Genomic DNA, 117,092 nt, shown 5'->3' with positions numbered 1-117,092 from the left:
ATGGTATTGAGTTATGGGGCTCAACATCATATGCCTCAACTATTTTTAAGATACAAAAGAAGTTTTTAAGAATCTTATCATTTACAAGCAAAAAAAAGCCATGTAAACCGCTTTTTGAAACATATGGAATGTTAACAATGCCATCACTTTACATTTATAAAATTCTGGTATACTTCAAGAGTAATGCACAATTATTTATAGACAATCAATTTATTCATCAATACCAAACACGTTCAAAAAATAATTTGTAGTATCCAAGACATCGGCTATGCCTGTATGAAAGATCGCCGTACTACATGAGTCTGAGGCTTTACAACAGTCTACCTGCTCATTTTAAAAATATCAATAGCATTGTAAAGTTTAAGAAAGAATTAAAAACATTCCTTATAAAAAAGAAATATTATACAATAGAAGAGTACCTATTCAAATGACTGTTTTTTAGAAGGTGACTAGTTTAATTTTAATCCTTAGTTTTAGTTTTTATTTTTGTTAGCTAAGAAATGACAATGTCATCTGTTTCACCAGCTTTGCTGGAAATGTGAAATGTTTTATGACAATAAAGTGATATTATTATTATTATTATTGACAAGTGCTAGTTACATCAAAATGTAGTACCTAGATTATTTATACAGATAAGATAATATATACAGTATATCAATAATCCCGCCACAGAAACCTACAGACTAAGCGAATATCCAATAACCCAATAGGATTTTCAATTAAATTTATTTAATAGCTTTAGGTTTAACAAGTAACTAAAACTACCTACGTGTAGGTATGCTACTACAGGGAGGGCAATAAAGTGTGTTTTTTACCAAAATATTAACAGCTTTATATAAAATAAATAAATTTGCCAAGTTTCATCAAAATATATCCATAAACTCCAAAACTACAACAGTTAACTTATTCTCCATGAGAATCGCATGGGAGTTTCCTGAATTCCCTGTCCATCTAGCCGTGCTGCAACTTAGTCAAGACTATACTTGATCTACGACCATTTCAACTTAGGCGCGAGCTCCCAAGCCTGGTTTTATGTCCGGGGACTAAAGTTAGGCGCGTCCAACACTAGGCACGTACTAGCTGGGCTCGAGCTCCCAAACTGCCTATTAATAGTATAAATATGTATAATGAGGGTGCCACTTCCATTAGGCCTGATGATGGCCCTAGTTGAGGTTATTTGCAAAACAGCTGAAAATACATGTGTTATCAGTGCTTTTGAGGGTGGTAGGGTAAAATTTCAAATTTGGGTCTATCCATATCAAGTGATACAACAGGGGTTGTTTGACCATTTTTAAAATAAATAATATTTTTATCCTAGATACATATATCAATTCTAGGTTCAAAAGTGATTTTAAAATTTTTTAATCTCTTTTGTTACTTCCACGGCGGCCATTTTTGTTTTGCGGAACACAATTTTTTTCGCAAATTTTTTCATGTAAGGGTTTGCGTTAACTTGCACAACTCGGTAACCATGAACACTAGAGTGATGAAACGAAAAGCATTTTAATCTGGAAGAATCAGCCTAAATATTATGTTCAGTACCCTACATATTTATTGAAATGTGTATCAATTACCGTTTTCAACCCATCTCAGCATTTCGTAAGAAAACGGAAAGATTTCAACTTTTGAAGGCGTATAACCATTGGAACGAATAAAATCTCAGACTTAAAGATAGCTTAAAGATTAATTTATAGATGTAGGTAATTATTTTATTTAATGTAAACTTATATTAATGTACATTTAAAAAAGCCAAAACAGATTCTAACTTAAACTTTGTACCCAAAGTATATACAGTACAAAAATAAATAAAATCCTGTTGAATTTTAAGTTTTATTCATCATTCAATTGAAATAAAACTTAGTAAATTCTATTTATTTTTAGGTCTTAAAATTGATTTTCCATTACACATAATTGATTTTCCAAATACACATAATCATAAAATGTTAAATATGCAATCAAAACTGAAATTGATCGACTCCTCCTGACCGTGACATAAAATAAATACAGTATGTGAATGTGACTGATAATCTTTAAACCCAATACAACATATTTTTTTATAAACAACCAACAAAAAAAAACTAAACTTATAACACCAACATAAACATGAATATTAGAACATTTAGTGGTCAATATCTCTTTGTGTTTAGTAAATACTGATGTGAAACTGAACTGTACCAGTTATAGTAGCGTTTTTTGTTGTTTTTTTTTTTTTCCTTTTTTTCCAAGATGTTGGTTTACTATGCGGAGACTCTTGTTTGGGCACTACAGTTTTGAACGTTTTTTTTAACTTCTCGATTTGCACTATCTCATTTCTACTTCGCTGTGAGTGAACTCCACTGTGTGTTTTCCAAAATCTACACTTTTTCAATAAACTATCCCTGTTTAATATCTGGCCATATCCCTTGTGACGTCACATTTCTAACATTTCTGTCTGATCTGGAAAGTCGTTTCATCAGTCATCTCACGCCAACATTTTTCTCTGGCCACAGCCCTCTGAATATCAGGTTTGCTTAGCAACATAAATACCGTACTATATAAAAAGCACACTTCCAGTGGTGAACTGAGTAGCTACTGATTTATGAGCTGTTTGCCTTCTCGTTGTTGCATTTCACAAAGCATATTTTTGAGATATAAAATACAGTACATTCTATATTATGTCTACTTCCTGTCCTGTTTGTGTAAAGCAAGTCTTAGATACAGAAGATGGCTTGTGCTGTGATGCCGAATGTGAGAGATGGTTTCACAGAGAATGTGTGAAAATGTCTAATTCTGAATACAAACGATCTAGTAACGACGACAATATAAAATGGAATTGTCATAGAACTGACTGTAAAAAGACGCTGAAAAGCCCAATAGATGCCAAGCTGGATGCCATTCTCTCTAAATTGTCCTCCCTTGCCACTAAAACAGAACTCTCAGAAGGACTACAACCTATAAAACAAGACCTGGAATTAGTGAACTCCAAATTACAGGAACTTGAGCCTCGTTTGGCCTATGTTGAATCTGAAATAAGCACTATCAAGGATAAACAGGTAGCGGGTAGTGATCAACTTTTTGAAGATGTCTTATCCGAATGCAACGATCATAATCGACGTGCCAAAAATGTTATTGTACATAACATCCCCGATTCAAACACAGTCTCAAAAACTGTGGATGCTGTTTTTGTCCAGGATTTTCTAGCTCATTTGAAATCTAATGTTCAGTATTCAGATGTTCGTCATTTTAGATTGGGAAAAAAAAGGACGAATCGTCCTCTTATGCTCGTATACCGTCTGAAGGCGCTGCTATTTATATTTTCAAAGACTTCAATGAAAATGATGTTCCTAATAGCATGCGGGGAATATCAATCTCTCATGACCGCACTCCTCGAGAGAATAGACATCTGGAGACTCTTCGTGCCACCTTAAAGTCCAAACAAGATGCTGGTGATACTTCCCTAACGATTAGATATAAGAATGGAACGCCTTCTATTGTGCCAATAAACGAATAAATTCCAACGGTAAGCAGCAGCATGTTTCTCTGAATGTTTACTGCCAAAATATAAATGGTCTTTGTTCGAAGCTCATTGAGTTAAAAAATAATTTATCTGCATGCCTTGATGATGTTATTCTACTATGTGAAACAAATCTCTCTCCTGATATCCCCGACTCCGAAGTTGTTGGCGATACTGACTTCATTGTTCATAGATGTGATAGGTCTGCTGCTACAAGTCACAAAAGTTCTGGTGGAGGAACCCTACTTGCAGTTCGTAAGGAGCTTATGTCTAAGCGACTATACTCTGGATTCAACATTGAAAGTGTCTTTACCCTTGTGAAATTAGGACCTGGTTTTGATCTTCTTCTGGCTTGTGTTTACATTCCTACTTCAAGTCCTCTTTCTGTTTACCGTGAATTCTGTGATGCGGTTACTGAGACAGTCAAATTGGCAAATTTCCCAAAGAAGACACTCATTTTTGGAGACTTCAACTTGCCTCACTTCGATGTCAACTTACCTGTATCTGGCCTCCCTCAAAATTGCAGCGAATACCTCCGTGACATGTCTTCTCTGCACTCTCTCTTCCAGATAAATCATGTTCAAAACCATAGAGGAGTAACATTGGACTTGGTCTTCCACTCTGATAGTGAAGTGCAAGTTAGCAGGGCTAACGATTGGTTGATTAAACCTGAAATTCATAACCCTCCTCTGTCCCTTACTCTTGAGTGCTATATGCCTTCTACTTGTGACAACAGCTACAGCGGCTACAACTTGGGGAAATGTGACCTCCCAGCTGCTTTTATAGCCCTACAGGAAGCAGATATGGGATTTATTCACCAGCTGATCTCAACTGATGAAAAGTTTGATCTTTTGGAAAGTTCCTTAGAGAAAATCGTCAAAAATGCAAGTCCGTTGAAGAAATTTGGTATCTCACTCTTCCCTGGTGGTTTAATGATGACCTAAAAAAATGCATTATTGAAAAGAAAGCTGCGCATGCACGTTTCAAGAGAAGTTTCAATCTTGTCCATTATTATGAATTCTCAAGGCTGAGAGATACTTGTAGGTCGCTGTCTCGTGAATGCCACATTCGATATTTGTCCAATGTTCAATCAAACATATCTTCTAATCCACGAGCTTTCTGGGGACTAGTTAAAGCTCAAAGAAATACTCCTGAAATGCCGTCTAGTCTGCATTTGGATGACGAAGTAGCCAGTGACACAACAAGCATATGTCAGCTGTTCTCCAGTTATTTCAACTCGGTCTACTCTCCATTGTCACGAGTTTCACCTAGCTTTAGCTATCCCGTCTTCGATTCTCTTTGTGTCATAACAACCTCAACTGAAGAAGTTCTCAGCAAGCTTAAGAATCTGGACACTACAAAGGGAGCTGGAATTGACAATATACCGCCATCTATGCTTCATCACTGTCGATCTCTCTTAGCTGAACCCCTCACAGTGTTGTTCAACGAATCACTTAACAAATGAATCTTCCCTAGCTCTTTAAAGTTGGGCTTCATCATTCCTTTATATAAAGCAAATGATCCCAGCAACATACGGAACTACCGTCCAATCACTATTCTGCCGGCAATTGGCAAAGTTTTTGAAAGTATCGTGGTAGATAGACTGAATCCTTTTCTATCCAAAATAATCCATCCTTCCCAACATGGTTTTATGAAAGGCAAGTCTACTGTCTCCAACCTCCTGCTCTTTCAAGAATATGTCTTGTCTGCCTTTCGTAAGAACTACCAAGTTGATACAGCCTACATCGATATGGCAAAAGCCTTCGACAAGGTCAACCACACAATTCTTGTGTCTAAGTTGCTGGGCTACGGAGTTGCTGAACCTCTTTTGTCATGGATTTCTAGTTATCTTCAAAAACGTTCTCTTGTCGTGAGGATTGGTTCTACCACTTCCACTCAGTTCTCACCTTCTTCAGGAGTTCCACAATGTTCTTTGCTGGGACCTAGCCTCTTCAATGTTTTTGTCAATGACCTACTGGACAAATTAACTGTAAAGGCCTTACAATTTGCTGACAACCTGAAGATTTTCACTACTGTGTCCACACCAGAAGACTCTCAAGAAATTCAAAATAGCCTTTCTGAAATTGAGGATTGGTGTGTCAGGAATAACATGTCTGTAAATCCCAGTAAGTGCTCTTGTATAACCTATCACCGCATCAAATCCCCCGTCATGTACGTATACTCCATTTCTGGTACATCAATTCCACGGTCCCAGTGTATAAAAGACTTAGGCGTTATATTTGCCAGCGACATGGGATTTTCTGGACAAATAGATCACATCAGTAGCAAAGCAAACAAGATGCTTGGTTTTATAGCAAGATTCCTCCAGAGGCATCGAAAACCCTTCTGCTCTTCGCTCTCTGTATTGTTCCCTTGTGAGACAGCTCGTGGAATATGCAAGTCCCGTGTGGTCGCCTTACACTGTTGGCAATAGGACGAGACTGGAGGCTCTACAAAGGCGTTTTCTTCGCTTGGTTGGTGTCCGGCTGGGTTTTGCCTATCTTGATGTGCCTGTGGAGGAACTGTCCAGCAATCTGAACTTGTCACCTCTTGCCCTGCGACGTGACGTGGCTGATGTTGTTCTTCTCTGGAAGATAGTGAATGGTCACATGAACTGTCCAGATCTCCTAGCTGAAATTGACCTCAGAGTTCCTACAAACACAAGATCTCGAGATCTGCTGGGTCGAAGATACCACTCAACCAACTTCGACTTCAACAGTCCTTTCGCAAGGTTTATTCACCTGGGAAATCGAGTTGCGTCTGGGTGTGACCTGTTCTTCGATGGACTTCACCAGGTTCGTCGGCAGGCCTCCTCTCTTCTTCTTTCTGGGAAAGACTAGTAATTAATTATTGTTGTTTGTTAATCTTATTTTTTGTTGTTGCTATGCTTTGGATATTTATAACCTGTTATATCTTTGAAAACTTATATTTATTATCACATTTTGTACACCTATTTTGTTGTATTCTACCATCATGATTGTCTTTGTAAATTGGCTGCTGCCGTTGGAAAATAAATAAATAAATAAATAAATAGCCTATTTAAGATACCTTTTGAAGTTCAGAATAAAATTGACTTGTTTCATTACTGTTAATGGTGATGTTTGCTCTGTTGCTACCAGCTTGTTTGGAAACAATGTTAAATAAGAATAAATGGTTAAAGTTTTGACATTTCTGCAAGAGAAAGAGTTTCGATAAAGGCCTAAGCAAGCATGCCAGCTGTTTTATTCAAAAACCATTCAAAATTTCACAACTTAAACCATTATTATCTTTGAAACGGTTAGGTTTATGAAAAAAATTACAAGAATAAATTGTCTTAAAATTACATTTTCTACCAGAATACATCATGAAATACAGGGTGTTCTATAAAAAAATCAAAGTTGGCGGCCATATTGGAAAAATGGCGGCTAAAATAATTTTTTTGACTTGACTATAATTTTTTAAATAAAAAATCCAAGGCACTTACCATTTAACTTTTGTTGATATCTCTTATGGTTTTTGAATAAAAAGGCTGGCACACTTCAATCACCCTGTATAAGACTATATTATATGTTAAAAGCCAGGAGACGCAACTGCAAAGACAGCAAGATGTACTTACAATACTATACACAAACAAAATTTTATAATTAAAAAGCATAAAAAAGAAAAATTTAAAGAAAGACCTGATTATATTGGGGTTAATTTTTTTTTTATTCTCTCCCTTGTAGCATCAGAAATGAGGAAAACAGAAATAAGTAAAAAAAAAGCTTAAGAATTTTCTAATTAGTGGAGAGTTTTATAATCTTGAAGAATTTATTACACTATGTTCAAATATGTAATTAAACATGTAAATATGTAAAAAAAATATAAAATGGATCAGGAAAATGGTTTTAGTATTATTTGTAGTTTAAGATTAAGACACATTCATGTACACATTGTTGTATGTCTGAATAAAGATTTATTTGACTTGACTTGACTTAAGATATTAATAGTTTACTAAAAAACAAATTTTATTAGATTTCTTGTAGCAGCAAACATAGGTACTCGTTAAACCTAATTGTTATTTAAATAGATTTGATTGAAAATCAAGTCAGACAAATGGAAATTTGCTTAGTCGGTAGGTTTGCTGCGGCGGGGGTATTTTTTATTTTCAGTCATTTATATAAATTCATTTTACCTATGTAGGATAGCTAACTAAGGAACCCAAACAGGCAATTCCCAGGTGTTAAATTATCTATGAATTCAAGTACTTGTATGATATCCTGGATAGATCTTTAACTTGGGATAAACCAAACCAATAGAAAGTAATCCATACTGAGCCTAAGCACTGAGGGAGGCCTCGTAATTATGATTCTGCATAAAGATAGGCCCTGACCCTGACTAACGACTCCATTGTCTTAGTAGTTGTAACCCACAACAAACGTGCGGAGCCGCTTCCATTGACGCAAGTTGGTACTGCTAGTTTCTTGGTCAAAAGACACATGGGTAATGAATAATTTAAAATTTTGCGTCAAGTCAGAGTTCCAAGTGCTAATAAAAATGATTATAGTTAAGATCTGCTAAGTATTAGAAGAAGGTATAGTCTAAATGTTTCAGTTCCTCGTGCAATCCATAGTGAGGAGACTTGTTTGGATACAAACGTTTGTGTTTGTTTGTTTGAGAGCTCGGGTACATATTATTTTGTTCATACAGATAAATGGTCAAGCTGTAACAATGTAGATTGAAAGATGTGATGGTGGTTTTATATTAGTCACCATTAGAACCTTTACATTTCTCAAAATGTAGATTATTGTATAAGAAATTTAAAGTTACTAATTGTGACTAAAATACGACTCAATATTGTCTTAAAATTGGTTTTATTTAGCCTTTTTATTTTAAGTTGTGGTTAGTTTTAACTGCAACATGTTGTACTCCTGAATAAAGATTATATGACTATGACTAGGTATAAGAGTAATTAACATAATACACTTGACTTTTGGCACTAGGGGATTTTAGAAAGAAACAATTTTTAGAAAAACAACACTATGTTTATTTCAAGAAAATATAGTTGAAATTTGACATTGTGGCTAAAAAAAACGTAGAGTAGGAACTATGAAATAAACTTTATGAATGAACAAAATCTAGTGACTAGATTGGATTACAAAACAATCAATTTTATAACGTATCTTTGGATAAATTGATTTAGATTAAAGAGTTTTAAGCGAGTAAAGATAATTTTGCTTTCTAAACTTGCACCACTCTTTTTGAGATTAATTGTTCATATTCAAATTTAAAAAAAATATGGAGGGTGTTCCGTAAGTAAACATCCAAACTCCGGGAAATGATTCTATGACTCTGATTCTATGAGTAAACCAGGAATGAATTTTTTTTCCAAAATCACTTCTCATCAGATATCCACCATTTTTATTATCACTATTAACATTGTTATCTTTTATTGTTCCAACAGCTCTTAATAAAACTTGGTTTGTATATTAAGGTATAAAAACTATAAAAGGAAAAAATCAACGTGCTCCAATACAAATTTCAAATTTGTTGCCATTTTAAATTTATGATTAAATGAAATGATTTATTTGCCGTTTATCATGTACATGAAAAGGGGCATTGTCATATGATTAATACAATTAAAACAGATTGTCATGTTTAAATTACTAAAAATGGTTGAGTTTATGGAAACATTTTTCAAAAAACCCTTTCATTTTGAGTTTAAAATTTCCAACAGTATGTCACCAAATTTAAAATTATCGCATAAAAAACAGCTGGAATATTAAGATTATTAGTTGAAAATTATTTGCAACCTCACGCTTAGCCTCTTTCGACCTCAGTTTACAACAGAAAATTGTGATATTTGATTTCTGCTAATTCTCTTTTGATCTTGATGAACTTGGTGTAGTTTGATAGGAAATTTAAAATACTAAATAAACGTGTTCTTTACATCTTTTCATAGAATCTGCAACTTTTTTGTAATTTTAATTAATAATTAAAATTAAAAATTCCGCCATTTAGAGATTTTGTAATGGAGCAAGTTGATTTTTTTCCTCACATAGGTCCCTTCTATCTTAATATACATATTACTTTATAGTTCCAAAAAGATTGGTTGAAACAATTTAAAAATAAAAATACAAAATTGTGTGTCTCTGGTTAACAAAGCGATTTTGGAAAAAAGTCAATTCCTGATTTTCTTTTAATTTTTACCCATAGAATAATTTCCCGAAAATTGGCTGTTTACTTGAGGGACAGCCAATAAACTAGAATAACAATTAGGCTAGACTTGTTGGAAGTACAGTACGCACACATTTTGTAAGCAACATAGGGCTAAATTGCATCTTATCATATCTACCTAATTAATTAATTAAATGACAAATATTTAAAAAGTTATTTTTTGCAAAGTTGAAAATCTAAAATAATACAAACGTAGAGAATGAATTGAATAAATAAATAGGAGATTATTTTGTCAAACATTTGAAAGAGGATAGTGTTTGTAACTAAAGGAGATTTGTCAAAAATGTAAGTACAGTATGCTCTCTCTTATCCGGACACCTTTTAACCGGACATCGGTTTAACCAGACTACACTTGACGGAAATGTCATCTCTGTAACCGGACAATTTTTATCAGTACATCGGTTGAACCGGACTAGATCAGAAGGAAGTGGGTGGAAATAAAACGACTGTTCTGGTGGGAAAGTTTTGAGACCAGTGATCATACGTGTCTAAATACAATGCTCTCCTAAATTTAAGTCACATACTGTATACAGCATGCATTTAAACAGTCCAATTTAACAAGTTTTTGGGGACGTCGGTTTAACCAGAAAAACTGTTATCCGGACTGGCCTCAGTCCCGAGGAGCCCGGTTAAGAGGGATTCTACTGTACATACAAACACAATGATTAAAACTTTATAACTTTTGTTATAAAATAATAATAATAAGCTGGAAACCAATAACTATGATAAGCAGTGTGAAACCAACATTGCAGTAATTTATCTTGTAAAGATATTTTTTACGTGTTGTTGATTAAATAGTAATTCTTTTGACCATGGTATATTGTTCATTGTTTGTTTGACATGAAAACTTTTAGTTAGGGGTTAGCACATTTTATTACTAGGTGGCCGTATTTTAGGTAATTTTTAATAACTCCAACAAAAAATACAAGATATTTTGAGAACATCTTTACATTACAACATTACAAGTACTGTATTAATAAAGTAAAACCTCACTAACTCGACACTCGGTAACTCGACAGTCGACAGCTGACAGGGCACACACAAAAAATGCAATTTTTTCAGATAATTAGGTTTTAATTGTTGAATATTCAACATTTCTCTAAAGATTGTTTACTCAATATGTAAAAATACTCATGTAAGTAATAAATTTATATGTAAACATTTGTCTGTTAAGTATTCATTTACTAAAACCAATTAAAAATGTCAATGTTCTGGATAACTCGGCAACCTCTAAGTCCATAAATTGTCAAGTTAATGAGGTTTTACTGTATTACATTAAACCATATGTTTGATTAACTTAATTATCCTTTAATTGATAGAGATGAGAGAGTGGCGCAAACTCCCCAAATTTTAAGCCAAAACCAAATAATGAGTCAGAACAACTAATAACTAATACTAATGCCACATTGGCAATAAAATAACAAAAGAAATAACAATTATAAAGGAAATTTACTTCCTTTTTACAAGTGTTAACACAATGAATAGCAATGGCTACAGTAACTTAAACAGAAAATGTTTATAATATAATAATACTACTTATAGCTGCAAGTAATACATGGGGTATTCCATGAAATTATTATCTATTAAATTAAATCTGCAGAGTGGAATCAAGGCTATGGATAGTGTTAATCCAAAAACAAATAAAACAAACATGAATAACAATATAACTTTTCCGACAGCAAGAAGCCGGCATATGAATTAACAATTCATTATTGCACCTTTTAGTGACAAGGAGCTATTCTATATACAATACAAAGTTGTGCCATAGGCGAGATTCAAATCAGTCTGTTCATTAATATGGACCATCGTTTTTTTTTTACTTGTATTGGAAAGTTTGGTCCATTTAAATGTTTAAAGTCTTTGCAAATTGATAAATCCTAGTAGAAAAATATACATTTCACTTTCATACCTTCAGTTGGAAAAAACCATACAAGGCCTTCTTATAAGACTAGTTATACAAAATATACACACAGATGTTATACGAACATTTATCAGTCTTAAGTTAGGAATTGAGTTTAGAGGAATACAAACCTCAACTGGCATTGACCTACATCGGGGCTTTTAACCTTTACAAACACTTACTTTTAGCTCATTCAACTACATTTATATTAAAAATATATTAAATATATTGAGTTATGTTTCCAAAATATTTTATCTGATGTAATAGAACAGCTGGTTATTGGTTAAGCTGTTTCCATCACAAAAATATCTACACTATTCTTGTTTTGATTTGTTATTAAAAGTAACTTTAAAAAATCTTTTAACATGTGTTGAGTTTAGGAAACTGAATTTTTGGCCTCCGAATTCATGTATCAAAATAAAAAATGTTGAACCAAAAGCTATAAAAAAGTTAAGACCAGAAAATGTTCCAATAAATTCATTATTAAAAATAAAGGTTAAAGAAGGAGAATCCCTAAAGCACATTATATTACACTCTAATATAAATAATGTTATTGGTTTTTTATATCACTTTTGAGTATTTGACTCAGAAACCTATAGTAATATCACAAGATTGTCTTTGTTGTCATACAAGGTTGAGCTAAAACTAACACACACTCAGACATAGAAGTTCATGTATCGTTTTGTCACAATTATTATCGGCCCGACCCGACCCGACCCGAACCAAAAAAGTCTGACCCGCAGACCCCTAGTTTTGTGTCAAGTTAAAATAAATGAAATAACAAACAACCAATAATGGTAAATAATCATTGAATTCAGAATATCATATCCAGTAAATATCAAGACATACGCCCAGTGAAACTAACTGTTGCAAAACAAGTAATTAATAAGCAAGCTGGAGCATAAATTAATTCCAGGAGGAAATAGCTCACTTTGCAAAAATTGCACTACACATAATTTTACATTTAACTATATTAAAATAAATTTACATTTACAGCTAAATTTAAAGCCACTAGGATATTTTTTAAAGTTTTTCAAAAGGTGTTGGGAAAGTTTTTCTAAAGGTGTTGGGCACATACACCAAACACTACAAAGTTATGCGTACAACGTATTTAACATAAAACTTATATTTAACAGTTTTATCAAATATTTAAAATTGTATACTGTATTCACAGTTAAAATTGACTTTGTCATCAAAACTCTGTTAAAGGTATCAAACTTATTTATAACGTTTCACGGCCTTCAAAGTATGTGTAAATTTCTCTGATGTATGACATGACTTTCTGCCAGTCTGGCCGTTCCTGTTGCATGTCGGTCATATTCTAAAACAACAACAAATAATGAATTCAAGTTATTGCCATAACTTCTTAGTGCAACATAAATACAGTGAAATGCTTAGTTTGTAAACTCCATTATTGTGAATTATTTTCTAAGTCCTACTTCGGTGTCATAAAAATGTTGGAATTCACATACAACTTTGGATGATTAACATTTTTAAAGATTAATATAGGCCTATGACAACTTGGATTAAGCAAGAACAATATGTTGAAAGTGGTGTTGTGATGAGGATCAATACTTGACACAGTTAAGGTATTTGTCTTCACCTACCCCAATCCTCAACCCCCCCCCCTCCCCCAATCTCTCTGACATTTACCCATCGGCCGGTTTCCACAAGTCCCCTTACCGCTTACTCTCTATCTGCGGACAGTATTGTACAGCAGGTGATTAGTCACCGTAAGCCTTTAGACATCAAATGAGCATTGTTTAAACATAAAGTTTTTATTTTAGAGATTGTAAATGCTCCTAAATATCAAGCGTTATCGAAGCAAAGCCAATCATCTAAACTTCTGGTGTTCTTTCAACTGTCATCTAGGCCTACTTCTGATGAAGCCTCTGAAAGAGACGAAAACATCAAGTATTATTATGTGTGTGTTTTATGTGTTCTTTGACTCGTCTGCAACCTTTCATCAGGTGAGTCAGCTGTGTCTTCTCCATCCTATATATTTATTTAATCCAAGCTAAATGCTTTTTCCTCAAAACATATTTAGAAAATTCGGAATTTTAACTTAACAGTAACAGGTTTATTTATGTATACAAAATTGTCAAATCAGGACAGATTTGATAAGTTTAATTTTTTTTATATAGTTCACATGCCACTTAAACTTATTTCAATATCCACACCATAGACATTCTCCGTATGAAAATAGTCCAAATTACATGGCAATAAAAATGTTTAACAAGCTACCAAAAAGCATAAGCAAAAATTCATCAAAAAATACCTTCAAAACCTTACTTTAATTTGTATTAGAAAAATCTTACTATAGCATTGAAGAATTTTTTCTGGATAATTTTAAAGGGTAGGTTGTACCACAGTTTAAAAAGAGTCCTTAATTATTATTATTTTAATTTTTTTTGCTGTGGTAGAATTATATACAGGACAAAAGCCTACATCCTATCCTGATACAGTCCAGACTGGTATTTCATTAAGTAGTTTGAGCAGTTTTAAGAATTGACAAATAATTTTTTTGTACAATATTACGATTACATTTTTACCAGTTTCACCAGTAACAGCGGCTGGTGTTCATAGGGTGTGGAAGGGCTCTGCATATTTGCATGTTTACATAAAAATATCATCATTGCACAATCATTAATATGGTTCTATCATTATATTTTCAGTTACCTTGGTTCAGATATAAAAACTCCTACATTAAAAATAACTTAATCAAACTTAACTCAAAATTAGCAATAAATCACGTAAAGAACAAAACAGCTCTTGTAAGCTCCTGATAAGGCTATAGCGGAGCTTGCTATTTCAGAACAGAAACGTGTTTATAAATATAAATAATGATTAAATATATGAATTGAATTGAATTGAATTATCAACTAGCCTCTGACCGACTGGGTTACTGTGTAACCCTATTTTACCATAATATGTGACCATGTCTATTGGAAGATTTTTTGTTTAAGGACAATAAAGAATTTCTGATTTCTGATTCTGATTTCTGGTTCCGTGATTGAAAACAAATCATAACTCTCTCCTACATAATGGAAAAGACTAATTAACTCAAAGCGCACTGGGTGTATACAAGATCCTTCGTTCATGTGGCAAAGTTTACATCAGAGAAACAAGATGTATGATTTCAACTAGGCCTAGATTAAAAGAACTTGTTAGACAAAACAGGAAAAACAGAAAAATCGGCAGCAGCAGAACATAACTTTACAGCCAAACACTCCATAGAATTCGACAAAGTTTTAATACTTGCTAAAGAGCCCTTTTTTATCAAAGAGCAATCTGAGAAGCAATATAAATCTAAAGCTGACAGCTACAAGCTTCCACAGTCATGGAATCCAGTATTACGTAAGCTTGTTTACTAGAAACAGCCAGAGCAAGGGAAGCATTCATTCCAGCATTCCATACGTGTGCCGATGACCTCCCCCCAGCGATAAATATACCTGGACGAACTTTCCTGATTTAGTCTCAGCCAAGCCACTGAGGATAGCACTTCATAGTAAGGACAAAACGTCTGGCGGTGATATAGAACTGACAATGCATTTAACGCCAATAACCATCACCATGGAAAACAAATCATATTGACAGCAATAAAAACAATACATAACTCATTAAAAAAAAAAAACTTAAAAAATCATATTTAAAAACATAATAACAACACTCATAAAAATACAGAGGTAAAAAGGACATAAAGCTGTATTATTCCTTCTTCTGATCTTTTTTTCTTTAGTATCTTTTATTCCACAAAGTCAACAAGTTGCCATGGTTACTTATCACCCAATCACAGGCTATTAAGCGATATGCATATATTTAAAATACCCAAACCACTCCCTCGCCTAGTTTAGGTTTCTAATAGTAGTGATGTATCTAGTTAGGTGGGCCGGGTAAATACCCAGTGGGTATATAAGAATTATATTTCTTGTTTTTAAAATACCCTTTCTGAATTGTAACTTTAAATGTTGTTTGCAACAAGTATGCCTGATATTTGTTAAACCCTCATAAGATTATTTTCATTAAGATTTGTAAAAAGTTGCACTTACTAGGATAGTTGGAATCCCAACAGACTCAGCGGCAGAGAACGCCAGTCTAAAGTTGTGTGACCTATTGTTCGGGGACAGCTGGTTGTACGGTACTTTGTTGGGGATGTACGTGTGCAGTAATGCACAGAGTGCCATACCGTCAGTCCAGGAGCTACTAAAATTAGTAATTTCTATATTAGAGTAGCCCTGGACTCTGGTTTGCACCCACTTCAACAGAGCATTTCTTTTCGACCCTACATTTTTATCCGGGAGGGGAAAAAGTGGATCCTTGTTTTCATCTGAAACGAAATGTAACTTTAGAATTAGGGATGGACGGGATTGAATTTTTAGTTCGGGACGGGATTTTTTTTGTGCATAAAAAGAAAGTACTGTATTGCCGTTACCAAAAAAAGACATACAAAATCAATTTTTACGATTTGTGGCACTAATCAATAAAAAAAAACAAAAAATGGGTAACAATTTAAAGGTACCTATAGAAAATTGTGACTCGTGGGTCACGGGGTGATCGTCTGAATGACTCACGGTCACGGGGTGATCGTCTGTATGACTCACGGTCACGGGGTGATCGTCTGTATGACTCACGGTCACGGGGTGATCGTCTGTATGACTCACGGTCACGGGGTGATCGTCTGTATGACTCACGGTCACGGGGTGATCGTCTGTATGACTCACGGTCACGGCACGATCGTCGTCATGACTCGCGATCACGGCGCAATCTGACTCGCGGTCACGGCACGATCGTCGGTTTGACTCCGCGGTGACGGGGTTATCGTCGGTATGACTCGCGGTCACGGCGCGATCGTCGGTATGACTCTCCATCACGGCATGATCGTCAGTATGACTCCGCGGTAACGGTGCGATCATCGGTAGGACTCCGTGGTCACGGCACGATCGTCGGTATGACTCGCGGTCACGGCGTGATCGTCGGTATGACTCGCAGTCACGGCGTGATCGTCGGTATGACTCGTGGTCACAGCGCGATCGTCAATCCAATAATCGCGGCCACGGCACGTTCGTCGTTATGATTCCGCGGTCACAGCATATTCGTCGAAATGACTTCGTCTCCTGCGTTTGCTGACCTATCGCTCGCAATAACGGCGTTATTGGCACTCGTGAAGCGGAACAATCGCCGACGATCGGACCGAATCCCGTCCCGAAAAATTCCCGAGTCAAATGTAATCCCGTCCCGATAATCGGGAATATTTTTTCCCGAAAAAATCCCGAAATTTCGGGATCCGTCCATCCCTATTTAGAATATATATCTAGAAAGTTCTTGGAGCTTGAATTGATGAAAAAACTCAATGATAGCCTGTGTTTATAAATACTCTACTCGATTATTTGAGCACTTTATCGTTTCATAAAAAACAAGAGCGGATCCCTGATTCCATTTACTTATCAGACTTGGATACGATAAATAACAGAGAGCGCACAATAAATAGCCTTATATAACCTCCGAAAACATTTTAATGTAAATATACTACCTGCATTTTCCAGTAAAAGTGCTTTAAATATCAAGAACGTACAAATTGTAAATAAACTCAGCAGATTGAAGTGATAAAATACTGTCAGTGACTGGAATCAAGATAAGGTAATCAATGCAACGTGACTAACCAACCGACCTTGGCCAAGGACAAACTGGTACCTTGTTATCTCTTATCAGTTAGTTTTAACTTCTAACTAGATATTGGCTCAAATAGTCTGTGATTGCCAATTTATACCTGACATACAGTTATTTAAACCAGTGTATGTTATATTACATCTGAGAATATTTTTTAAGAATAAATTGAAGAAATTTGTTGGGTTACCTAAATTCTTACCACTGTTTACCCATACTTAACACATTCGATGCGGCGGGTCCACCGGTGGACCCCGCGCGTCTCAGCTGAGGAGCGGGGGGTCCACGGGTGGGGGAGCGCGCATTGCATTGTTTGCCGGATCAGTGTGGTTCAGCCATTGTCCGGGGAACGTTGTAATCTTTACCAGCCTGTAGCTTATAATGCGAGCTTTATTCTGGTGTAGGTTGGTACAAAAATTGCCCGTAAAATCCCGTCTGGCAATGCTTTTGTCCCGTTTTCGGGGATTTTCTCAATTCGAGCCGTATTACAAAGACTGTGGTTATTGACCCAGGCAGTGCTGCTACCTTTGGGTGTTTCAGTGAACTACGTCCACTTTCGGAGTAACGCAGAACAATCACCACTGCTCTTTTGTGATTCGTCTTACTGAGATATTTCAATACCAATAGCGATCGCTGATTCAGTTAGCGCGTCGGGGCTCCGCCCGGGCCTCGCCGCAATTGGCGAGCGCCTGTTTAAAGGTTTTCAGCAGCGAATGTGTTAAAGATGAATAACAAGCACACTGATTTCAAAAAGGGTGAACTTATCTTTGCCAAAGTTCGTGGTTATTGTGCTTGGCCAGCCATCATAGATAAAATAAAAAAATAGAGTTAAAAAATAATGTTAAAAACTATCACGTGACATTTTTTGAGACTAATGAAACTGGAGTATGTAAACAAAATGGGATTTCTCCATATAGAGGAAGCAAAACTCTACTTAGTACTCTTAGTAGCTCACAAGAAAATAACCCTAGGTTTAAACAAGCTTTAGATGAAATTGAAAAAGCCTATAAATTACAGAAAAGTTGCTCAGGTACGCCAAAGCAAAAAAAACACCATCAGTTAAACCTAAGCCTACTCTAAATACACCAGACACTGTTCTTAATCGTAAAGAATTGAAAATGAGTGACTCAGAAACTGCTCAAACAGTAACAAATGATTCAAGTATACTAACAACCTGTCTGTCTGTAATGGAACCACAATTTTTAACCATTCTATTAAATTGTATTATGAGATACTTTCAACAAAGTTATTGAAAGAGAAATACTGCTGATGAATCCTATACTAACACAAGCAGTTAAATGTTTGGAAGAAATTGACATTCTAATTGAACCCCTTCATATGAAAAATAAATCTTATGTACTTTTCCCCATTAATGACTCAGTTGCTGATGACAAAAATGGAGGTTCCCATTGAAGCCTTTTATTGCTTGAAAAAACAAATAACGACTGGTTCTACTTTGATTCAGTTGGGGAGTATAACTTGCATCATGCAGAGCAGGTCGTCCAGAAGATTTCACGACATTTAAGCTTGAGTGAACACACAACCTTGAACAAAGTTATTGTTCCCCAAAAACGTAACAATGAGGATTGTGGAATATTTGTCTTAATATTCACTGACATACTCATCCAGTGAATAGCTCAAGGCAGAATACAAGAGTTAAAAGGTAGCCCTAAAAACTTCTGGCCGGATGTAAAGGAGAGTGATGTCTTAACGAAGCGGGCACAACTGACTTTATTTCTCCACAATTGCAACTCTAATGCACTAAGTCCCAACACCGTAGCCGATATGATGTTCAAAGCACCCACTTCATCTACACCGTTAATCGTTAATCTAACATCTTTCCCTACAACCACTTCTACTGAAGATATTTCATCTAACACAGTTACAAACAATAACCATAAAAATGTAGTTAATCCTGAAAAGAAAAGTGAGAAATGGGAGAAACCAAAAAAGTATATAAAATAAACCAACACTCCAAGACTCAACATTTTGCAAACATCACTATCAACAATAAATATGACACGTTGGAAATCAATGAAAGTTTAGACTCGGACAGAGGTGTTGTTCTTCAAAGCCCACAACAAAAGACACAAACCAGTTTCAGAGGAGGGCAAACAAAAGTGTATTGGACTCATGAGAAGAAAGAAACAGATAGACACTCTTTTAAAATAGAATTGTTTTCTGACAGCCATGGAAAAGAACTCCCTGAAATGATTAAACAGTGTAGCGGAAGTGCAGTTACAATTTGTGCTCAAGTCATGTCCGGTGCTACAACTGAGAGGATTTATAACCAAGCAAAGAGATCTCAACATCAGTCATTGGTAATAATTGCTGGAACCAATGATGTAATTAAAAAAACAACCTCAAACATCTATAGCAATTTGGAAAAGTATCTGACACAACTAAGTAAGGATAAATCATCTGTACATATTACCACAATCCCAAATCGCTATGATATAGGCTTAAATGATCCGCGTCATGATGACATCAACTTGTTAAATAGTTACATTAGGGAATTAGCAATAAGAACAAACAAAGTGCATCTTATTGACCTGGATGAACTACAAAGATTTCATTTTACACAACTGGTAAGTTGCCAGCTGTTCACAGAAGACGACAATGAAAAACTGGAGGCTATGATGAAGTAATGGCAAAGAGCATCTTTTTTATCAGCTTCAAAACTAAGTAGGATACAACTCTTGCGAAGTTTTTTTCTAGAACTAAAATTTGGATTATCACAGAGTAAGATTATTGTCTTTTCATTTACAAAGTTAAAATCGACAATATCAATCATATCAATCATTAGTTTATCTCAGGCTCAATCCAATTTTCTTAGTATATTTTAAAGCTCTCCCAAAGAATCAAAAGACCCAGGCCTAGACCTAATACCTTAAAATACCTACTATGTATGGTCGCCATTTCATCGAACAGTATTAACAGTATTAACTAATTATTTAGGAGGGCCTATATATAAATTGATTAAAAATTAACCAAACAACAACTATGCTTGTGGTTTCGTCAATAGAAAGATAAAATATCTATACCAAATATTTTAACTCATAAAATAAGATTGTGGATAAGTTACAAGTTTAATATGTAGCCATAAACAGTTTTATGGCAGTAGGCAATGGCCAGCGGCGAACTAAATATTCACGAAAATACTGACTGAGTTTAGACATAACATTTAACAGTCATCATAACACTATTATTTTTTTTGACAAAATAGAATTGGGGAAAATCTAAAGAAATAAAAGAGATATAACTCAACAGTTCTTGGAAGTACTTGAATACAACAATTATTGTCGTGATAAAATGTTAATGGATTTGGGACTGCTAATGGGTTTTTTTTATTGCATCATCACCCTAGTAATAAATTATGAAGATCAAACAAACATCTGATAAGACTTTTATGTGCTCGTAATAGGCTGTACCGAACTGAATTTGTACCTGTAAAATGCTGTACCGAACCGATGATGGTAATTAAGCAGACCCCTAATAATAATATAATAAACCTACAAAGTACGACTAAGACTATGCTTTCCAACAATTAACCAGGAATTCAAGAAGAACAACCTTAAAGTTCTTATTTGCTCTGCAATGGGTTGTGTGAGGGATCAGGTGTGGCCAGATCACTTCATCAGGAATCTGGTTCAATCTCAATAGGCAACCAAAGCATCTGTGCAAATAATCTGCTGCCATCAACACTCAAACCGCCCATTACACAATGGTGTTCCCTACCAATACTTCATCAAACGCTTACAGCAAGTTATTGATCATCATCATGAGCAGGAGTCTTCACCAGTTAGTCAAGAACTTCAATTGGCTTCAGCAACTAGGACTAAAATTGTAGAGAAATCTCACACACAGCTGCTATGGGAACTTCCTCAAGTAGCCTGTTAAACTATGACGTGTCAACCCCTTCAACTTGTAGAACCTCTACTTCAGACTTGAGATCACCAGGATCAAGTAGCTGCTTCTTCTGACCCAAGGAAAATGAAAAAATGACCCAGCCTGTGGAGGAGTCACCAGCGCCTGTGTCATGTGATGGGGGGCTGTCTGTCAGGGGTTGTGATAGTGTTGGTGCAGTGAATGAAGTAACTGCCAATTGCCAATTGTTCACTCCTGTCTTGAATTCCCTACCTCTAACCTGTGATTCTACTAATATATCATGTCACAATGTAACCACTTTTTTAAGAAAACTAGGCCAAGATCTAGCAACCAATTAACACATTCTGTAAACAGCACTCAAAACTTTCTAATTCTTCACCAAAATATTCAAAATTTATCAACCCGTATAGGCATTTTGGAAGTAAACTTGGATGAAATTAAGCCAGATATTATTGCTTTAACAGAAATTAACATGAAAGAGACCGATTTGTTCCATTTTAAACTGAAAAATTATAAAATAGCATCCTATTGGACCAGATCTTCAACAACTGGGCGTGGTGTTCTAATACTTAAGAACTATACTAAGAACTAATACTGGTAACTATGTAAATTTTAGGGGTGTTCGATGCATCGAAATTTCGATTCGATTCATCAAATCGCGATTCGATTCAGCATGCATCGATTTGGCCTCGATGCATCGATTAAGTCCCGATGCAACGATTACGTCCCGATGCATATTTAAAACTAATTTAGGACTACAAAATGAGTTTTAGATAGGGAAGTGTCAATTATCGCTACCACCGATACTTGGACATTGCCAATACTAGGAATATCGGTATCAAGAATCGATTGCCTAACGTCGATTTCGCCCGATTCCGCCGATACCGACACCCGACAGGGATGGATAGATATTTTATTTTAACATTTATTTATTTGATAGCTATTAGTTTTGTTATCACGCTAACAACTTCAGTAACCAACTTAGCACACTATTTAGTTTAAATCAGCTAAAGTTTAGCTTCAGCTGTTCTCTCTGCAGGCAGATGACATTGCACAACACAATACAATCTACATTTCAAGATGTCAGACAGTCAGAATTCAGTCAGCAGAAAGAATTTAAGTGCTGTATGACTGAAATAATACTAGATGGTATGTCGTTTATATTGTTAGGGTTATATAGAACTCCTGAATATAAATATATCCAACCTTTCTTAACAAAACTGGATATTGCTCTAAATTTATTAACAAAAAAGTTCAAGAACATCATATTAGCAGGCGATGTAAATATTAATGTTTTAAATCATGATAATGTATACCATCAATTTTTAAATATCATAAATATGTTTATTTATTTATTTATTTTCCAATAATCACATAACATCATATTCAGACAGGTGATTCGTCATTGTTACAATATTTTATAGTCTCTATTATACTAAAATTATTACTAAAATAAATTTCATTGCTGAGCCTTAACATCTACGTAGCTTCCATATATTCCTCCAATGAGAAGAAGGCCTTCTCCAAAAGAAAGTTTTTTAACTTCTTTTTGAATTTAGGGAATGAATCAGTGTCCCTAATTGAAGAAGGTAATTTGTTATATATTTTTTGGCCCATGTACTGAGGAGATAAATGGAATACTTTAAGTCTGTGTTGAACTGGTTTTATATTGTTTTTAAATCTAGTGTTGTGAGGATGGGCATGTTGATCTTCCATGAATGTGTAAAAATCACTTTTAACCATTAAAGCTAGTTTAAAGATATAAGAACTATACAAAGTAAGAATTTTAAACTGAATGAAAAACTCTTTACTGTGAGTAATTCGAGACACTTTCGCTAAGACTCTAACTGCTTTTTTTGGAGGATAAAAATTTGTTCGGCATGACTAGAAGAACCCCATACCGTTAAACCGTAATTCATAATGGAAGAAAAATAAGCGTGGTATACTGCTAATTGTGTGTCTAAATTTGTAGTATGTCGAATTACCCGAAGAACAAGTATAGCTGATCTGAGTCTCTTTGATAGATTCTTAATGTTTGTTTGCCAATTAAGTTGCCAATCTATATCAATTCCAAGGTAATTAACTGAGTTTTGAGAATATATTGATGTTTGGTTTGAATTTACAACAATGTCTCTATTCTCATTAGCAACTGAAAAGTGAATTAGTTGTGTCTTTGACACATTCATAGATAGACCATTTACTGTGAACCAGTCCCCGAGGAGTTGAAACTCATTAGTAATTAAGTCTTGCTTAAAATCCAATGTTTTTTGTTCGGTGCAGATTAAAGCAGTATCATCTGCATATTGAAAAGTATGCATTTTTGTAACATTACATAAATCATTTACATAAATTAAAAATAAACAAGGTCCAAGAATGGAACCTTGAGGAACTCCGTAGGGTGCGTAACCCCACTCTGACTTATATTTGGTTTGGCATTTCTGTAATATAATTCTTTGTTTACGGCTTTTTAAATATGAAATGAACCATTTTAATTCCACATTTTTTATTCCATGTCTACTTAATTTTTCTAGCAATATATCATGATCAACACAGTCAAAAGCCTTGGACAGGTCACACAGCACACCTATTGTGCGCTGCGACCCGTCCAAGGCCTCCGCAATGCAGTTAATCATCCTGGTAATAGCCTTTTCAGTACTGGATTTTGAGCGGAAACCAAACTGAGATGGATTTAGTAAATTATTTTGTTCCAAATAATCTGTAAGTTGAGTTTTCACAATTTTTTCAAAAACTTTGGAAAAACAGGGCAAAAGAGCAACTGGTCGGTAGTCAGAAGGATTGTTAACATCACCCTTTTTAAAAAGAGGTTTTATCTCTGCATATTTAAGTTTTTCAGGGAAAATTCCTTCCTCAAGGGACTGATTCACTAGTGTGCAGAGAGGTTGTTCAATAAGTTTAAAAACTCTACTAATAACAAAGAGGGAAATTTCGTCCCAACCTGAAGATTTAGTTTTGCTAAGACTGGTAAAAACTTTTCTTAGATCCTGAACTGAAATTTTCCTAAATTTAAATTGTAAAGCAGAATTTTGAAGTCTAATTAAATGTTGACTATTGTTTAGTAGCTGAATGGATTTATCTTTATCTGTCATTTGGTTAGCAATTTGTGAAACATTTATAAAAAAATTGTTAAATTTATTTGCTATTGCCAATGCACTACCATATTGGTCGTTTCCATCATTCAATTGGATCTCAACCGGTGTGTCCGAGTTTTTTCTATTTAATCCAATTTCTTGTTTTACGACTGACCAAGATGCTTTACTTTTATTTTTGGACCTTTTAATTTATATCATTTGCCTTTAATTTAGCTAATGCAAAGACTTTTTTGAAAGTTTTCCTGTAATTGTTTTAGTAAGTTAAAAATTGTGGGTTTCTATTCCATTTAGATTCCTGGTGCAATTTTCTTTTATTTTCTGCTGAAATTTTGATTCCTAAAGTATGTATAACATGTCTTATAAGGTTGACTTCCCAACTAGGATTACTAATAATCTGCTACTGCAATTGATAACTTTATTACCAATATTTTTGAAACAAGATTAAATGTCTCAGGTGTTATTACTAGGGATGGACGAGATTGGATTTTTAGTTCGAGACGAGACGAGACGAGATTTTTTATTTCTCATAAAATTTCGAGACGAGATCGAGACGAGATTTCTCTTCTCATACACAACAGGAAATGCACGTTCAAAATTTTTACCTGATTTTGTAACATTGTTAGATGACTGTTTAAATACTAAAATAATGATAATAGGCAAGAATATTTACAATCTTTCATTAAATAACATCAGCATAACATTTTTTTATTAATCACGCCTAACTTATTAAAAACGCCTACGATTAGGAAACATGGTGATATCAGTTAGGATAGAGTTCAACTTATCCTAAAATAAAATAAATCATAAAATAAAAGCAATATTAATTTTTATAAAATAGTTACTTGTTTTGACTTTTTTTATAGTACCGGTAATAAAACATTCCTCACACTGCTTACACTTAACAAAACTTCTCAAATGTTATTAAAGTAATATTATTAAAATAATGAAAGTAATATTTACATTAAAAGAATTAAAGTAATATTTACATTAAAAGAATTAATTAAATAAGAACGCCTTCGAAAAGGAAACGCAACTACAACAAGCTCCTGTATTTTTTTTTTTTTTTTTTTATTCTTGTCTCGATAAAAATCTCGGCCAAAAAGTAATCTCGTCTCGTGTAACGAGATTGAAAATTTCCCGAAAATTTCCCGAAATTTTGAGACTTGACTATCCCTAGTTATTACTCATGTCTCTGATCATGATGCTCAATTGCTTGAAATACAAAATGTTAATAGTACAAACAAAAAAGTAATGAAGAGGTTATGCAGAAAGTATACTGAAAATAATTTTAAAATGTTCCTTAGGGACTTAAGTAATTAAAACTGGTATGATGTTTATCAATCTTCCGTGGATACAAAATTAATGTCTTCATGTCTACTTTTTAGTCTCATTTTTAACATCAATTTCCCCAAAATAATGTGTGTAGAAGAAGTATCAAATAAATGTAAATGGAATTCAAATGAAATAATAAGGAAAAAAGTGAAATCCATGAACTAGTAACATATACTACAGCAAAAAGGAATTCACTGTTATCTAAAACAATAAAAGTAAAGAAAAATGAGTTAAAGGAATTAATTACCAAAATAAATTTAGAAAATCTAGGAACAGAACAAAAACTACATGTAATATAATAAAAAATGAGATCTCACTAAAATCAAAACAAACCATCCCCTCCAAAATAATCTTAGTTCAAAATGATAACCAAATATCAGATCCTGTTGCTGTGAGTAATGTTTTCAACAATATCTTCACAACTGCTGTTGAAAAGCTTAATTTGCCAAACATTGATTCAACATCAAACCATAACATCCTCACTAAAAAAAAGTGACTGCCATGACAAATGTTTTTAAATTTGAAACAATAACAGAAGACCATCTTAAAAAAGTCGTGCTTTCATTTGAAAACAAAATTTCTTCTGGGCATGATGAAATACCAATTGCTCTAATTGAAAAATCACTACTTTTCAAATCAAAACCATTAACACACTTAATAAACTCCTCTCTCATTTCAGGCATGTTTCCATCCAAATTAAAGTTGGCTAAAGTTATTCCCATATTTAAAAAAAGTAACTCTAAAGATCCATCATGCTATCGCCATTTCAATATTACCTGCCTTTTCCAAAATTTATGAGCGTATAGTTTATATTCAGCTGTCTAGATATCTAGAAATCAATCAGTTACTGGACAAAGAGCAACACGGCTTTCGAAAAGGAAAATCCACAGTAACAGCTGGTATAGAATTTATAGAGTCTATAATAAATGCAATCGATAAAGGGAAGAAGGTTGTAGGAATATTCTTAGACCTCAGTAAAGCCTTTGACAGTGTGTCGCACAATAAATTAATTAAGGGTTTAAATGAACTTGGAGTCTGTGATAAAGAACTTAAATGGTTTGAATCCTATATTAAAAATAGACACCAGTTTGTTGAAGTGGATGATATCATAGAACATTATAAAATAAACTATATTGAAAAAATTCAATCACAGCACCGGACACTACGATATGGAGTCCCCTAAGGATCGATCCTGGGCCCTCTACTCTTTCTTTGTTATATTTAAGGTTTGCCTGGGACTATTCCTGGGAGTGATGGATCCATGTGTCTGTATGCTGATGATTCTAATATCCTGCTAAATGGAAATTCTAATTCTGAAATTGAAACATCTTCTTCAAAAAATCTTCAATTTTAAAATAAAAAATCTTCTTATAAATGCAAATAAATCTAACTTCATATCTTGTTCAACCAAAAAATCAACAACAAAATTTGAGACAACAATTTTTATAAAAAATGACAGCATTGAGCAAGTTGAACAGACTAAATTTCTTGGATTAATTATCGACAAAAATCTTACTTGGGACAAACGCGTTAAACATGTTGTTAAAAAATTGACTTCTGGTGTATGTGCTTTGAGACAGAAGTCTCAGATCTGCAGCATAGACACTCTGAGGATAATATACTTTTCATTACTGCATAGTCACATATCCTATGGAATATCTATTTATGGAGCAACATCAAAGGCCAATTTGGATTCTATCCCTATCAAACAAAAGAGGGCTATTCGTCTAATGATGAAACTGCAAAAAAAGGATTCAGCTAAGAGATATTTTAAGGAATTACAAATCCTAACAGTATATAGTCTGTATATTTATGAAAAATCTGTATATGCAAAACAAATTCAATTGTCATCCACTTCTAGCAATACTGGTGACTATAACACTAGGTTTAAAATTAACTTACCACAACATAAATTGGAATTTTTCAAAAAGAAAACTTACTATTCTGGTTTAAATTGTTTGCAACACCTGCAGGATCATATAAAGAAAGAAAACAATTTGGATAAATTTAAAAGAACATTAAAAGACTTTTTAATCAAATTTCCATTTTATTCCATTGAAGAATTTCTAAAAAATAAAAATTAGTAGTTACATAATTTGAATTCCATAGCAAAATTGGGGAAACAATTTAAATTTTCACCATGATTAGAAATAAATTTATTTTTATTTAAGCCCTGAAAATGGATGTACGTTTTTTTATTTTATTAACTACTCATGTTATTGTGATTGAATCAACGTTAACTTATATTTTTGTTTAAATATTCAGTTAGAAATGCTTCACTTTTTAAAGATTAATTAACTTTTTAAAGATCAATCAATTAATTTTTTACCCCTACAGTAAATCTTAGTAATATACTTTAAGTACTTTGTAATATGTAGTTATATGTATTTATAGCCTATTTGACTCTATTCAATACAGGTTATTTTATGTATAGTGAATAAAGAATGATTTGATTTGATTTGATAATTTTGGGCTGGCATGAACTACGCCGGTTGTCTGACTCAGAATGTAAACGAACAACAAAACATGGACCTGACCATTGCAGCTTCCTTAAGAGTTTTTAATGGAAATGGTATCGAGAGTCGTGAGTAATATTTCATTTCATAACTGGTATCGAATCGAGAAATTCTGTTATTGGCCTATCCCTATTTTTAAAATACAATTAATATTCGACTAGGACGTAATTGAAGCCATTGTCATGGTATATAGACCAATGTGTCGATTAAGAGACCGAGTTTGGCTTTGTTCCAGCTATGCGTAGTTCAACACTGCTGCTACACGTTATTATAGAGCTTGCGGCGAGTTGGTGTATTCTGTCAGCGGACCTGAGATTCGATTATCAAATCTCGTTAATCTAATTTTGAATCCGAATCTTTTCTTAGGATTTGGTAGATTCAAGATTCGGATTTGACACATCCCTACTTGGATCTCAAAGTGTTGCATAGAAAAACATATTTGACTTGCACGGATTTAAATTGTTTCATGTATAAATTTGTATACTGACAGGGTGTCGAGTTTATTTCCATTTTAAAAATCAAGACTAATTCCAAATTTTTCAAGAATAGTTTTTATTATAAATTAGTGATGTGTCGACACCAAAATGTAGCCTATCAATTCTCGGTTCTTGATACAGTAGAACCTCGCTAATTCGGATTTCAGAGGAAAGACAATATATTTCGAGCTATAGGAAGTTTGAAATATAAAGAGTTTGAATTATAGAGGTCAGAATAAATAAAATTCAAATTATGGAGGTCCCAGTTTTAAGTGTAGAGAGTTTGAGAGAACGAAGACTAATGAACAAATCGTGGAACATCAATAAAAGCACCAGTTCATGTTTCATGTCAGGCATATTTTTTGTTCTAAATTCGAATTGCAGAGGCTTACAATGACGCAGTTTGAATTGTGGAGGTTGTCTTCAAATTTTTGAGGCAACAATTTGAATTGGGGTAACAAAATTCAAATTGTAGAGGTTCAAGTATGTACAAATTTGAATTGTAGAGGCTGCAATAATCGGAAAAATCACTTTGAATTATCGGTATATTATTTTTAGAATTTTAGAGGTTTTCTGAGTGTAACATACAAACATTACTAATTATAGAGGTTTTTAAATTATCGATGTTCGAATTAGTGAGGTTATACTGTACTGTTTTTTAGGGGTGGGCGAGTACTCGACTGTCGAGTAATTACTCGAGTAGTTGGCAATACTCGACAGTCGAGTCGAGTAGTTAAAGATACTCGTGACTCGAGTCGAGTAGTAGACGTTACGCCGATTTCGTTATTTTCATTGATATTTGACAAATAAATAGTAAGAAAGGAAAATGTTTGAGTTTTATTTAATCCCTTAACCCCTTTAAATATTGACATACTAGGCCTACTAATAATCGGCAACCTAGACATCGCTTGCGTCATCCATTTCACTGACAGCGACAGCGCCGACAGCTGAGCTGACACTGGGTGATAGGCAGTGGTGTAGGTGTGCGAGTGCGATGCATCGAATCCCGATTCGATTTAGCATGCATCAAAATCCCGATGCATCGATTACGTCACGATACAGCTCTACTAGTAAAAAGGGATGAGTCGATTATCGTCATCGATACCACCGATACTTGGACATTGGTATCGGTACCAAGACTCGATTGTCAAAAGTCGATTCCGATGATACCGACAGGGATAAATATTTTATTTTAACATTTATTTACTGTATAGCTACAGTATTAGTTTTGTAATCACGGTTAACAATTTTCATAGCCAACTTAGAAACTATCTAGTTCAAAACAGCGACGGTGCCGGTGACATTGTTTAACTTCAGCATTGCACAACACAATCTACGAATCTAAATTTCAAGATGTCAGACTCAACTCAAGAGACAACCGGCGAGCGAATGTCCCGCCAACACGAAATTAATTATACTAAACAATGTCTGTATCAATAAGTCAGACATTTAGATGTATTATTTTTATTTTTAGTACAAAATAAATAACCTAAACACGTCGATATTTTCAGTTTAATAATCCCTGCATTATACGCATCATTAGAAAAATTATATTCAACCATTAAACTTTAACATCGTCGTATGGTTAGGCTTGCTTTATATTGCGCCAAAAAGTAGATCCATATTTTGATCTGTACTATCTACTGATTAAAGAGTTTAGTGAAGTTTTAAGTGCTACTATAACATAATGTATTTATTGAAAAATATTATAAGCCTTAGTCCGTGTCGATTTTGTAATGTTATAACGAATGGTGAGTGTTGACAATAAAAGTATGTAACAACAGCTCTCATTGGTCAGGAGGCGTCAGTGCACTACCATGTCAGCCAATCGACTTTCGTGTTTCAATGGAGCAAATGACGATTGCTTTGACATCGTTTAATGTTTTATTGTGGGTGGAAAGGGTATCGATAAATATCGTGATTCGAGATCCGATATGTAGGACGTGTTTGTTTATAAATAATGAGTATTTAAGTATAAAAAACTAGGTTACAGACAAGTTCAAAACTTCGATTGTTCCAATCCATTGTTGACACCCCTACACGGAGGTTATAGTGACGTCGTGCATAAGGGCCAGGCAGCAGTGTTTCCATTCGCGGGATTATTATCCCGAAAACTGGATTTTTAGACCTTGAGCGGGATTAAAACGGGATGCGGGATTTTCGGCTGTGACGACTATTTTTATTTTTTCCATTTAATTTTAGAGAAAAACTAACTCAAATTGATTAAATACTGTAGTAAAATATAATAGTGATGTTAAAACAACTTTATAAACATGATACGTCAAGTATTATACTAGGTATTGTACAAAAATAATCATGCGGGATAAAACGGGATTTTTCACAATTTTAAAGCGTGATAAAACAGGATTTCTCGACCCAGTAAGCGGGATTATTGTTTTGGTCGTGTGTCGTGTGGAAACACTGCCAGGCAGGCCGGTTCACAGTGAATCCACTATGCCGAACCTTGTTCTTGGTATAATCGGGAACATAGTCAAACACTTTTGTTACTAAATAAAACTATGAAATGTTTGTTAAAAGCACTCTTTTGGTCTTTTGGAGATTTTAGTCCCAAAACATAATCTTTATTGTAGGCTAAAAGTAAAACCTATCTATTGCCATACTTTTCTCCACAGACGTCGACTTAGGCTATTATGCAATGACTTTAAAAAATACCAGGGTTTCAGGTTTCAGTCAAAATACTTTTGTAAACATTGACAATGTGCTGTTTTAGCACAGTTCATTCCTTGACCACGATCATTTTTACTCACTAGAGAAAAGACTCTCCTTACAAAATGTATTTGTAGGCCAAGATGTTTGTAATTTTTTTAATGTACAACTGCAATTGCTTTTAAAAAGAAATACAAAAACTGACAAATGACTTAGATCAATACTTAAAAAGTTAAGCCTATTTTGAGAGGAAACTTTATTAGATCTCATCATAGTCAAATTCAAACATTTACAGTATTTCAAAATAACACTCTTGTGTAATGGAAATCTGCAAGCGACTGAGGCCGAGGGTGAGGGAGGGCATGTGAACCAGGCTTTAGAACAAGGGCAAATTCTGCCAAACTTTCTCTTTTCCTCCCCCATGTCCCGTTAGACGGTGGGTGGGGCTTCACACAATAAACAGTTCATTCATTCACAGTAGAGAAGAGTTTTTGAGGCAGTGACGTATGTCTCTTGCCTGCTCTTCAAGTTCACACATCTGGACTTCTTTAAAACAATTATAAGTGATAATATTTATTAAAAATAAGTGAAAAACTGTAGACATTTTCAAGGGAAAAAAAATTAAGAAGTAAAAGTGTTAAACATTTTGTTTGATTAGTTATTCTGTATTTCAAAAATATTCTCATTTATGATTATGTTTTCAGCTAGACTTGGTGACTTTTTCATAGTTAAACAAATTTTGAAGATATATAATTAGTGAGAAAATGTCATTATATAGGAAGTTAGTTTTTACTCACTTGGGGGAAAAAACTTACCTTACAAAGAGTATTTGTAGACCAAGATGTAGGCTACGTAATTTAAAAAAAAATATAAACTAATGAGTTAACTAAGACAATTTCATGGAATTTCAAATAAATACAAAAACTGAGAAATGACTTAGATAAATACTTATAAGCCTATTTATACATTAGAGGAAACTTTATTAGATCTCATGCTTTAGTCAAATTCAAACATTTACAGTAGGCCTATTTTTAAATAAACACTTAGTTCCATATTTTTGCATTTTTTTTGCAATTAATAAAAAACCTTTAACACCAAAATATAAGTTTGATACACATACATATTGTGTTTTTTATATGGTATAAAAGCTTTTAACCAGGTCTATTTTTGGTGAATTGAGAAATGCTTTGTTCGTAAAAATGAAGATGTAGGGTTTTTGCCACAGCTATATGTAAAATAAAATTGTTGATTTTCTCGTGAACTACTCGACTCGACTCGACTCGATACTCGAGTATTAGGGCTAATTACTCGACTCGACTCCACTCGACTCAAAAAAACACTACTCGCCCATCCCTACTGTTTTTTATAGTTTTAAAAAAATTTTCTAAATAATTTGGTTATACTACACTGATACTAACTGGAAAATTTGGGTTTGAACCCTTCTCAAAAGAGTAAATAGCTACCATATCAAAGTAAACAAAGATCTAACAACGAAAATTAATAGTGTGCTCTGCGGTAGTGGAGACATCATGGTCGACTTTTGGGATTACTGCGGCAAATTATGATGATGGCGGCAAAATTAAGATATCTCTCACGGTCGTGTAGTCATCATCAACTCCACAGTCACAGCAAAACCATAAAGATCTCCCGCGATCATCGTTAAGCACGATTGGGCAAAATCATGAATATCTCCCGCCGTCACGTAAACGTGATTGTCGTCAAGCACGATCACGGGAAACCATGAACATCTTCCGCTGCTATGTAGACATCATCATCGTCTTCCACGCTCACGGAAAAGTGATTGTTCTCTTGCATGAACGCAGCAAAATCATGAAAATCTTTCGCACGTGACAGTCATCTAGCAAGATCGCGGCAAAATCATGAATATCTCTGGCGGTCACGAAAACGTGATTGTCGTCTAGCGCGATCGAGGCATAATTCTATTTCTCTCCCACGGCCGTAAAGAAATCATCGTCGTCTCCCGTGGTCACGAAAGCACAATCGCGTCAAAATCATGAATATCTCCCACGGTCACGAAAACATGAGATCGTCATCTTGATTAGTAATAGAAAAAAAGACTATATATTGGAACTGTCATGTTGAAAAAGTACATTTAAAAATGTGTTCCGGATTACATGCCTTGATTAAAAACTTGTTGCAAAAGAGAAACTTTGAATGTTGTTTACTTTTCATACATACATGATTGTTTGTTGTTGGTGAGAGGCCTCAAAGGTAGGGCCTCTTGTTGAGGGCTCACAGCTTTTGAATAAGTCCCAGAATCTGCAAAAATAAAGAAAATGTCAATTATATTACTTTACAAGTTTGAAAATCGATAAAATTGATTATATATTGTATCTATGTCAGTTATAGGAAGAATGAAGCAAAATTTAAAGAAAGTCCAAACCCCTCCTTTTTCTTTTATGCCAAGGATAGAAACTGTTTCCTTCACACTTAAGATCAAGACAATAATCACTAGACAAATCACAAAACAAATTTTGGCAGGTTTAATGGGGAAAATCACCTTATATACAAATTTCACGTGACCACCAATTTCTTCCATCCGATTATGGACCTAAAATATAGAGATATGCATTTTAAATCCGATAATTTTACTACAAAACAGCATTTGTATCGATTTGAAAAACCTTGAAGTGAGATTGGCGACGGATTCAGACACACTGGTTTTGAGTAGAGTAGCTAAATGCCACCTCCAATTGCACATACTACTTATATACTTACCGTTAGGGATGGACGGGATTGAATTTTTGGTTCGGGACGGGACGGTATTTTTATTTCTTCCTCAATATTCGGGACGGGACGGGATGGGATGTTTTCCTGTACATAAAAAAAAGTCTTGAGTTTTGCAGTTACCAAACAGGAAAAACAAAATCAATTTGTGGCACTGATCTACAAAAACAAAAAAATGGGTAAAAATTTACAGGTAGGCCTATAGAAACTTGTGACTCGTGGTCTCGGTGTCTTTAAGGCTTCCTGTTGCACAACTGTTAATGACTCTTCTTGTTCAACAAGTTGATCTACGATCTTTCTTATTTTCTTGAGACGAGTTTTAACCAAAGATGTGAGTCGTGTTTCAATTTTAAAATAACTTTTTGGTGATGCCATTGTACAAAGATGAGGAGATAAATGTCAAAAATTCACAAATAGTGTAAATGAGTGGGTTAAGATTTCCAATGTGGAAATAAGAGTTCAAATGGGTAAGAGTTCAGAGGTACAGAAATCAATGGGTAAAATGAGGAAATATTAATATAAGAAGAGTTCTAGTGGATGAGTGTAATTCTGAATCGCTTAAGTTATATCTTGGATCGAAGGACCATTAAATATTGCAGTGTTTGTGTATAATAAATTAAAATTATGAGATAAAATAAATAAAGTCATTGTAACAAGAAGAACCAGAATGGAATGTTTATTTTTACAAAATTATGAATTGATTAACAGTTATTAGCTGTTGTAATTAATTTTAAACAGGCCAAAGAAAAATATTAGGTAGGCCTAAATGAACTGAACACTTATAATACAAACAAAATTATTTAGGCCAATTAATAAATGTATTCTGTCATTAAATAAATTCAATGTCCTGGTACAAAATATACCAAAGAAAGTATTCGGTATAGGTTTATCAGTGGCATACTGAAACAGTTAGTTATTGATGATTACTAGATGAAAAGTAAGAAAAATGGAATCAAATAATTATTTATCTTCAGACTTATCATTATCAGTCTTATGGTCACGAAAAACAGTATTACGTGTCACTTACAGCTGTTTGAGATCAATATAATAACCCGACGTATTCTGTCAAATACTAATTGAACTTATCTCAAACATTAATTCATTGTTGTAATGAGCTTTTATAAAAGGTAGACAATTTGAAACAAATTTGTATTTAAATCCTGACACAAAGTTAGTTATTTGACAAATGCAAAATTAACTATTAGGAACAAAATAATGTTTCACTCTCATACACCAAGTCTTCAAGTTACGAAATATAAAGTTAAAGTAATAAATACATTATATTACACTTTAACAGTTGGCTGGTCGTTATTATAACAATTTAAGTGTATTCTGGACATAACTAAAAATTAAAACATCTTAAACATAAATTCGTTATTACAATAAAGTGGCATATGAAAGGGACAAAACTATATTCTGTAGTTATACAATGACATCCTGAAATCAAATTATTTAGTTATTTGCAATAATTACTAAGTTAGGAGCAAACTGTAAACTCCTATTATAGGGATTCACATATATTGCAGTTACAACGAGTGATATTCTGTTACAATTTTAAATACAAAAACCTAGTTGATGTTTGTACCACTCTATCAGCTGACGATAGTGATAACAACTTAACCATATAACACTAAAATAATCATTATACAGCCTACTATGGATAATATTGCATGATAAATATGCTCTTTCAAATAGCCTTAAGTGAAAAATAATCATCATGGTTGACAATTTGAATTTTGTAAATGAGTAAATAAGAATATAACTAATTAACTTGGTACCGAAGATATCGATACCGACCTTCTGTGAACTACCTTTTGTTAAATGTTTTGTGACAATAAAGTAGTATTTAATTTCATTTTAACTGCTCAAAGCTGATTCCGATACTGATACACTTCTGCGAGGATGCATAAATCCTTAACCCCGCCTGGACTGTTGCAGTCACTTGATTGACGAAAAACTTGCTACCCAACAAAATTGTGTTGTTTACAGTGGCACATTCCCAATCAAACAACATTTTTTATTATTAATTGTTACCAAATAAACTATCCCTATTAAGGTGAGATCATATCAATGAAGGATATATTAAGCACGGTGCGGATTAACAAAGAATGTTTAAGATACTGTGTTAAGTTGCAACCATCAAACTCGGGTGTCAGTTTGAGTAGACGAGAGGTGTTATCCAAAGTGAATATAACAACTGTTGTATAAACAAGTACTGTGATTTAGTTTGTTACTATCTTTGGGTTTTTCAATGTATCAGTAAATTGAATAAATAGAATACAATTTTCAGTGGTTTCTAATCCCTAATTAAACTAAAATGTTGTGATGAAAAATCTTTGGGGATGTTGCTCTTAGCACAAAGGTAACTATAGTTATAAAATAAAGGTATATGTAGTTAATGTGTGGTAGTCATATGCTTATAAACTTACCTTTCTTGTTTTTTTTATTGGCATTTTCTATAGTGTCAATCAGTTGTTTGACGTTGACACACTGCAACGATGGCCTGGCTGAAGGTTTTTTTTGATCCGGTACAGATGCGGTAGCAGGAGTTGCTGCCGCAGCAGGAGTTGCAGGTTGTGGTGCTGGTATTTTAAATACCTCTTCTACCGGCTTTACAGTGTCTTTGTCTCTTTCTGTAAAAAAGATAATTCTAGATTTTCCGTAGTAAAAATAATGTAATATTTTATGTTATTTGTAGAATTGTAATTTGAGTTTAAAAGTACTGGTACAGAAGGATGGGCGTTTCTAACTTTTAACCACTAAACTAACCTATTACAAATTAATAAATTAATTAAATAAGTGAATTTCACAACAGTATGTTCCAAGAAATAACCTCCTATTATAACAAATGTGTTAGTTTATGGATGTCAGTTTACATTATGAATTTATGATATAAAATTGGTGGAATACCAGGTAAATAGTTACTGTATTTATAAGCCAAAATAAATCAAACAACCAGAAAGTGAAGGGTTTCTTTAGTGGCAATGTGAGCCTACTGCTTTATCTTAGCTACTAGACAGTAGGAGCAGGAGGTAAATGATGTAATATAAAACACAAGGAAACGCACAACTTTACACCATACACAACATTTGTCACTAGCAGCATTTTAACCCTCGAACTGGCATGCACCCGATATCAGGCGATTTACGCTGCGGCAAAATGGCAGCACCCGATATCTACAACGTCACAGAAATTAACGAATTTTGCACAAAAATTAAACAAATTTCACTTAATATATCTGTCGATTGATGTGCATTTCAAGTATTTGGACACCTTTGGGAAAACTTAAAACTCTATGAAAATAACGTATCAGCTGACGACATTGTCATGATGACGTAGTTGCTTATTACCGGCATCTGTTGCTGCTTATTTTGCGTTGTGTTTGGTTAGTTTCTGTGTTTTGGCTTTATTAGTTTGATTTTTTATTCAAATGCAATATAACTTGAAATGTAATATATTGGTATGTAATATAACCAATGTACCCAACCAATGTGTGTATGTAACCAATGTAGGGGTAATTACTCAACTTTTTCCAAATACTCGACCGAGTCGAGTAGTAACTACTACTCGAAAAATTACCGAGTCGAGTAGTTATAAAAAGTGCCACTTTACAATTTTCCACGCATATATTTAATAAATGATATTTGTTTTTGTGTTGATATCTTATTTAATCCTCATTCCTACATAAACAACTATCTAACTTCATATATAGGCTAGTGCAGTGTAAACCAAATGTTCAACAAACAACCATCGTCACTCGGCAGAGCTAGCAAGAGGACTACCACTACTTTCACTTTCCTACAACAGTCAAACAATACGTCTCGGCGATACAGTAAGTTAAACAAAATAAAGCATTGAATGAATCTATCGAGTTGCACTAGTCGATAGTCAACAAGGGAGTCTCTAGTGATTAGTAAATCACATGCAGATGATTTTTGAAGATATTTTAAAGTAGGTACAGTGATAAATTTAGTTTGAATTGTCATCAAAATATTGTTTACCAAAATATATTAATACAACAAATAAATTAAATGAGCTATTATTGCATAATATTTTTTTTTCTCATTTTTATCGGTATTGGTTTTTAGTTTTAGAAGCCGATATGTTACAGCAAGTAACATCGACGTATCGGAATTGAATGAATTTTTTTTTCATGAAATAAAAATGAAAAATGAAAAATGAAAATGACGCAGTCTCATTAGGTATTGGCAATCGCAGGGTTGCCAGATGGACGATAATTTTTGTACTTTTACAACTGTGGTAGTGGCATAAACAAACTGTAAGTATAATTTTCTAATGAGTTTACATAAACCTGATTTGAATTAGTCAAACTATTAATTTTTGTTTACAAATAAAGCTACAGCAATAATTTATGATAATTTTGCCAACATTCACCATAGTGGTGTAATGAAAAATATGGCAACGTCAGCCCTGCAAAACCGAAGTCTAAAACTTCAAAACTAATTCTTAAAAACTCACTTCTTAAAAAATATAGCTCAGAAAATTTGTGATTTTTAAAATCTGAGTTCAACATGGACTCAAACCAGCTCAAGTCAAATCATCCGCAACTTGTACCAAGGATTTGTTCTAATATATCTGATGACTTAATACTGACTTGTAATATAAATATAAATAAAGAAGGCAGGTAAAAGGCTTAAAAATTTGATTGTTTTTATTTTTACCCTTCCAGTCCACATTATGCAGAGTTTGCGGGACTCTACTATAATATGGTATATTTACAAACTTATTTACTGTATAAAAATGTGTTATAAAAAATGTTTTGTAAAAACCCCTTGCCACCACAGCATAAAAAGACCACCAGCTCGAGGGTTAAACTGTGGGAAGAGTTTCTTCAGGCCTAATTGCAGCCAGGAAGTGGTTGTAACAGTGTTAATAATAAGGACAAATTATAAAGGGTGTTATTTTAACACAACCCAAATTACAAGTAGGCCTACTGTGAGATAAAGTTAAACAAAAAACAAGCTTTTATGTTGGTGTCTCTGTTTTCTACACTTCATTGCCAATCAGCTAAAATGCATTGTTGCATAGTTATGTATGAGATTTAGATTTAGTGTTATTGGGAATTTATTGTGAAAGTCTCAACATGGTGTTTTTCCAATTTGTTTTGGCCAATGCCAAAAAAGATTCGAAATTAAGATTTCAGATGTGATCCAATACTAAATAAATCAACTATTATTGATATGTGCTAATTTAAATAAACCAACCGGATCCCTGGTAAACAATAGAAAAATGTAGACCTACAATACATAGTTACTATATTTGAGCTTATGAAAACACTATGTTAGTAACCCAGTAACCTTGTTATAAAAATCAGGGTCTACCTTGCATGAAATGGGGTAGTAGGTTTCTTTTTTTATGTTGTTTGTAATAGTACCGAGATGCTAAATCCAAATTTTCGACCTCAGCGACCTTCCGGATCACCTCCAAAAAGCTTAAAAATCGGCGGAATTTCGCACTATTTTTACGTTTGTCCAATTTTGACCCTAAAGCATCACTTTTTCATAAAGAACAACCATAACCATTTTTGAAGTACATTAAATTACCTATTATTTAAGACCAAAATGGGTATTACAGGCCTAATAGTTTTCAAGATATGACTCAGCAAACAACGGCTAAAATTACAACATTTTTATTTTTTAATGTTTTTAAAGTTTGGCTAACGTTAACCCTAAAAAATAAAATTTATCATTATTTTTTATTAAAATAACCATAATTACTTTAAAACTGCCTAAATTAAATTACTCACAATTTAAAACCAAAATGGTGATTATAGGCCTAACACATTTAGAAATATGCCTATTCAAGGTTCATAAAATCTTCCATAAATGTTTGTACTTTAAGATTCAAGTTATTCAATTTGGTACAATTTATATAAAAGAACTATAATAAAAATGTAATAAATGTATTTCATTACAACAACATATTATAAGTTTTCTTTTCTTTTTTATGGAAGAAATCTATTGTAACTAAAATGTTTATACTATCAAGAGGAATTTATAGAAGAGGCAACAGTGAAAACAAGGTGTAACTTTGCTATCATTCTGCCATGCCACATATTACTTCTTTTATGCCAAGTTTTCGAATCTGTACCTGCAGGATATTTTGAAATAAGGAAACAAGATGGATTTCAATAAACACCAGTTATTTACCACCAACGGGTTCTTCACCATTCATTGAGTGTTCGGAAAAGTTCTAGACGGGTGTTTGGACCGACATGACTATAAAGCAGGTGCTCAATTGCCTAACGAAAAGCTATGTAGGTTTGACTCGGGACCGTGGTATAACTGACACCGTGTTCACCCGATGGACAGTAGGAATGATATAATTTATCTGTAGAATTTAAGTGCTGAGGTTAAGGAGTAGGCCTACTGCAATGTTAAGGCACATACAACTGAGTAGTATGTAGAAATGAGACCCTCACGAGTCACTCGAGTTGAAGCGAATACAGAGAAGCTGTGTGACTGGTTACTTCGTCACCCTCCATTCCCTAATACTGATGTTATAATGTTCTTAAGCAGTGGAATTGTTGGAAGGAAACTGTCAACTGTCATATGGCTAGAGATATTGGGTGAGAAAAATATGAATAAGTTACAAAAGGAAGAAGAATAAAGTAGTATCTCTTTCTTCTGATGTCAATACTGTGACTGTAGGCAATATAAAGGTGACTATTGACCCCCTCGTACTGTTTCACAGGCTATGCGTTCTGAAGCAGTCGGATGAAGAATTAAAGCACTTATTTACACATGGATTTTCACCATTACCCTTGTCTCAATTGAATGAAAAACTAAATTATAGTTCACACATCCAAACGTCTCAAGTTAGTCATACAAGTCAATCTTCAACTGATACCCCTACAGGACGAGTCCATGTCCAAAGGTACAAGGATCATCTAATCACAGACGCAGTTGCCCTCAGTGTTCTCCAGGGCTTATCATAACTCCGCGCGGTGGTCAGAAATATGTCAAAACCGACTGTCCAACTCCTCGCGGAGGTCACTTCGGGTCCTTCGTGGCACATGTCCAACTCCGCACGGTGATCAATTTTGGGTCTCAAGATTCAAGATTCAAAGAGTCTTTATTCACACAGTACAAAATTTTCGTACATGAATAGTGTCTATTGTTACTTACCAACTAAATTAGCAATAAGAAACATTTAAATTGGTTTAAAAGTACTTGAACACCCTTCACAAATATTTTGAATTTTCCCCCAGAATATTGTTTCTTTTGTTTCTTTTTTTTTAGGTTATACCCTTAAATTTGGTCTAGGTGTATTTTTGTCCAAGGCAGACGGTTATCAAGGCAGACTTGCCTTTGCACTGGGAAGCTAAATCAGTGGACTCTTATGTAGGGATGGACGGGTCCCAAAATTTCGGGAATTTTTCGGAAAAAAATATTCCCGATTATCAGGACGGGATTACATTTGATTTGGGAATTTTCCGAGACGGGATTTGGTCCAATCGTCGGTGATTTTGCCGCTTAGCGAGTGACGATGACGCCGCTAGTGCGAGAGATGTTGACAATAGGTCCGCGAACGCAGGAGATGAAGTCATTTTGACGATCACGCAGTGACCGCGGAGTCATGTCGACGATCACGCTGTGACCGCGGAGTCATACCAAGATTCAAGTTTCAAAGAGTCTTTATTCACACAGTACAAATTTTCGTACATAAATAGTGTCTATTGTTACTTACTACCTAAATCAGCAATAAGAAACATTTAAACAAAATACTATAAGCTACATTATTTTAAATTGAAATTACTATAATCTTCTATTTTGTAAGGTGCAAGGTCAAGTAAAAATGCCTTCAGTTTTTTTCATAGATTTAGATTTGTCTTTTTCATTTTTTTTAATAGCTAGGAAGTTTTCTAAAAAAATGGTTTCCAATATAAGAAGGTTTATTTTTAAAAAGTTCAAGTCTTGGTTTTTCTTTAGCTAAATAGTCTGCCAACGATCGCGCCATGACCGTGAGTCATATTGATGATCACGCCGTGACCGTGGAGTCATACCGACGTTCACGCTGTGACCGCGGAGTTATACCGACGATTGCGCTGTGACCGCGGAGTCATACCGACGATTGCGCTGTGAACGCGGAGTCATATGCTGTGTCATGTCGTGACCGCAAGTCATTTTGACGATCGCGCCATGACCACGGAGTCATACCGACGATCCCGCCGAGAACGCGAGCCATACCGACGACCACGCTGTGACCACGGAGTCATAACAGCGATTGCGCCACGCCCACGATTCATACCGACGATCGCACCATGACCGCGAGTCATAATGACGATTGCGCTGTGACCGTGGAGTCATAATGACGGTCGCCCTGTGACCGCAGAATCATACCGACTATCACCCCGTGGCCGCGGATTTATACAGACGATCACGCTGTGACCGTGAGTCGTACCGACGATCATGTCCTGACCACGAGTCATACATACAATCACCCCGTTACCGCGGTCATTTTGACGATCGCACCGTGACCGCGAGTCACAAGTTTCTATAGGTACCTGTAAATTGTTACCCATTTTTTTATTTTTATAGATCAGTGCCACAAACGGTAAAAATTGATTTTGTTTGTCTTTTTTTGTAACTGCAATACTCAAGACTTTCTTTTTATGCACAGAAAAAAATCCCGTCCCGTCCTGAAAGTCGGGAAGGAAATAAAAATCCCGTCCCGTCCCAAACTAAAAATTAAATCCCGTCCATCCCTAACTCTATGGTTAGACATTTCCATCCAATTGGTTTACAGATAATAAGTTTTTTGCAAACTTTCAATAGGCTACTATTGAAATTATAATGATAAAGTTATTAATACTAATTATAATTATGATAATAAATCTGAGACACTACTACGCACGCGGGTGTACACTGGATCCCTTAATGAACACTGTACTGGTAACACAAGCACGCGCTTGGGGGTATTCCAGACCCAGGGGGTGATGACAGGTCAATGCCTTGGTCAAGCCTAACAACCCTGCGGCCATATAATGCATATGCTATTTTAGGAAGCTAGTGTTATGCTCATCGGGGTTGCCACCATACTTGTAAAATTATTGCAGAATGACCGTACGTGGGGGTATGTTATTTCCCGCACGGGCATTTAAGGGTTAAAGCTGTTTATAATTTCTAATGAAAAATTTTGTTTTGTATCCATGGATTAGGCCAACCACATCATCAGATTAAATTAACAGCAAGAGAAACCTCTACATGAAATACTCAACAATTTAGTGAAATAACTGTTCTAAAACATAAATTGTTTTGTCTTTGCTGCTACACAAAAGTCTTACGTATAATATCCAACTAATTTTCATCCATGTTGTGTTTGAAATTCACTTAGCTACAAACACAATTCTAATTAAGTAATTTAAACAAGAATAACATAAATAATCATAAAACATAATCAATCCTTTAAACACTTTAAATAATTAAGAATTTTTTTTTTTTTGTTGAAAACTTACTAGTCAAGTATTCTATTTGGGTAAGGAGGGATGCGTTTTTCTCTTCAAGCTCCCTGACTTTAATCTGTAGTTTTTCGAAGTGGAGCTGGGTCTCCGACTTTATTTCGTTAGCGACCCGAACAGCCACTAGGAGGTCTTCTTGGATCTGTTGAAGTTCTCGGCACTAAAAACAAATTACTCAATTTTAAAATATGTTTAACTGAGCTACACTAATCACCTCCAGATATACCCGATAAAAACGTTATATCAGCAGTTCCTCTGTAGAACCAAATGAGAGTAATCTATGGTACAATAAAATACTCCCGTTGCAGCAAACTTGCAGATTTGCCCGATTTTAATTTGTCTGATTGGATTTTATTTATATATTTCCACAAACAAGACATAATTATACCCTACTGTATTTAAAAAAAACATTAGATTTAACGAGTACTAAGATTTTCTGCTATGGGGAGGGTAAAATTCATTTTTTTGGGAATGGGGTCACAGGCGATTATTGTTTGCATTTTGTGACAAAATTCATGAAGATTTTCAGCGATCGCAGCAACGTTATTATATTTCTTGTGTTTATTTCTTGCACCTAGGCAAAACATCGGCAATGTCCGTGATTATTCCTTACAATCACGGCAACGATTTAATTCTTAATAATTAAATGTACCACATTGCAAGTTTTCATAGCGTGAAACAAAAAAAAAACTGTGATTTCCAGGGAGTATTAAAAATCCAAAATTTCACAGTTCTATACAAAATTCACAAACAATACAAGGATTTTTTCTCAGTCAACAAAATTTACGCATAATTTTCGGTTTTCCCGTTTTCCAGGTTTACTGGAATTGTTAAGTATTACAAACACAGTGGAATTTGTCAACAAAGAATGCTAAATAACATCATATTTCTCATCAAATCAAAAGAATAACTGGCTACAACAATAATACTTGGCATAGGCTGCATTGGCTGTTTTCTGTTTAGCAAACTTACCTCACTCTCTATTTTTAGTTTTTCTTTAAGGTTCCGTCTCTTACAATCTTCAAGTTGTTTAGTAGTGACTAGTAGTTTTTCTTCAGTAAGTCTTAAATTGTCTGTTGCACTTTGCAATTCTTGAGAAAGTACGCCATTTAGTTGTTTAATTTCTTTTGACATTATTTCCATCTCATTTATCTTTTCTTCTGCTAACTTTTGTTCTGTTTTCTGTAACTTGGTATTGTTTTCTAGGTCGGAGATTGCATTAGCTGTAATTTCTTTCAGTGTCTACAAGCAACACAATGGAATATAAAACCCAGGCTTAAAAATATCTTGCGTGCTCAAAGATTTTGAACATGAACATCCCTATCTGAGTGTTCTCAAACACCATGCAATATCATAAGTATAATTTGTATGCCATGCATTATAAATATGTAAATTTGAATTACTTCATGAAAATTTAAAATGCAGGTTATTTCATCATGATTAAATTCTGAAGGTTCAAAACTAGTTGTTTCAAAGATGAGATTGGAATTATTGAAAATAAAACACAAATGACTTAGAAAAAAGACAAATTTAATATTAATAATGATAATAATAATAATAGGAACTGTTACATTTAAATATTTGAAAGATTATTTTAAAATATAGGCCTATAGCAATAATAAAAAAAAGTATTAATGAAAATTTAATTTACCATTAATTTTTAAATATATACATTAATTAAGTGGAAATAGTAAAGAGTACCCATGTTTTTAGAATTAAAAGAAAACAGCAATGTTATCTATGAGTCAATTAATTGACATTTATATCCATGTGATTACATTGCACATTTGTTTAACAGCATTTGAAGGGTATTGAGGTATTGGGGTAAGACTAGAAAACAGTATTAATCACTAATACAACAGAAAACAGCCACAAACCAAGCCACACACCAAGTCAAATGAAGGGTATTAATAAGAAAACAAAATAAGTGCTCAATTAAGTGACATGCATATTACACAGTTAAAAACTGATGTGCTTAGGTTTAAAATGCAACAGGTGCAATAAGTATTCAGAAGTGTGTTTCAAATGTATATTTTTAAAACATAGTACTCTTACAAAACATATTTCTGGTTTGGACAACAAATATTACAAATACATGCATAAACACAAAAAAATAAACAAAAAAACAGGAATAACATTTTATTAAACAGTGTAATTACAAGTTTCTCCAAGGTTACCTGTGCAAAACACATAACAATTAGAAAAGTTGTTAAACCAGTTTGAAGCCACATACTGCAATTTATATGGTGATAATAGTGAGACAGGATCGACAGGATGGTTCTGACTGTAAAAAATAAAAGTACGGTAGTTTATAACTGGATTGAATAAAAAAACATTTCACTGTCATTAATAGACCCTAAAAGTAACGGTTATATTCTCCTTTGGTGAGGTAAAGGTCTAAATATTGTGAGGTAAAGCTCAATCGATGAAGCTCAATGGGTCATGGACCCTACCATGCAATATTCAGGGTTACTTGTTGGGTTACATGTGTACAATGCGATTAGACTGTCTAATCATACATGGATTTCATGTTTACATACGGTCTTGGTAAGACTTGGTGACGTTTTCTAATACACATTACAACAAGACACAATATTGTCAGCTGACATAAGACGTTGGTTAGTTTACTTTGCACAGTTATTAAACTAGTTAACAGCAAAACTAACAGCTACTTTTAACCTGACTTATGGCTCAAACTCTCAATAATAAAACTTTACACAAATTGTTCAGTTTGTTCAGTTTTTACTTCCTGGCTAAAATAATTTAAAATTTAAATTACTAACAAAAAGTGATACATAATAAAGCTGTGAGTTGTTGGGGACATTCGTAACCCAAATAAATCTGGGAATTTTTCGAGGGATCAATAATACTCAAGAGCTGTAGGCAACATGATTGTCAAGTCCTTTTATAAATTTTAAAGCAAAACAATTATTCATTTAACTAGAAGGTTTTTCAAGTATAAGGTGAAGATAAGTATCATAAAATGAAAAAATATCTTTCATCCTTCACTAACATCTAACTATTTACACTGTTTTTTGTGTTCTACGAGAAGCGTTTAAGTCGTAAAGAGCAAATTATATACAATTAATAGGTGTGCTTTTTCTAAGAAAATCACTAACAGCTAGTTAAAGATGCTGGTGAAGAAGAGTTGAAAGAGGAGAACAATGTCAAGAATTAAGACTTTCACACAGATTATGAGAAGATCTGCAAAAGCAAGCGCTACCCAAACATTGTTATTCAACAGTAACAAACATTGTCAAGCATTAATAACACTTTGGTTAGGTAAATGATACTCACGGTGATCTGTTCCTGTAGTGTATTTACTTGCTTCATCAGTCGAATGTTCTCACTCAAAGTACGTTTCAGAGCATCTTCTGACTCGGCCATTTTGACTTCTGCCTGTTCTTTTTCCTTCATAACTTTGTTTACTATATTGTATAGTTCGTTATCGTTGCCCAAGCTAGCTTGAGCTGCCTTTAGTTCTTTCACCTTGCACTCTTCAAGGTCTAGTAGAACATTTAGACGCAACACCTCAAAGTATCTGAGGGATTGATCCTCTTTCAGATGTCTCAACTCTTCTTCAATTGCAAGTTTTTCAAACTGAACATCCTCTACAGTTACCTCCAACTCCCTAACTGTCTCTCTTAGAGACGAGTTCTGTTGTTCCGTCAGCTCTCTTGTTCTATGGGCTTCGTTAAATTTCTGAGTCAGTTCATTGTTTTGGGAAATAAAAGATTCCCTGGTATTTTGACCTTGCTGTAATGGTAAAAAAATATTTTTTCACTACATGGTCAAAAAGACAAATTTTTCACACTTTTAAAAGTAACCCAACACAAAGGGCTAGAACATCCGGTAATATCAAAAACAGTAGAACCTCGATTATCCGTGGGAGGGGGGGGGGGGGAGGAGAGCATAAATAACTGATAACGGTTAATCCAACAATACATAAACGTACATTACAAACTCATAAAAACTGTCTGCCTAATAAAAGGACATTATTTTGATAATTTGCATTTTACATTATCTAAACACAATTATTATTTCTCAATCATAATATGTTAAGTTATATTAACCTTAATTCAATTATAAAAACTGTACGGTTTTAAATCACGCCTTACTCAAACAACAAAAATCCAAGAACACTGTACAGCAACAAATCGTGTAAAGAACAGGACAATAGAAGTCTAGCATGCTACCGCTAGTCATAGGCCACTGGTACATGCTATTTCAGGACAGAATAATGACGATAAAACAATAGATCTCATAAAAAGAGTATAAAATCATAGTACACTTAAGGATAACTACAACAATTAATTGTTAAAATTTGATAGTAATTTAAGAGTAACAATAAGGTACATAAAAACATTGTTCCTCTATACTTTATTAATCACTTAAACAAAAAAACCTCACTTATAATTTTTCAGGCTATAAAGTTGCCATAGTTTGTAATCACTCAGTTAAGGACTACTTAAGTTGTCATGGTTACTAATTACCCTATTACAAGCGTAGTTATGTCATCTACTAGTTGTGACATAGGCACAGCAGACAATTGGGACGCACAGCAGACGATTGGGATGCACAGCAGATGATTGGGACGATTAGACTGTCGTAGAAGAAAGAAATATCTATTGGTAGCTTGACCTTGAATCTACCGATAGATATTTCTTTATTTCTTCTTCGACAGTTGAATAGTCCCAATCGCCTGCTGTGACTGTTCCACAAAAGTAGGTAACATAACAACATCTTCTTTTTTGTCAAATGAACTGTGGGAGCCTACTGCATACAAATAGAAATAATGGGCAGAAATAATTGAATATGCAATGTCAATGTCAACAATATTAATCATTTTTTTAAATAAGGATTTAATATGCAATGCATTTAACACATTACACTAAAAAAAAAACAATTTATAAAAGTTTCTTGGTGTATTTCTTGGATAATGAGGTTATGTAATATAGTTTTAGAGGCACCTATTGACCACGGTTAATCTGCTGCCTGGTTGTTCCGTGTCCGGTTGATCCACCCCCAGTTAATTGAGGTTCTACTGTAGTATAAATAAAAGTAAATATTAAAAATTAATAATTCATATTATCTTTCATAAAGCACTTAAGTTACTATTTACCATGTAAAACTTGAAGGACTTCTTTCATCGGTTGACAAATCATATTTAATTTCTATAAATAACCTTACACGTCAAACAATGTCAGTACTGTTGCTTGATGAGCATTGATCAGGTGGAGTTCAAGATGCAATGTTGGTGTTTTGTTTTTCTGGCTAGTTACGTCATTGACAAAGCGATAGTTACTATGCATTTTTGCGTGATGCTAAACTAGTTTTATGCCAAAGTTTAGAGTAGACTGTATAGTGTATACCCCACTTGACTTGATAACAAACAAGTAACAAACTCACACACAAAACTCAAAACATGACTACCCAGAAATTCAAAAAATGCTAAACCCAGAAAATTAGGTAAATTCTAAAAGTAATCAAATCAATGCCAGTATAAAACTAACAAGTTCAATTTATTTTGGTCAATTTCCCTGAAGGCTAAGTAATTTGGGACTACTGTACTGTAATATCTACAGTACTTTTAAAATATAAATTTAGTACCTGAAGCAGGTCGATCAGCTTCTTTTCCCTTTCGGGAACGCCGACTCCCTCCTTGATGCTCTTTTGTAGGTCTTCATTTTCCACTTTAGCTGCTTGAAGTCGCTCTGTCTGCCGATATAATGATTCGAGTAGCATGGTTTGCTCTTCCTTCAACTTCTCATTTTCTGTTTTAGAGACCTCCAGCTGTGATTGTAAATCAGCAAGTTCTTGGATCGTCGCCTGCAGCTCTTCATTAGTACTGCAAATACCAAACTACTGATACTTAATGTTGAATCACATTGTTGGGATGAATGGAAGGATCTAATGATGATGATGAAGATTTGGTTTTCAGTCTAAAACTTCAAAATACATAGTCTACAACCTTCTTGTGAAAAAAGTACTATTTACCATTTAGTCAAGTGCCAATGGTATCGGTATTAAGAACTGAGAATCGATTTCAGTATCTGATACTGGGACTGACTTTGAGAAAGGGTTACTGACAGGTTACTATAATTTAATTAAAAACTAATTTCAATAATCAAAGGACTCTTTGGAATTCAAACTGGATTTAACAACCCATTTGTTTAACAAGTTTTCATGAGTATACCTGTGGTGTGCCTCTTCCATCTTACGGAGATGGTGTTGGAGTTGTTGTAAGTCAGTCTCAGGTTTAGGCTGTAACAGAAACAGATGGTTAGTACATTTGTTAGTTTATTCATTAATGTAAAAAGATATCTCTTATTTGAATGGTAACACATTTCTTTTAACTAAAAATAAGCTATCTAAACATTGAGATGAAATAACTCAGTTGACAAATAGGCTAATATATTTAATTTGCTTATGTAATGTAAAATATGTGTATAAAAGCTAAAATTTAAAGCCTCTCTGTTTAGCTTAGTACTTAACTAAAAAAAAAAAAACTGAAAAAAAGGTTATCCCAAATGGTTTTGATCCCTATATAAAGTCAAGGTAAGTCAGGGTAACTGTAGTAGTTTGAATTGTTTATTGATCCAATTTTTTTAGATCCTTCCTCTTATGGACCTGTCTTAAAACAACTTAAATTTGTCATTTGCATTTTTTATCAGTTCGGTTTCAGTTAAGATTGGCTTTTGGTCAGTTTCATGTTACTTTTTCGGTTTTAAATAGGTAAAATTACAACAACGTATATTTCAGTCAAAGTCTCAGGAATAATGATAATTCTCGTTTACTTGAGTTATTATTTTTAATAATTGAAGGTTTAGATTGTTACAGTGTGCAAACAAGAGAAACCACAAGCGTTGTTGTTATGCAGGTGAAACTTAGTTTAACTAATAAACTTTAGTTTAACTAATAACCAAACAAAAATGTATGCATAGTTAGGGGTCTGCAGTACAGAAAATTTAAGGTTGGTACGGTTTGGTACGGTACAATATTTTGTACCTCGGTCCTCGATACAAAATCAGTACGGTACGCGGCTACCAGTAATTTTGCGGTTTTCTCCTCAGAATTGTATTGAAACTATTATTTTTTATTTTGATACATTGACATTACTATGAATATGGACAGTATCCTAAATTCATGATTTTACTGTCTCACAAATTATCAAAACTTTACTTCTAACAGGGATTGTGTCAAGAAATAAACAAAGTTAAAATAAAGTTAAGTTTAAAATGGTGTTTGTCGTAAAATTAAATTAATAAATAAATGCTTCCCATTTTTATAACTAACTGTTGAAAAAGCTAAATAGCTAAATTACAACAAGTTTTGAATGAAACTTAAAAAATATCATTAACAAATCAATTAACATATTACAATTTTAGGGGCTGTTGCTTCAAGACTGCAAGAAAGAAGAAAATAAAAATTCTATGTTTCCACCATACAATATGTGTCATTGATTCCCTGCCTCCTAATCTCCTAAGTACAAAACCTCAAACTTGCAATATAATTATTAGTTACATCATCATAAATAATTTATCTATTATTAGGCATTAGTAGGCCTACAGCTTTACATAAGATTTATTTTTATAGGGCCTAAAATAGTAATAGGCTAAGCAACATGAAACGTGGAGAACGTTTTGAAGAAAATATGTTGTGTAATCTGATTTACTACAAAAATCTTAACAGAAATTAACACACACATTGGTTATAGTATAATTAGTACGAACTGTAAAAATTGCATATCATGTCATACAGTAGTATAGATAGATCTACTGCATGAGATCAAAATCTAAAAACAATTGATTTTGAGAACTAATAAATGAAAAGAATTACAAATCCATAAACTCAAGTCAAACAGATGATTGTAAAGAAATAAAAGGGATAAAACTCTCTTGGTAGTACTTGAGTACAACAATTATTGTTGTGATAAAATAGTAATGGATTTGGGACTGCTAATGGGTTTTATCATTGAATATACACATACTAGAGTAGCCACTCAATGGAGGTTATCGTTACCTGAACAGCGCTGTTCCAGAGTAGCGTCAGCAGCCCGAACTACTCCACCCTGGGCTAGTCGGGAAGGCAGTTTGGTGGTATTTTAGTATTACTTTCATTGTAGGTTGTAAAATGTAATTTTTGTTGATGAAATTAATTTGTTTGATTCTAGTTTCGTTGTTTTATAATAAATTTTTAATACTAAATGATTAAAAGGTCCTCAGAGACGCGCTGCACTGACGACAGACTACCGCTACCCAAGCGTCAGCGGCCCGAACTACGTCGCCAAAATCGGTAACAACTAATAGCATTATGTGACAACTCATATACATGTATACTCAATGGTTTTATATTGCATCACTAGCCTAGTAATAAATTAGGGGAAGACCATAAACGGACATTTACTGTACAATTGAAGAAAAAGATTACAGTCAAATAGGCACTCACCTCTTGAAACTCTTAATTATTGTCATATCTTCTTCTTCATCACACAACCAACAGTTCAACAACATACTCCAAATGTTGTTCAAATGGGGAGTAAAATCTGACATGTTTAAGAGAATATTTCAGTAGGAATCTGATTAGGCAAATGTGAAATCGCTTAGTCAGTAATTTTACTTTGGAATGCGTATTATTACATTTCTGTGTCTTGTGTAGCTGGATGAGTCGATTCTTAAAGTCGATTTTCAGTCCCACAAATTCTCAGCTTTGGAATTCTGCCAAGATTTGGAATTTTTCAATGATCGTGTAAGAAGATGATGATGTTCCATTACAGCAAGGGTAATTCAGGGTTTTTCCGTGACCACCGCAGTGGACAATTCCAATGTCTACAAAACCACGGGAGATGATACGAATTTTGTCGTGATCGTGGAAGACGATGTAGGTGTTCTGTTACCGCGGGGCTATTAGGGGTTTTGCCGTGACCACGGGAGACAATAAAGATGTCTACACAGCCACAGGAAATGATTGGAGTTTTTCACTATCGCAGAAGACGATGATGTTCTGTTACAGTAGGGGTTATTCAGGGTTTTGCAGTGAACAATGATGATGTCTACACGACCGCGGGAAATTATTTTAACATAATGGAATAAGGATTGAGAATTGAGTATAGATTTCAAAGAATCAAAATGGGAATCAGAAATTTCTGGAATCAACCCATCACTAGTCTTATGTTACGTCATTGACTTAGGAGCAGACATCCTTCAATATAAAACAGCTGTAGGCATTTTTGTATTCTAAATTAACGTAGCTGAATGACCCATTCACAGAGGGTGCATTGTCAAAATTCTATTCCCTACCAACATATTTAATACGTTAGTAGTTGGATTGGACATAAAAGATACTATAGTTTAAAATAAGTTGTCCATTGTTTAAAGCTTGGTCAATGGCCACATCCAAATAGTCAATGGCTCAATTCAACTAGGTTTCATATTAATCTTAAATTAAACTTTTAACTTTTTTGAATTGAACTTCTAGTTCTATTCAAAGTCAAAGGCAAAATATCTTTATCTAATTTATCAAATCACTCTAAATTAAAGGAAATATTTGAAATTTACAAACTAAGAACTTTGGTGGTGACTTATAAACAAACCGTGATATTGATTTTCCCAATGTGATTTATATTTAATCAATCATTTCTTATGAAATGGTCCTGTTTGAATAAAACTGAAATAAATCAACTAAATATTTGATTAGTTTACAATTGAGCTTTCATTTGAATTTTATAATTCATTGATTATTCTATTATCGACTTGTATAAACAATAGTTTTGTGCAACTAGTGAGCAATTGCACTTTTCACTCGAGTTGCACATTATTATTCCTTCAACCATAAAACAAATAAATTGGTAAAGAAACGTGACATATTTTTACACAGAAGTGAACTTTTAATATTACATTTAATGATACAACAGTACAACAGCTGACCAGCTGATTTACAGCCAGTGCTGCCAACGTATTTCACGCGCATAAGACCTTGTCTGCATGTTACGCGCTCACTATTTCGTGCCTTCACGTTGCAAATCTGGAGTGAGTGAGACTAAGTAATTAGAGTGAGACAATGTTAACATTGTCTTACTGATGAGCGAATTGGCCACTTTGCTTTCTCAAATCAGTGAGAGAACATGTACATTGTTAGGTAACGGTAGGAAAAAATAAGAGTGCACTGCACATAAAAGCTGAATGATAATAATAATAATAATAGTACAGTAATAGCTATTTGAAATTGAGCTAACATAGAAATCAGTTTTAGTTTTATTACAAAATTTGAATAATACTGAAAAATGATTACAGCCAAACAAGCACTCACGTGTGTTACTCCTTTGGTGGTCTTGTTTGTTGTCATAGTAGAGTTATCTCCCTCGTCAGAAGAAGAGAGGAGAACACTTTCCTCCTATAAAACCACAAAATAATAGTTTAGTAAACACAACACAAGTTCAAATAACAATATCACCCTTACAATAAAAATAAAATCTACAAATTTGAGGATTGGAGTAAAATGTTGAAATAAAATCTTACTACCCTTAAAATTCCCAGAAGAGCTACTCAAGTGAACTGGCAAACTAACAGGTGTTGCTATCAGGAATGACTAAACCTTTGTGACTAATACAGGTATTGTGAATAATGATTAGCTAAGCAGCTGATAATGGTTAGCCTAAACAAAGCTATGTTTAGGTCATTTTACCTCTTGTGGAGTTTTGCTGATTAATCTGGTAGGACAAAATCATACTCATTTAATGCATTTAATCCTGATTCATGATTCTACTTGCAGCTACATTTAATATTTTTGAGCTTAAAACGTTACATGTATCGAAACAAAAGTTGACATTTTGTACTGGATAAAATATTAAATATATATATATATATACACGGCCGCGCCCGGGAAGCCAGTCACATAAAATATACACTGGAAGTCAGTCAGTTGCACCCCCCAATATATTTCAAGACTATGATATATATATAATATATGTTGGTAAATATCTTAAGCCTAGACATATCTGAACGTATATATCTCTTTTTTTCTTAAAAATACTAAAATATAATTACGTAAAAAATGCTATGCTAATGCAGTCACCACCGCATTTGCATGGAAAAGCCAGTCACGTAAAATTTGTGCTGCTAAGCCAGTCACTATATATTTTACCGCATACCACTGGAATCCAGTCACTGAAAATCCACCCGGGTATCCCGTCACTTCAGTCACTTTCACCCCTGCCCTTCTACTTTGTGATATTTATTTGTTCTACAAGCTTGAAAATCCGCACCTCAAACAAATGGATTATGCTTCAGGCATTGAGCACTCTCATAACCCATCTTTCGCACTTCATTTTAATTAGTTGTCTTCCAGATTACTTAACAATTACTAGTCTACAGATTAAATACCTAAATGTCAATGTAATCTTTGCTCGTCTTAATAGTCGTCCTGGCAACTGTGGATACAAATATGTACCGTACTAATTCGCAAGCGTAAGGTGGGAAGTTATTCCTTTATAGTCGCACAATTAGGCCTATTGTTGAGTCCTTGGAGGCAAGCGGCCATCTTGGATGATTTCAAAAAGCTGCAAAATTTATCGTCCAAAAATATTTTTCAAACACCAAAGTGTTTATAATTTAAATAGCTAGTATACTGTGGGATTAGAAATGTTCTTTGTAGTTTTGAATTATTCTCCAAGGGAGTCCATAAAATAAGTTAACGGTCACGGTCATCTTGGAAAAAGGCCAACTAATACGAAAACAATATCCTGTGTTGCGCGGGCCGTAGCACACAAATAGTTTTCCCGCCTCAAACAATCAAAGGCGTGTGGAACAAGGCAAAATTCTTGTCTCTTTTGTGGCGAGAGGTAGGGGCGAGCCTAACGGGTTCCATTGACAATTTGCCATTATTTCAAGTGTTTAAAAATAAATACATCATTTGGATGTCTGTGTTTATACTTAATTGTGTTTGAGCGTAGACCTATTCCTTTGCAAATAGTTTAAACTAGTATATCTAGCGCATACTTTCAGGTATAGGCTATTGTGGCTGTAAATGGGTAAGTCAGATGCTGTCAGATGGGATGGTTGTCCAATCATGGTGTGTTTATACCCTTTAAATTTTGTATGTCACATGTTCTAGATTTTTCCGTCACCCCAGGAGACAATCACGATTGCCATGGACGCAGAAGATGTTCATGATGCATCGACAGCAGAAAATGTTCAAGATTTTGCTGTGACCGCGGAAAACGTCAACGAGTTTACTGAGTCTGCAGGAGATATTCACGATTTTGCTCTGATGGTATAGTAAAACAAAACCAAAGCTTAAACTTACCTGATGTTCTTCAGGAGATAGTTGTGTAATAGGATTGGTGTGTGTGATCTTCGAAATCGGGGACACGTCTGGCTGGTAACAATAAAAGCCAAGTGTCAAAAGCATTCAAATATAAATTCTTTATAAAAGTGTGCGAACGGTTTCGATTTTTGAGCCAAGACGAGCCTAGCCTACAAGCTTGATAAATCCAGCACTAAATCTGAAAATCAAGCTCGAAACAATATTTTACAATTGTGAACGCAAAACGCATAAGCTTATACCACGCAATTAAAAATTTACGCTGATGACGATGATTACGTTTCAGTAAACGCAAGAGACCATGATGAGGTCTAGATGACCACAGTGGATATCCAGGATAATGCCGTGATTGTAGAAGACAATGATGTTTACACGACCCCAGTAAATCTAAAATCACACTGGCTCAGCTCAATCAAAAATCTCTGGCTCGCACACCTTTAATTATTTGTATGAAATTTTTTGCACACCGTATGGTTGATTTTAACAGGTACTCATTTGATGGTTATTTTCTCAGTCTTCTTTAGAAAATATCTACTCTATTTATTATGTTTAAGAAAAATATGTGAATATAACCCAAAGAGAAGGTAGAGAAGACATGGAAAAAAATGTAACCAAAATGATATTGTGTTACTGGTACTAAGCAAACCTGGCAGTTAAGAAAACCATCTTTGATATTAAAAAGTTGAGCAGGCTTATAAGAAAGTAGAAAATGATTCTTGGTTGCTAAGTAATGGTAAACTGTGTGTGTGTTATTTTTAATAAATGTTATACTATTGGCCTTCTGCTACCTATACTATAGACTACCTAAAATGAATGTAACGAGTAAATTTACATTGAATCTATCTAATGCTTGATACTATATTTTAGGGTTAAATCACATAAAAAACTTACTAGGCCTACTGACACAGTGGCATCTGATGATTCTCTTCGGGTGGACGTAAATATGTTCTCCGGACTCATTGGGGATGTCTGAACAAGGGATACAACAATTAGTCTTAAGTTGAGATTAATATCACAAAATAACACAAATGACAGTTCTATTTCCCATGCAAAATGTGTGTTTTAGACATGCATTACATTTACTGAACTGTAGGGTCAATGAGAAGGTATTTCCTTACATAAAGTGTTCAATATAATATATCTTCGGAATGTTAGGTGTAGTGGAATATACTTGTAAACTGTTATATCCGTGCCATTAAAAATGCATGTTGATATATTGTTACCTTTCCAGGAGATCCAAAAGGCAGAAACAACATTAGACCAATCTCATTGTTAAGCATATTATTCAAGGTTTTAGAGCGTAATGTCAAGGAGCAGTTGGTGGAGTACTTTCATAATAACAATATATTATCTAATTCACAATTTGGGTTTAGAAAAGATAAACACATCTCTGATGCACTTTTTGAAGTATGTAAATCTATAAATAACTCAATGGCAAATAACAATCAATATATGTTAAATTTTTTAGATCTAAAAAAACATTCAGCTCAATTGACAAAAACTTGTTGCTAACAAAATTGGAACAGATCGGTGTCAGAGACACTGCTCTCTCTTGGTTCAAAAACTATTTATCTGACAGACATCAAGTGGTTTCCATCTGTGGTGTGAATAGTGATGCAAATTCAATTGAGTATCGGGTTATTCAGGGAAGCACTCTCGGGCTTATACTCTTTCTAGTCTATATAAACAACATTTGAAAACTGAACCTGGATGATGTACTATTTTTATTTGCTGATGACACATTAGTTTTGATAAAGGTTCGTTCATGGAAGGATATCAGGTCCAAAGCACTCTGTGACCTCTCACTTCTAAAAAAAATGGTTAGATTAAAATGTGCTCTCCAGGGTGTCTAGTTTATTTCCATTACAAAATTCAAGACTAATTCCAGACTTTTCAAGACTAATTCCAGATTTTTCAAGACTAGTTTTTTCAACAATTAGTGGGTGTTGATACCAAAATGTATCGATTCTCAATTCTTGGTACCGATACCAATTTTTATAGCTTAACCAAATTTTCTAAATAATACTACACCAACCCCTGTCTTTGTCATAAAGTAGTATTATGATAATGTCGTGTTTTCAAGTAAAGAAATAATGCAGCAATAAAAATTCTAACTAGCAAATTTGTTTTTTTTTTTTATCATGAAATCTTCCGCGTACTGTACGTTTAGACATCATCATTGACTGCAGCGGTTACAGAAATGTGATCATCGTCGTCCGCGATCACGGCAAAATCATGAACATTTCCCGCGGCCTTGTAGACATCAATGACATCATCGTCGTCTCCCACGGTCTCAGAAACGTCATCGTCATTGTCCGCGATTGCGGCAAAATCTTGAACAATTCCCGCGGCTGTTTAGACATCATCGTTGTCTCCCACGGTCACGGAAACGTCATTGTCATCTACCGCGGTCACGGAAACGTCATCGTCGTCGTCCGCATTCGTGACCAAATCATGAACATTTCCCGCAGTCGAGCAGATGTCATCGTCGTCTCCCGTGGTCACGGAAACGTCATCGTCGTCGTCCGCGATCGCGGAAAAGACATGAACATTTCCCGCGAATGTTTAGACATCACCGTCATCTCCCGCGGTCACGGAAACGTCATCGTCGTCTCCCGCGGTCACTGAAACGTCATCGTCGTCTCCCGCGGTCCCGGAAACGTCATCGTCATCTTCCGCGATCGCGACAAAATCATAAACATTTCCCGCGGTCGAGCAGATGTCATCGTCGTCTCCCGCGGTCACGGAAACGTCACCGTCGTCTCCCGCGGTCACGGAAACGTCACCGTCGTCTCCCGCGGTCACGGAAACGTCACCGTCGTCTCCCGCGGTCACGGAAACGTCAACGTCATCACCCGCGGTCACGGAAACTTCATCGTCATCTCCCACGATCACGACAAAATCATGAACATTTCCCGGGGCCAAGCAGATATCATCGTCGTCTCCCGCGGTCACGGAAATGTCATCGTCATCTCCCACGATCGCAACAAAATCATGAACATTTCCCGCGGTCGAGCAGATGTTATCGTCGTCTCCCGCGGTCACGGAAACGTCATCGTCGTCTCCCGCGGTCACGGAAACGTCATCGTCATCTCCCACGATCGCGACAAAATCATGAACATTTCCGCGGCCGAGCAAATATCATCGTCGTCTCCCGCGGTCACGGAAACGTCATCGTCATCTCCCGCGGTCACGGAAACGTCATCGTTGTCGTCCGCGATCGTGACAAAATCATGAACATTTCCCACGGCCGAGCAGATGTCATCATCGTCTCCCGCGGTCACGGAAACGTCATCGTCGTCTCCCGCGGTCACGGAAACGTCATCGTCGTCTCCCGCGGTCACGGAAACGTCATCGTCGTCTCCCGCGGTCACGGAAACGTCATCGTCGTCTCCCGCGGTCACGGAAACGTCATCGTCGTCTCCCGCGGTCACGGAAACGTCATCGTCGTCTCCCGCGGTCACGGAAACGTCATCGTCATCTCCCCCGGTCACGGAAACGTCATCGTCGTCGTCCGCGATCGCGGCAAAATCATGAACATTTCCCGCGGCCGAGCAGGTATCATCATCATTGGTTTTCGCGGTTACGTAAACGCAAGACGACGATCGCGGCAAAATCACGAAAATTCCCGACTTTGAAATCAAATTTAAGACCAAATCCCGACTTTTCAAGACCATTTTGAAATTCAATACTAATTCCCGACTTTCCCGATTTTCCCGACTACTAGACACCCTGGCTCTCACTTAATGTGAAAAAGACTAAATTTCTTCCTATATAACTCATTATAAGCACTGATTACAGTCTAGACAATTTAAAGTTTCATTGTTGCGGCGACCACAACAGTACATCTTATAATTGTGAATACATTGAAAAAGTAGATTATTACAAATATTTAGGAGTTTATTTTGACTAACGAATGATCAGAGCATGTCAATAATTAAAGAAAAAGATCTGTAAATACATGTACGCTTTTGATCAACTGAGTGTCATACTAGACGAGGAGTACGTAAAGCGTTAAGGTAGTTTACTATACACTACCTAAAATGAATGTAACGAGTAAATTTACATTGAATCCACCTAAAGCTTGATACTTATATTTTAGGGTTTAATCACATAAAAAACTTACTCCTGGTTCCATGGCATTTGCTATCTGTCTTCTCGAGGTTGTGACGATATTGTGAAGATGTTGTTGACTCATCTGAGATGTCTGAACAAGGGATACAACAGTTAGTCATAAGTTGAGATTAATATCACAAAATAACACAAATGACGGTTCTATTTCCCATGCAAAATGTGTGTTTTAGACATGCATTGCATTTACTGAACTGTAGGGTTAATGAGAGAGAAAGTACATAAGCTACATAAACTGTTATATCCGTACCACCAAAAATGCTTGTCGATACTGTTACCTTTCCCAAATTATATAATGGTGCAATAATTCTAAGCATAGCCTTCACACTTTGCTCCATTTGATGTTTGCCGCGATCTTGGGAATCGATACCAAAGTTTCCATGACCGTGGGAAATGACAAAAAACCACAGCGAGAGAGTTATTGGATTTTGTCTTTTTTAACAACAATTCTTAATTACTATGGTTTTATGATTTAGCAAATTTCCCTATAGGGGAAGTAGCTATTACCGTAGGCCTAAAGATAAGACTTGAGCTCGGGACCAATTTACTTTTTCATTTTGATATCCCTAAAGGCCAAAAACACTATTCGTTAAAATTTTTACACAAGTGTACCTATATATATATTAAAAATCAAAAACATAGTTAACAAAGTACCCTTTTAATATTTTTTTTACAATTAACACAAGTTATATACAATTTATAATTTAAATACAAGAAGAGATTCAAAAAGAACAAATAAAATTTCTAGATATTACAATCTAAAAAAAATAGCAACAGACATACATTTAACATCTTTAGAAAACCTAAGACCACGGATCCATACTATTCCAACCATCCTTGGAGTCATAAAATCGCTACTATCCATTCACTTATCCACAGACTTAAAAATATTCCCTTGAATAAAGAAAACTTTAAAAAAGAGAAAAAATACCATTAAATACTTAGCAGAGAAAAATGGCTACAGAGCAAAAATGATAGACAATATGATAAAAGAAGAAATTGAAAAACAAAATACAAAAACAAAGAAAATCAACGGAAAATGAAGAAAAAAAGAAATATACAGTGTGGTAGAAAAGTCCTGGAATGGTTAAATATTTTAAAAAATAATGCAGATAGAGCTAAAATACTTGGTACAAAGTTACAGGGCATAAATCTCTATTTTAACACATATCAGTGATTCAATAACTCTTCAGGGGGACGGCCCACAAGGAGTCGGAAGAAAATCTTAAATGGAAGCATAGGTCAATATGCACATCAAATTAAAGGTCTTTTTTTGTAGAATACAATGCCGCAAACCGCACTTCAAACGATTGATCCTGCGCAAAATGGCAGATGTTCAAAGATTTCTTGAATCCGCCATTTTGAATCTTTGAACGACTGTCATTTTTTACTCAGGTATTCTTTTGAGCTTGAATTTATGGCATCGTAATCTAAAAGTGAAGACCTTTAATTTGATGTGCATATCGACCTATTCTTACGTTAACAATTTTCTTCCGATTCCTAGGGCTGTGTCCCCTGAGGAGAAAGCGTATAATAGCAAATGTAAATTAAATGAATCTTTGAACAACTGTCATTTTGTGCAGGATCAACCTTTTGAAGTGCGGTTTGCGGCATTGTATTCTACTAAAAAAGACCTTTAATTTGATGTGCATATTGACCTATGCTTCCATTTAAGATTTTCTTCCGACTCCTTGTGGGCCGTCCCCCTGAAGAATTATTGGATCACTGAATATGTGTTGAAATGGAGTTTTATGCCCTGTAATTTTGTACCAAGTATTTTAGCTCTATCTGCATTATTTTTTTAAATATTTAACCGTTCCGGGACTTTTCTACCACACTGTATATGTATACCTTATCCTACTAATATTATAAATAAGAAAGTTTGGATGTATGGATGTATTGTAAGACTAGATTACTTACGTCAATAGCTCATTGAATTGTGAATTTCACTTCATGTTTCAGTACATGTTTCGACACATTGTCATCATCAGCTGAGTACTAACTAGTGAAGTTTTTATTCACCATATGGTTTCGTCATAGTTCAATTAAATAAACACGTAACACAAATACGACACGACACAGAACATATACATTTACAACACGTAAAGCTATAAGATATGCAGGCCTGCTCGAACAAAACATACGGTCGCCGCGGGTCGGGGACAGACTGACTATTTGTTTATCCAGGCTTATCATTGTTATCACGGAGGCAGTGGACAGCTGTTTCTTTGGTAGGAATGATAGAATTGAATATCGAGTTGGAGCTGAAATTTAGTTTTTTATTTAGAACAAATTCATTTGCGTTGTTATTTTTATGAGCTCTGTATATCTCGTATTCCTCCAACGTGTCCAATTTTCTGCCCTTTTCACAAATTTGGAGTATTTCTAGACTGTCTTCTATTGTTCCAAATGAGTGGTTATTGTCGATTATATGTTGGCTGAATGCTGATTTCTGTTTGTTCGTCCTAGGGTTTGGTCTGTGTTCTTTAAATCGTGTGTTAAACCCGCGACCAGTTTGGCCTATATATATGCTCGGGCAGTCAGCACATTTTAGTTTATAGACACCAGTTTTGTTATTAGTGTTCATTTTTGCATTTGGCGTTTTGTAATTCAGCAAGTTTTTTGTTTTATTCTTCGTGTTGAAGACCAGGCTTAAGTTGTTATCCCTCATAGATTTTTTCAATGTGTGTTGTATGGTGTGACTGTATTCAATCAGCTGTATTCAGCTCCAAATCGATATTCAATTCTATCATTCCTACCAAAGAAACAGCTGTCCACTGCCTCCGTGATAACAATGATAAGCCTGGATAAACAAATAGTCAGTCTGTCCCCGACCCGCGGCGTGACCGTATGTTTTGTTCGAGCAGGCCTGCATATCTTATAGCTTTACGTGTTGTAAATGTATATGTTCCGTGTCGTGTCGTATTTGTGTTACGTGTTTATTTAATTGAACTATGACGAAACCATATGGTGAATAAAAACTTCACTAGTTAGTACTCAGCTGATGATGACAATGTGTTGAAACATGTACTGAAACATGAAGTCTAATTCACAATTCAATGAGCTATTGACGTAAGTAATCTAGTCTTACAATAATATCTACAGCTCAGGGGCTTAACAATGAATTTAAATATCGATGTATGTATGGATGTATGTTTGTGACAAGTGAACGTGGAAAATACTGGTCAGATTTGGCTGAAATTCAGCATGATGATAGCTCACTTTCCCGATTAACATATAGGCATATTCTTATCTTTAAAATCCTTTCGGGCTCCGCCCCAGTGGCTCTGCAGATCCCCATGTTAACCTTATGAGTATTCATATTAAAAGGGAATTAACAAAATTTAGCCAGCTGTTTCAACTAAAAGAGTTGGTTCTATGATATGCAAAAGCATTAAAAATTTATAAGATTTACCAACAGGGTGCAGCACTATTATTTTTTTTCATCTGTACAAAGCTCAAATACCACTGACTCACTCATCACGAAATCTCAGAAACCATAAGACCTAGGAACCTGAAACTTGGCAGGCATCTTCCTTTTGGGTAGTAGACGCTCACTAAGAAATGATTTTACCCACCGACCTCTGGGCTCCGCCCCAGTGGCTCTGGAGTTTCCCATGTTAACCTTATGAGTACTCATATTTTAATGAATTAATGAATCTTAACAGCTGTTTCAATTAAACAAAAGTTGGTCCCCTGGAGGCGAGTTAGCGTAGCGAACGAGCTAACCTGAAGGCAAGTGAGCGCAGCGAACAAGCTCTAACCTAAAAGCTGCTTGATCGATATTGTTAAATGATGTGTCTTTGGAAGGCGTAAACTCTTTTAGTTGCTTTTTTCGTTTGATGTGTATTTTATAGCGGTAAGTTTAATAGTATAAAAGCTATAAAGCGTTAAAACTGGGTCATTCATTTTGAATCACCCTGTATTTTCATAGTCTTTTTCTTTGTCCAATGAAAACTGGAGACTGTTTTCACAATTGTTTTCTAAACAATGACCACAGGAAATAGTGCAGTTAAATCCATTTTTACACACACATCTCATTGAATTACAAGGAGCCTTGCAATTGCATCTAATCATTTTAACAATGTATCTGGTGCTGCTGGCAAATTCATCGTTTGGGGCACATACATGTTGTCCTGCAAAGTCCATCTCCAGTCTGTAGTTATCATACTATCTTCTGCCCTTTTCCATATTTGAATTTGTAAATAGGCACGCAGACTATGAAACTTTACTGCTAACTCTGTTGAAGGAAGTTGCTGAGTGCTAATAGTAAGTCATAAAAAAATGAAAATTTTTAATTTTTGTGAAAAAGGCAGAATATAATGAAGTACGGCTCTTCAAATTGCGGCCATACCATATGTCTGACAGACAAAATGCATATATAAAAACTGACCGGCATTAAAAGAGCTACATATTTGCTGAAATAACGTTTTTGAAAAAACTAACCGTTCTCAAGATATATGCCAAAATATATATTTTGGCAGTCATCTTGGCGGCCATTTTGAATTTTTTGTCATGTTGCCAAGGTACGATTCATGGCGATTTTTGAGGGATATTAAGGGCACTCTTAGCTATCATTAAAAAAAAATTGCTCGTGTTGCAATTTTGTTGGGGTTCAACACTAAAATGATTCCCCTATAAAGGTAATAATAGTATTCATGATTATAAAACAAAAAATTTTGAACAGTTAAAACATATAAAACAGTCATATGATCCAACAAACGATTTGTTATTTAATGATGACAAATTACAAGAATTTGCTAATAAATTATCTGTTAGAAACTATGAAAATTTTGAAAGAGATGAGCTGATTAAAAGATAAATGAAATTAAAGAAAATACTAACAATTTAACATACAGATCATTGAAATTTATTCAAAATTTATCAATTAAAATGGTATTAACATTTTAGATAAAACTAGAAAAGAACTAATTGGTTTGTTAAATGATTATTTTAAAAATAAACCTATTCCAAAAGATTGTATAAGAAGTATTCAAGAAGCATCATCATTAAAAGGTTATTTTCAAGAATATATTTTAACAAATTCAAATAATAATTTGAATGATTGAATTGATAAAAATAGTGATTTGAGTAAACATTTAATAATTTGTAAATCTCTCGAACCTTGTCGACCAATTATGCCATTTCCTGATCAAACTGTTGAATTTAAAAATTATTATAAAAAATTTGAACATCCTTATGTAATTTATATGGATTTTGAAAGTATTTTGAATAAGAACGATAAGTACTTGTAAAAATAATCCAAACAACTCATATGCAAATAAAATTCAAAAACACATACCTTAAGGATTCACAATTTATTTAGTTTCTAGAGTGACTAATAAAATGTATAAACCAATTTGTTATAGAGCAAAGACAGAAGATGAATTAGAAAATGTACCAAATAAATTATTTTAATATTTAGATCAGATTTCAATGCATACAGCTAAGAAATATAATTCAAAAAACAAAAAGCCTATGAGTTGGACAGAAAATGAAGAAACTGAATATCGTAAAACAAATAAATGTCATATTTGTAAAAATAGAGGTTTTTAATTATGAGAAGAGAAGAAAAGTAAGAAATTACACTGTCATTTGGCTGTAACCACCACGCCATTGCCATCGCTTACGCTTTGCGTCGCCGTACCGGCCAACCTCCCTAGTCCCTGCCTGCCTAGCCACTGCCGTCTCGTCTCATTCTACCACTAATGGCATACTTCAGTCGCCAACACCAATAATCAACCTAGGGATGTTTGACAAGATACTAACGTTGTAGAATTATTTTATTTTATTGTATGACTTTTTTACGTGTATAAAGTACAATAAAATAGTATATAAATAAATTTTTAAAGTTGTATGAAAGGAGAAAAAAGTTATAAAGTGAGTAAAATTAGTTGTTTCATCTGTATAAGAACAATTATGCTACTGCTGTATTATAAAATGAAGTAGGCCTAAGAAATAACTGATTGAAAATAAATTAAGATAATAAAAATACAGTAGAACCTCTTTAATCCGAACTAATTGGGACCAGGGGTAGTTCGGACTATTGAATACATAATTCAACTATTGACTATTGAATACTATTGTTCGGATTACAGAACATATTATTGTTTTTACATAACTATAGCCAAAACATGGCTAAAATTGATCAAAATTATTTTGGGAAAAGTGAAAAAATGTTTTATAAAGTAAAATACAGTGTTTATTTTATACAGTAGTAAATATGGTAAATAAACAGTACTGTCAATTAAATACAGTATACAATAAAGAACTGCTATACTGTGTATAGTGTACAGCAATGAGAGGTTCGGATTAGTGGACGTTCGGATTACGGGGGTTCGGATTAAAGAGGTTCTACTGTATAAATAATATTATTTCATTATTTCGCATTATACATACCGGTAATATATATTAGACATACAGAAATATATATTATAAATTATGATGTACGAGGTGTTAACCCGTCCTACGTACGGGAATCAAGTAGTCAGTTAATAAATTCAGAACAGCTAGTTTACAAGTTTAAAGACACATTTTATTGCAGTTTTAATGTGAAAAATCATCTTGAAAACAAATGTTGCCAGAGCAAATGTGTTTTTATCCCATCATAGGCCGATACAATATGCATTTTAAATCTGATCATTTTACAATAAAACAGCAATTGTGACGATGTGAAAAGCGTTGAAGTGAGATTTGCGGTGCGGCTGATTCGCACACTGATTATAAGTAGCCTAAAGTAAAAAGAGTAATTATCAATTGAGAAGTGTATAGGCCTAGTCAACGATACCACCATCCATCGCATACCTGCCTCTTCCATAATCAATATCACCACAATACAATTACTCATACTATACACAATTTCCAGTAGGTCTGAATAGAAACTCTCTAAAATAAAACAAAAATAGCCAATAAAATTCACAATACACATAATATAACGTTGGTGTCCTGACATCATCACGAATCGTCCACATCTATCCTATATTTCAATTTCACTGCATCAATTGCTAAATAAATAAAGTGTAAACAAAGAAAAGTAAAAACAACAACATATAGTTTGTTTTGACTCATCTGTTTGGTTAAAATAACATTCATTCGAAAAAAAACTGGTCACATGTTGAAGGTATTTAAAAAGTAAATACGCTAGTAAAGATAGTGATAGTCTATTTTTATTATCCATACCATTATCATTTATCATATCCTTGATAGTTAACCACCCTCATTAAATCAATGTACACCGTAATTTCCCATATTCATTTATTTAAACTATAAGATATTTAGTTGAAATAAAAGTGATATTTTGCCTACATCGGCTCCTCCAAACGTAACCACAACTGATCACACGCAAAAAACTTTTTAGACTTCATAAAAGGATGGTTAGTCTAATTGCAGTTTCCTAGGTCAATGATGATGTTGTGTTCAATCTATGTCATCTATCTGTATATCTTTGGATAAAACCAGTTTGAGGTTGTGGTGGTAATTTAAAACCGTGATTCCTGATGATTCTTGATCTCCTTTTATATGAAATCTTTCTTTCCAGGCCTAATCCGAACAAAGTTTGAGCAGTCAAACATTAATTGTAAACAAAAAGCTACCAAGATGAATTGAAACATGTAAAAGTAGTTATTTTCCTACTGTTTCCTCAAAAAGTTGAGCAGTAAAATAATTTGCATATCCTTTTTTTAAGACTAGTGTACAGAGCCTCGACTTGTTATTATCTCAGTGGTCTAATTATCACTACTAATCTTACTTATTTCCTTCCTATAATCAATGACAAAATCAGAATAAATAAAATGACCTAATAGTTCTATAGAGTATTTTTTTATTACCCATCTGTCAGTTAAAACAAATTATATTGCACTAAAACAAACCGAAGATTACAAAGATTACTTTAAAATATTTTGAACATCCCAGTATTTTACTATGTATATTTAATTAATCTGTCATCCTCTTACCGAAGAATTGAACGTATCAATGATTAGCATTACACATAGTATAAATAAGTCAACCGTGTATTTTAATTTTTATCCAAATGCTGAATTTGTGTCACAAACACTAAATGTTATGTGAAGCAAATTATATTATACCAAAAGCTAGTTTAGAATGTTAGCAACGGCTGCTAGACTTTTCAAAAATAAGAACAAAATTTACAAAAAACTGGGACCCTAAGCTAAAATTATGGCTTTGACATACCCTAGTTCTAAAATTATCTTCCTTTCAACACAAAACCTATGAAAATCCTTCTAGTGGTTGATTCAGAATCGTGAAATGAAAAAACCCTGTAACGTTTTAATATACTGTATATAGGGGTCTCAATCCCGGGCCTTCAAGCCAATCCCGGGATTTCGGGATTCGTCTCAGCCGATCCCGGGAATCCCGGGATTATATAATATTATGATTTTTAACTTTTTAGCCATTTTAAATGAGCGTTAAGTCTCCTCGTTGAGTACTTTAATGTTTTAAACTGGCCTTACCAGTGTTACACTGAGCAATGTTTCCGTTTTCTAAGTAAATAAATATTACCACGCCGAACTTTCATCGCCCGTATTTCTTATTTACAGTGTATAAATGTTGATATGTCACTCTAGAATATAGTAAATATATTTTAAAAAATCACGAGCAACCGCACTCGCACGTAGCTAGATACGCTAATAGATAGATTAAAGATAGCTAAGAGAAAAAGATAAAATGGGAAGAATCACGAGTAGCAGCGTTAAAATGTTATTTTGACTGACAGCAATAAAACAATATAAGATACTGAAAAACAATATACCATCTGCTTATATAGTAGCGTGTGTATGAAAAACGTAATTTTAGACACTTATAACCAAATACGAAGATAAAGCTATAGACCCTAAATATATAAGCAATCTTAATACTGTAATGAGATTATAATCGTGTGTTAATAGTTATATTTTATGGCATCAATGAAAATTATACTTAAATTTCCGATTGCAATGTTATGTTTGCTACACGAATTGCGTTGTTTACGTTTAATGTCAACAGTAAATCTCAAAATAACTTGTAGGCCCACTGTAATTAAGTTCTAACTAATGTAATAACATTTACAGAAAGTAAATCCAAATCGTCTAAAAACTGAAACATATATTTAGGCCTACATTCGTTCACCTATTGAGTTTAATGATAATTAAATTTTTCAATCAAAAAGATCTTTAGGCCTACTTATACCATTTTGTATAATCGTCCTAAAAATAAAGAGTATATGTGTTTCAAGTGTTATTGGAGTATTTTTATTAGTTTTCCTCAAGTAAAAAGTCCTCAAATTCACAAAAAAATCAATATAAACATAGGTTTTGCAATCGCGTTAATCCCGGGATTAAAAGTCACCAATCCCGGGATTTCTAGGTATCAAAAATCAGCCGGGATCCCGGGATTGAGACCCCTAACTGTATACAAAGTGTTAGCCCGTCCTACGTACGGGAATCGAGTAGTCAGTACAATTCAATTCCTAACAGCTAGTTTACACGTATTTTACAATAAAACAGCAATTGTGACAATGTAAAAAGCGTTGAAGTGAGATTTGCAGACAATTTGCACACTGATTAGAAGTAGCCTACAGTGGAGAGAGTAATAGTGAATTGAGAAGTGTAATAATAGACCTAGTCAACGATACTTCCTTCCATTGCATAGCTGCCTCTTCCATAATTATTATCACAACAATATAATTACTCGCATTATACCACAGCCACCTCTAATACAAGGCCGCGGCGAGTGAAAAGCGGCAACGTCGCATCAGTGTCTTGGCGTTCGGTCGTTTTACCATTACAGTGAATGGAGGAGTCGCGTACTCTACTTACATAATCGCGTTTCTACTACCTTAAATCATTAGTAATGACATTAATCTTCTTACTACAGCATGCCAGACAGATGTGATGTGCCTGGATGTAAGAATAATTACGATAGCTCAATTAAAAATGAATACATACAGTGTTCTAAGAGTCTACTTGATCCGCCGCGTAAGCAACAATTGCTTTCTGCTATTCTTCGTTCAAATTAGACAAATAGACATCTTAAAAATATTCTCGTTTTTGTGTGAAACATTTTTCACGAATATGAGCTTAGATTAAATTTGTAAAAAAATGTAAGAATAAGACAATGATTCGTGTAAATATAGACGCGAGAAGCTAGTTTTAGGTAGTAATACCGTACTATTTCCTTATTTATTTGTCTATCTTATTGATAAATGCTGTTGTTAAGTGATTAAAATAACTTAAATAAATACCACTTCAAAGAAATAAGCCGGTGTTTTCTGTTAAGTAAGCATACTAGTAAAAAAATATGTACTACACCATCTAACAATGAAAGCATCATAGTCTCCGACTCCAGTCTGAATGTTGATGTGATAAAAAAATTCTATTAATATTGTGGAAAGCCATATTGAGGCCTAGCTTCTGAAATCGTTTACAAAATGGCAAACGTTTTTCTTAGTAATTATTCAAAGAAAATAAATTATTTAGTCAGTATGCCTTCAAAATGAAAACTTCAAATTTTGTTGTCGCTAACTTATGGTTTCCTCAGGTAGACTAAAACATAATATTCCTATTAAAAATTTAAAATTAATTTTATTTGAACAAATTGTTAGATGTTAGTCTCAACAAATCCCAAAGTCTCTACAAATATTGAAGTGGCAATAAGTTAGCCCTACTGTATAACCATTCTTGGTATAGTAGCTTTATTTTGTAAAATTTAAGCACAGTCTGTCTAGTAGTTTTTACTATGTTGAATAACACACATATATACAGACACCATGAGATCTATCTATATATATAATACGTGAAGCCGTTTTTTGTTAACGCAATTTGTGGCCAATTGTTATTTGTGGACCAATTTCAACGTTTAAGGTGTCAAAAGATTCGTCTCAATATGTAGTTTTGCAATAAGGTTTTAGAATTTTAAAATTCCTACTCTTAAGGGCTTGAGGCTCTCTCAAAGGTCGGGGTTTCCCCATAAGAAATACATAGAACAAATTTAAAAACAAAAAACAGCTGTTTATAAAAAGAAACTCATTAGCGTTTTGGGAGTAAATATTGATGTTTGTAATATTGATATTCAGTAGGAAGACCAAGTTAAACAGTTAATCAGTTTTGTTGGAAGAACAATGCCTGCAAAGAAGAAATATTGAAAACGGGAGGATGAGACAATTAATAACAAGATATCTTATGCGTATGAGGAGAGTTTCTATAAAGAGAGGCCTGGTCTAACAGATACCCATCCAGATACACATTCACTTGGTGAGATGAATAATATTGGCCAGCTCTGCTATGCAACTTACTTTGGAAGTGATAAAATATACAAAGCACATAGTGTTGTCACGGTGGTAAAGTAAATGTCAGATGAAATGAATGCACGGAAGAAATGTTTACTTCTGACACTGACAGATCGAGATATTTCAAAACATTTATTAATAATGCCTTGACTATGATAAGTTCAAGTACCGGTAGTAAGATTAAACCAAATCTTGGCGGACCTTATGTTTTTAGCGAATTTCCCTATAGGGAAGTAGCTATTACCGTAGGTGGCACGGTAAGACCTAGACCCGGGACCGATTTACTTTTTCATTTTGATGTCCCCAGAGGCCAGAAACACCATTCGTTCAAATTTTTATATATATATATATATATATATACGTCCGTGAACGCGATAACTTGAGTAATTTTTGTCCGATTTTGATGAAATTTGGTTTAAAGGTGTAAAGCGGGATAAACTTGAATGAGTTTGCGAACCAGGACGATCGGACCATGGGAACAGGGCTTTACGGGGGGTTTTATGGGGTAAAAATTGGTTTTTCTCACTTTTGACCCTCAAAACACAAAATTTCCCGATTTCTCTTAAGACATTTTTAAAGAGCTTAAAAAAACAAATAATTTAGTATATAAAAGTATTTTTGTTCGATTATTAGTAACAGAGAAAATTTTAAAAAAATTAAATTTAAAATTCCCATGTTAATTTCCCATTTGACAATATGGAGAATATTGTCAAAGGTTGTAGTTTGCTTGTTAATGGATATATTTTGATCAAACTTGGCAAATTTATTTATTTTGTACCAAGCTATCAATATTTTACTCAAAAACACACTTTATTAGTTTCCTTGTAGCAGCAAACCTAGGTACTCGTTAAACCTAATGTTATTAAAATATATTTAACTGAAAATCAATTTAGACAAATGGAAATTCGCTTAGTCGGCAGGTTTGCTGCGGCGGGGGTATTATTGTTAACTTTTGTAACGTTTTGTAATCTTCATTAATGACATCGTTAACAGTGTGCTAAAGTCCTTCTTTATGCTGATGATCTAAAGATCTTTAGAGAAATAAACGACGTTAGTGATTGTCTTCTATTGCAACAAGACCTGGATAGACTAGTGGCTTGGAGTGATGTGGGTTTAAAATTCCATTCAGATAAATGTTTTGTTGTCAGTTACACCAGACGCACTCACAACGCTGTTAACTTCCAATATTCCATGAATGGTAATTTACTGGGTAGTCGAAGTAGTGTCACATATCTTGGTGTTACAATTGATAGCAAGTTGTGTTTTTCGAATCATGTAATTGAGTCTTGTAGATCAGCGTATCGAATTCTTGGCTTCATATTCAGATCAGGAAGTTTTATAACCAACATTTACAGTCTCAAACTTTTATATTGCACCTTGGTACGACCTAAACTTGAGTTTGGAGCAACTGTGTGGTATCCTCATCAAACCTATCTTGTCGACATGATTGAGCAAATACAAATCAAAACTAAAATGATAAACTTCTTTGAAGTTTTTTTTGTTTGTTCGTATTTTTTGTACATATTTGTTATTACATATGGTCTTGGTTCCTTAGATATTTATTCTTCAAGAAGTTTGGATACTTCACATTTGATGTATCTTACCATACTCTTTTAAACTTGTTTGAAATGGTCAGTCTAAAGCAACGTCGTGATATGGGGATGCTTATCTTTCTACACAAACTACTCAATGATAAGGTTGATGACAGCGAGCTCTTATCTCGTTTAGCGTTCCTTGTTCGCCGACCCTCGTCCAGAGCCCGCGCGTTGTTCAGTCCGTCCTTCTCACGGACTTGCCTAGGGGCTCAATCACCTATCAACACGATGATGAGACTATATAATTTAATATCAAACAACGTTGATATTTTTAACTCGAGCCTAGCCTCTTATAAAAAATCTTTAATCTCACATAATGGTTAATGGAGCAGCAATTACCACAGGAAGACCCTAGAATAAACTCAACCCCACCAACAAGAGCGGAGATAATAACAGCCATTAAAGGAATGAAAAATGGGAAAGCTCCTGGAGTAGACAACATTTCCCCTGAAATGTTAAAAGCTGAGGTGGAGGTAACTGCAACCATATTCCAGGATTTGCTAGAGGAGGTATGGGAGAAAGAAGAGATACCGGAAGACTGGAAGAACGGCTTGCTTATAAAGATCCCGAAGAAGGGAGATACGTCACTTTGTAGTAACTGGAGGGGGATTACGCTGCTGTCGGTACCAAGTAAATTATTAATGAGAATAATCCTGAATAGAATCAAAGAGGTAGTTGACACTAAATTAAGGAGAGAACAAGCGGGTTTCAGAAGTGACTATTCATGTACAGATATGATTAACACCTTGCGGATTGTAATAGAACAAAGCTCGGAATACCAAACACCCTTGTATTTGACCTTTGTTGATTTTGAGAAAGCCTTTGACTCCATCAGCAGGGAATCGATGTGGAAGGCTCTAGAATTTTTCGGAGTCCCTAAGAAAATCATTAACCTCATAAAATTAATTTATGAAGATTACAAGTGTCGAATAGTGCACGAAGGTAAACTTTCACAGCCGTTCAGAATCAGAACTGGTGTTAGACAAGGATGTTTACTGTCACCCATCATCTTCCTAATGGTCTTGGATGGAGTGATGAGGAAAGCAACGAGGAGACCTAGAGGGTTGAGGTGGGGACTCACAGATAGGCTAGAGGATATTGATTTTGCCGATGACCTGTGTCTTATGGCCCATAGGAAAATAGATATGGAACAAAAATTGAAAGAACTCGAAAATGAAGGAAAGAAGGTTGGTCTGAAAATTAACTTAGGGAAAACAAAAGAAATGAGAATAAATGAAAGAGACAACCACCAACTAGAGCTAAATGGTAAGGTCATTGAAAGAGTCGAAGAATTTCTGTATCTAGGAAGCATCGTATCAAAGTTAGGCGGGACAGACGAAGATGTGGCACAGAGGATCAGGAAGGCCAAGGGAGCTTTTGTTCAGCTGGCTACAATTTGGCGATCTAACCAATTGAGAAGAAGCACCAAACTCAGGATATTTGGAACAAATGTAACATCTGTACTTCTCTATGGTTGCCAAACTTGGAAAGTTACTAAAACGGTGTCATCTAAACTCCACGTATTTATAAACCGGTGCCTTAGAAGAATTTTTAATGTCCGATGGCCAGATATGATTACCAACGAAGAGCTATGGAGGAGGGCACAAATACCACCCATTACGGAAACAATAAAAAGACGGAAATATGGGTGGATTGGACACACTCTAAGGAAAGAGCAAAGCAACATAAGCCGTCAAGCTCTTGAGTGGAACCCGCAAGGAAGCAGGAGGAGGGGCAGACCGAGGATGACTTGGAGGAGATCAGTTGAGAAGGAACTGCAGGAAGAAGGCAAGAGCTGGGGAGAGGCAAAGCAGATGGCCCAGAATCGTGTCCGGTGGAGAGCATTTGTTGCGGCCCTACGTCCCCCTCGGGATTAAAGGAAATAAGTCAAGTAAGTCAATGGTTAATGTTATTAATTTCTCTCACCCTCATCAGTTATCTTGTGTCTCATGTTTTGTTTCTTATCTTATTTATTTGCGTAGTTCTTAGTCACTCTTATTTATTGTTACTTATTGCTACTATTATTTATTGTTGCTGTTATTTAATAATTAATATTTATTATTCTTAGTCATGAACGATTCACTTTATTCAATTTTATGAACTCATAGCATGTTCTCAATTTTTGTACAAACTAGAATAGTGCTGCAATGTAAATGGGATTTGTATTCTGTTTTGTAGCATGCAAAAAAAATAAAAAAAAAAATAAAAAAAAATAAAAAAAACATTATGTTTGTATATTTTTAGTTTTAGACATATTGCGGTATGTTGCAATTTTTCACTAAATAAACAACCTAGATTCCAATTTTGTCTTATTTTACTATACCTTAAAATCTACTAAAATTTGTTATTACATATTTAAATACTTTCATTCATTGATACAGAGCAGCAATACTCTTGTTGATGTTCATAGCCTCTAGCGCGTGTGAAGACGGACGCAGAGGGGGTGTGATTGCGGCGTTGCCAGTTCGAACGTCGCGGCCTTGTATTAGAGGTGGCTGTGATTATACACATTTCCAGTAGGTCTGAATAGAAACTACCTAAAATAAAACGACAATATCCAATAAAATTCACGGTACACATAACTTTGGTGTCCTGACATCATTACACCAATCGTCCACACCTGTCCTTTATATCAATTTCACTGTGTCAAATTGCTAAATAAATTAGTGCAAACAAAGAAAAGTAAAAACAATAACAATACAAAAATAAATTGAAATTTAAAGTCGTGTAAACAGATCACATAGCCATACACAGAAAGTGACAGTACGGCCAGGTGGTGTCAGTGAAACGAGAGAGCAAGGTTAGTACAAAGTTGTATATAGGGGAGGAGCGCGCAGGGGTGTTGCCGATCGATAGCGCGGGAGTACGCAGAGGGAGAGGCCGGCGTGTGCGAGTGCGGGCGTCTATAAAGGCGTTCTAGTGTGCGTGCAGGGTTTTCCGACCGTTTTACATCACTTCAAAAGTATATACACCATGGCCTTATAATAAACGGATACATACAAATAATATGCTAAACAGTCAAAACATAAAAGCCCCTACATTTTAAGGTATTTTTCAAAATGATAAGTTAGGGATTTCCATGTGGGTTGAAAAAAATTGTTTGTAATTTATTTTTTTTAATTAGGTCAAAGTTTTTGTTGTCACTAGTACAGTATAAAATATATTTTTTTATATATTTCGTATTTCCCGTTTTTGAGATTTGTGTGTACCTTAATGGCTAAAAATCCGACATTTGACCTTGAATTTTTGCTAAACCAAAACTCAAAAAAAAAATTTATTGCTCATTCTAAAGGTCCAACTAAAAATATAACATTAATATAAAAAATAAATAAAATGTTCACATTAATAGACATAGGAACATTCAAATTGTAACTTAAATCTAAAATGTCCACAAAATATACCAGTGTTTTGTCACAATAGTTCAAACTATGATGCACATTTATTAAAGAATTAGCTAAAAAATATGGTAAAATTGACTTAATAGCAAACACTAATGAGAAATATATAAACTATTCATTTAATTCAGTCCTATACCGGTTAGACCCGGCTTTTGGCCTATTGATTTCCCTGACCTCATCGCAGACCCTGGAACTTTACCCAGCCATTGTAGGCTGAGCTATCCTCGGCAAACGTTTGCTAATGGCTTCATCAATTGATAAATTACCTAAGAATCTAAAATAATTTAAACATTTGAATGAATATATAAAGAATATTGATATAATTGAAAAAGATAATGAAACATTTTAAATATTATCTTCTAAAGGTATATTTCCATATGAATTTATAGATGATATTAAAAAATTAACCCTCTCTCTCTTACACGTTTTCAGACGCATTTACGCCATTTGTGAGCTGTCAAAGACGGAATTCCGACGCATTACTTCAATGCTCACCGTTTGCAAAATTTTAATAATTTTGGCATGATTTTTTCACTATCTTCAAGTAGAAATCATAAGCATTCTTATAGTACCACTTGAATGATGATGTTTCCGTGACTGCATAAGATTCTTGATTTTGCTGTTACTGCAGAAAATGATATTGATTTCACCATACCCGTGGAATTTGGCATTTCTCTTATTAAACAATTAATATTCTTTTCTATTGATACTATTCAGTAGAGCAACCTGATTTCGGCATGACCCTACTTTGGCCCAAGACCCAATGCCTAAGTAAAAAGTCTGGCCCACAGACTGCCACGTATTATCCCAAGCTAGTGCCTAGCCCGGCTTAGTGTATCGGTGATGTTTTCTACACTTTGTAAAACTCAGATCACTCATAAGCCAATATTCCGTCACTAATGATTTTTTGTTTATGTCAATTACATAGGCCTACTACCACCCTTAGTAAAAGACTACCTACACTGATTTCAACGAGTGAATAAACAGTAAACCATCAACCAGAAGCGTTATAAATAAAATGTTTGACTTACGTTGGATCGAGCCAACGAGGAAGCATCATCCGTCTGGACACTTCTTGACGAATCCTGAAAGTATGGTTGGTTAATAAGTTTAATGTAAGACTAAATTACTTACGTAATTCCCGTCAAAGCTCAATAAAATATGTCTATTTAGGACCTGAGTACTATAGACTACTATGATACTGTATAGGGGTGTGCGATGCAACAAATGCATCAAAATTCCGGATTTTATGTATGTATTATCAGTGGTGATCAAAAAACAATTTGAATCATGAGGGAGTCAGTAATCCATCTACATACTGAAAACGCCTGCAGAAAGTCAACGCAATACCCGCAATACAGGAGCGCGTTGATGTTGCGCTTCCTTTGCGAAGGCGTTTTTATTTAATTAATTCTTTGCTTGTAAATAATGCTTGTTATTGTTTTATTGTTTATACTTGTGATTATAATTACAAAATTGTTTTATAATTTTTTGTTTTGATATATTAAACGATGAGAAGTTTTGTTAAGTAATGTGAGACATGTTTTACTACTGTAATAGCCAAAACAAGTCACTCCAAAATCATTCTAAAAACAACACAGGTCTGAAAAATTGTAACTTGATACTTAACAAGTACAGTAATTGATGTTTTATACTGAATTTTTTTTTCTGCTATGTATTTCTTTTAGTTTGTAGGTCGGATTCTATCCTCTCATTTTATCAATTTGAATTAATTGAAAGTTTCAGTATAAATATTGCAAATGTTTTTATTTGTTTAGACCAAAACATATCTTTATTTGTTATATCAATATTATAAAGTATTAAAATAGGTAACATGCCTAACAATATGATTCTGCAAGTAAAAATTATGAAATGAAATGAAATATGAAATGAAATATTATTTATTTATACAGGCAAAAGTTAGGGCCACATGGCCCTTTCTTACACTTAACCTGTCATAAATATAACACATATATTTTAACAATTACATTAATATACAACAAAAACAAAATCTAAATCATGGATACAGAAACATTAACAAAAGAAAATTACTTACATTTTAAACTGTACAAAAATAATCTTCCTGTCTCCCTCTCTCTCTCACACACACACACCAAGCACATCTGTCAGTGACCAACCAGCGTACAAGCCCCTAGGACAAACCAACCATGGCCATACGTTCAAAATACATATTTTTTAGCGCTGCCACAAACCGGGAACGGTTATCAAGGGATTTGATGGCTAAGGGGAGGTCATTCCAAAGTCGGCCAGCGGTCACAACAAACGCCCCGTCGTAAACTGCAGTCCTATGATGAGGCATACGCAAAGTCAATGAAGCATAGCGTGAATATCTAACACTTTCTTCAGCTACAAACCTAAAATCATCTACAAAATATTTTGGAAAATTTGTTTTTATTATTGAATAGGATAGCAAAAGAATTTTAATTGATCTAAGGTCACATAGCTTTAATAGTTTAGAATTAATGTAGTAAGGCGTGATACGCTCACTGCGTCTCAGATCATAAATGAATCTCAAGCAGTAGTTCTGAGCGCGTTGGAGAGCATCAGCGAGGTTTACAGTCATGTCATTGATCACAGTGTTGCAGTAAGTGAAGTGGGGGAAGACAAGTGATTTGACAAGATGTATTTTTATGTGCATTGGCAAGAAGTTTTGTAATTTTTTAAGTGCGTGGATTGATGCAAACACCTTTTTACGGATGTCTACGACTGCATCGCCCCAAGTAAGTGTCGAGTTCATAGTAAGTCCTAGGTTTTTGACCTTGTCACAGTAAAGCAGAGCTGTTCCATTTATATTTATTGGATTTGTCGTGAGAAAGTCAATTGAGTTTCGTAACCGTGGATGACAAATTATGATAGGTTTAGTTTTTTCGTGATTAAGTCTGAGTCCGTGTTTATCAGTCCAAGTAATGATTTTCTCAATATCTTCATTCACTCTCAGAACACTTTCGTTGATCTGTTTGGGTGAAAAATGTGTATAAATCTGTAAGTCATCAGCATACATGTGGTATTTACAGTGTGTGAGGACTGAGCTCAAGTCGTTCATGTATAGTACGAACAACAGAGGACCAAGGATGGACCCCTGAGGTACACCACTAGTAACTGTCTCCCAGTCAGATCATAAGTCATCAACCTGAACACACTGCCGCCTGTCTGACAGATATGATCCCAGCCAGTCCAATACACCATTTGAAAACCCTATGGCCCTTAGCTTTTCTAAGAGGAGCTTGTGATTTACACAGTCAAAGGCTTTAGAGAAATCAAATAAGGTAAGAATCGTTCCCTGCCGATGTTCCATTGCTAGTCTAATGTCGTCCGTCACACGTAAAAGTGCTGTTTCTGTACTATGAGCTGCTCGAAAGCCAGACTGTGAGTTGCATAAGATATTGTTTTCAATCAGAAAATCAGTTATTTGGCAGTGAACGATTCTTTCAAGGCCTTTAGATAATGCGGGCAATATACTGATCGGCCTGAAATCCTGGCAAGAAGCCGGGGCTGGGATCTTATTCAAGGGTCGAATTAGGGCAGACTTCCAAGAAATAGGGAATGTGCTTTGCCTTAAGGATGTGTTGAAAATATATGTGATAGTTGGGAGAATAGCAAAGAGAATGTCTTTAATAAAGCGGATTGGAATGCCGTCTGATCCGACAGCATTACTCCGAATACGTCGAATAGATTTCAGAACATCAGACTGCAGTACAGGTCTGAACGTAAACTTAGGATAACCCAATTCTTGAGCAGGGGAGTTTCTTAACTCAGTTACGTGACTTTCAACTTGTTGTTGATTAATGCTTTGGCCAAAGGAAGAGAAGAATGCATTTAATTCATTGAGAGGAATATTGACTCTCTGTGCGTCAGGTTGTTTCCCAAGCCCAAGACTTTTTACGTTACGCCATAACACTCTAGATGGTTGGTTCTTATTTTCAAAAAGCATACGAATGTGTCTTAATTTTGAATTTCGCAAAAGTTGTTTGACTCTGTTACGTAAATACCGATACTCTTCCATTTCTACTTGATTCTGGGAACGCCTTGCTCTCCTGAAAAGACAGTCACGTCTTGCCATCAAGCTACGTATTTCAGGGGTTATCCATGGCACTGGTCGTTTTTTAGTCAAACGTTTTGAAACAATTGGAGCATGTTTATCAAATAAATTTAAAATTGTAGTTCATTTACCATTTCATCAAGACATGGTGAATTTTCAATTAGATGCCATGGTGTGTTCTGGATATCTGACATGAACTCAACTTCATTCATATTCTTAAAATCCCTATATTTTATAAATTTAGTCTTGGGTTTGGGTGCCTTAACTGAACACACACAAAATATGAGGTCATGCTTGGATACTGCTGGAACTGGAAGCTGCCCATGATGTACAATGTCTTCAGCATCTACTATTAAGTCTAAGAGAGTGTCAGACTCGGCAGTATGATGTGTAGGGTCCAGTGGGAGTATGTTTAAGTTACATGAGTCGAACAATGTAGTCAGTTGTCTGTGTTCATAGTTTTGATTGGTTGAAAGTAGGTCAGTGTTGAAGTCACCCATGATCAAGACATGACTAAATCTAAATAATAAATTTAAAAGAGCATTTTCAAATTCCAGTAGATTGCCTACTCTAGGTAGGCCTGGTTATGAAGCAGCTCACTGACATTTCCAAAAACAGTAACACATAAACAAAAATTTGCATTACACAAATGTGGTAAATTTTAACTAGCCTATTGTTACTTCACTCCATTGTATGAATAGAAAAATGCCGTATTGCTTCGAATCGAGTTGCATCAATTCGAATCGAAAACCTTTTGAATCAAATCGTTGCTTTGAATCGAAAATTGTTTGCTCCTTCGCACACCCCTAATACTGTATTTAATTTGTAGAAAAGGTGTTTTTCTACCTACAATATCAAATTCATTTTTATTTTTTTGAAAAAATAGGCTCCCTTTTCCTTTTGAGTAACCCTAACCCTACAGTCATTAGTCGGTCAAACAATTAATTTAGTTCGGTCAGACGTAATTAATGACAATGAATAACTAAACCTAAATTGTCATTATTCTGCTAGTATTTATGGAAAATCATTATTTTTATGGTATCTTTATTATGTCTCGTTCTTGTAACTCTTTTTGCCTCAAGTTTTCTCACTAAATATTTTAAATGTACCGTAAAGGTTACATTCTGAGTCTTGACTCAACACTCAACAGCAAAACTCAATCCTCTGTTCCTCAAATTGAATTTGTTTTATCGACATTCCTTTGCTTTTATTTACTCATGTTAATTGTTTAGCTATTTATTATTGTTTTCTGTTGTTATTTTGTTCTTGTTGCTCAGAATCTGGCCTACTTGTAATCTTGCTGTCTCCAGTTTTGTTTTCACTACCAAATATAAACACCGATTTATTTTATAGGGTATGTTTACTTATTGCTCCCATAACAACCCGGTTATGACAGTTTTTACAGCCACCGCCACCTGGATTTTACTCTAAACTCTCGTTAATAGAACCAGCGTTAGTTTTGACGCGTTTTTGTTGGTGAAACCAGATTTCCTTAACTGTGGTTTAAATCATCAGTTAGTTTTAACCTAAGTTTAACTAAACCATCATTAGCATGAATTTGGTGAAATCGGGCCTTAACCCTCCGAGTGTTATTTGTCGATGCGTCAACACATAACACACTTTGTGTAGTGTTTTGTGTCGATGCATCGACTCACAAACACTGTTTACGGCGAAGGCTCTATGACTGACAAAATCGGATTGAAGTGGATCGAGTTAGGTATCATTTTATTTTGCAGATTCAGAGCTTTCTCTGGAGGTCTGTCTCTAAGCGCTTTTCATTTTAGTTCCGAAAATATTGTAGCAGACAGCTGACGTGCGTATTTGTAAACAGCTTAGTTAACCTCGCACTGATGACTGATGTGTTTTATTACGTTTATCATTGTTTTTGTGTTAAAAATCAACAGTAGTGATATACGTGGTGCATTATAAGAAGAGTTAAGTGATTTTGAAGGGCTGGTTGATGATCCTGAAGAAGTAGGTAGTGAAATTGATGTAAATTATCAGCCAGATCCCTAGCTATGGTTAGGCTATGCATTCTTAGCTAAACGCTATGTACCGAAATCTGTTTTTTGCCAATAACTTATTTATTTGCAAATCTACTTACTTATATTATTATATATTTGTAATCCTCATAAAATTTAAAACAAAGTGGCTATTTTCAAATATTTATAGGCCTATAATTTATACAATTTCATTGAGCGCAAACTTTTTTTTTTCCAAACTTTTTTTTTCCTAAAAAATTTTTTTGAAACAAATGTTCCTTATGTTTTATGTATAATATTGAAGCCCATAATTTTCCAAACAAAATGGTATATAGAACAGTATAATTAACATTGTTTTCAAGCTTCTCAGATCCGTTTTAATAAAACCTTGCAAATGAGCAAAAAAACATTAAGGCCAAAACAAGGGACACTCGGAGGGTTAATGTGAAAAAGACTAAATTTCTTCCTATATAACTCAGTATAAGCACTGATTACAGTCTAGACAATTTAAAGATTTATTGTTGCGGCGACCACAACAGTACATCTTATAATTGTTAATACATTGAAAAAGTAGATTACGGTATAACAAATATTTAGGTGTTTATTTTGACTACCAAATGAGGTGATCAGAGCATGTCAATAATTATAAAAAAAGATCTGTAAATACATGTACGCTTCTAATCAACTGAGTGTCATTCTAGACGAGGAGGACGTAAAGTGAGCTTATTTCGCTTATGTGCAGCCCTTGATTTCATTTGGAATTATTTGCTGGGGAGCAACAGCATGCTATCACACCACCTTGAAACCCTTGAATGTGATCCAAAAATCAATTTTGGAAGTAGCTTTTAAAAAAAATTAAAGGTACTCCACTGACACGCTATTCCATGGGACAGGAGTATTACCAGTCAGACAAATTTTCATTCAGTTCCTTGGAAAATATTGGAATATCTATCCCTCAGGTACATAAGTCAGTTCTAGCTACCAACTGTTTTTATGTTGCTCAGTCAGATTCTATATCGAAATTTAACTCAAAAATATAATATCCAACACATTTTTAGTTTATCCTCAATACAGAAATTAAAAAAAAAACAGATGCTTGTCTTACTGCACAGAATTACCAATGAAGAGGCCGAAACTTTGATCAGACCCAACCATTCTTGACCCTGACTAAACAATCCTTGACCCTTCGACCCCCTCGGCTCAGAATGTCTTCTGTCTTATAGATTGCACTGGCTTTGGTTGTCGTCGCCGACATTCTGTCATCCACTAAACGATCTGGTATAAATTAACATGGCTTAAAAATCTTCCCAAATTAAGTTTATGCCCTTTATTTTTTAGACTGATAACAGCCAGGCCTAAGCACAGGCACCTGCCTATGTAGGCCTATCCGATAGGCCTGTATAAAGGCCATATTAATTAATATGGTTAATTCAACTTACAAATTTTGTATTGTTGTATTACTACTCTCTATTTTAGTTTAAATTTCTTGGGATAAATACATTTTTTTTCATTTCATTTCATAATAACAACCATGTTAATAACTCCCGCCCGATCACGTCGTGTCCCATAGGCCTACCATTTCAGTATTTTTTAGACCTAAATGTTCCTATTTATGTCCGTGTGTGTGTTTTATTTATTTATTATTCATTGACGACCTTCGAATGAAGCGAGAAAACATCTTTAACAGCCTGAAGATGACTACTATGTGAGTTGAAACCGGCAGCAACTCGGCTATGAACAGGATTGCATAAATAGGTATTTACACCAATTTATAGTATTTAAATGTGATCAGGAGGCTTAAATTCTATATAATGAACTTGTGAATACAATTAAGCTATTAGAACTAGCTTAAGACTCGTTTTGGCTTCTTTAATGTATAAAACATGATAGTAACCAAAAATAATTCTGAGCAATATACAAATAAAACTCTAATTTTATTTACACAGATAGATGCACTTTACAGACTTATAAATTAATTTTGTAAGAGACAAATAAGCAGTTTTTTTTTTATAATTCAAGTCGGCCGATTTGCATGGAACTAACATGAAACATTATGTTTTCTGATAACCTCTAATGCAGTAATCCCCAAATGGCGGGTCTGGATCCGGACCGCCGCCTAATTTTTTACAAACCGTTAGTTTGAATTAACAAACTGTGTTTTTTATGTATTTTTATCTTTTAGTGAATTTCAACTTTATTTGAACTTAAAGATATATCGCTACCAACCATTAAAGATTAAAATATTTTATACGAGAAAACTATTTTTATCATAACCTAGTTAATTCATAGTTAATTCGCCGCGCTAGATAACAACCGTTATAAGCGATGCTATGCACCGGCTTTTTCTTTACGCTTCCTCCCCTCCATTGCTAATTGAACTCGCCCACCCAGTGGCCACGTCACGTCGTCATCGCCAGGCCGCCCGCACAGGCTGTAGTCACCACTGTCGATGTCACGTCGTCTGTTTGTTTACTAATGTGGTGTTTAGTTCTCTCATTGATTATTCATCCTGTCATGGGTTAGTTATGCAAAAAGTGTAGTGCGAAATACTTACAATGGATAACAAAAAGCGGAAAGTAGACAGTGAAAATAGGCAGTTTTTACCAGAGTGGACGGACCAGTATGTGTTTATACTTCCAAACAAAAGCGGAGCGGTGCCTGTGTGTTTGATATGTCAACAAACGGTAGCCTATCTGTTGTCAAGAGTTCAAACGTTAAACGACACTTTGAGACTAAACACAAGCCTTTTATACAAAATACCCAATAGGAAGTGATCTTCGCAAGTCTAAGATTGAGAGTTTACGTTCGAACTACTTAGTTAGTACCCAGATATTAAATCGAACAATGACAGCCCAAGAAAGATGTGCAGAGGCTTCTTTGCGTATTTCGTGGACTCTCGCTAAACATATGAAACCGTTTACTGATGCAGATATAGTCAAAGAATGCATGATTGAGGCAGGAAACGTGTTATTTTAGAATAAACAAGATGTTGTTGACACTATTCGACGCATGCCGCTTTCTGCATCTACCAGCACACCAAACACTGAAGTTTTAGCAGAAGAAAGTTCTATAAGCTTGAAACAGATTCTAGCAGCTACAGACAGATACGCTTTAGAATTAGACGAATCATGTGACATTACCAATACAGCTCAATTGATTGTTTTTGCGAGGTTTTTGGACAGTAAAAAAGAACAGTTTGTGGAAGAATTGTTAACTATGTTGCCAATATCAGGGCAAACACGCGGAGAGGACTTGTACAACGTTTTAATGGACTATTTTGAGAAAGCTGACTTGGATTTGAAAAAAATTATATCAGTAACGACAGATGGTGCTTGTGCGATGACAGGAAAAAACAAAGACTTGGTAAGTGAAAACAGACCCTAAATTTAATGAAAGTTTGCTAGCCTACCACTGTATTATCCATCAAAGTGTGTTGTGTTGCAAACTGAATCCTGCTCTTGAAAGTACAATGCAAACTGTAGTTAAGATGATTAACTTCATACGATCAAAGTCTTCACTTAGGCACCGTCAATTCAAATCACTTCTTGAGGAAACTGAAGCACAGTTTGACGATTTATTACTTCACAACAAGGTGGCTGAGCAAAGGATTTGTACTTCAATGGTTTTTTACTGTTATGGAGGACATAAAAGTATTTCTTTCAGAGTGTAGTGAAGAAGTTGCATATGAACACTTGGGCTTTCTGCTTGATACAGAAGACACTATTCAAAAAATAGCTTTCCTGACAGATGTCTTCAGACATTTCAATTTTTTAAACTTAAAAATTCAAGGGAAATGACTTCTTGTGTGTGAACTTCTCTCAGAAATTAGAAGCTTTACGAGAAAGGTTGTTCTTTGGTGTGAAGATATCAGTAACGAACGTGTGCACTTTCCCAGCCTGAACTCAGTTTGTGAAACCAACGACGTTATTGACATGAAACAGTTTGTAAAATTTTTAAACTACCTCAAATCTGAGTTCGAAGCTCGATTTAGTGACTTTGACAAAATAGGGAATGTGGATCCCTAAATAACTGTTTTTTCTTTAAAGCCTAATGGAGAGTGGACCAATGAAGCAGCAGTAGTTTTTAATTGTTATAAAGCAGCCCTGCAAATGTAAATAATAGATTTCCAGGAAGACATTGCTCTGAAGGACAAATTTAGACAAGTCCCGAAAGAACTTTCGTGTGAGCTATTTTGGATCAACTATGTGAGCAGTGAAAAATATCCTGAACTGAAAAACTTGGCCATCAAACTTTGTACAATGTTTGGATCAACGTACACATGTGAGTCTGCATTTTCAAGGATGAACTTTATCAAAAATAAATACAGATCTCGCCTCAATGACAGCCACCTCAACAACTTGATGAGAAAAAGCTGAACAGGATTCATTCCAAACTTTAAAAAATTGGCCCAGAATAAAAAATGTCATTCCTCTCACTGAGTTTGAGTATTATATGTGAGTAATATTTATGTATAATTTTTAAGTGAAATTATATTTTATGACACAATTTATAATTAGTGATTTTTTTCCAAACCTAAACAATAGAGGCTATTTTCTGATAAATTCAAACTTTTAAATCGTATTTTGGCAACAAAAAATGTTACAAATAGCATGCGAAAATAGGCTTAAATCATACCATTTTAACTGAAATTTTGAAATTACTTCCACACCCCAGACCCCCCGGAAACTTGTGCCGACCGTAACAGTTTTATAGAAACTTGGAATGGACCTCCACTAAATTTAATTCCCAGCTAAAAAAAAATCAAAAGACCAAAATATCCTATAAAATAAAATGTGTACAAAATAGATATCTAATACATGTACAAACAGATTAGGCCTACCTGTCAAGTGTAGACAGATTATTGAGTTTAATTTTGAGTAACAGTCAAGAACAAGAGTTTGTCTAGAACAGGGGTCTCCAACCTTTTTCACTCAAGGACACATTGAAAATTGTTCGAGGAGAGGTGCCCCCCCCCCCCAAAAAAAAATAACCCACAACTAAGTTGTTGACAAACTAAACAGTGTTTTTTATTGTTCTTACTTATTTTGAACCTTTATGGGCAGTTGCTAAATTTGTTAAACATACCCTAACAACGTTTGTTTAGCTGTTTCAGAGTTCATCAGTCGTGACTTGGTGACAATCCAAGTCGACTTAAGACTCCACTGCAGGGAGGCAAAAGGCTTTAATAGCCTCAGCCTACTTCCCCAACCCAGGAGAAACTTGTCCTCCGGGGGCAGTATTGCAGTTGGTGAGTATGCTAGGAGCAAGAGGATGCCCCTAATCCTCCGCTGTGACGCAAATGCTCACCACACCATCTGGGGGAGTTCTGACACCAATGAAAGAGGTAAGGATCTCCTGGAATTTATATTTAAGGTTGAATTACAAATAGAAAATACAGGTAATGTTCCAACCTTCAGAAATAGAATAAGAGAGAAAATCTTGGACCTCACTTTATCGTTAAACCACTTTATGGCACGTCTCTGACGAAGCCTCTCTATCTGACCACTGCCACATTAGGTTTGACCTTTAATAGCAAGTATCAAAAGCGCTTTGACATACAGGGCTCCTAAAACAACTAACTGGGTGGGATACAGGGAATCCCTTAGGGATGAAGTTGAAGATAAGGTGACCCAACTCATGACCATTGACGGCCTTGACATGAAGGCAGAAGGGTCAATCCATATCAAGTGGTCCAGAAATAAATTAATTGGTTGCTTCAAGATTTTTTATTTTTTTCATATTTTTATCCTTGAAGGTATATATTATTAGAAGTACAAAAATATAATTATTTTATTTTTATTTTATTTTTCTACTGTATGGGGGCCATTTTTTTGTTACTCGAACGGCCGTTTTCAGCGGTTTCAGAGCTCTGCGTAAAATTAAATATCTCTGGTTCTACTAATCCTAGAACATTAAAATAAAAACCAATCTCTTCAGAAAGATCTGAACTTTAATATGGTAATATGTTGATGCACTTAAACTAAATATATAGGTCTAATTACCTGTTTAAAGTTTAACGCAACGATGTTACGAATGCTGATTTTAAACAATTAATTTGTATATAAAGGCAATTGACTATGTGTTTGTTATTTTTTTATCTGATAGTTATACGTGTGTACTCCAAATTCTCAAAGTTTCAAGTTGTGGACTTGCATAGGGTTTTAAATAAAAATTGTCAAAATCTTAAAATTTTCAATTTGATGCTTAATATCTTTGTTGGGCTCAGATATAATACTAAGTAAGAGTATTAGGTATGCTGTTTAATGATTTTATTTTGTGGACTCAACTGGTTTCAAAGTTATGAAACATTGAAAAGTACTAAATAAGCATTATAGCCGTAATAGCGTAGAAAGCATAATGTTATATTATAACTCACTATCAATGTATTTTTTAACAATGTTATATGTTAATCATATATTTTAAGCATTTTGATGTTTTAAAACACTCTTTGTTGTCTGCCACAGGTACAAATCTGTGAGAGGATTGTGTTCAGGGAATTGGTAGACGTCCTTTGAGTCGAAATTGAAGTTCTAATTTAATTTTTTTGCTAATTCTTTGCCGTCTACATAAAAGTATTGAATACCTTTAAGGGTTTGTTTTAACTAAAGTTAAACATATCCTTATCATTCAAAATTTGGTTGTCTATGGTACATTGTAGACTGTATTAGTTTCTTTGCTCTTAGTAGTGCCTCCTACACCATTGCAGGAATTTTTTCTTTGCACAGTAGCAAAAAATGCCTCACAGCTGGTACCTGTGACTTGAATATTTCAGTAAAAAATCATTTTATGATACTGTACTGTACCCACTAATTAGGACAATTTTTCTGCACGACATAAAAATGGCTTTTAAATTAATTATTGTTGTTTTTTATTTCAGAAACAAAGAAATAATATGCCACGGACATATAAAAAGAAACTTGGGGGTCGTAACTATAGAAACTATATTACACAGCACCTCCAAGAAGCAGTAGAAATGGTTTTAAGCAAGCAGCTATCTCTTCGAGAAGCTTCAGAAAGGTAACTTACTTAATTATCGTTACTAAGTAATTTAAAACTGTAATCATACTAAAAATGTAATGAATTATCATGGTATTTATGTATATGGGTCAATATTTTATGCTACGGAAACCATAATAAATAGGATTTGGATTTATACTGCGGCAACAGGTAAATATTTATGCTACCAGCTAGAAGCTCTCAATATAAATTAATGTTTAATTGACACAGTTGGTAGCATAAATATTTACCTGCAGTAATAAGACGCTCGTAGCTGTCGTAGCTACAATTATCATCGAACTATTTTTGTGACTGCTACTTTACTAATTTTACCTTATTATAATGCCACTTTGGCCTGGGTAAATGTAAATATTACATAGACATGGCTTTGTTTTCAGATACAGGGTGATTTGTACTCAGTGTGACAAAATTTTTTTGGTGTAAGTACAAAGTAAATGGAGTGTGATGATGCATATCAAATGTTCCAAGTCTAAAAATTAGCTTCACAAAAAATTATTTTATGTATTTAAAAAATAACCATGTTTTTAAACTTAATACAGCGATTCCTCAATTACCTGTTTATGGATTTGAGTAAATAATGTCATTTTCGTGTTCTACATTAAATTTTGAACAAGAGTAATAGAAAATAACGGAGGTTCAGTTGTAAAAACTCCATTGTAAATAGATTCAAAGATAGAAATTAAGATGTGTGATACAAATTTAAAAAACAATGGTCTTTTGCATTTTTCACACCCTGTATACAAGAAAGTGTCGGAATATGTTAAAAACTGCGCCACTTTATAAGCTTTCCAACCATATGCTACACTATTGAGGTTTAGATATTTCTTTGTTTGTTATAGTGGTTTGAATACCAGAAAACAGGGAACTTTTTTACTGTTTTTACTGTTCAAGCTGAAACAAAAATATAACTTTTGCTTAATACATGCCCACTTTCTATGTTTTAAATGTTAAAGACAACATGCTTTGTAGTCTTCAAACCACTAAAGCGTAGCCTACATAAGCAGACATAAAGCTCAATGGTGTAGCATATGGTTGGAAAGCTTATAAAATGGCGCAGTTTTTAACATATTCCAACACTTTCTTGTATACAGGGTGTGGAAAAATGCAATAGACCATTGTTTTTAAAATTTTTATCACACATCTTAATTTCTATCTTTGAATCTATTTACAATGGAGTTTTTACAACTGAACCTCCGTTATTTTCTATTATTCTTGTTCAAAATTTAATGTAGAACACGAAAATGACATTATTTACTCAAATCAATATACAGGTAATTGAGAAATCGCTGTATTAAGTTTAAAAGCATGGTTATTTTTGAAAAACCTAAAATAATTCTTTGTGAAGCTAATTTTTAGACTTGGAACATTTGATATGCATCATCACACTCCATTTACTTTGTACTTACACCAAAAAAATTTTGTCACACTGAGTACAAATCACCCTGTATAACATACCTACATAGAAATACCATATGGCTCAAGACAAAAGAATATAAACAAAGAAATGCAGATAGTGCCACTAGTACCATTCCCCCTAAATCGCCTGGTGGTCAACCCATTTTCACCTGAGAAGAAGAGGAACGATTTGTAGCTCATGCAGTGGCAATGTCAACATTCTGTTTTCCTATGACAGCATTTGATTTCAGATTTACCGTCAAGGCCTTTTTGGACAGATCAGGAAGAGTCGTAAAAAAGTTTAAAAATAACTTACCTGGCAAAGAATGGGCAGTAAGTTTTATGAAGAGATACAATAAAATAATCTCACAAAGAACAGCAAAAAACATAACATACTCTTGAGCTGCAACTGATGAAGCCATTATTGGAGACTTCTTTTGGGTCGCCGGAATTCTACCCCCGGATATTTACCCCCATGAAAAAACGCCTACGTCATTTTGACGTCACGAGGGGCGGGGCCTATACATGGTCGAGAAACAGCCCGCGACTGGAAATCTACCCCCGGACATCTACCCCCAGACATCTACCCCCGGACATCTACCACCAGACATCTACCCCCGGACATCTACCCCCGGACATCTACCCCCGGACATCTACCCCCAGACATCTACCCCCGGACATCTACCCCCGGACATCTACCCCCGGAAATCTACCCCCCGTGGTCAGCTCTGCCACGTATCGACCATTATGCATTGTTTTAATTGATTTTATTAATTGCTTTATGTAAATCAACGGCTCTTCGGTTAATCATTACCCTCTAATATCTAGTATTAAGCATGTGATATGTTATTGCCTTGTTTAACATTACATATCTTTCTAATAAAATAAGCTGTAACAGCCCTTTTTCATCCGAACTACTTCACTGATATTTATGATTGAGGTGTAATTTTAAATCTTAAGATCCAGCGCAACGAAAAATGGTATTTCTTACTAATATTATAAATGTGAAAGTTTGTGTGTTTGTTTGTTTGTTTGAAGTTCAATCACGCATAAACTACTGGACGGATTGGGCTGAAATTTGGCATGATGATAGCTCACATTTCCGATTAACATATAGGCATATTCTTATCTCAAAAATCATTTCGGGCTCCGCCCCAGTGGCTCTGAAGTTCCCCATGTTAACCTTATGAGTATTCATATTTAAAGGGAATTAAAGAGTTTAGTCAGCTGTTTCAACTGAAAAAGTTGGTTCTATGATTTGCACAAGCATTAAAAAGTTATAAGATTTACCAACAGGGTGCAGCACTATTATTTTTTTTTTATCATTTATGAAAACAGCTAATTTGAACTAAGCAGCAGCAAAAAACTGTGATAAGGAATGAGAACTGTCAAAGTAGGATTGTTTACAGTTATGTTTATTTTTTGATTTCATGAATAATTTGTGATATTTAGCAAATTTTTATAATTTGTTTTTAGCGAATTTCCCATATAGGGAATAAGCTATTACCGTAGTATACTCATGGTAAGACCTGGACGCGGGACCGATTTTTTTTCGTTTTGAGGTCCCTAGAGGCCAAAAACACCATCCGTTCAAATCATAACCAACGTTATGTATGTGTATACGTTGTGTATGTGTGTGTCCGTTAGCACGATAACTCGAGCAAAAGTGATCCGATTTTGATGAAATTTGGTACAAACGTGTAAACCTACATTAATTCGAACGAGTTCGCGATCCAGCATGATCGGACCATGGGAACGGGGGTTTACGGGGGGTTTTATGGGGTAAAAATAGGTTTTTCCCATTTTTGACCCAAAAAACATTAAATTTAGCAATTTCTTTCCAAACAATTTTGTAGAGCTTAAAAAAACAAATGATTTAGTATATTGAAGCGTTATTATGCGCCTAATGGTTACGGAAAAATTCCAAAAAACTGTAAATTTAAAATTCCCATGTTATCCTTATGGAGAATAAGTAAACTGTTGTACTTTGCTTGTTTATGAACATATTTTGATCAAATTTGGAAAATGTTTTTATTTCTTACTAACTATTAACATTTTACAAAAAAAAAACAGTTTTACCCTCCCTGATGCAGCAAACCTAAGTACTTGTTAAACTAATTCTATTTAAATAGGGAATAAATGTTATATTTTTTTAAGTAGACATTTCAGTGTAAATCCAATCAGTCAAATGGAAATTCGCTTAGTCTGCAGGTTTGCTGCGGCGGGGTTATTATCTATTGTTTAGGTGAAGTGGTAGAACATTATGACTATTGTAGATGTGTCATACTATAGTATAATGTAAATTTAAAGAAGCAAATTTTATCAAACTGTGCCTTCCCCCATTGCAAACGCAAAGCTTGAGTATAACTGGAATAATCATTTTATACTTATATGCCAACCCCATACGAAGGACGGGTATGACTGCTAGTAAAACTATATGTTGATAAAGGGCTTCAAAAGTGTGACCCTTAAGCATTTTATTTATTTCCAGACAGTGATTTAAATTGTTGACCAACTTTCACATACAGTAACAGCTAACGGCACATGCACGAGCGCGGATCGGAAGTGTTTATCACAAAAGATTGACCAATACGATTTTAATACTATTTATACGTTCTTCCAAAAGAAGAGAAACCAGATAACATTGTAATAATAACTCTTATGACGTACGGTATGGGAAATATTTTATCCATTGAATGATCAACCATATTTTGTAACTAACGCAATAGTCATTATTGCTTTTACCAAAGATTACGTAGCATTATGTAATCTTTGCTTTTACACTTATTACTCATCAAAAAAGCTAAAGAGCTAAATGCCCAAAATTTTTATTACTTCAATCTATCTATCGCAGTTATATGAATTTGCATAAGCCTTGAAAGTAACCGTCAACGTCGACGGGTTTGACCTAATTCTGTTCTGTATACTACCACAGAAAACATATTACTATAACCATATAGTAGTATGTTATCTGTGATACTACCGTAAAATGCCTCATTTTAACATTTTACTGGCAGGAAACCTGCTTATTCACTTCCTATATGGTATTCTTATGAATGAATCTTTTGAACACCTATTTATGGACACAAGTTTTGTTTTAAGGCAGGATTTTCCAATAAGACTTTATACATTCTCTGAATATGCGAATGTGCTGCAATGGGGGTATTTAGGCGTACCGTTGATATATATTAAAATATATTAGGCTATGCTAAAAAAATTGAATGTGGCCATTATTTGAATTTTAATAATTATCTTATTTTAGGTCTTTAAGAGAAAATACTTTAAAATCCTTTCTTAGTACGCATCTAAAATCTTGGAAACTAATTTTTCTTACTACTAGGTGATATGAAAAATTTACCATTATACACCTGACTTTTATTGATCCTCTTTCTCAATTTAACAGTTTACAACTGAGTTTTGGTTTACTAAACAATTACCACTACTAGGCCTACATTGAATAAACCGGAAGCTCACCACAGTTTATTCACTTTATCCTTTAAGAAATGTGTGTAAAAACAATGGTTCAGTACGATGTAACACTTGACCATGTGAAAAGTGCGCAATATTATATTATTTTCATAACTTTTTCATCTCCGGTTTACAGTTGCAGACGATCTATTCATGTTTTCACAACCTGACTTAAAAATTGATCTGATAAGTACTACTCACATTTCACTTTTAAACTGGTATTGTATAGTTTAAAAGTTGGTCAACCATTGGAAGCACCTTCTATGAATAAATTAAAGGCTTAGGGATCAACCTCTTGAAGCCCTAATCGAAATATCCTTTTAATTACCGTACCATTTTGTGCTGCGCTAGATCTTAAGCTTTTAAATGACACCTCAATCGTAAAAATCAGTGAAGTAGGTCGGGTTGAAAAGGACTGTTACAACTTATTGAATTATAAATATGGATAATGTTAAAACAGACATCGACATATCGCATGTTTACTACTGGGTATAAGAAGGTAAAGCAATTTATAAAATCAATTACAACAATGAATATTGGCCGATACGCAGCAGAGCTGACCACAGGGGGTAGATTTCCGGGGGTAGATGTCCGGGGGTAGATGTCCGGGGGTAGATGTCCGGGGGTAGATTTCCAGTCGCGGGCAGTTTCTTGAACATGTATAAGCCCCGCCCCTCGTGACGTCAAAATGACGTAGGCGTTTTTTCATGGGGGTAAATATCCGGGGGTAGAAATCCGCTACCCCCTTCTTTTCCAACTTAGAAGACGAGTTGAAAGATATTCCTCCCTCAAACGTTTGGAACTATGATGAACCAACTTGGTCGACGACTTAGAGCTAAAAAAGTCATCACAAGGCGAGGGGCTAAGTATCCTGAGCGGATAAGAAATTCATCCAAGGCCTGCACTTCAATTATGGTCTGCGGAAATGCTGCAGGAGAGTTGGCTCCAGTTTATGTCAATTATAAAGCTGAAAAGATGTGGTCAACATGGACTGAAAACGGCCCATTAGGAGCCCGTTATAACCGAACTAAATCTGGGTGGTTCGACCACAGTGTATTTGAAGACTGGTTCATTTCATTGATGCTCCCAATTTTAAAGAATCAGGAAGGTACTAAAGTAATAATTGGGGATAATTTGTCCTCACATATTAATTTAAGTACTCCGTTAGTGTGAAGCCCATTATATAAAGTTCATCGCATTGCCTCCAAGCGCAACACATTTGCTGCAACCCCTTGATGTTGCCGTTTTTCGACCATTGAAGATTAAATGGAGAAACACATTGGATAACTGGAAGCAAACTCCGTCTGGAAATAGATGTACAAATATCCCAAAGGACGAGTTCCCTCGACTTCTCAAGCAACTATTTATGGATATGGAGCCAAACACGAAGGCGAACCTGATATCTGGCTTTTGTAAGACAGGCCTCGTACCTTTAAACAAACAAGTGGTACTGTCTAGACTCCCTACTACAACGATTTTTGAAAGTCTTTCCAGCCTAACCAATTGCGTTAGTGACACCTTCCTGGAAGAGTAGAAAAGACGGGGAGATAAAGTGACGAAACCCCAAGATACCGATAAGAAGAAAAGAAGGAAGAGGTTTAATGTTCCGGCTGGAAAAAGTATGTTAGCGGCAGATGTAACAGAGATCATAGAAAATGAAAAAACAGAGAAAGAAGAAAAGAGATTAGCAAAGAAAAAAGAAAACACTAAAGAGAAAAAAAAATAAGTCCCAAAAAGGCAAGAAGAGAGATAAAATAGAGGAAGATGACACCAATATCAGTGATTTTTTTCACTTCAAGTTTCTGACGACAGTCTAAATTTAGCAGTATCTAATTCAAGAAGAAGGGGATGACTTTGAAGAAATTCTCTGTGAGACTCCAAGCCCCAAACGAAGCAGTAATCTTCAGAAAAAAGCCTCAGACGATGTTGCTCGTTTGCAACAACCATCAACAAGTACAAGCGACAAAGAGCCAGTAGTTTACCATGTAGGCCTAGACCAATTTGTAGTGGTCAACTTTGAAGGCAAACTTTACCCGGGTTTAATAACAGAAATGAGAGGATATGAAAAATTAAAAATATGGGAAATTAAAAAATGAGAGGATATCAAAAATATTAAGCAACAAACTTTTGAAATTTTGAAAATTTTAAGATTGTGACAATTTTTATTTAAAACCCTATGCAAGTCTACAACTTGAAACTTTGAGAATTTGGAGTACACACCTATAACTATCAGATAAAAAATAATAAACACATAGTCAATTGCCTTTATATAAAAATAAATCGTTTAAAATCAGCATTCGTAACATCGTTGCGTTAAACTTTAAACAGGTAATTGGACCTATATATTTAGTTTTAAGTGCATCAATATATTACCATATTGAAGTTCAGATCTTTCTGAAGAGATTGGTTTTTATTTTTATGTTCTAGGATTAGTAGAACCAGAGATATTTAATTGTTAAAAAAACTCTATTACTTGTTGGCCTCAAAAAACCAAAAGGACAATAAGAAATGTGCTCTGGTGGCTAAGTAAGATGTGATGTTAGCTCCGGAAACTCTTTAACACCACAAAAAGAACGAGGGAATGGGCTAACTACTCAAGAGCCCTAACGGAGTACACCTCAGATATAAGGAAAAGCAAAAGGAAGACCTGGAGGTAGTTCTGTGAGGGGATTCAAAACCTACCAGAATCAGCCAGATTGCAAAAAGGCCTTCAGAGAGATGTGCCAAATCCTCTTGGCCTTGGCACATTAATACGAGAGGATGGGAGTCACACAACAGGCATGGAGGAGACTATTGAGGTCCTCATGAACACCCAATTTCCAGGGAACACCCCATTAGGCAATTCAACAGGACAACACTTGATACCCTGGAATAGGAAATCACCTAGGGAAATTGCAATGGCGAGATTTTCAAGCAAGCTGTTCAAGCCGGAGGTCGTGAAGTGGGCTGTAGAATCTTTTAGCCCTTTCAAGTCCCCAGGCGGGGACGGAATATTCCCAGCTCTCATTCAAGAAGGATTAGAGGTCCTTATAAATCATATGATAGCTTTGTTCGGGGGCAGCTTTGCCCTAGGATACATCCCAATCCGTTGGAGCAATTCAAGGGTGGCTTTTCTACTGGAAAAAGGTAGAGACCAGGCCCAGCCTAAGTCCTACAGGCCAATCTGCCTGTCGTCTTTCATGTTAAAGACCATGGAAAAAGTTATAAACCGCCACATTAGGGACGCATATTTAGACCCCAAACCCCCTAGTGCGAGCAAACATGCGTTCATGAAGGGTAAATCAACAACGACGGCCCTAAGCACCTAGTGGCAAAGATCAAGAATACTCTAGAACACCAGGAATTCCTGGCAGGGGTCTTCATAAACATACAGGGTGCCTTTGACAATGTGAGTTACAACTCCATGGATGCTGCGGTCAGAAGCAGGGGCATCTCCCCCGACTTAGCAGCTTGGATTAACGCTCTACTCAAGGCCTTTGCAGACGACCTAGTGCTGCCTGTCAGAGCAAGAGATTAAAATCCTAAAACAACTGATTTTGATAGCTAATGAATGAAAAGAATTAAAAATCCATAAAATAAAGCCAAACAATATTACAATTAATTAGGTACTCGAAAAGTAACTCTTAAATAATATATAGAAGATTTAAATAATATTAAATCAAGAGATAAGAAAGTTAAATGCTAACTTCTAGTGCCCTTAGCAACACAGGTCAATGTTTTTAAACTACCCTTAATGTTTTTGGAACAGCAGGGTCTTTTTCTCTGAAGGAAGGGTAGTAGTATGTCAACAAAAACAATGAATCACTCTCACCAGCCAGGCCCGGGCAACGATGTGTGCATTCAAGGTCATAGACCCTCCCCCTCCCCTCTTACAAAACCCGGTTGCTTCAATTGCTGACAAGATGCAAGTGATGAAACAAGGAAGTACAGTAGACTCCCTCTTATCCAGACTCCTCGGGACCGAGGCCAGTCCGGATAACGGGTTTTCCGGCTAAACCGACGTCCCCAAAAACTTGTTAAAACGGACTGTTTACTGTGATATTCGACTTAAATTTAGGAGAGTGTTGTGAAGACACGTGATCACTGGTCTCAAATCTTTCCCACGAGAACAGACCTTTCAGTACTGCCCACTTCCTGCCAATCTAGTCCGGTTAAACCAATTTTCCGGTTAAAGAGATGTCATTTCCGCCGAGTGTAGTCCGGTTAAACCGATGTCCGGTTAAAAGGTGTCCGGATAAGAGGGAGTCTGCTGTAGAGACAAAAAATATATTTCCTTATTCAAAAACACAAAACTGTTACAGATCATTTTCAAAGAAATTAATTCATTGTAATTTGTGAGTTGTAAATATTGTATTGGATCTTAGAAATATATATTTTTTAAACCCCATCTAGATACAGATCTGTTTACTATATCAGATATTTCTTTTGTTTATATTATGTATAAAATACTAAAATATATTTTTAATTAGATATGGAATAAACAATAAATGATCAAACTAGTATGTCTGTATAAATAGTTTTTTTTTTTTACTTTGTTTTCTTTGCACTGTTAGTGTTGCGTCATGGCTTTTGTCTTGTCACTCTTGTCAGTAGACGACTAGACTGGCTCTGGCTAGTGGCAGAGTGCGGCAATTGCTCTGTTGTGTCTTTATTCTTAAAGGATGTGAGCCAACTTAAACTTTAATTCTCATTTGAACATTTTAATTCCTCTGTAATAAATAGGCCTGATATAATAGTGTTTCTTTGGAAATAAATTAGGCCTATTTTTTTGTTTTCTCTGACCTGACCTGAAAAATTCGGGGACCCACAGACCCCTAACAAAAATACCAAATTTATCAGTCTAAAACAGTGTTTCCCAACCTTTTTCCGTTCAGGGCACACTAACTAGAAAATGTTTGTAGTCTTGGCACACTTTTCTACAAAAATATTGTGACAAAAATATCATGACCACAGTCGTGTCCGCCGTGCTACCTGCGTCAGTGTGTCTCTTATAAATGTGGCCGGCTACCTTCATTAAATGTATTTTGTGTTAAAAATGTGTGAGCTTTATGTGTCGACGTGTATTTGTATCTTATAACGAAGACTTCTGTCAGATTTATGGACCAATCAATTTGATGACATGGGTTTGAAAATGGGTCATTTAGCCTATGACCCAAAACTAGTCACCCTTGACTATTTTAAGGACTGGACACGGAATAAAAAGGTATGGAACCTATCATATAATTCGTACATCAGTCCTGGTGGCAGTAATGTTTGAAATATCAAGGGATGAGAAGTACTGTTTTATATTTCCTTCAAACAGACACAGACTTTTCAAAACTGGAAACATGGATTCAACACTGACAAGTAATTCTACACAAAAGAACGTGTTCTCATGAACGCGCAACCGCACTTAAAGAACGTCTATTACATCAAAAAATGTTTAACTGCTTCAAATCTCGCGGCACACCTACAGGGGCCTACCGGCACACCAGTGTGCCACGGCACACCGGTTGGGAAACTCTGGTCTAAAAAATCAATCTTGCTAGTTAAGTAAGTAACAATTTTTCAGACTTATTTTTAGAATTTAAATATATAGATTTTTCAGACTTATTTTTAGAATGATTTTGGAGTAGCCTATCTTGTTTTGGTAAGGTTTACAGTAGTAAAACATGTCTCACACTGCTTACATCAAGACAAAATACAAAACCTCCCATCATTTGCAATGTCAAAACAAAAAATTATCAAACAATTAAAGCTATACTTAATGCAAAGAATGTATTAAATAAGAACGCCTTCGTAAAGGAAACGCAACATCAACGCGCTCCTGTATTGCGGGTATTGCATTGACTTTCTGCAGGCGTTTTTCGTATATGGATACTGACTCCCTCATGAATCAAATCGTTTTTTGACCACCACTGAATCGAATTGCGATTCGATGCATCGAATCGAATCAAATCAAATCAAAATTTTGATGTATTTTCGATGCATCCCACACCCCTATTAATTACCCAATTTTTTATTCTATGTGAGCAACCTCAGCTATACTGTGTACAGTTGAACAAAATTGACATAAATGAGTTGACATGGACCACTAAACTTATCTCACTTAAGTATAAGTTCCCTCTAGGCCTAGATTAGATGGACCAGAAAGTTTAAGAGTCTCACGATTACACTTATCCATATGGAATAGTCTAAAATTGTTTAAACATTACTAAGGTAGACTCAGGTTAGGCCTGCCTAAACAAGGTAAATAAGGATAAAAACTTACTTGTGACATTCGGGACTGAACCTTCTGAAGAAGGGTATCCAAATCCCTGGAGAGTTCAACGTCCTAGAAGAAATCATAAAAATATTTGAAAATATATATGTAATAGGCCTAGGCCTAACTTAGTCTGCAATTTTGCAACATAACTTTGACTAATTGACTGAACTAGACTGTTTTAACAAGTAGGCTATATAAGGAATATGTCTAGGCTATAACTTATTTGTAATGATCTTTCTTGAAGCTTTTGAACGCTTTGAACATTTCCAAGAGGATGAAGAACTCAAAGAATGAATCAGTTTTTTTTCCGGGTATGCCAAATGAAATAAAAAGCAACCAGTAAAAAAGGCTAGCAGTAAAATAACCATATGTACATAGGATCAATATGAATCTATCAATAACTTCACCAATAGATAGAGCACGTGCCCGCACGTGCAAGCGTATGTGTGTGAGAGCGAAGCAAGCCTTAATATTATCTGCTTCACTCACTATGTTTTATAATATTTATATTGTTTTACTTCCAAAAGGTATCGTGCTACTCGGGGCTGCACTTAAGTGTGCGCCCCACATTCATTCGATTGAAATTTTCGATTAAAACTGTCGATAACTTATATCAGTTTAAATAAAACTATAGATTTTAAAACATGTCAAATCAGGAACAATAATAGTTATAGATAGATGGGTATCTTACTTTAGTTAAACTACTCATGGTTACAATTACTTTACAGTGAATCATAGTAAGAATTTTGTTGATCCAGTAACCATGCCAGTTACACAAATAATCGAATCATTGTGGGGCAGTTTGAAAAAATCATTAGGAACGGGTACTAAGGCTGGCCATTTAGCATAACATTTGCCGAAGACTTATTTCCTCAAGCTTTATGTTATCTGATAATGATCCAATCCTTTTGTTTATAAAAGCAGTTAATAACAATTGTATCCTGGAGAAGTTCGAAAACCTTAAAATATGAACTAAATTTACTTTTGATCTTGTTGTTTAATATATTTAAATTATTTATCTCCGTTTTGTTTGGTTTATTTTGAATTTATTAAATAGGCATAATTGTTTATCTTCTGTTAATTATAACGTACTTAACATAGTAAACATAGTGTATTCATTAACTATGTGATCTAAAAACAACTGATAACAACCAATACTTTGTTAAGCGATATTTACAATCAAATTAAATAATGGATATATCGGTAGTTTTAATCTTTAAATTGTCACAATTACAGGAGGAATTCTGCGATTATTTCCCATTGGATAGCCTAGTCATGGAAAATCATTCATCTGCAATTGGGGCCAAATCCTGAAAGCCTACTGAGGTGTATAGACACCATGATCATCTTACACAATCACGACAAAATCTTGAAAGTCTCGCGACTTACAAGTCAGATAAAAGACTTAACTTTCATCGCGCTTGCAGCGAAACCTTGAAAATCTCCTGCGATCATCAGATCATCATTGTCGACTAGTGTGATCACAGCAAAATTATGGATGTTTCCCCCATAACTTACCGCCTTCATGGAGATGTCATCGTTGACTCCAAAGTCTCAACTAATTATCAAAAATATCACAGTTGTGGGTAATATGATAAATAATCTCCCGGAATAAGTTTAGGAATAGGCCTAACCAAGCATTATCATAATCACAATCTCGAAAAGAGTGAATTTTTCTATTGTAGGGGGCCTACCTTATTTAGGAGTAGGGTCATGTAATCGTAATTAGGCCTACATTGCGGTTGTAAAAGCTCTGCTTGGGCTAGGCGAGGCTAAGATAAACCGAGCTGCTTGGAAACCTTTATAGATAACTCGGGCCTAAGTAGCTGTTAATGGGACCTAACTTAGGCCTCTTTTAAGCATGGTGTTGTGTTTTCGGTCAGGCAAAATCGTCGGACGAAATCTAGGCCCCTTTTATGCAGGTTTTCCCCAAGCATAATCCGCTTTTTTTATGATGCCCACAGTGGGACGTGGCAGATCTACCAACTTTGTTCATTTGGCCATCATGAGACACTCAAGATGGACCCCAAAAAAGAAAACTTAAATAATTTAAATGCTTGCCTTGAAATTTTTTCCTCAATTACATTGCTTTATTTGTAACCTTTAATCCATCATTAGGCCTAATGATCATCTATTTACAAATGGTTAGGTGATAACAATCTGTGGATGAAAAACGTGGCTTGATTAACTTACCGTAGACACTAACATTAAGTTAGGCCTACAGTGGATGACAGAACGCGGGGTAGGTTGGCCGGGCTACATTCCATTGATGGAAAACACTGTGGCATAAAAGGGTGCTATTTTTTCCTTAGTAAAAAACACCCCAGACGACACTCAGCGGAGCGTAAGTCCTCTACGCAAGCCCTGGACAGATCGCCAAAACGCGGCGGGGAATCCGTCGTGCACAAAAGTGTACCATTTGATCCCATGTAAAAAACGTTGCTTAACACCCAATGGATTCCGCCCGACGGAAAACAGGCAACAAAACGAGGCCTTGGTAAATTTCTAGATTACGGCCGCATGAGATTTTTAATAACTTAGGCTACCAGTAACTTAATTTTGACTAAAATAAGTTAAAAACTAACTTAAAATTAAGTTAAGGGTGAATGTCAAATTGAGATGGAATTTAAGTCCCTGGACTAAATTGTATTTAAAAGTATCCATATATATTACCGATACCCTATGTTAAATAAATACCAATATTAAAGAGATAAGTTACTGGTTTTAAAAAATATATAGGTTTAAAAACCTAAAATGAATAGGCTAACTTAAGTGCAACTAAAATAAATGAGGGAAAATCATATTTAATAACCCCCTAATCCCTAACCATCTAGCAGACCGGTGGGAACGGGGTTTTTGGTTAAAGGAAAAGCCGATCAGAGGGAAATTAAGTTATTTTACAGTTAATAACACAACACAAAACACCAGGAGCCTAAAGTTAGTTTGACAATGAACCAAACTCCAGGTGCAAGAGGTTTTACATGCCGGCAGCAAGGCCTAAGCTTATACAACTCAACATATCTACTTGATGTAGGCTCCAAGTCCTTGCGCCTAACCTGGGCCTAGTGAGGGAGAATTTCGCCTCAGTGAAAATAAGGCCATCTATTCCTAGAAAGACGTGTCAGAAGTGGCCTAATTGTGATTTCTATGGGCCAGACTACACAAGCATATGAAACGCCGCCAATAGTATGCACAAACAGGCCTATGTCTAGGACTACACGAAGCCGACGATCAGCAGCTGATTGAACGCAAGTTGACTACACGAGCGTATAGAACGCCGCCGACTGCCCTCGCCCAATGTCATTGTGACTGACATTTGGACCATAGGCTAATATGGACAGGATACAGCTCGGTGTGTTGGTATGATGTTGTTGCAGGCTGTTAAGAAACGTCGGGCAAAGAGGCGTTGGTGGTCACACCCAACATAACTTAACGAAAGTTGTTCAAACACTTAGGCCTAACAGAGCAGTTTCAAGTAAGTTAATGTTTAATTCCCATAGAATGTACCCAGACATTTTTACATAACAGCCTACCGAAAACAAACATTTAAATATTGAGCGCAACAAACAATCAGATGACTACAACAAGTACTGCAGAATTGGACTCGCCCAAGTGAGGAGAGGGATGTATCCTACGCTACAGGCGGGCAACAATTACAACGTTCCCCGGCAATGGCTGAGCTCACATTATTGAAGCAAAGTTGTTGGCATTGGTGAAGGACATGACTTCCTTGCCCGCACCAGAGGCGCCGGTACCGCGGGGCAAAATTCCCATCCCTCGCACTTAAACTTAACGTGTTATTAGTGACAGATGAAAGAGTGAATAATAATAGGCTTACACTAAATCTGTACCCAATCTAAGTAAGTATCTGGGTAAGTTTTAAATAAAACTTAAGTAAGGAATAGGCTAAGCCTGTCACTTACATCTTGTTGTACTTGGAGGTGTTCGAGAGTTCTTTTTAGATTGGTCATTGCTTCCAGATAGGCCTGATAAATAATATAGGATTTGTCTTCGTTTTGTTCCATGGTAATGTATTTAATTTATGTAAAGCTGAATTTAATTTTGAATTGTTTAAGCTGAATCTAATTTTAATTTGTTTAAGCTGAATCTAATTTTGAATTTGAATTGTTTAAATCACTTGAACTTGAAAGAGATTGAGATGCAGGGGACGCCGACGCCGACTGAAAGCGGTGATGGAGGATCCAATAACGAAAACGAAACGATGGAGCTACATCGTCGCGAGATTTGCTGGAGAGGGCTCAGATTCAAAATGGCGGCGTTCAGTCACTGTTCTGCAGTGTTGCCAATCGCGGGGGAAATCCTCAATTTTCGAGGATTTCGGATTTCCAGACACTCGACGTTCTGTACCCACGACCACCTCAGCTTCCACAAGCACAGAAGGCTTTCGAACAGTTCCTGGGATAACAGCTATTTGTGTAATAGCTTCACTATATCTTTATTGGACCTGTTTAGATAGTTATTTTTCAACAGTTACAGTTGCGAACTGTGCATTGTGATTTTGTAAAGGTGTTTATTCTTTACTGTTTGTTTACTTTTGACTTGAGCTGCTTGAAAAGATGGTGCTGAAGCTGATTTGTCATTGTCATTAGGTATTGACAATTAGCCTAAATGTTTTGCGTGCATGAATTATTTATGAAGTTTTAAAAGTTTAAAGTATTTTATACAGTTTACTTAACCTATATTTTTCGGATTCCTCAAAAGAGAGTGATGGTTAGGTTAGGTGTTTGTTTGTGTGTGAATTTGTTAGATTGCAGTTTTGGTAGTGGTAGGTCTAAGTTATAAGCCACTAAGGTAAACTTAGGCATACTCTTATAAATAGATAAGTTATTAATTTAAATTTTTCAAAGGCATTAACTTAGACCTAAACTCCACTACTGAAATACCCAACTAACTTAATCAAAATAAACCAAAATAAATCAAAATAGACCTACCACTACCAAAACTCCAATCTAAAAAATTCACACACAACCTACTTACTCAACATACACCCAACATACCTAATTCACAATCACACGCAACTCAACCTCACTCAGTCACTCTTTCTTGAGGAATCCGAAAAAGATAGGTTAAGTGAACATTTAAAACTTCATAAATAATTCATGCACGCAAAATATTTAATTGTTAATACCTAATAACAAATAATCAGCTTCAGCTCACTCACAAAAATTTAATTTTCATAATCATAAAACACCTTTTCAAGCAGCTCAAGTCAACAATAAACAAACAGTAAAGAATAAACACCTTTAAATCACAATGCACAGTTCGCAACTGCAACTGTTGAAACAACTATCAATCCAAACAGGTCCAATATACAGTGTCCAATATCCAACAAATATACAGTGAAGCTATTACACAAATAGCTGTTATCCCAGGAGCTGTTCCAAGATCTTCTGTGCTTGTGGAAGCTGAGGTGCTCGTGGGTACAGAACGTCGAGTTTTCCAGACCCTGCGAGGATTCTGATTTTGCGAGTAATTTCGAGGATTTTCGGGTACAGCAACTAGGATTTTTCTGATAATCGAGTATTCTCAGTGCCTGAGTATCTTTAAAAATATATTGAAAATCCCTCTGAATCTAAGCATTAAAAGAACAGCGTCTGCAACTGAAAAAAACTGAAAAAGTCAACCAATCAAGATCTTACCTAAGAACAAGTAGATGAAGAAGAAGACAATGAAATGAAATGAGGGTGAACTTAGATTAGAACTAACTGCCGAACTGGAAACTGGACTGAGGTGAAGTGAAAGAATGGAATGCTCGCGAGCCTTTCTTTCAAGACCGGAAAATGCCACGCGTCTGCGCATGCGCAAGTAAGCGTTATTCGTAACACTTGTAACAGCTGCAGCTGTTTCAGAAAATCACACTTGTATCTCCACTGCAACGCTTGCAACAATCTACTTGAAACTGGAACGGTTCTCCCGCGCTAAACTCCAAACCATTTAATTACTGTAACTGAATGAAGAATTTTACAGATTATGTTTATGTATGTGTTACTTTACTTACTGTAACCTCTGGCACCTCCTTTATTTTATCAAATAAATTTTAAGTAACTTCTGTGGGCTACGTTACCGTTATCATCTATTTATCTATCCAAACAGGTATCTTCAACTGTATCCAAACATGTTTTCCAAAAGAGAAGATCCCAATTCTCATTTAATTTTTAATGGTCTAAGCTTTTTGAGAATTATTGGCATCTTGCTTATAATGGAATGTATAACTAAATGCAAATGTTCAACAATGCTAATACATAATAATTTATTTTATTCACTAGCGCTTTCAGAAACTAGGTTTCCATTCAAAAGCGCTAGTGAATAAAACAGATTATTTTATTGGCCTTGCCTTGTTGAACATTTAAATTTTCTTATACATTGCCAATATCAGTTATCTTGCTTATACACAAATAAATAACTTAGACTTAGACCGACTACTGATAGACCTGTTTCAATACAGTAATTAATATACCTATTCGCTATTAAACTTAGTGAGATAATTTAATCCTCCTTTGTTTTTATAATTAAACAAGTAACTTTATACCCATTACTATGTTATTGCCCATCTACCTATTTCAATAGTAAAAATATTTGACAATGGCAAGCCAAAATGCGTATTGAAAATTAGGTACAAATAAGTGAGAATCATAGACGCCCATAAGCGACTATATAAAAGGTACAATCACCCTAAAATAATATATATATTTTTTCCTAAGATGCTAGGCAAGAGCCTGAGATTGTTTTTCACATTACTTCAGGATAGACCTAGGGGTTGCGGCATTATCTCTTGGATAACATCCATTGGTAATTTGGCGGGATTTGAACCCGGACCTCAGGGACTGAAGTCTCGCACTCTAACCACTAGACCAGATCACTTCCCACCTCCAATTATATTAGGACTTCTATTAAGAACAATGTTAATTTGTAACCTGAAATAAGTTAATTACCAGCAAACTGTCACAAATAAAGAACAATCATTCTGAACCAAAAATATTTATATTTTGGTAGGCCTAATCCCAATTATTATTGTAGCTTAAAATTATGTGTAATTTTATTACAGTACTGGTGTACAAAGAAACAAACAAGTTATACTTCGCAACAGTAACAATTTTATTGATGTACTAATTATATGAACATAACATAAATTCAAAGAAACAAACAAGCTAGGCCCATAGTAATAGTAAAAAGTTTATTGGTGTACTAATTATATGAACATGACATAAATATAAGTAATTTGGTAATACAACCTTTTCTTTATGACTCGATAATAGTCAACATGTTAAAGGAGATCTAGGATTCATTTTTCAGTATGGCTGAGGCACATTATATTCTATCGAGTATTTTAATTTTTGTTTAAATAAAACTGAAAATAAATTTAACATTCAACAAACTAAAATTCATACTGAATTAACATTTTAAATTAATTTTTTGACCTCGAGATGGGAAGTTGGCAGATAGGCCTTTAAATATGAAAAATGTAATAAGATAAATACCATGACAACGATCCGATAGTTAGTGAGTAGTGACGGTAATGACCGTGACTTTCTGAAATAGCTGCTGCTACGCCACCAGTTGCTAGCGCATGCGCTGAAGCGCGGCATTTTCCGGTCTTGAAAGGCTCGCGAATGCTCAGCTCCATCTGTCGCTGTCTGTCAGCTCAGCTGAGCGGTGTGTTAAGCCTGTAAAGCTGGGTTCTCCTAGGAGTGGAATCGGCGAGCGGAGAGAGGAACGCGGAGAGCGGAATTGAAATGAACATGGCATTCCGCTCCGCTTCTAGAAAAACAGTAACATTAAATTGCCTAAGACAAGTGGAGTCCGCTCTCCACGTTCCTCTAATTTACCTCTCTCCGCTCGCTGATTCCGCGCCTAGGAAAACCCGGCTTAATTACGAAGTGAATGTGAATTCGAATTGAACTATTGTTACGAATTATTATTATTGTTATGAGGATATGACTGGGACCGATATGTGTTATCAACAAACTACCACACCTTTTAAGCTTTTTCACTTGTACAGAAACTTGTCGTTTGTTGGTTGCCTTCAGTTCAAATTTCCTTTCAATTAGGCCTCGCCTACGTAGTGAAATGATTAAAACCTAACAAATTATGATTTATTACTGAGCTGTTCATGATGATTGGGCTTTAAATAAATTATCCTGGCTGACGAAATAGCCTATCTTAGTCAGTAACAAAGTTACACAGATAATCTCACGCACACTAATATTTCACTCAAATTTGGGTAAAAATACGTACGTACCTAGGTGGTGTTCCCATCTCAATGATTTATAGTTTGTTAATTTTCAAAGTTAATAACAAATATATTATTATTGTTGAAGGTTATAGGTGTTATATAATTTATAATGTATTTTTTCAGGTACCGTATAAACACTGGTTTATTTTTATTTGTATAGTATTAAGACACGGCCACCTTATAGGTGGATTAGGAGCTTACATAAATTAATATATCCTAAAATATAAAAATAAATAGTTCATGATTTTTTTTTTAAGAATTTCGAAGATCACCCACTTATTCTTATTCAGATTTGACAAAGAGTCAGGGTTCAGGGATGGAAAACCTACTTTTACCATTGATTATAATGCATGCGTTAAATCATAGATAAATATATTCCATTATGTTGGTTAGTCTCATGGTGGAAGGAAAAAATGTTTTTCCTTCCACCATGAGACTAACCAACATAATGTTGGTTTTGATTTTTTCCTTCCTCCATGGGTTGGTCTATGGCTAGACCAGACCAATACTCATACTATTTACCAGAACCCATAATTTTTAAAGTAGGGTACAATAGGTTATGAATGTATGTTGATTATTTGCACCTCTAGTAAAAAAAAGAAAACGCGGAAACTTATATTAATCATGTAAATATGGGTAAATTTCAAATTATTTTAATCTTGGATGCTATCGAGGATTTTGCGAGTAATTTTAGAATCCTAGCGGGGAAAATCGAGGATTTCCGTCGTTTCATGCGGGAAAACCCGAAGAGGTCGGTTGGCAACACTGCTGTTCTGGTGTTCCTTTTGAATAATGATCTAAACTTCTGCATTGTCTAGGTCACTCACTGTCACTTACAACTAACTAGAAGGATAATTAAAGGCTAATGTAATATGGGTAGGCCACATACCTACCGCAATGTGTAATGTGTTTGAAATTTAAGAATATGTTAATATAAATACATTATATCTTTCAAGCCGGAACATCGGAACGGTAAGTAAGCTGTTTACGTTAGCCTACGTACTTTTTTAAATTTTCTTGATCAAAACCTAATAAACTTAAGTTATATCAAATTTTCAATAGTTATAGATCAAATTAATAATTAACCATTCCCACGATGATATTTCTCACTTTACACATGACGAGAAAAGTATACTATATAAAATAAAAATAAGCCTTTAAATTTACGAAATATGCCAATATTGCCAATACAAATAACCAGACAGTTTAGTTAGGTTTAAGCATAGACTAACCATGGTCTCCTCTCCTCAGTCATGACTCATAAATCTCATTCGGATTCGATATTCGATTCATTGGTGGTTCTGGCTCAGGCTCGGTTCGATACACTCCTCAGAGTCAGTCCTCAGTCTCAGTCGAGCGCGATCGAGTTGTAGAAAAGATCATTGACTAAATAAAATATATGCACTAGTGTTATATAGTCAATGAAAAGATTCCCTTCCAGACAGGATCAGGAAACCGCCGCCCACCACCGCCAGCGAACACCGAAACGATACGTTTCAAAGCCATCGGTCCTCGGTGTTGTAGTGGATAGCGGGATTTACTCAAGGGAGGTACAGAAGAGGATTCGATGACGTCAGCTGTCAGAAAAAAAGTTGTTGACGTAATCGATTGAGCGATCTGTTGAAGGTGGAATATCGTACTCGTACTAAGTTTATCACTATCGTATCGTTTCGACTTTCGTTATTGTATGGCTGTCGGCTGCCGTTTGTTTATGTTTATGTGCTTTCCTCATCACTCTCCTTCTTCACTTCAACTAAGTTACTAAGTTTAAGTTTACTATTTATTTATAGGCCTACATACAGTTTAAAGTTAAAGGTAAGTAATTATTCCTAATTAACTTTTGAGGTATTAATAATTAGGCTTAAGTTATGGCTATTTTTAATTTGTATTATGGACCACATGATAGTCCAAACCCAGAAAAACCTAATCTTAACCTGATTTGCTTAGTTAATATAGGCATAGGCTAGTCATTGATTTGTGTTTGTAAAAGTCAGGCCCAGAGTAGGATGACCAGGTTGTTTCAGAATAAAAACAGGACATTCAAACAAATCTCGGCCTCCCCCGTAACATACAACACACACCTGAGTGTCTAATTAAATTACACAGAGGGTCTCTTATTTGCTAATTTTGTTGAGGTAGAAATCAAGTACGTTTAGGCCCTTTTATCAACCTGTTTTTAAGCTTTTAGACCAGTAAACTTAAGTTACCTAATTTTATTTTCCATTAAAACTTATTTACACATCACACGATTGTCATAGTTGTTTTAAAAATACATTAATGGCATGCAGCTAGGGGCTAGGCAAGGTAAATACTTTTGTGAATCACCACATAGGCCAACTGAGAATAAAATAATCCAACAAAATGTTTAAGGGTTTTAGATCTTAGGGTACAGTTTCTAAAACTGGGCTATGCTAATATCGATTGAAACTATCGATTCGATTAGCAAACTTTCATGCGATTTTTTCACCATCAGCAAGTTTGGTTGGTTAGGTTTGGTTATGATAGTTTCATTTTATAATAGATGTATTTAAAAAAATTTAAAATATATTTAAAAAAAATATATATATTAAAAATATTGATTATTAGGCTAATCAATATTTCCAATTCGATAGTTTCAATTGATATAAGCATAGCCCAGTTAAGAAACTGTACCCAGATCTTATTACAAGATTTATTACGGGTACAGTTTCTTAACTGGGCTATGCTAATATCGATTGAAACTATCGAATTGGAAATATTGGTTAGTAATTGATATTTTAAAATTTATCTATTATAATGTAAAATTAAACTATCATAACCTAACCTAACCAACCAAACTTGCTGACGGTGAAAAAATCGCATGAAGGTTTACTAATCGAATCGATAGTTTCAATCGATATCAGCATAGCCCAGTTAAGAAACTGTACCGTACCCTTTATTACTAATAAAACATAGGTGGTAATAGCCTACCGGTATGTGAAACTAAGTTATTGATTTTAAGTATCATGAGCATCTTAAATTTAATTTTGTTATCGTTAATTTGTATGCTGGGAGTAAACTTAGGCCTACAGTTAACTTATAAATTACAGAAATTCATAATAAACTAAAAAAATGTTTTCTGTTTTGTTCTAAGAATAACTTGCTCACTTGCTTAAGAATAACATTAGGTTAAGTTATCCTTTTCGCAGAGGATACGCAACCAGGACCGTGGACGTGGATTATGTGTCCGGCAGTTATGCCTACAGTCATAACCTAACCTAACCAACCAAACTTGCTGATAATGAACAAATCAAATGAAGGTTGAATTCTTTTCATAAAATAAAAATAAATGCAAAAAATTCTAACCAAAGATGTACAGTTAAGAAGAAATGGGATTCTAAGCAAAATCTTTGACAAAAAGTTAGTAACTTCTAGGGCCTATCACCGATGTGATTCGATCTAGATACCTCATGTACATCAGCCATGTACTTTATCTACACACCACGAACACCAATGGCTAAATATCGTATCGTTGTGGGAATGGTGTTCCGGTCCCCCACAACTCGGTGACGTCAATGCCGGGTGCCTAAGTAAGTAATCCACATTCGGTAACCAGACGCATACCCTCTAATCTGCGTTTTTTTTTTTTTTTTTTATAAAGCAATAGGCCTTATTTACTTATAAAAGTTATAACCAAACAAATTGAAAAAAAACCAAGGTGAACTTAACCAATTTCAAATAATAATAGGCCTAAGTTAATACTATCTATAACCCTCTAAGATTTAGCCAGTACATAGTGTAGGCTAATTGAGTTAAAACTTTGATATTCAAATTCATCGCCTCATATTACTATTGGTGTTTACAAACAAGTCAATCTATTGATTACCGGTACCTAAGTTATTTCACCTTCAATTAGTTACGGTAATCATATAGCCTAGCAATAATGGTACATTCATTGAGTAGACCTAGGCCTATTTAATGTAAAACAAAAGTAAGAATGTAATGCATAATACGCTATGGTTGACGCGCCGAGACCCTGAGTCCTTATCTAACCCAACCCAACCACAATGCAATAATATCATGGTTTTAAATTATTCAAAAGTGTTATTATCATTAGTCGTAGAATCAAATCCAATCGACGAATTATAAATATGAACGACTAAGATTGATTAGTAAGAACAAAGTAGGCCTAACTTACTTATAGACTAAATTTTGTGTAGGCTACTTCAATGTGTATCGGCAATCAAACTGTCGATGTGTTCACATTTTGTGTTTTTCATACTAACCGATTAAACTGTCAGCACATGCAGGAGCCCGGAACATTTACATTTGAAGATAATGTGTGTTTTTAATAACTTAGCTGATTTGTTGTCACGTCAATTTATTACACGTTCTTATTAGAATATTTTGAAATAATGCCTTAGGCAGGCCTATGCAAATATTTAAATAAAATGAATAATGTTAAACTGTACTCTTTGACAAGCAGTCCTGATCATTCAAGACCCCAGCATGATTAATATTGACTACAATTATACCGATAATTAAGTTAATCTATTATATTTGTTTCAGGGCAAAAAGTGCTGCTGTCGCAACCATCAATGATTAGGATTGGAGTGGACGAAGAAACATTTATTTCCATTTTATTTGATTTTAAAAGTTTTTGTAATTTCTTTACATTATTTGGTTTTAACTTGCATAGAATATAATAAATAGTTTTGTCTAAACTTTGAGTTTTTATCCACCAAAAGTTGAAAAATAGATTTATTTTTTAATGTAAAATTCATAGTTGAAATAGATAACTGAACCAGACACTTTGTGTGTCACAAAAGATTGCGGCTTTTCACTGTTTTAGTCAAATAATCGTAATGTCCAATTGTACATAAATCGAATTACAGTTTTATATCTAATTGATCATCAATTGGACTAAATATACACATCAATGTTTGTGACGTTTGTACATTCATTGAACATTAAATAGTCTCAATTTGTACAAACATGAATGTGCATATGATGTTCACTAGATGTCCAATTGAACCTTAATTTAACCTAAATTGAATAACAATTTGATGTAAAATTGATAATCAATTGATCGAGATACGCACATCATATGTATATCGATGTTCGTGACGTTTGTACAATAATTGAACGTTAAATAGTCGTAATTTGTACAAACATGAATGTGCATACGATGTTCAGTTGAACATTCTTGAATATCAATTTAATGTTCAATTGATGTACATGTGTTATATGGGTAGGAACATATTAAAGTGATGCAAACAAATGTTATGTAAACGGTTAAGGCCATTTACCAAATAAAAATATAGACATATGGAATATCAAAATGAAGCTTAGAGTGTGTAGATTTTCTGAAAAGTTTTGATATGGACAAACTCCCTAAGAGGTCTGCCCCACAGACTGATTTCCAAAGGGCATGTTTTGGAAGTTAACGTTAGTTGAGTAATTTAGTGAACAACAGCTGGCCAATGCAATTTACAATATAGTTTGTTGGTTTACGTTCTTAAAAGAGGTGCGGTGAATAGACAGTGAAGCTATCTCTAGCCGTTTGATACAAGTGAGTGGTTAAAGGTGTTCGAAACACGATGAATATGAGATTAACAAACCATGTATGTCGTTCGTTCCAAAAGAGGTTGTAACCGATTTTTAACAGGTCGCCATTTCATTGACAAGTATTTAAGTAAAGTATTAAAGACGTGAAAGAGAGCGGCGAGTTCAGGTACAACCCTACCCACCTTAGGACGTAAGGTTTGAAGGCTCCAATGCTTTTTTACCATCCTTTCAGATGACAATTTCTCGAACTTGGGCCCTTTAAATGAAATATAAAGTCAAAGTTGATTAAATTAATTTAATGGTGGCTTCTGTACACCCGTGAATTTGTGGGTAGAACCTCTTATATTGTTAACAGCAGTTTTCTTAGACTTAATAATATATTTTATCTAACAAAGTAATGTACCGGTAATGTCAAATCTGACGTGAGAAGCAAAGAGAGGATGATATGTTGTGTAAGTGCCGTATCTTTTCCTGCAATTTCGTTGATCCTTTTTATTCCAAAAACTACAGTTTGAAACTATTTTATGCCAAATTTATTTTCAAAGTTAAGGTAAGTTTTTTGGATCTATTGTGACTCATACAAATTAGTTGGGGTCTATTATTGTTTTCAATTTAGGATTGTTGTTATCTTGCACTAGGCCTATATCATTATTCTGGTGGAAAGGTTGGTGAGATTTACATCCCTGGGTAAATCTTGACACCATCTTTGACCAAATGAAATTATTTGTACAGGAATATTATAGTAGCCTACCCGTTATAGCTTGCCTATATTCGATTAGGTACGTTAGGTGTAGCCTACCTATACATTATTCAAAATTCTTTATTGGGAGGATACAACTTAATAAAAAAAGCAAGACTTGTCCGCTTTAAACTATCAATAGTGCTGATTTATTAATGGCATTCTTAAAAATCATTTCCAAGACAGAAACTGGAAACTGGCCTAAGTTAATATAAATTGGCTTTGGAACCGTAATGAAAATGAATGCCTTTGAACCAGTCTTTAAAAGCTAAACGAAAAAGGGACCTAAATAAACCATTTTTTGCCAAGTTAACCAATCATTTCAAGCTAAAGATTTCTATTTCAACCGGTATATTTAACATAATTGATAAATGATAGATCTTATTTCATGGAAGCCCCTGAGTCTAAGTTTGGCAATGTTTTTGTAAATAGAGTATAAGCATGGTATAAGTTAATACCTTGGATAAAGAACACTCAAACAAACTGATTAATTTTTATTTATGTTAATACAGTATGAGTATGTTCCCATAGTGAGGGATTTCGCGGTATATTCCATATCTGTCAATTTTTTTCAAGTGTCTGTCGTAACATAACCACAAACCAACCAGTCCGATTACGATGATGACGTAAACGTACGACTGCGATGGGCAAATATCGATTGTAGTAGGATCTATCGATTATATCGATAGTTGGCGACTGACGACTCGAGTGCTCGACCGAATCAACGATGACGTCATGGCCTGCTGTGCTCTCTAATACAGCGCTGTTCACGGAGGAAATTTGAACTAAATTTGCCTCATTTGTACCTCCCTTCAGTCAGACCCGTGGATAGCGCACCGGGCAGATGAGCTGGATCTGGAACTGGAGGTAGTCGGTTTGAAACCCAACGGAGTTACTTACTTTTTGATTCGATTTGTTCATTGTCTGCAAGTTTGTTTAGGTTGTGAAAGTTTAATTTTATAATTAACAGATTATATAATTGAGTTTGAGGCATTTATAATTTTATTATATGAACAGAACTATTTTTCGATTAGAAAACGAATTCATTAAATTTTTCATTCTATTTTTGGGCTTCCAAAAATTCCCTAACCAATGTTCCGACTGGCCAGAAAGTATCATTCAAAGTTAGTGTAATTTCAGAGGGTTTTACACCCAATTTAAACGATTTATAGGAGTTGTGTTTTGTTTTTAATTAAACGCATTTAACATCGCCGCTAGCGTCCTTAGCGTAACTTACAACATCCCTACTCACATCTGTGCAGGCCTAGAAACAAATATCCAGCTCTTTTCAACAGCTCGTACCTTAAGAAAGTTCGTTTTAGTTCATATAATCGGCGCACTTTGTCGTTTACTGTTTCCCGTGATCTTCCGATTTCATCTGAGTTGAACAGTATTCCACCCTTTGTTACGACTATTTTAGCCTATCTCGGGAAATGATCAGCATATTCAGTGTGATCTATGTTTCAGTAATTCTGACGACTTTGACTCAGGTTGAAGCACGACTCCACATATGAGCACGAAAAAAGTTCTAAAAGTATTCTTTTCAACAATCACGCATTTTCATAAAGTACATGTCCGTGTTACCATGAGCGTGAACAATAATAGGCCAAGGTCTTTAAATAATTAAAATTGCACTGATTTGTTTATAACCAAAGACAACTTAGATTTTTTTACACATATTTTTGTTTTTGTACAGTAGTTGTTTCGGATAAATGATGGTTTGAAAATGGGTATAACTACCTAACAAAAGGTAAAAATGTCATTAAATTCATAGATTCTACTTAGGAGTGTATTTAATCGTCGGTAAAACCATGTTAGCTGGTACTTTATAGTTTTATCTAACATATCCGAGTTCAGAAACATTCCCCAAAAATAATCAAATAAAACGGTTTAACCAATCAAATAATACATCGTATAATACATGCTACCTATAGAATTAATAATTTATTAGTAGTATTTTACTATAGAGAGAAGTACACATCAAATTAATACTTCTTAGGGGGCCGTCCCTATCTACGTAATGCTCGAGGAGAAGAGGGGATTTTAAGATCATTTGACGGTTGTGGAACAAAAATCTGTTTCCCCAAGATGAAAAAATTGTAAAATTATCTAAGAAAAAGTTTTTTTTGGAAAAAATATGAGATTAAATTAGCTTTATTTTTGGTCTGGTACTGATTCTAGTCCCAAAATGTCTTATCAACAGCACTA

The 117,092-nt window shown here is 34.8% G+C and overlaps 1 protein-coding gene across 3 annotated transcripts; it reads right to left on the bottom strand.

Annotated features, from left to right (window-relative positions):
* Positions 1 to 8,480: 8,480 nt before the first annotated feature.
* Positions 8,481 to 104,555, bottom strand: LOC128997905 (cytospin-A-like). Of its 3 annotated transcripts, XM_054423712.1 has the most exons (16): positions 104,289 to 104,555; positions 100,372 to 100,434; positions 77,231 to 77,284; positions 59,918 to 59,998; positions 56,683 to 56,760; positions 55,774 to 55,845; positions 53,779 to 53,862; positions 49,667 to 49,734; positions 49,081 to 49,318; positions 46,768 to 47,226; positions 44,443 to 44,712; positions 43,468 to 43,630; positions 36,419 to 36,622; positions 33,441 to 33,521; positions 15,638 to 15,915; positions 8,481 to 12,909 (listed from the first exon to the last, which is right to left on the bottom strand). In XM_054423712.1, exons 1-16 carry the CDS (start codon positions 104,388 to 104,390, stop codon positions 12,811 to 12,813), a joined length of 2,394 nt encoding a protein of 797 aa, XP_054279687.1. In that variant the 5' UTR covers positions 104,391 to 104,555; the 3' UTR covers positions 8,481 to 12,810. The 3 variants fall into 3 exon arrangements, with proteins under 3 accessions (XP_054279687.1, XP_054279688.1, XP_054279689.1); XM_054423714.1 differs by lacking the exon at positions 15,638 to 15,915 and having other exon boundaries at positions 12,795 to 12,909; XM_054423713.1 differs by lacking the exons at positions 59,918 to 59,998; positions 77,231 to 77,284; positions 100,372 to 100,434; positions 104,289 to 104,555 and adding an exon at positions 57,015 to 57,060.
* Positions 104,556 to 117,092: the final 12,537 nt, after the last annotated feature.

The sequence above is a fragment of the Macrosteles quadrilineatus genome, unplaced genomic scaffold (assembly GCF_028750875.1).
Source record: "Macrosteles quadrilineatus isolate MER2022 unplaced genomic scaffold, UCM_ALF_1.0 Scaffold_7__1_contigs__length_78375512, whole genome shotgun sequence".
NCBI classification, from domain to species: domain Eukaryota; kingdom Metazoa; phylum Arthropoda; class Insecta; order Hemiptera; family Cicadellidae; genus Macrosteles; species Macrosteles quadrilineatus.
Note: the sequence above shows the minus strand (reverse complement) of the source record. Positions and strands in the feature narration are given on the sequence as shown.

What these genes read in the sequence shown, in the direction of transcription:
- LOC128997905 (XM_054423712.1), bottom strand. Translation starts at nt 104,390, where the DNA reads ATGGAACAAAACGAAGACAAATCCTATATTATTTATCAGGCCTATCTG. An exon ending in CACTACAGGAACAGATCACC is followed by an intron (nt 44,713 to 46,767) that starts GTGAGTATCATT and finishes TGTTGCTTGTAG; the next exon opens with ACACTGAAAGAAATTACAGC. An exon ending in CACCAACAACAAACAATCAT is followed by an intron (nt 15,916 to 33,440) that starts GTATGTATGAAA and finishes ATTTCGTTTCAG; the next exon opens with ATGAAAACAAGGATCCACTT.